The 144179-nt window shown below is 41.9% G+C and overlaps 4 protein-coding genes across 6 annotated transcripts; 2 read left to right on the top strand and 2 right to left on the bottom strand.

Annotated features, from left to right (window-relative positions):
• Positions 1-6178: 6178 nt before the first annotated feature.
• JCHAIN (joining chain of multimeric IgA and IgM) lies at positions 6179-15260 on the bottom strand. Its single transcript, XM_065405103.1, has 4 exons — positions 15137-15260; positions 9916-10048; positions 8718-8798; positions 6179-7734 (listed from the first exon to the last, which is right to left on the bottom strand). The coding sequence occupies exons 1-4, from the start codon at positions 15198-15200 to the stop codon at positions 7533-7535; spliced, it is 480 nt and encodes a 159-aa protein (XP_065261175.1). The 5' UTR covers positions 15201-15260; the 3' UTR covers positions 6179-7532.
• Positions 15261-24487: 9227 nt separating this feature from the next.
• Positions 24488-26611, top strand: UTP3 (UTP3 small subunit processome component). Its single transcript, XM_065405298.1, has 2 exons — positions 24488-24507; positions 24596-26611. The coding sequence occupies exons 1-2, from the start codon at positions 24488-24490 to the stop codon at positions 26112-26114; spliced, it is 1539 nt and encodes a 512-aa protein (XP_065261370.1). The 3' UTR covers positions 26115-26611.
• Positions 26612-47247: 20636 nt separating this feature from the next.
• On the top strand, positions 47248-115055 carry RUFY3 (RUN and FYVE domain containing 3). Of its 3 annotated transcripts, XM_065405677.1 has the most exons (19): positions 47248-47425; positions 62935-62988; positions 75797-75970; positions 79877-79994; positions 82794-82895; positions 84750-84873; positions 85842-85903; positions 87569-87634; positions 87736-87805; positions 90703-90795; positions 91254-91337; positions 91744-91911; positions 93457-93554; positions 97503-97622; positions 100586-100709; positions 102598-102677; positions 105099-105126; positions 106794-106868; positions 112212-115055. In XM_065405677.1, exons 1-19 carry the CDS (start codon positions 47248-47250, stop codon positions 112353-112355), a joined length of 1962 nt encoding a protein of 653 aa, XP_065261749.1. In that variant the 3' UTR covers positions 112356-115055. The 3 variants fall into 3 exon arrangements, with proteins under 3 accessions (XP_065261749.1, XP_065261751.1, XP_065261752.1); XM_065405679.1 differs by lacking the exons at positions 97503-97622; positions 100586-100709; positions 102598-102677; ... (1 more) ...; positions 106794-106868; positions 112212-115055 and adding an exon at positions 95155-95227; XM_065405680.1 differs by lacking the exons at positions 62935-62988; positions 97503-97622; positions 100586-100709; ... (2 more) ...; positions 106794-106868; positions 112212-115055 and adding an exon at positions 95155-95227.
• Positions 115056-116573: 1518 nt separating this feature from the next.
• GRSF1 (G-rich RNA sequence binding factor 1) lies at positions 116574-133243 on the bottom strand. The gene is made up of 10 exons (XM_065405657.1): positions 132950-133243; positions 131299-131452; positions 128527-128682; positions 126542-126685; positions 124120-124255; positions 121002-121186; positions 120744-120868; positions 119082-119217; positions 118768-118851; positions 116574-116751 (listed from the first exon to the last, which is right to left on the bottom strand). Exons 1-9 carry the CDS (start codon positions 133241-133243, stop codon positions 118793-118795), a joined length of 1389 nt encoding a protein of 462 aa, XP_065261729.1. The 3' UTR covers positions 116574-116751; positions 118768-118792.
• Between the last annotated feature and the right edge of the window lie 10936 nt (positions 133244-144179).

The following is a 144179-nucleotide window of genomic DNA, read 5'->3' as shown; positions in this document are numbered from 1 at the left end:
ATGGCCTGTGTTATACAGGAGGTCAAATTAGGTGACCGTAAATTTGATTATGATCTGCCTTTAAAAAATCACACTTCAGGGTTGTGAAGTAACCAGATCTCTATAAAAAGCAACAGAGAGTCCTGTGGCATCTTTGAGACTAACAGATGTATTGGAGCATAAGCTTTCGTGGGTGAATACCCACTTCGTCAGACGCATGTGACATGCGTCTGACGAAGTGGGTATTCACCCACGAAAGCTTATGCTCCAATACATCTGTTAGTCTTAAAGGTGCCACAGGACTCTCTGTTGCTTTTTACAGATCCAGACTAACACGGCTACCCCCTACCCCTCTGATACAGATCTCTATAAAAGCAGCAAATCAGAAATCGGTTAAGCTAATTAAGATGCCTAATGGTTAATTGGTGTTTGTTGCAGTGATGAGAATTTCACAGAAATCCCCTTTGTGGTGGACTCAATGAGGGTGTAAATAAAAATAAGTTTCACAAGCTTACTTTAAGTTTTCCCTTCATATGAAGCTGTTCAAGTCTGGTTTGGAAATTCCCCTAGGAGGCAGAGCTCCTGCAGCTCCATGGAACACATGCGTTTAAGGAATTCCTCGAAAGGAAGGGCTACCGGAAGCCTGAGGTAAGTCAGTGAGAGTGTAACAGCTGGTCGACATGATCACAACAGCATGGGCTGTGGTACCCTCGGCCTGTGCATTCAGGAATCAGAGCCGTGCTTGCTGTAGCTCTGCTCAGGCACTGTTGTTTCTAGCACAGGCTCCCTGACCCACGTGGACGGGGATTTTTAGTCTCAGACCCATACGAGAAGCTGGTTATACAGCCATGCTATGCACTAGCTAGGGGTGTAATTTATGGGCCCCATCCACACAACAAGGTTTAACATATCCGGGTACCATGCTTTAGTGTGGTTTGGTTCCGCTCAAGCAAGCCAGGAACAGTGCTCTTAGCTCGGGGGCCAGATTCAAAACCCTGATGCAAGTTTATGCCACTCCACACAGCCAGACTGCTAATATCATTAGGCCTGCATTTGTCCTCAGGGCAGTTAACACAGCTTGGATAGATCAGTTCTCATTTAGAAAACAAACTAAAAATACGCACTGCTCAGGGAAACAGCTTAAACCCGTCTGTTAATCCAGCTTGTTGGAACAGTGCTGCTGTCATTTGGACAGGATTTTTAAAAGGTGTAAGCTTGCACTTCTGTTGTTACCAGTATGGTAACCGTGCGTATACAGAAAATCTCATTATCGTGGGCTATCGGGCACCGTTCCATCAGGTCTAAACTGCTTTCCTTAAAAAAAATCTATATGTAAACACAAATCACATTGGTTTCTTGATCCCCTGCAATTCCTTTAAAATATTTTTGTATTAAACAGTCAGCCATTTAAGTGCATTGCTAGTAATTGAGAGTGAGTGTGTGTGTGTGTGTGTGTGTGTGTGTGTGTGTATATGTATATATAGTGTTGTGTTTTAGTTCCTCCTGCAGATGCTGACTGCAGGGGATGCCAATGGAGCACAAGAGCAGACTTCAAAGGGCTACAAGAAAGAGTCTCTGAAGAGACCCAAGGGGATCAGAGAAGGATCTTCCTCCACAATTGTTAATTAACACGGAGTTCTGACTTTATTCACAAGAAACAGAAGAAGCCCTAGTGAAACTGCTCCTGGAAGTCCTCAAAATAGTAATCTCAAAGATAGATTGACTGTTTCCTTCTTTAGAAATTGCTAGTCAAATATAGTTTAAAGAGAACTACTTGGATTTATGAATTCCAGACACAGGCCAGCCGTCCTGGCTGCTCAGCCACGGTACAGGCTGGCTGGGACACCCGGTTACATTCTAGAGATTTCAGCTCGACTCTACTGCACTAATTGGGTTAAGAATCATGATCTGGTTTGTTACTTGCTAAGTACCAATGTTATCCTCAGTGCTGTATTGTCCTTTCCCTCAAGGAGCTTGCAATCCAACAACTAGATTATTTCTTTAGGTGCATAAATGTTACCAATCTAGGTATCCCCAAGAGACATAGTGTCTCAAACCAAGTCTACGCTAGAAAAGGTTTGCCTTCAGAGGAAACCCTCCTAGTGCTCTTGGCAGTGTAGCTTATACCATTCCCCCAGTGAGATAAGCTATATGGCAAAAGCACTTTTATGACACTGTCTACGCTATGGCTTCTGCTGGTATAGAAATTCATTTTAAAAGAAAAATCACCTCCTTTAACCAATGTTGTTATATCAGCAAGAGTTCTAGTGTAGACCTGGCCTCAGAGGTAGTGTTTCTTCCCTGATTACTGTTTGCACCAGGCATAGGTGCAGGAAGTAGGGGTGCAGGGGGTGCTGCAGCACCCTCAGGTTTTGCGCCCACCGGCCCCGCACCCATGCCGCCCGCCGTCCTGGCCACCGGCCCCTGCCACCTGCCATCCCTGCTGCCACCCGGGGGCTCCGCTGCCAGCCCCAGGTCCTGCTCAGCCACCCACCCCAGGTCCCGCTCAGCCACTGGTCCCATGCCCAGGGGCTTTGCTGCCGGCCCGGGGTCCCGCTCAGCCACTGGCCTCGGGGGCTGCGCTGCTGGCCCCAAGGTCCCACCCGGCCGCCGGTCCCGGCTGCTGGCCCCAAGGTCCTGTCCACTGACCCCTGGATCCCGGCCACTGGTCCTTGGGTCCTGGCCACCAGCCCTGGGATCCTGGCCCCACATGAGAGGTCTCGGCTGCCGGCCCCACGCCTGGGACTCCGCACCCGCCTCAGCCTCCGCCGCCTTATCCCTGTCTGCGTCCCCCCTTCCTAGAGCCACGGCCCTGCTCCCGGCCCCAGCTCTAGGGGGCGGTGAGGGGCACAGACAGGGGTAAGAGGGGTGCAGCTCAGCACCCCCACTCCAAACACTGTTCCAGCGCCACTGACACCAGAAGGAGGGGGAGGTCGAAATTTGTTGCTGGCCTGTATGTCTGCAGCTCCCAGGGGGGTAGTGCAACTCTGCCCATTTTTACAGGCACATTCGAGGGAAGCGGAGGAGGGAGAATGAAGGGGGAAGGAATCATTTTGTGAGGGGAAGAAAGCTGGAAGAGCAGTGTAACTGGCTGAAGGGAGCTCTGGGGACAGAGCTGAATGCAGAATGCGCATTACATTATAGTCCCTTCATGTGCTTTTTCCTTGCAGATTTTTACTGCCATCTGGCCTGGCCAGCCTTGGTTGATCTCTGTTTTCCACACTTGGTTCGCTGCAGTCTGGCAGCATTTTTGAGGAGTAGGGCCCTATTCAATTAATCTTGATGTACGTTTCAGTCTTTACTGCAGATTGTCCAGCCAACCCTGCTTCCAGTTTTGGAATAAGTGTAGATTTCCCTTTACTGAAAGGGTCTCTAAAAAGCTAGCAAAAATCTCTTTCTTAGTCTCAAACTAGTGGGAGCAGCACCACACAGTTACAAATTAGAATGAGGACAACAAACTCACCCCCCTGGAGTATTTAGAGCAGGTGAGCATAGGACACCATCAGTTTGTTAAAAAGCTAAGCTCTGACTACTTTGTGCAGTGTCTAGGGACAAAAATAGCTCTGGTCAATACATCCCTGTGGGTCCTGACACAGAAATTATTGCAAATGGGAGATGCCCTGGAAAAGAACCATGTGTGATCTGATAGGCCAATGGTACCGAAGTCAGGAGAGGGCATCACCTACCACAGTGGTGGCAGCAGCAGCAGAAAGTCCTGCCTCACTTAATTGGTTAGATAAAGAACAGAGATGGAATATTTTCTTAATGACAATCATGTCTATTACATCAGACACAATTACTCACATATAGCCCAATCCCGCAAGCTACATAGTGATCTAAAGTCTTTGCCAAGGAATGTATCCATCATCAATGTTCCTCTCCCAAGATTCGCTAGGCAGCACCTAAGCGCTTTCCTCCTCTAACACTAACATAGACCTAGGAGAACCTGTGTTATAAACAGCCCCGGACTCCTCCTCTTCCCAGCATGTTGTGCTAAGAGGAGATGAACTGTTTCCTCCCTCTTTCAACAGAGTGAGCCTGCTCTGTATTACTGCCCTGGGTGTATTCTTCAGCCAGGGAAGGACCAATCTCTCGGCCTGTTTTCTGTTTGGCTGGTTTGTTTGCTTGGTTGGGGCTTTTTGACTAAACCCAGGCCACCCCTGTCTGATAACGGGGCAGGGGGAATCTGAGGTCTAGATACCCCTCCTTCAGTCTCAGGGTCCTAAATAAACAATTTGGAGGGACTCAGTCCTGCTTTCTTACAAATGTGGAGTGAAATCCTGGTGCTATTGAAGTCAGTGGGGCCAGGATTTCACCCATGGCCTTTCCTACCTCCCAGGGATGGCCTGTTACAGGGCCCTGTTACAAATGGTTATTAAAACAGAAGAGAGGGTCTGAGCATGTAAACCTGCTAGAAAAAGTCTCCTGTTCCTCTTTGCTTTGCTTTCCCCCCCAGACTAGATTCCTCTGTTCAGGGGCGGCTCCAGGCACCAGCGCAGCAAGCGCGTGCCTGGGGTGGCAAGCCGCGGGGGGCAGCCTGCCGGTCGCCGTGAGGGCAGCAGTCAGGCGGCTTTAGGCAGCATGCCTGCGGGAGGTCCACTGGTCCCGCAGTTTCGGCGGCAATTCGGCGGCGGGTATGCCGAATCCACGTTACCAGCGGACCTCCCGCAGGCATGCCGCCGAATCCACGTTACCAGCGGACCTCCCACAGGCATGCTGCCGAAAGCCGCCTGACTGCCATGCTTGGGGTGGCAAAATACATAGAGCTGCCCCTGCCTCTGTTGGTATTACTGGGCGCCCCAAACTGTGCTTCAATAGGGATTTGGGGACCTAGGCTCCAGTTCTGCTCCCTTGGGAATAAAAGGGAAAACTCCCATGGACTTCACAGAAGCACTATAGGGTTTCTAGTGAGTGATGTGGAGGTAACCTAATGAGTGTGGGCTTGTTGCATGTCTTCTGGGACTGTCCTGTTTATTGAAACCAAATTTGTGCCTTCTTCTAACCCCGTTTTATTGGGCATAGTATTCTTGGTGGGTTTTTTACACTCAATGAGAGCACGTGCTCTCCTCTGGCTGTGTAGCACCGGCTATGGGAACAGTTATTCCTACATTTTCAAAGCACTGCACCAGCTTTTGCCCATGAGACTTGCAGTAAAGTCCACTTGAATCCCCCTGAGGGTGAGGGACCACTCTCTGAGCCCAGGTGGGCGGAGCCAGGCTGTGCCCACCCCTTCCACCGGAAGTATAAAGGGCAGGTCCTAGACCTCAGTTGGGTGGCAGCTGCCGGAGGAGACAGACACTTCCTGCCCACTCCTGAGGCTAGAGACTGAAGAGGAGCCCTGTCGAGCTGAGGGCTGGCCAGAGCTGCCAGCCGACCGAGGCGTCACTGGCACTGCCACTGGCCATCTACCCTGGAGAAACGGTCAACACCCACACCTCCAGGTACACCCTGAGGGGAGGAAGTGGCCCAGTGACAGCCATTTAATGTCAGGCTGTGATTTAAATTGGCTCAAAAGGGTATTTTAATCTTCTGTGGCCTCATTTTGTTGATCAAATGTGGGCGCTATAAAGGTTGTTGTCTTGTCGGTAGGGAAGGTGTTTTGGATTTGAATTGGCAGCCCTGATGACAAGCACTGTTTTGGTTTCTATTTGAAGGCACTCATGCTGTACAGACCTAATATGCCAGCCACACAGTAAGATCCTGCAATTTACAACATGCAGGTACATGAACTGCAGGATTAGGGTCTAAACTGGCTCACAGCGGCCCATTCATGCAATGTGTCAAGCACTTTGAACATGTAGGATGGATCTTGATATGATAAAGCAATGAAGCTTCATTGCATCATTGAAATTCCTTGATAAAAGTATAAGCATCTAATCAATATGTCAGAATGGGTTTGCCTGTAACTATAATTAAGGCTACGATGGGTATTTTTAGTAAAAGTCATGGACAGGTCATGGGCAATAAACAAAAATTCACGGGCGTGACATGTCCATGACTTATACTATAAATACCCCTGACTAAATCTTGGCAGTGGGGGGGGTGCAGTAGCACCAGCTACTGGGGGCTATAGTTAGAACCCTAACTATAGTCAGTTATTTAGTGCAAATTCTTCTTCTTCACCTTGAAGATTGGAGGAAAACCAATACAGACCAGACTTCCTTTTAATGCCATTTAAATTTCACACACAGATAGTTGCAGAAAAATCTATTTAATTACTTCAAGCTTGCTAACAAAGCTGAAATCCTGGGTACATGGCTCTTGCTCTATTTTGTTGCAACATGAAATCTGCCAGGGTTTCTCCGAATAGCCTAGGGATGTGCAACCAATTTTTATAACAGGGAGGAATGTATCAGCCTTCCCAGGGGTAATGCTGCACACAGTTTATGGACTTTCATACGTGACTGCTTAGTGAGAACACAAGGTATGAGGCACTCAAATGTGATGAACAGTGCAATGCAATATCAGCCTCTTTGATGGGTGAGAATTCCTTCTACAAACAAGAGAGAGGAATCTGGTGTAGAAGACTGGAAGGAAGCCCTAACTAGGGCCCCATTCTTGCAATCAGATCGTGCAAGCCCAAAGGCCACCAATGCACCTCTGAATGGAGAATGAGGACCTAGACCATTTATTTATTTAAACTGAAAGAAATAATGTGTTCTCCCCAGTGTTGGATGAATTGGAGAAAGCATTAATAATTGTCAGTATGGAAACACAGAGCAGTGAAATATCATTGGTAAGTAGCTCAATCTCGAATATATAGGAAAAGAATAATTTACCATTCCCGTAACACATGGTATTTTGGCACCATTTAAAAATACTCAAGAACAGCAGCATCCTCAGTCTTCTCTAAATATGCAGGGATACACTGAGAATGTGATTTTCAAAGCCACATAAGGGATTAGGATGCCCATTAAAAATGAATAGAAACTGGGTTTCCAAATCCATAGGCATCTTTGAAAGCCCCATCCTGAATGACCTCCTTCTCAATGATGGCACTGATTTCTATTATGCTTGCAGGTGGGAGTGTAACAGTATGGTCTTGTGTTACTTAAAGTTTGTGCAAAAGATTATTTTAGATCATTTAAGTGGGGTTTTCCAAAAGAGCCATCTCAAATGGCACACTGATATTTTATGTGCAGGAGCATTATCTCTCTGGGCTAAAAGGTTACTAGGGCAAAACTCCCACTGACTTTAATGAGAACCTCTTCTGAGGCAGGACTGAATGAAGACTGTCCAAGCCAGATCCCCTGCTGGTGTAAGTTAATGTAGCTCCCTTGATTTCAAGGCAGTTACATTGATTTATACCAGCTGAGGATCTGCCTCACAGTATAGGATTTTGCCCACCATGCATAATTGGCTTAATTATTCAGTTATATTTATTACCACCGTGTGCTATAGAAGGAAGGCATTACTTTTCATGTAGCTAACACGTTAACTGTGAGGAGCTGATATTTCAGACACTGTCTTTCTTACCATGCTAATATAAATGTGTTTTGGTCTGTGGGGGCAGATGACAGTATAACAAGGCACTCTAACAGCAGTGGTTTAATCTAATCAGGGTAGCAGGATTCTGGAGTCAGAGCTGCTTGGACGGTGTTGATCTTCCCGCCGTAGAAAAACGGGAAGGTTGTGGTGTAGCATTTGTTCCTGTCATAGGTGTAGCAGGTATCGGAACTGCTGCAGTTGTTGCTCTGTTCAGCAGTAACTACCCGGTCACCAAGCTCCACTTCTGTGGGATCGCATTTTTTGCAGCTGGAAGACAGATAGGATGGAACGCATGTTAGGCAGTAGTCACTGAAAGAGGCCACCACATGGGAGAGGGCTCAAGTCCTCATTGCTACTGTGTCAGTCACGTGGCAGTCGGGCTTTACTGTCTCTTTAGGCTCTGGAGCAGCCAGGCCCTAGCCTGATTTAGGAGCAAATGGCCCAATTCTCTGGCACCGGGGCCAGCCCCCAAACCTTCAAAAATGATGTCAGGTCCCCAAAAAGATGAGCTTGGTTAACAGTAAATGTGGGGTTCTTTTTATTTGCTTTCCGGTTTTTGAGTGTGCACTTGGGTGATTTTTTCAAGCTTTCCTCTGCAACCATGAGGGCTAGAAACTCACTTTCATCTTTAATGAACTCTGGGATTCTCCTGTGATCACGTGTCTCCAGGAGCTGGGACCTTACTTAAAACATCAAATATTTCAAGACTCAGGATAAAATCATGAGTTAGAGCAGCAGAGAATTTGACCCAACATCTTACATTTACATAGGCTGAATCTCACTCACATTGGATTCAGCCTCAGCATGAGCAGGCTCTTTGCAGAAGTGAAATTCCTGCCAGCTTCATCACTATCTATGCTAGAAGTCAAGGTCTTGCTTTTGCCCCATGATCTCACATGGGTATTGGATTTTAATGTATTGGTGCTATGTGCATCATGGCACTATTTTAAAAAATGACATTTTATGAAGGGATTTGTTTAGTTTCTACATCTAAATTCACCATGGTTAATCCTGAATTTGCTCTCCATAGGAAGGACAGGCTTGTGGTTAAGTCACTGGAATGGAGGTTGGGGATTCTGTTCCCAAGCTCTGTAGCAGAATTCCTGAGACCTTGGACGAGGCACGTAACTTCTGCCTCAATTCCCATATCTGTCTAATGGGATGTGGTGAGGGTTAATTCACTGATGTTTGGACAGTGGGATGGAAGGGCAAAGTGTTCTGAAATCAATGCAGTAAAGAAAATTACTCACAGCTCAGACAGTCGGTAGACAAAGGTGGTTCTCACTGGTGAGGTGGGATCAGAGATGTTCTTTCTGCTCATCAGGGGGACTCTAAGAGCGGGGGGGAAAAGAACAGGACTATCAAGTGACCACAAATTGCTCTAATGAATTCTGCAAGTTCCATAATGTGTCATGATTATTCTGATTCACAGAATCCAAGTTCTTATCTTGTTCTGTGTTCAGATATTTTCATCTCTTCCTCTTCCACTCCCCGTGAAGTTTTAGATACTTGATCTGTAGAACGGATATGTGTTATACCTGCACTGAGCCTTCGCATACCCTCAAGAGCGACAGGGTCTTTCTTGCATCATTGCCAGACACCACCATGGAAAGACTGGAGGGTGTCAAAACACTGCACCGTGTTAGGCCATAAGTGAGTGATGGAACAAGTTCCACAAGTGTCACTTGCCACAGATGATGCTTTCAGTAATGACATCATGGCACTGATGTTCCTCCTGCCCTCTCTTGAGCTGGTGGAAACCGGGACACAACACATATGAGACTAGCTCACTTTCAGGTGGGTGGGTGGGTGACTGACTCGCTCACTTTCTTGAAGTGAGCTCTTCCTGAACTCCCATGGCTCCAATGCTGTCCTCCTTACTCAATCAAAACGTCCCTCACTCAGTGGGAATAAAGAATGCAGAATTAGTCCCTGTGAGCGGACAATTAATTAGCTAATTGCATCATGGGAGTTCGGCATTGGCTTCTCTCAGGGACAAAATCTCAGACTTGCTGGAGCAGGGGTCCACTCTGGAATGGCAATCCTATGTTCTGTGCCAGCCAGTGTCCCTAATTATCAGGACAGGAGAAAGGCTACTCTTGTCTCCTTCAATGTATCTTACAAAGCTACTGTCAACCCTTCAGAAACATTTCTGAGCTGCGTTTTGGACTGATGGACGAAGCACCATGCAGCTGGAATTCAGCAACATGTAGTGTGACATGGGCCATTTTCCACTAGTCTACAGCACTATACGCTACAGGCCACTAGAGCACTAGGTGGGTGTCAATGAAATCATAATTACTTACACTATAACATGAAAACCAGGACATAATGAAACCCTCTCATGTCCCATAACTAATATGGTATAGTGAGACAAAGAAAAGGAACCTGCTGTGCTGTGTCACCTCATCTTTACCTACTTCAAATCAAGCATTGTTTGCCACTTACATGACTCGTATGTTTCTCACCAGGACTTCTTCCTCGGGATTGTCTTTCGAAGGGACAAACCTTGAGGTCACCCTCGCACATTTACACTTGTTATCAACTAGGACATGCTCTTCCGCCTCCTCATCCTCATAACCTGGGAACACAGGATGGGTTTTTAAAGGAGAGAAAAACAAGAGAGAAGAAAATTCTTGCCAGTTCCTGGAATTGATGTACTGTATTTTTCAGACGTCTTATCAACTGCTCAGTAATGTACCAGGTGGTTCTCCTCTAACATCTGCTCAGTCATCACAGGCCCTCCTGAAAAACTGAATCCCCCACTGCTCAGCCCCAAAGTCAGTGTGGTCTCCTTCCATCACTTACTCAAACAGCTGGGTCTGAAAGGGTGGGGCAATAGGGAATGAAGCCACAAATTATGCATAGCTGGAGAGGGTCTGAGAGACAAAAGGTGCAGGGTTCCTGTTAAACAGGAGTGCAGAACCTGTGCCAATACCTCAACTTAAGCCAAGGAAGATGTTCTGCTCCACACCAGGCAACTCAAGGGTTGTCTTTTGCTCCTTATGCAGAATACAAAGGAACCACAATGGACCAAGTATGGTCCAAATAACTGTGTATCCTAAACATAAATAACATGGAAGGCCTAGCCTCATATATACACTGGCATCTGAAACAGAAGACCATGAGGGCCAAAAGAGGGCTCACAAGCTATTTAAAGGGAAACCACTACCCCACTTCTGTATGCTACATCGAGTTAGCACCAACACAGAGCTCTGCCATCCCAAAACTGCCTGAAGCATGAGCAGTAACAATCCCACCAGCATTCCAGCCTCTCCTCAGGGGGGTGGGGTCCGTCCAACGCTGGGCAGCTTCAGCAGCACTGTCAGAACCAGTCCTAACTTCATAGTTACTCCTCCAAAGCAGAGGGAGAACACAGAGGTCAGTGGGGAGTTCCCACTGGCAATTCTGAAACCCTTCAGCTAAAGTTTGGGCATTTTTATAGCTCCTAAGTAGTGACTTTGTCTTTACACAGCCAAATTCACTCATAGCAGAAACAGATCCATAGACTTGACCCTCCAACACTCAGGGCCAATTCTCCAAAGGTAGAAACCAACTTCAGTGCAATAAAACCCCTCGGGTTTGCATGTCCCACCAGAACTGCAAACCTCCTGTGCAGACTGGCGAAATACAGCTGCAGATAACTAGCTAGGTGCCAGATTGTATTTGGGCACCTCTGGAGCATTGGGGGAGGGATAGCTCAGTGGTTTGAGCATTGGCCTGCTAAACCCAGGGTTGTGAGTTCAATCTGGGGCAAAAAATCTGTCTGGGGATTGGTCCTGCTTTGAGCAGGGGGTTGGACTAGATGACCTGCTGAGGTCCCCTCCAACCCTGATATTCTGTGATTCATTCACTGGGTTTGAAAGAGGACTCTGGCCATCGGGGCTGGAGCCACTTGGTTACAGTCAGCCTCAGGAACCTTTCCCACTCCTAGTTTGGAATCAGGCAGGAAAATGAAAAGATTAAGACTGGCTGGGCGGGAGGGAAAGCCACTATAAAAACAAGGACCCAAGGACCCAGCATTAACTATGGACCAGCTGGGGAGGGTTTGAGCCAACGAACAGAGGAGGGTGGGATAGGGAATAAGAGTCAGACTGAGATGTGGAGAGAGAAAAGAAAGAGCTGAGCAGTAGCTGCTTGGAGGAGAGCTGCCAGCTGCTGCAGTGTGCCAAAGGCGACTCTTCCTGACACGCAGCATGGAGTTAGCAGAGCTGAGACCACAGGGCAAGACACACCCGTCTGAGCTCACAATCCATGTCCGCCCCAGAGTGTGTGGACGGGTTTGACTGACCCCAGAGGAGAGGTGGAGGGTGCAGCTGTGTAACTCCTACCAGAGAGCCTGACCTGGGTCTGCTCCTGGGTTAGATACACGTGGTGTTGTGTTGTTAACCTGGTGCTTGTGCCGGGAGTTGACTCCCAGCCTCCTAGGAGGGAGGTTTGTTGCTGTCTGTGCAGAGGCACATGGCTGGGACTTGGGACCCCCTCCCCCAGCTCTGGGAATCCCCCACCTCACAGAGTGTGCTTCCTAGCTGAAGCAGACAGACCTCAGATGTGCTAGCTCAAAAATAGCAGAGTGGTGGCCACAGCAGCACTGCTGGCCGCTTGGGCTAGCCACCCCGCTACGTATCCGCGGGGCTGGGCAGGTGGGTAGTCAGCTGGCTAGCCCCTGCTACCCCTGGCCACACTGCTATTTTTTAGCATGCTAGCTTGAGCAGAACTAGCACATCTGTCTGTTTGAGCTGGGAAGCAGCTGCAGTGTAGACATACCCCTTCGGTTCCACTTAAGCCCCTACTTTTTTCATGGGACTCAAAAGTTCCCTAGTCCCGAAGTGGCCCTGTGAATACAGGAGAATTGCATTCTTTGAGTTACCAAAGAGCTGGCTTTCTGCGGGGTCTCCATTTTTGCACTTGAGTGCACCCGCATGAACATTTTTGTGCACTGTCACTGGCTCACACAAGTGACGAATTCTATGGGTGGCATGTGCAGGGGATTGTACTCAGTCTGTGAGTGCAAACTTAGAGGCAGCATCTGATTTCAGATGCTAAGAGTTGCCTGAGATTCAGAGCTTCCCATTCCTGCACATTCCAAAGACTTTCCATTCTTAACTGCCCTCTGATGCTGTTTTTAATCCTGACTGAAGCCTCTGCAAGGCCATCCCTCACTAGAAATAAAGGCACTGTTATCTAGTAGATAGAGCACTTCACTGGGACTCAGGAGTCCTGTGTTCTGTTCCTGGCTCTGCCACTGACCTGCTGTGTAACCTTGAGAAAGTCACTTCACCTCTGTATGCCTCAGTTTCCCCTCCCCACCCCTGTGCAGTCTATTTAAGCAGTAAGCTCTTTGGGGCAGGTATTGTAGTGAGAGAGAGCACCTAGTGCAGTGGAGCCCCAACCTACTTAGGGACATGTAGGCACTAACGTAAGGCAAATAATGTAGCTAGAGTATAATTCTGTTTACACTGTACTCTTCTGATGCCATAGTACTTCCATATTCCCTTACTAAGGCCCAAAATACAGAACTCCATAATCGTATTTGACATATAACTATGATTCAGGTTTCATGGCCCTTTTCCTTCTCTGCTCTCTGCCCCCTCCACAATCTCGTTAACTGGTGAAACAAGAATCCTTTCCTCTGAAAGAATAGAGCCTTCCTTTGTCTCTGCTTCAGTGATTTTTGATCTCTCTTCAGATTTCACCTCTAGAGGCTTTTCTTCTTCCTCTCCATCTCCCTCTGCTGTTTTGTAACTGTATTCTGTATTGCGTATGTAACTGTCCTCGCCAAGTGTTTCATCCAAAGGCCATTGAAGTCAGTAGACTCCCACTGGCTTAGCCAGGCTTTGGATCAGGCCCTAATTCTGTAACTATTATTCAGACCGCATCATTAGAGCATGTCTTCCTAAATGTTCACTAAAGACTATTATGGTACACTAAAAATAATGGGCCAGATTCATCCCTGGTGTAACTCCATTGGCTTCACTTATAATAATGAATGTAATTATATTTAATAATAATTGCTCTATAATTTTTGTAAAATGTAAAACCTCTTATAAATCACAAAAGTGAAAAGACACTCTCATCCCCGGCTCTTCAGCTCTATAATAATGTCTCCATGTCCCGGTGGAGCAACAAAGACTCCTTAGGAAAAGCAAAGTTTAGCAGTGGTTATATAGGGCATTGGGAGAGCTGCTTATGAATGCCTGGTGGTTGGATAAATCTATTCTGCATGTGGCTGAGTGTAAAATGGATTTTCATGAGAAATGTCTCTCTTAACATTGGGTTGTCATGTAAAATGCCATGATATTTAGATGTGGCATTCAATAAAATCAATAAATAATCATCTGCAGCATATTAAAGAAGCAAAGAAATTGCAAAATGGCTGCTTACGCACTGCTGAATTTTAAACCGTTTCCCGTATTAAAGCAAGAATAAATACAATTAGACCCAAAATGGATTCATTTAAAAACAAATGGGCCAAATTATGCTCCCAGAGAGGCACTTAGCTCACATAGATCTCACTGTGAGTTGCACACACATTAGAGGCTGTAATAATTACAATGAGAAGAAGCAAGTTCAGCTCTCGGTTGACCTGGTGCATATTTGACAATCGACCACTGTCACTGATTCCTGTACACTTCTGCAGCCAAATTCTGCACTCAGCTACATCTCTATGAAATCAATACTTTTAAAGACGTTATAAATTAATGCAAAATGTAGCCCTTAATGTTATCAAGATTAGAGAAAATGCAGGAGGTAATGGACCCTGGGGGTGTACTGTTCCAATTAACAGCAGAATAGAATACAGAGTAGAATTTGACCCAAATATATCTCTGGTGTAACTCAAGTTACACCATTGTATAAAAAAGTCACATCAAAATAGTCAATATGTACTACCTGTCAACCATTTTTACTATTCTCTATGGACAAGATTCTTATCTCACTTAGACCAGTGTCACCCAGGAATATCTCCATTTAAATCAGCAGAGTTACGTGGTGTAAAACTATAATGAGATCAGAATCCCCTATTGTAACAGCCAGATACACTCAGAAAGAAGTGTTTAGAAGCCTTTAATTCTAGCTAGGCAAAGTCAGTCTTGTGAGTTTCCCCGGTAGGAGGAAGAGAAAACACCTGGACTTTCAGTTCATTGATGCAGAACCTCTGATTAAAAGAGGGGTTCTCAAACTGGGGGTCAGCACCCTCAGGGGGTTGTGAGGTCATTACATGGGGGGGTCGTGAGCTGTCAACCTCCACCTCAAACCCCACTTGCCTCCAGCATTTATAATAGTGTTAAATATTTTTTTAAAAAAGTTTAATTTATAAGGGGAATTGCACTCAGAGGTTTGCTGTGTGAAAAGGGTCACCAGTACAAAAGTTTGAGAACCACACAGCTAATACTAAGGCATTACTGAGTAGCTAGTGATCACTCTCTTAGCATTGCAATAGGGATTTTTCAAAACACCACTCTTTGGGTGCAGAGACAGCCAAAGGCCCCAAGTCAAGTCCAGTGAAGACTGATTTCAGTGGGTGTTGGGTCTGGACCTAGCAGAGGGAGGCTTGTCTTGCCTGCCTATTAAGATCACTGATGACAGGTGGCTGTTCAGCCGAGCTACCCAAATGCAAGTTTATATTTAAGCATCATTTATAATGGTCTTCATTTCATTTCACACCTACCTGCCACAAGAGCAGCCCCCAAGAAAACTGCCAGGACTCCCCACAGTAACAAAGAGGTCTTCATCCTGCCTTCCTTTCTTTTGAAGAACTTGAGTTTAGAGGAGTGTCATCTGCCTATAAGGGTGTGTGCAAATGATAGAGCTATTTGTTTCCTAAAATAACAGCCCACAGTGCTAGCTCTCTAACACCGCTGTAAGATGTGGTTGGGGGTTTTGAAACCAGATGCTGCAATTGGTTTAATGCTCAAGTGAAGATTTGGTTCTTTCAAAGATCTACTGATGGGTAGAATTATTGCAGCACTTTTAACTCGGTGTGCTGCCAAGCAAGCAGTAGGACAGCAAAGGATGCCAAAGGGGCACCAAATTATGCTGGCGCTAGGGCCAGGATGGATCCTGTTCATTCCTAGACCAGTGACACGTTTACAGGCAGTTACGCAGAGGGCTAGGAATGGGTGTGGGGCGGGAGTGATTCCCAGATTGACAGTGGAACACCACTCTTGCTTCTAGTCCTGAGAAATCTGACTTTAAAATCACGTGTTCGGGCTACTATTATTTGTATTGTAGTAGCAGCTGGAGGATTCAGGCTCAGAGCCCCATTGTACTGGGCACTGTACAGATACATAGGAAGAGCCAGAGAGTTTATAATCTAAATAGACAAGATGAAGGATAAACAGAGGTGAAGTGACAGAACTGGAAATAGAACTCAGGTTTCCTGAATCCAACCTGGTGCTTTATCTGCTCCAGAGCACTGCCTCTCTGCTTAGGCAAGCTAAGAGATGGGTAGGCATTAGTAGTTGTACCTTTCCTTGCCTGTTAATATCTGCATAGGCAGACTGGGGAACCCCTGTTCCCTTCTGACGCCCCCACAGGATACCAATGCACCTCAGTTACGGGGTGTATATCCCATAATCAATTCAGTGACGGGTGTAATTTCAATGGGTGACTTTATGATGACAGTGTCCATCTCCTCTCCAGCACCCCCATTCCACAGAGAACAGAGGCACAAAGAGACTTAGGGTATGTCTACACTACCCGCCGGATCAGCGGGCAGCGATTGATCCAGAGGGGGTCGATTTATCGTGTCTAGTCTAGATGCGATAAATTGACCAGCGAGCGCTCTCCCGTCGACTCCTGTACTCCAGCGCCGCGAGAGGCGCAGGCGGAGTCGACAGGGGAGCGGCAGCAGTCGACTCACCGCAGTGAAGACACCATGGTAAGTCGATCTAAGTACTCACTGAAGTTGTGTAACTTAGATCGATCCCCCCCAGTGTAGACCAGGCCTAAGTGACGTGTTCAACCTCATTTCATCCACAGGTCTCAGAGCATCTTACAAAAGAGATGGTAAAAATTATTCCCCCACCTCCACTTTACAGAGGGCAAAAATGAGGCGCAGCAAAGCAAGTGAATAATAGAGCCATGAACAGAACACCGTCAAATCTCTTCACTCCCATTTTAGGCTGTACCCACTAGCCCTTGCTGCCAGGGAGATCTAGATGTAGTGTTTGTGAGTGGAATGTGTCTTGGACATATACTGCCCTAGGTAAGATAACTACTCACATGCTCTCTTCCCTCACTGCACATCTTACTAACTGTGATCCGGATCCTGCACCTATTAGAGTCAATGGGAATTTTGTCATTGACTGTAAGAGGGGCAGGATTGAACACAGATGCATTTTGGGACACTGGCACAATGCAAAGAGCATTTGTACTGGATTCACAAGTATCTTTCTGCAAGGCTTCCCCAACGGGGGGCAGGCGGGTGTCAGTCACAACTTCCATCATCATTTCAGTTTGTCACAATTCTTTTGGCTTAATCCCGCTGTGTCTCAGATCTATGCAGCCCCCAGTACAGTCAGTGGGGCTGTCTATCTGTAAAAGCAGAAGTTGTTCTTCTGTCTCTTCTTCCGTATACCAAGATAGCTGGAAAGCATTTCTATCTAGCTGTTATATGGCACTTTCTTATGCTATCGCTGTCGGATGCCTGCTGAGCTCCACCTTTAGCACAGGTTTAAAAATAAGTTTGAATTAACCATGAGGGAGTTTCTGTTCGCCAACTGCTATTTGTTTCGGTCATTTGTTCCATAATCCAAAAATAGGTTTAAAAAATAAAAAAACCGAAAGCAGCAGAAAGCAGAATATGCAAAGGAGGCTGATTCTGGCCAGCGCTCCCTATGCAGGAGGGTTTAATAAAAAAAAAAAAAATCAAAGCTCAACATCCACGAATATTTTAGAACTATGTAGTCCCCGAGGACAAAATTAGGTGCTGATTTACATCCTGGGTGATCCTGCTGAGTTCAGTAGGCAGCAACCCTGGAAATCAGGCCACATATTTAGGAGCCTAAAGATGGATTTAGGACACTAACTTTAGGCACCCTGGCAAATTACATTCTTGAGAGCCTAATCTTGACTGCGCGCATCCCCTCTCCCCTCCTCCCCTGCGCACTCAGATTGGACCCTTATTTTGGGATTAGACTGCTTCATCTGCATGCCAGGCACTTTTCTTTTTAAGTATTTACTGGTATCCTAACAGCTTTGCTTCTGAAGTGAGGCATGTGATTATAGGAGATTCTCAGCTTTAATTTTTTTTTTGTAAATTAAAGTTTCCAGCCTTCAGGGTTGCAGCAAAAATCTTTAAAACATGAGCCCTACAGGATCATGAAGCAAAAAGGCAAATAAAATGAACCCAACCTTTATTGATTTATTTTTTAAAAATCCCTCAAGATTTTGGAAGCCTGACTCACGATTTTTGAGTTCCTGGGATTGGCAGCATTGCAGAGTGGACCATATAGGGCCTGATCTTTCTCCCACTAAAGTCAGAGAGTGAAATCCTGCCCATTGACCCATCCTGATCATTGAAGTCAATAAGAGTTTTGCCATTGACGTCAATGGAGCCAGACTTCACCCCCTGGTTTGCTTCTGACTTCAGTGACAGAAGGCTCAGGCTCACAGCTTTTTTGCTTGAAAGCCTGTAGGGCCTTGGTTCTATACAGGCTGTAAGAGGAAGTCCCCAAGCCCATGCACAGCCGCATGGGACCCACAATGATCATGGCACTGGCACGGGCATGGTGAAAGCAGGGGCTGCTCCTCCACCCCTCTGTGTGTGTAATTGGGCAGGAGGGGGTGGGTTGGAGAGAGGTCAGAGTCTTGGCTCCATGCCCCTCGATGTGCCAGCCAGTGAGCTGACCTGGTGCGAGAGAGGAAATAAGCAACACCTCAGTTCATGGTGCTGCCACCTCCTCCCCTCTCCAAGCAAGAGGACACCATCGCAACTGCACCCCCGGGACGCTTGCCAACCCTTACTCGGGAAGGTGAGCATGTGCAAAAAGGATGGGAACAGAAACTGTTTTGCAACCTTAAATACTAGCATCCACTATCATTATTAGACGTAAGAAGATGATGGGAACATTTAGCTTGTGGCAAAGTGGGGTGTAAATCTACTGTCTGTATGGACCCGGCTGCCACGCACGGCAGCTCCTTAGTGCACGTTGATCTACCTTACTTTGAAACAGGGCTAGCTCAAAATCCACGAAGGAAGTGTTAGTGCATGTCAGCAGGGTCCACACAGACAATCAGTCAGTGGCAGCTAGTGTGGGTGAGATTTACACCTGTTTACTGTCCATTAAATATTTGTGTAGACAACCGCTGAGTGAAGGCTGGAGTGTCAACCTGAATTTTCAGCCTATTACTGAATCTTCTTGCCATCTAAGTCAACTTTAATGTTAGTTTGACAGGTCTCTTGTTTTTCCCCCTGTGGTTAAATATTTATATTAATAAGAAAAGCTGCACCTGTTCCGTGGTTTGGTTTTTAAACAAACTAGCACCTGCACTTGTTTCACTGTTGCTGGGTATGGTATATGTCAGCTTAACTCACCAGATCAGTGTTTCTGAGTGCTCAGACATAACCTACTATGACTCATTCTGCCATCTGACATGCCTTTCTGCATTTGTTAATGACAGAATTACTTCAGTCAGTTTGTGTTTGATTCCCCTCCCTCCCCCTTTGAAAGGGTGGGAGAGTAGATTAGGTGCCTCTCGTGACTGAGAGTGGAAACTATAAAAGGAAACATTCATGTAGACAAGAAGGAAAATAAAGATGGCTTAAAAATTGCACAGGCCACATCCTTTGTTGGGGTTAATCAGCATAGCTGCATAGACTTCAATGGAGCTACGCCAGTTTGCATCCACTGAAGAGCCAGTCCCAAAACAGAATCTGTTCAAACAGTGTAGCTAAAGTACCTACTGAAGGAGTCTGGGCACTACCCAGGGAACGCCACGTTAGGCCCATTGCATTACCCAGTTATGCCAGATTTTAGACACTGCTGTATTTTGTAAATTACATAATACAAACAATGGGCCTAATCTGGCATAACTGCTGAAGTTAGTTATTCTAGGTATTCCTCTTAGCGTATGCGCAATGTACTTCAGGTGGCTCATGACCAGGATTCATCATCACTGAATTTGGCCCACTGGTTGGATCATTAGTTCTCCCGGCCTGGGCCGGGTACTGAGAGGGAGCACGACATGAACGTTGATCTGTGCTCCCCATTCTAGCTATTAATTTGTTCCAGTACCTCTGCAGGCATCCCCTGGCAGGCTATGATCTCACTGGCTCTCATAAGCTAAGCACTGCTGGGTCTGGACGGCATTAGGGTGAGACCTCCAGCACCAGAGAGGAAATATCAGTGTTGCAGAGATAGTGTAACAGGTGCTGGCAGAATTTGGTCCTGCATAGGGATGGGGTGCTCTCCTGACGGAGAGGTGCTTTCTTTCAGATGAGAGGTAAAATGGGGATTCTGATCTCTCATGACAATAAAGGTCCCATGGCACTTTCACAAAAGTAGGGATGTTTTTTGGCCAAAGTCCAGCCCACAGTTGCTTATAGGCATCCTCCTAACCAATCTCTGCCATCTCAACTGGATGCAGTATGCTTCCCCAGCTCCTGTCCTACACTGCTGTGTAACATTGCTGTGCTTTCTTTGCCAGGTGCTGTGCTTGTCCCCCAGAGCATTTCAGTAGGGGGTGGAGGGTAAAAGTCACCTCTGTGCACAGGTAGCACAAGGCCTATGCACCACTTACAGCTCCGTTAGGTCCCCAGAATAAGGAGGCCTCCGGAAACAGTCACTAATGAACGTTTTCAATCAGTGAAGGATTGTGTGCTAGGTGCTGTAAAAAAGAAGTGAGAGAGCTAGAGAGGGATGCCCTTCAGGACACTGCCTCCTGACCTGCACTTGGCCCGTCTCCCTACATCAGCTACTCACAGGATCCTCTCTGCGCCTCCTTTCATGCAGCTTCCTCCCTGCCTCAGCTCATCTGCAAGGACCCTATCCTGCCTACCTTTAAGGTTCTATGCTGCTTGCAGTGGACTTGAATATACATTCTCTCTTTGTTATTCCCCTTCCCCAGCCTCTGTCTCCTTATCTCTGTCCCCTTTTAGATTGTGAGCACCTTGGTGAAGGACTGCCCCTTCTTGAATGTTTGGAAACCACTTAGCATGTAGTGGATGCTACCGTACAAATAAAAGCTTGATATGACTAATATATATATATCCTTGTGCAGTGCAGGAAATCCAACATGCACGATTCTTCTCTCGCACAAGTTTTACCACGTCACTCCATTGACTTCCATGGAGGTACTCCTGACTTACACCCACGTGCAGTGAGATGCAAAGCAGGTCCATTATGCGTTAAGGCACCTTTGGCATACTTCTCCATAGCTTACAGCGTTTAGCTAAGAAAAGCAATAAAATTTTAGGTGAGTTACAATTTGAGAAAATAAAAATTCCTAAGAGGTCAACTTTATGTAATAGTTGCTTCTTATTTCCAGAAGCGTGCTAGGTGATGTACAAATATAAATGAAGGCACAATCCCTACCCCAAAGAACAAAATCTACTACCCAAGAGAGAGATCTAAGAAGGTGCATATACATCCAGAAAAAAACATAAAAAGGAAAACTTTAATTGTAGGGAGCACTCATCATGTCTCTTGTAAGAGGTATTTACGTGTAAATGGGGGGTCTTTGTAAAGGGCAAGAGGACAGGACAGTTCTTGTTTTGTCCCTCCTATATGTCCAGATAATTTTTCAAGTATTGTCTTGTCCTTCCTCTGCGGGACACTTTGGCAGTCTGGTTACAGGGAACCTGGTAGTGAGCAGTTTCAGTCAACACGCAGTCAGATGCCAGGTGCACTTCAGATCTTCCTCTTTCTGTTAGGCTAAATCCCAGGGAGCTATTGCAATGGTTGTTACCAAAAGGCATCTAAAAAATGAGCATGTACTTTTAACACCAAGGGGGTGGGGAGCTCATTTCCTCTTCAAAAATCCCCCTCCACGTGGCAGCATTCATTACGGATCCCTGCAGGGTCTGAGAAATGCTAGCCTAATAACAGCACAGAGCTGCCAGCTCTAACCACAATTAAGCCTTTTTAGATCAGTCATTCTGATTAAAAAGGATTCCTTTTATAATAATGGTGTCATTTACACTCCAGAGCAACCTGATAACGATTCTGTACCTGATCTACTTACTACTCATCCAGCAGAGATGAAGTTTAATTTCAAGACATTATAAAACCTTAACTGGAGAATCAGCATTCAATAATGCTTTCTTAGAGTTTGTGTCACGGATTCTGCCCTAAGGGAATACAGATTATTATTTGTATTGTGGTAATGCTTGGGAGCCTCTGTCAGGACCCTGTTGTGCTAGGTGCTGTACAAACAAAGAAGAAAAAGAATGCCCCTGCCCAAAGAGTTTACAATCTACGGAACCTTCTTTAATGTGCAACTGTAGGGCCATATGTTTAAAATATGATCTTGAATATTGTGTGTGCAACTTATGCACACATATATGTAGCTGTGGTCACTACACTTGCATTCAATTACTTGACACATGAATGCAAAACCTGCACACAGTCAAATTTTAAAGCTGGGCTGAAGCCATCTGAAAATTTGACCCCTTACCCTCTTGTCTGCCAAATGAAGAACATATATAATAGAAAGGATTAGCCAGTTAGTGACGTCCCTGCACGGTGTCTAGTCTTACTGCGGGCCAAATCCTGCTTGTATTACTTAAACACAAAGCATCCTATTGACATCCCTGGATCTACTCATTTGAGTAAGGTGAGCAGGATTTAGCCCTGCCCGGGCAACATGCCCATTGTCACAGGCAAGACTCAAACCAGGGCCTTCATACCATGAAAGCAGCTTTTATCAAGTGCCCTTGGGCCAAACTGGACCATTCCTCTGGCCAAGTCAGGAGATAAATCACTCAAAGTCCTGCTTTCCTTCTCTTACAGCAGTGTCTGATTTTTAAATGAGCTGTCATCTTCTAACCAATTTTCCGCCTGTATTAACTGAGCCGCAAGGCCATAGCTGACTGAGGCAAATGGGAAACTCAGCTCAGATTTGAACTCTGAATTCACCATTCACAACTAGGGAGGACAAACCCAGAGAACTCTGGCTTCTGTCTACAACTTTCATTGAAGCTGAACACTAATCAAAACCTTTCCCCTGTGCTCTAAAGAGTGGGTCCTAGACCACAGGCCTTTTCTGAACTTGCAGCATGACACAGCGATGTTGCAATACTGCAATATCACAGTGCTAAATCCAAACTTGTCCTCCCGTATGAATGATGGAATGATAACTGGAGCCAATTCATTTTCTCACTCATATGGTTCATCTAGTGCTATCTCCCTCTGTAATTAATGCATACCAGTACTTTTCAGGAGAAAGGAGGGTAGAATAGTGGCAAAGAAACCAACTATCCAAACATAATGAATAGCTTCATGCAGCTACAAATTGAACATATATTAGATGTGGCTGACTGCTGTGTATCTGGAATGCAGAAAGCATCTGAGTGGTGCTCTGCTGAGAGATTCCCTATTCACTTAAGCTGGCAAACACAAGCAGAAGTTACAGTAATGTCTTAAATATGTCTGGAAGTGGCTTTACTTTATCAGCTTGGTTTCACTAGCAATGGCGATGGTAGCTAACACTAAGTACACTTGACTGACTGTATCACTTGACATGTTGAAAGCACTTTATGCTGCTATGATGGAGATGCCTTAATGACAAAGCTGCTGCCAATTTCTTCTACAGTGCTCTGCAATGTCATATTGATTCTACATCATTTCATTGCTTCTTCTTCTTTTTTTGGCACCATCTGTTACAATTACGTCTCATTGTTTGCTTTTCCTTAGGATATTTTAGTCTCATTATTACATCTTGAAGAGGTCTGAATTTACTCTCTCACATCCACGCACCTTATTGGAGTAGCACAGTGTTAATATGGATAAAAATCCCCTCCCCCAGGCCAAATTTATCCCCAGGGTAATCTCATTGAAATCCGTGTTCTCCAGTTTTCCTCATTGATTGAGCCACCCTGACCAAATACGGAAATACACAAATTCTGTTTCCAGTACGAGATCTTTGTTATTAATTATACTTGGGACTCCTACTAGGTCTGTAGATCTCAAAGCACTACACAAAGGTGTGCAAGTGTTGTTTTTCTTTTACAGCTCTGGCTAGCTATGACATAGAGCAATGGAGTGATTTCTCCAACATCACACATTGTGGCAGGGCTGGGAACAGAGTCCAGGCCTCCTGGCTCCCAGTCCTGTACCCTATCCACTAAACCAGGCTCCTCTTCTTTTGCTGTTGCATTTTGTTAGCAAGCTCTACAGGAGCGAAGAAGTGGGGGGAAGGTGACAAAGGGCTGTGGCCTTTTCAAATCTTCCACATTCAAAAGGCGTCTTCACAGGCAACACCAGTGCGTTTGCCCCTGGAGTTCGCACAATCCCTTGGGTTTAACTCTACTGAAAACAGCCCTGAACGCCCGGGCGGGCACCACGTAACACTTCCATGTCAGCGGAGCCGGCTACAGCCTGGGCCGGGCTGAGGGGCTCCCTTGGGGGCTGACACCTTGTGCTGATGGCGAACCCCGCCAGCCAGTGCTGCTGGAGTCACCGGAACCACTGGGGCGCGGGGGGGGGGGTCTGCACGAGCCGCTCTGCCGGTCGGGGCCAGGCCCGTCTCCCAGGCGACGCTCTCCCGGGGGTAAAGGACCACACTGTCGTCCGCGGCTGGCTCCTGCGTGGCCAGAGCGCAGAGGCCCACGGGCGGGCTAATGGCAGAAGGGCGCTTGGCCCTGTGGGAGAAAGCGGGGCAGCCGGAAGTAGGGAAGGAGATCGCGGCGGCACCACCCTAGTGACCGGAAGAGAGGAAGGGCATCACTGAGGCACGCGCTGCGCTACCGTGGCCGGAAGAACGCGAGGGGTGACGACGGTCATCGCTTTGGCTCAGGGCCGGCAGCCGGAAGGGAGGAGGGGAATAGAGGTCTCCGGAACCGGAAGTGGGGAGGAGAATGGCGGTGGCACGCGCTGGGCCGGAGCCGGAAGTGGGGAGGAGAATGGCGAGGGCACGCGCTGGGCCGGAGCCGGAAGTGGGGAGGAGATGGCGGTGGCACACGCTCTCCGGTGCCGGAAGTGGGGAGGAGAAGCGCCGCCACCGCAAACACACGGGCTGCCCGCAGCATGGGTAGGCCGCGTCGGGCCGCACCGCGCCGGAGGCTGCCGAAGGCAGAGGAGGATGCCGGGGAGGAGCCCGCCGGGCCCGAGCCGGGCCCGCTGGCCTCGCAGAGCTTCACGGACGAGGTGGACGATTTCCACGAGGCGCGGTTCGAGGCGGTGATGGGGGCGCTGGGGAGCGAGGAGGAGGCTGAGGAGGAGGAGAGCGAGGAGGAGGTGCTGGGCCTGGAGCTGCCGGAGGAGAGCGAGGAGGAGGAGGAGGAGGAGGAGCCGGGGGGCGAGGAGGGGGATGGGGACCTGTCTATGCACAGTGACCTGGAGGAGCCAGACAGGGGCTCCGGCCTCCCCCACGAGCTCTCCTGGGGGCAGCGCAAGCAGCTCTATTACGACACGGATTATGGGGCCGCTGCCCGCTCGAAGAACAAGCGGAGTCTCGAGGAGGCCGAGGCCGAGGAGCTGGAGGAGGAGCAGGAGGCTCAGGCCATCCAGAAGCGTCTGGCGCAGGCCTTGGGCGAAGACGACTATGGGCTGGACCTGGTGCAGGCCTACGCGGATGAGCAGCGCAGCACCCAGCTGCTGGAGACGGGGCCGAAGATCGCCAAGGATTTGAAGACGCTTTCCAGAAAAGAGCAACTGAAGCTGCTGAAGCAAGAGTCACCTGAGCTGCTGCAGCTGATTCAGGACTTTGAAGCCAAGTTAACTGAGCTCAAGGATGAACTGGATCCACTCATGCACATGGTCAGGAATGGGATCATCCCGAAGGGAAAAGGCAGCCGTTACCTGCAGACCAAGTATCATCTCTATTTGAATTATTGCACCAATATCAGCTTCTACTTGGTTCTGAAATCAAAGAGGATTCCAGTTCAGGGCCACCCTGTTATTGAAAGACTGGTTGCTTACAGAAATTTAATCAATGACTTGGGGATTGTGGATGAAAAGTTATCATCAGAAGTCCAATGGCTCCTTAATGAGCTCCACAATACTGAGAGAAATGATGTAGGAGGAAAGAAACAATCGACAATGCTTCTTCAGAGAACTGTTAATAAAAATAAACCAAAATCTGTTCCTAAGATTTCTACTGTTGAGGCTGCTGCTAAAGAACCAAGAGATGATTCAGACTTAGATGAAGAGGCTGCCTTGAAATTTTACAGGGAGATGGAGGAGAAGATGAAACTCAAGAGGAAGAGAAGAGAAGATCAGAATGCAATGGAAGAGGAATTGGTTCTCGAAGAAGATCCAAATAAAAAGCGAGGTATAACATATCAGATTGCCAAGAATAAAGGCCTTACACCCAAAAGGAAGAAGATTGATCGTAACCCAAGAGTCAAGCATCGTGAGAAATTCAGGCGTGCTAAGATTCGTAGAAAGGGCCAGGTTCATGAGGTTCGAAAAGAAGAGCAAAGATATGGTGGTGAACTGTCTGGCATTCGTGCTGGAGTTAAGAAAAGCATAAAGCTTAAATGATTCCCTCTGCGATTTGTGGACCTGAAGATCGTGGATGTGAACACAATAAATCATTTCTAAATAGAACATTGTGGGTTTTTAAATACTTATTAATGTAGAAAGTATATAATATATATTTTAACAGAATGTTCAACCAGCCCTTTAATTGTACACCTCTCTAAAAATAACCCTTAACACTCACTCCTGTGTACAGGAGCTATTCCCTGCATCACTGTCTCTTACTGTAACTTTCCCTATATGGTGTTATTCTCTGAGAAGCAGAAAAGGTTGTGATGGAAGGGAGTGAAATACGGATGACGGGGTGGTAATTAGGTTGGGTAGGATTTTACAGAGGGTGCCAAAGGATTTGGCAATTGGGAAGAGACTTGGCAGCGTCTGCAAAAAGATTCTATGTGTAGAGGGAGTTGGGGAGTAAAATGTGTGCAGCTACCATTGCCATCTCCTTTACCTATTTTGTTGCCTGTTTCTCTGGTCCAGTAACTGTGATGAGCTGTAGAATTAGGTGCCTGCTATGGTAGTTCCTCTAATGGCTGCTTTACTTTGCTCCCACCTTTCCTCTGGTTCTTTGGAAAATTGTAGATGAGGTAAGAATTAGATAATAATCTAATTATACAAGGGAATGAATCACTAACAAGAAAAGATCTTAGGTCTAGTAAGCAATAATTAGCAATTCAATAGAAAGCTGCGACCTTCACAAGCTTATGTATACTTAGTGGGCCAATTATGTAGTGGTTAAACAGTTTAACCCATTGTCTTTGGCCTGGTCTGTACTACCATTTTAGTAATTGGTTGTCAGTAATCTGTTGTTTGCATTGGTGCTGAGCACAGTTGAGGTATAAGCAGAGACAAGGGCAAATTGACCAGCACCAGTTCATTTAAAATCATTAACCTTTGCTATAACCCCTGCTCTGATTTGTCCTTGTCTGTACTTCTAGCTAAATCATGCTTACAGCAACTTTCAAAGTCTCCTCTTTTTCCCATGCATTCTAATGGAGAACTGCATTTCCTGTGTTTTAATCTCAGACTGAAAGTCCTGCTGGGAAGTATCAATAAAATGACAGTTTCATTTGAGAGACCACGCACAGTTCTGGTTATTCTGAAATAGTGACAGGTGTTTATAAATCTCTCTTGAAAAAGCGACCGTGTAATTTGCACCACTGTGAGCCATATCCTGAGAGATGCTGAACATATATAAGTCCAGTTAAGTTCTAGTTTTGGGTGCTCATATCTCAGGATGGCAAGTCTGGCTTGATTTTTGTCCCAGGTTAGCAGTGTATGAAAGTCGTTATAATCTATCCAGTGGCTTATGTGAAATTAGTGGGTTAGTGGACATATGTCCACATTACAAAATCGCTATTGTAATTAGTAACCTTGTGACAATCTCCATGGGGAATCCAAGATTTGAAAGTGCATCATAACTAAATCAATATTCTGACTTTTAGGCTGTGACAGGTTAACAATAATCTAAATATATGAGCAGTCCATAAACGGTAGAGACAGCATCACTGAAATGTGTAGTTCCTCGAATGTAGGGAGGCAACCAGCTGCTGTACAGCAATGATGCACAATGGTAACATGTCAGTGACGCAAATCTGTTTTGCACACTCATTGGCATAGTCTTCGGTTATGTAATAATACTGCAGAGATGACACTTTCTCTTTTGTATGTTTGAGTTCAGCTCAGTCTAATCGCTTTTTCCTAGAGGAACAAGTTCAGGAGTTATGTGCCACTTACTTCTAGTGACCAGTCATGTTTCCCCCCCAGAGTAATGTACATAAGCTTTTGTGAAAGGAAAACAAAACAGGTGGGAAAACAAGCATAGCAGAAATATAGTCAGACTGGAACATATGAAAGGAGAATGATTTCAGCTTGTGTACTAGTCACGTCAATTACTGCAGAAATTGGAGCTGTGCAGTGTGATTCTAAAGACAGAATTTATCTCAATATGTGGATACACAGGGACAGATCCTCAGGGTAAATCCATATAACTTCATTGACTTCAGTGGTGCTGCACCTGCGAATGGTTTGACTGATGATTAAATGCAGCACAGGAGTACATGTTTACACCATACAAATACCATTCATGCCATATAGCAGCATTCTGAATAGAACCAGTAATTAATTTGACCTTGGTAACAAACTAGTATTTTTGTGTTTCAGTAGTGGGTGTGACAGAGAGAACTTGAGCTTGATCTGGCCACTGAGCAGTGACACCTTAGAAGCAGGAGGTGAGCCAATGCAGGCTACTCCAGAGGGCCAGGGAGCACTAGTGGCTGGCAGCAGTGGGGGCGATTTTCACACCTCCATCTTCTCTGTGAGATTGGGGTCCATGCTGTAGCAACATCTCAGAGAAAGAGGGAGGACTGCAGGTAGGTGTAGGAATGAAGCAAGGGATCCCTCAGGTCCTGGAATGATTATTTGTGACCCTGTGCGTGTTTTCTGCTGGTACAATCCACACACAAACAATTTACCAAATTTCCATTGAAAAGGTCTTGTGTAAAAATCCCAAATATTAGTGGATTGGTGGTGCTGTTGAGCCAACACGTTTCTTCAACTCTGATTTTTATTATGAAAGATGCATTTATTACATGTTTTATAGAATGGGATTTTCAAAAGTGCTTAGTGGTGGCCTAACTCTGCTGCAGTTGAAATCACTGGAAATTTTACTGTTGGCCATTGACTTCAGTGGAAGAAGAAATGTGCCAAACAGCGCTTTTGAAAATCTCCTCCTTGAAGGCTCTGAACTATGCCCTCTGTAACATGGTGGTTGTACATTGTAAAACTTGTCTGCGTATGAATGGCAAATGCTTGGGCTGTACACTCAGTCCTTGTAGCGTCACTGCCAGTGGGATTGAATAAGAATAAGTTAGTGTCAACAGTGTAGCAATTTGAAGTCCTTTGCTCTTGTAGCAGACACAAAAATATGTCTTCCTTATTTAGTGTTGCTCATCTTAAGCCTTTTATGATGGGAACCCAGGTTTAGCCTTAAATATGGAGGGAGTATAGTTAGGGTGACCAGATGTCCTGATTTTATAGGGACAGTCCTGATATTTGGGGCTATTTTTTATATGGGCTCCTATTACCCCCACCCCACCCCCTGTCCCGATTTTTCACACTTGCTATCTGGTCACCCTAAGTGTAGTGCTCCTTCATCACTGTTACCTTTATTTACTAATTGTGCTGGGAGCATGATAAAGCAAAAAAAAAATCATTGTGCATTTCACAGCTGGTATTGTTTCAGTACATTAGCTGCACTCCTGGAAAGACCTCAGTTATAGGTGACTTTTAGGATTTTTTTTAAATAGACCTTTGTCCTTTTGGGGGGGAAGAGTGGGGGTGGGGAATGGGGAAGGGAATATCAAAACCTCAGCCCAACTGGGTGATTATACCAGTGTGTAAAAAATTTGAAAACACAAATTGATCTTATTACTCGGCCACTAACTGAAATGCTCATTTCCTGTTAAAATGATTTTCATATTACCATTCAGGGTGGATTTGATTTAAATCAGTAGTCAGGAAGACTTGATTTAATCATGGTTTTCTACATAAAAGTGCATTCTTGTTGGTTGTTATAACCTTAATACATATTCTTCACAACTCAGAGATAGATGTAAGTTTAATTTTTAGAAGGTACACACTATACATTTTTAAACAGTGATTTATTTTGAAAACTTTTCAGATTAGTTTTACAGCTATATCAAAAAATGAATGATTGGTTATTTCATTTACCAGAGGTAATTGAAGCAGATATTTATGAAGTCATGGGGAGGTGAACTATCTCCAATTCAACAGGTTAATCATTAATATTTGGAGGATTTTCTTGCCAGGCTGTATTAGGAGGAGAACATCACCACACAGACATTTAAATTGTTTTATTTAACTAAAACAACAACGTGAAGTATTCTGGATTTTTTTCTTCAACAACGTATAATATTTTAACAAAACAAGCATACGTCCCTCGCTTCTCACATTTATCTCCAGACTTCTCCTTGTCCAGATCTATTCCGCCCCCAACAATCTTCTGTTCATTGAACTTTTTGAAACTTTTGCACTTTTAGAGAGAGGTAAGGGATTGACTCTGTGTACACAAATTTGCACAGGGACAATAGAGTTGAGGTCTGTTATTTCCCACCTCTATATTTTATTTATTTATTTATTTAAAAACATTTTTGCTGTTAACTAGCATGGTGCCTCTGGAGACACAAATCCACAGTTTGAGAACTGAACATAAGAACAGTTTGAGAACTGCAAAACTAAGCATCTCTGATGGTATCTTCTGGACCGAGCACTGAGTCCCATTGGGTAGATAGAAAGATTAACCTAAGTAATCTATACAGAAGCCTGTGGAACCCCATAAAATTGGGTCCCTAATCCATGAACTATTGGAACTCATTTACCAAACTTTTCTTAAACATTACATGAATATATTGTCTCATACAATAGAATTAGAATTTATAATCCCTATTCCATGATGAGATATCTTTGAGCTATAATGTATCTTAATTAAAACTATGTTTAGATAGGTTTTTTCCTCAAAAAACATTTTATCAAAAAAATCCGCTTTAAATAAAAAAATTGATTTTTATCCACCGTTACCATTCATATCCTTAAAGGTGTAGAACATACACAGCTAACAAATTAATGTGCAAAATCTGAGGGCAAACAAAGTATGCAGAATGCTTTGTGATAATGTATAAAATTGATGGGCCTTTGACAACAAGCAGATTTATGGAAACTGATAATAATGCATTTCTCCCTTTTTCAATATCAAAAATGTCCTCGCCTCTAGAAACTGTAGACTTATAACTTAAGCCAACATTAATTTAGCATACTGACTTTAGCTTGTACCTTTAGTCTTTTAGGAAACATTATACCACAGTCCAGACAGTAGATGGTGCACATAATCTTGTAGACTTGAAAGTAGTGCCAACCTGTTCAACCTGAAAAGGAAATCTCTTGGGATCTTATTTACAGTTTGCTAATTCAGAGCCTAGACAGTCTTCATTTTTGAAAGATTAAATAAATTTTTAATAGGGGCTTTTAAATATATTGAATAAGCAAGGGCTACTGAACACTACAAGGCAAGTAATGTAATTATGTCTCTAAGTGGAACTAAAAGACACTTCTAGCAGGCTACTGATAACACTGATGGTAAATGATTTTAAAGACCTCAAGAGAGGATGTGTGTGTGAAGGGTTCGGTCACAGGGACCCCCTTGGGACTGTCACCTGATGTGCTGAAATTACCTCTGACTCAGGAAGGAAGCTTGGGAAGAAATTAGGGAAATGCTTTATAGTGACAAAGAGAGGCAATGGGTTTATGGATAATGTTTTCCTTATTCTAACGAAGTTCCTTGTTCACAGAAAAAACTGACATCTAAATTACCATTGTTACATGAGGTTATACCTCTGCCACAAAGTACTTCTGCTTAGTGATTGGCACGATGCACTGATTAGGAAGGATTTGGAGAGGCAGAGAAAAGATTGATCAAATGGCCATGCTAGAGCTATGAAACATAGCATGGAACTTCTGTAAACTTTTGCAAAGCCCTTGCCTTACTGTCTATTCACCTCCTGTTCAGCAAACAAGATTTTTGGTGAGGGGATTCCTGGGGGGGCTTTAATATGTCTTCCCATCCAGCTGTAATTTCTATGAGTAAGCTGGACCAGACCATTCCAGGAGTTACACACTTGAAGCTGCATGACTCACCAAAATTTTTCTTTTTAACCTTTTTACAAAAATATATATTTGAAAAACACTAAGAAGACCTGTAGATACCACCTTCGAGCAAGAGGGACAGGACACCAAAGATTCTGGTAACTTCAGACACAAAGGAGACCAGCACCTATTGTGGTTGGCTTTATTTTTGTATATGTGATCTTGGCTACTGAGCACACATTCCCCATTGCTGAGACAAAGCGAGCAAGAGAAATATACAGACAGGTCTACCTGTCTACTATAGAATTAAATCTTCTTGTAAACATCCACACCCCTCACTCACAACAACCAGTCTATTCGCCTGGTAATTATTCTATAGTCATCCAGACAGCATCAGCTTTTGGATGTGTGAACAGACAATACAATGGAGGGTAGAAACCCAACAGACCATTCTAAATCAAAAGTGTAGGGAAGTAAAAGTAAACCTGCAGCTCCCTAAAACGACACAAGTGCATTGCATCTTCTCTACTTTCTATGGAACTTCTAGTAGAAACAAAATATCAGTTACACTGCTTTACTCTTCCTATCACTGACAAAACCCATTGAAAACTCCACCATACTGGGGTAGCAAATAATTAGTGGCAGAACTAGAAACAAAATTAGTCTTCAGGAATGAGTTGTCTTGAGGTTGCCACTTTTGCAATTTTATCCTGTGGGAGAAAATAATATTACATTGCAATATGACATGATGTTGCAACGTGATGCAAAGAAAGATTGTAGACAGGATATTTTTCAGAACCTGTGAATTAGTCTGGCAAGATTCAAGAAAAATGAATTAAGTTGGTGAAAAGTGGGAATCCTAAAATCAACACCAAAATTTATTCCACCTCTGAAAATCTTAATACAAACTCTTCATGCCCATCTTTTACAGCTACAATTTTCTGATTAATATGTGAGCTAGTTATTTGTCTTAAATAACATAACTTTGCACTTCTATCCAAGGATCTGAAAATACCAAATAAAGAAAGCTTCACTACACTCCCGTAACGGAGGAGTATATATAAATATTCCCATTTTGCAGCTAGGAAACTGAAGCACAAAGCAGCTTTGACTTTCTTATAGTTGCATAAGGATGTCTATGACACAAATAGAATGTAGATCTTCCCATATAAGGTCTGATACAACAAGGTGCTGAGTGTCTTCAGCTCCCATGGAAGTCATTAGGAGTGGATGATACGCAGCACCTTGCAGGATTGAGCACTTAATCACAAGATTATCCTTTCCTTCTTATATATGTTAACCTTTGTTGTGGGAAGACACACTAGGGTACTTTTAAATTGCTGTTCAGCCAGCAAGCAGTGTGTGATGTCCTTTTAACAGGAAAAAGGAAAGGGAAGTTGGTATTAGCTTTTTTGTCAGGTGTTGGTACTGATTAAAATTTGGGCACTGGAGAGAGAAGAAAGTAGGCACTGCAGAAAATCCTTTCTTGAGGAGAGAAGCATTTAACCTCTGCTTCAGCTTCTCCATTTGCAAAGTGGTGGTGATAAATTCTTCCCTACTTCAGAGGGGAAAACTGAAGATTTACTAATATTTGTAAAGCCCTTTGAAATCAACAGGTGCAGGAGGAAAGGTTATTTATTATTATCAACAGGTGCAGGGGCAAAGGAAAGGTTATTTATTATTATTATTCCAAATAAAAGCTAGAGTTGATTGTTTGTTGCAGGCTACATAAATAGTATTTTGTTCTTCAAGTAGATTTATGTAAGTTGTACAGAAAATCTGTTGTGCAGAATAGAGCCTAGATTGCCTCTCACCGGCAAGTCCCTTTTGTATTTGTTCTTGTGGAAAGGTATGATATGTGTCTTCTGTAAACATGCAGCATCTGAATCAGCTGTATAGACTAACCTGTGAGGTTCAATTACTTTAGTCAGATGGCACAGTATGTAAGCCATTGCAAAATTTTGCACGCCAACTTCCATAAATCTACTTTAAGAACAAAATACTATTTATGTAGCCTGCAACAAACTTATGAAATGCTGTAGAATAAAAGTTTTGTTTGGTGTGGATGTTTTGAAAAATAGAAAATACATCTTGTTAGATTATATTGGAAGCGTCTCCTTCATAAACAATCCATAATTGTGACCTACAGCTGTAGGTCATCTTTTGGAATTGCATGTTTGTATTACTCTATTTCTGTTCTCATCTTATTTATACTAGGTCCTGTTTGTCTAGTTAATTAAAAGTGTAAACAATCAACTCTAGCTTTTATTTGGAATAGAGAAATTGGAAATTCAAATAACTTAGGCAGACGTTAAACCTGCCATGTCACCGAAGTTTTGAAAGTAATTCCTAATATTTATGTAGTATGATAGATGATATTTACAAAGGTAAAAACTTGGTCAACAATACCTCTTGCTATTAGTCTTTAAGAGAAACCAGTATTGGTAAATAATGTATGAGAGAAAATAACCTGAGGCCTAAATCTGCAAGGTTTACCCATTCCTCCCAAAGGAGGAAAACTCCTCATGTGACAACTTGCACAAATACACCTCTACCCTGATATAACGCTGTCCTCGGGAGCCAAAAAATCTTACCGCATTATAGGTGAAACCGCGTTATATCGAACTTGCTTTGATCCGCCGTAGCGCGCAGCCCCTCCCCTCCCAGAGCGCTGCTTTACCGCGTTATATCCGAATTCATGTTGTATCGGGCCACGTTATATTGGGGTAGAGGTGTAATATAGTCCAGTCCCCTGGTTTGAAAATAGAAGCAGTGCTAAAGTTGTCATGTTTATAGTTCTTCTGTTGTAATTTGAATGTTTGATACTGTTTTAGGAAGGAAATTAGTATTTATAATGTGCTTGGAAAACAAAAAGTGCTAAATACGTGCATTATATATAAGTATTATTCAATATCGTGTATCTGCCAAGAAAAATGGAGAAGCAAAGACAAAATAGCTATCAGACATGGTGTCATATACTACAGTGATGAGGGCCATGTAAGCACATTAATATGTTGACAGAGAGAGAGAGAGAGGTACAGCAAACTCTTGTACAGTCATTTTACAAATGTACATATTTAGGAGGAAAACAGCACCTGATACATTCTGTTCTAGTAAACTAAATCAAAATAACTATGCTGGAAATCATATTTGAAAGATGAATGGAGAGCTTCTAACTATAAAATAAGATCTATGTATACTTGTTAATTAAGACTACTTAGTGTGTGCAGGACAACTTTGTTTAATAAAACAACTTTGTTTAATAAAACAACTTGGACAAATTGCCCTCTTCTCCCCCCCCCCCCCCAAAAAAAACCCCCAAACCCCAGACTTCCAGCATTAAATCACACAATGAAGAAGTTAAAGGACAGAAGAGGGTAAAATACAGGCCAGTGAGAAATCTGGATCTTCGTAGCCCCAAGGGGTGAGGGAGAGAAACTGGACACTAATGAGTGAGCGACTAAGTGTGCAGAGGCGTCAGTGGGGCTGGGAGCCCCCCAGGAGAGACTTTCTAACGCTCTCACACCGTGTGTGGGGTTCAGACACCTTCAGTGGCTGAATGTGCTGGGGAGATGGGAAGGTGAACCCCCCTTAGAGTTGTACGGTGTGTGTGTGTGTGTGTGGGGGGCTAATAGTTAACAGCCTCAGGCGCTGGGGTGGTTGTGGGGACGGTAGTGTGGGTGAGGGGCCGATCCTTGGGGAGTGGGGTGCATAGAGGAGACGGTGGGGGGGGGCTGTCAAGGTTGAATTAACCCCTGCAGGGGGGGTGTAAGGGAGCGTGGCAAGGGGCAGAGGGGCGGTGCTGGGGTCTAACCCCCGGGGATCGGGGGCGGAGTGTGGGTGAGCTGAGCTGGGGGTGGGTCCCTGGGGGCGGGGCGAGCCTCCAGGCGGACGGGCCGGGCCGGCCTGGAGAGCTGCGGGCGGGGCCGGCGTCCATGGCGGAGGCGGACTCGCGGCAGCCGCTGCGCCCCCAGCTCGGTGGGGAAAGTTGCCCGGACGGAGACGGAGCCGGCGCGACGCGGCCCCCCACCATGGAGCAGCGGGGTGGGCGCAGCCCCTCGGCCGGGGCGCTGGAGGCCGCGGACGGGGAAGCGGCGGCGGAGGAGGCGCCCCCCGAGTCTCCCCCCTATTTCCTGCTCTATCCGGGCCACCGAGGCGCCGGGCTGCCGCCGCAGAGCGTGTGGAGCCCCCCCGGCGGCGCCGCCGCCCTGCCCGTGCTGCTGCTGAGCTCCCCGGGGCCCGCGTCGGGACAGGACAGAGCCGGCCCCCGTGAGTAGCCGTCCCCCGCCCAGCGCCGCCTCCTCCCCTCGCACCCGCACCCCGCACCCGGGGGCCTCGAACCGCACCCCGGTATGCCCGGCGCCCTGCCCTTCCCCAGCATGGCTCCTCTCTACTGCCTCGGAGTCGCCTCCCCCAATTCAGCAGCTCCAGCTCCCTTACACAGGGATTCCCTGATCCCTTCTCCCCCCCAACCCCAATTCTCGTCCCCAGCTTCTCTCCTCCTCAGACACCCCTGGACTTGAACTTGGGTCTTGAGGGTGGTTGCAGCTGCAGTGCCTTCCTTCCCCCTTCTTCCCTTAGGCTGACTGGCTCTCTTTCAATAAGGGGGTCTCCCAAACAGCATCCCCTGGGCCTGTGATAAACCCCTGGGGCATGGGGATGTAAGTGTCAGAGACAGAGAGAGATAAGAGGCAAGGGGTTTGGGGTTCCCGCTTAAATGGAAAACTAGTTTTATTGCCAAGGAAGGAGGTAACACAACTGGCCAAGGTAACTTCTATTAAGCTGTGCTCTGGTGGAAATGTTTGTATTTTGTTTCTGAAAAATGTATTGAGTAGATCTATAATATAGCATGGTGGGCTGACTACAGTACTTTGTAATTAGAAGAGGAGATAGCTGCACTTCTGTAAATTATTTTTGATTTATCACTTTGATTCATTCCATTCAAATTTGTATGAACCCTAGGGATCAGTCATTTCTGGCAGGGAAGAGTTAGCAGTATCCAGAGAGTAATGACTCCATTGGATATGGGGAAATCACACCAAAACTCCTTTGAATTTGGTGGCAGAATCTTCAGAAGAGGGGGGTGTATAGCGCTCCCTCCATCATATCACTGTCATCACCCCAACAGGAGAGTGAAGTGTATGTATCTCAGCTGAAGGCGGGAGACAGGTGGGGCCTCGAAAGTTGTGGAAGATACATTGGAAGGAGATGCTTCGGTATGCGTGGCTGCGTGAAATGCTCATCCAGAAACTCAGCTACCACATTAAAAATAATCACAAGCCTCGCTCTCCGTTTCATTTCACTCCACTCCACTCTGCTTGTTTTGGGGAAGGAGCTCTCAGTCCTTTGAAGTTTAATTGGGTAGCTACACTGCCATGCTTGGAGTAGAGGATGGGTATGGGTTCTCAGGGATAGGCTGGCTTTGACTGCCCACCTCCTGCCACTGTGTCCTAAAGCAAATTGGTATTATATAGGGTGTTTTTCTCCACTTGACAAGGTTTTGTAACTGTGTGGGGTTATTTTGCAGTCTGTTTGTGACAGGGGATAGGTTATTTGTGGTGTTTTAGCAAAGGCTGGTTATAGGATGGAAGTGTCTAACCTGCCCTATTGCAAGCATGCAGTGTTTACTAAGAGAAGTTTAGCATACTCCAAGGTTTTCTTGTTAATATGTAGCGTTTTATATATTGCTTTTAATCTTCAAAGTGTCTTGCAAACGCTAATTTTTACAACACCCTTTTGAGTGGGTCTCTATTGTGCAAATGGGGAAACTGAGGCAGAGAGCGTAATGGGTTTGCCCAAGCCTGAGGGAGTCAAAGCCAGTATAAGAACTCAAGAGTACCCTCCTCTCTTCCTAGGTGTTGCTCTGCAACAGCTGTTGGTAATACAGAAGTCTTTGGAAGAAGCTTAGTAAAAAAACCAAACACATTTTTTATATATATGGTGCACTGTGCTTCTCTACCTGCACGGTGATAGCTGCTTATGTGATAACCTGTGTCAAGAGTTGGATTCCTGCTCACTGACTGAGACACTGATGTGACATAGTGGGAAGTAAAGCAAAGAGGAAATATAAATTGTTCCCATGGTGCTGCTTGTCTGCTTCTCCTGGGTCAAACTTGCATGCAGGTCAGCATTCTTCATCTTCGCTCTCATTCTCACTTTCTGCATCACAGGCAGTAGCAACACTTGCTCATTCACTGTCTGGGCAGTAGCAGCAAACTTTTCTGCCAAGTCTCACTTCTTTGGAATTAACAATAAACCAGTGTTTACATTTTTTTTCTGGAGGGATTCGCTTTACGTTTCAGTTTGGGGACTAGCCTTACTTACCTGCAGACTCTGTGGCCTGAGAGGCTTCGCAACTTCTTAAGGTATCCCTGAGTAGTTATAATTATTATTATTATAGTAGTAGTACAGTGCTCTGTGAGGTGGGTGTGTTTATTGATGGGGTGGTCTATAAAGATGTTGCTGAAATGCCGTGAGTGGTGGGTCTGGCTTTCATAAAACGATTCACACGTGCTTTCTTATCTCTCTAGCGTGAAATAAAAGTTTTGTTTGTCCTCTCCTGAGCTGGGAAAGGATGTGTGCCAAAACATTCCAAACATAAAAATCCCAAAGTCAACATTCAGGTTCCCCAGCCAGGTGTTTCCCCCCAGTGTGCTGTGCCAGCGTAGGAAACTTAACTGCCCCAGCCGGTTCAGGAGGCCAGTAATTTGCAGTGTTTGATTTACACCCTCCCCAAATTTAGAAGAGCTGTTTTTATCTGGTCCTGATTAGCCCAGACTCTGCTTTCCTCATCAAGCCTCACCTACGCTTTCAGGATTAAACCAGGGCAATTAGTCCCTGTCTCTTTCCACCATTTGTTGTTAAGACCACCCAGTTGATTCCCAGGTGTCAGGACCCTCTGGTGCTCATTTGTTTCCCGAAAGAAAGTGAGAAAGGAACTCAAACAGAGAGGCGCTTCAGCATAAATATATATAAAGCAGAGGGAGGAAAGAAAAGAAAAAGATGATCTTTCATAAGCTATTCATATCAAAATCATACCACATGCAACATAAGTTTTATAGACTACAGAAACCTCCCCTAACATATATACCCCACAAGGCAGCAGGCCATTCTATCCCAGAAGACCTCGGTGTTGATAATAGGGGAGTCCATATGTGGTGAGCTCCAGCCTTGTTTCACTGAGACTTTTTAAATATCTCTTATTCATATTATCATGGCTTGAGGCAGCCCCTGCAACAGACAATATTTTTATGCCTTATGATCCTACACCACCAGAATTGAAATTTTTGCTTGTGTGTGTGGTTCTCCTGGGTTCCCTAACCTTTGCTATCACCATCATTTAAAAAAAATAAGGTAAACTAAGGAGTAGTAAGATTACTTCCGTATTTTGCATTTACAGTGCTTTTCAGTCAAGAATCTAAAAGCACTCTGTAAATCTTAATCCCTCCAGCACAGCAGTAAAGGGAGAGAAGAGATTTAAGTACAACTAATGGGAAGGGTATTTCCTGGCAGTTAATGATTATGGGAGTTGAGGGATTGAGGTGTATAAAGGGCCCTTTTCCCAGCAATTAATGATCAGCTAGGTTATGCCTGACATGGAGGTAATGATTGTTATAAACAAGAAAATAAGTACGTTCTGCTGAAATGTAGTTTGTCATGGATATGGCATTCTGTGTACATTATAAGGCTGTTACTCGTAAATGACCAGTACACAAATCATCAGAAAAACTGTACATTTAATTCTTGGTGTTCATATTATATTTAACTGTGTTCTTTCATATAGGAGTCTGTTGGTGGGAGGAAATGGTTTTTACTTTATAGTGAGATGTGTACTAATGAAGGGGGAACTTTTTACTAGTCTACAGTCAAGCTGGAAATTGAGATAGCCAGTAGCTTTGTAAATTGCATGAGAGAATGCTGTAATACAGTGGTTTTCAACCTGTGGTCCATGTACCCCCGAAGGTCTGCAGACTATGTCTAAGGGGTGCACGAAAGGTTGTCATTATGATAGAACAGTGGTTTTCAAACTATGTCAAATTTCCAAAGGGGTCTGCACCTCCATTTGAAATTTTTAGGGGTCTGCAAATGAAAAAAGGTTGAATAGAAGAGGGAAGGATGTAGATAGTGTATTTTAGCAACTGAAGAAAGTGAATTATATACATTGAGACGAAGGGTACTTCTACATTTGAGCTGAGAATTGAGTCGCAGCTGAAGTCGACATGCCTATGCTACTCTACTTGAGCTAGTGCCATGGGCAGTGGGTGAGCCCCCCACTTTGGGGAGGCTAGCCCACTGGCTGCACCCCCTTCTGCCTGAGGCCCTGCCCCCCGAGCCCCGAACACACACACACACCATAACAGGAGGAGCCCTAAGGGCCCCCGCCCTGCGACTGGAGGAGCCCCAGCCTACCCACCCCAGCCACACTTGGCCATCCCCGAGCGCCAGTCCGGTCCCAGCCACATGGTTGAGCCACCACCACACGCCCCAGCCATGCTGGGCTGGGCCGAGTCGTCGACCATGCCGGGTGGCATCGCCGAGCCCCAAGTCGAGGTGAGCCACCGGACCCCCACCTCCCCACCTGGCCAGCCCCAGCACATGGCTGAGCCGCCAGACCCTCCCACCCACTGCTGGCTCGTCGCATTCCCTCCTCACTCCCCCACTCCCAAGGAGGAGGGACACAGCGAGCTGTGGCAGGCAGGCAGCAGCAGACGGTGGGGGCCTCAGGAAAGGGGCAGGGCCACCACGGCCCAGGTGTTAGCCTTCCCTGGCCTATTATACCTGCCACCCATGGCTAGAGCCTAAAAATAGCTGCGTGTCCGTGAAAGCACAGATGACCGCTTGGGCTAGCTGTTCCGAGTACAACCCTGCCTGACCCCTGGGTACGTGCTTGGGTGGCTAGCCGGAGCCACCGTGGGCACAGTGCTATTTTTAGGTGCTAGTCTGAGAACCATCTACACAAACTGGGAATCAACTCCCTGCTCAAATGTAGGTGGCCCTGAGTACGAATGGAAAACTTGAGGAGACGAGGGAAAGAGAGGCTTGTAAACTGTAAAGCAACTGAAGTTTAGAGTTGAAAATTCTGAAAATATGAAGTATGTTCATGATTCATAAATAACTATAGTCTTGGTCGCTATTTGCTATAGTTTGACACTGTAGTTATCTAACCATCTTGTACACAATATACACTATGCTGCTACTTTTACAAATAAACTAAACTGAAGCATGGGCTATCTAGGCTCATTAATTTTAGCATAATGTTAGTAATACCAGAGCTGCAGGTCTGAACTCCATGCTTGCCATGTGCTGCTAACATATTGGGCCCATGGTGACAGGTGTGCTCAAAATAGCATGAAGATATTCAGAGATGCTGAAGAACAGACACCAAGAATTTATCATACAGTATAACAGTTTTATTTTGTGTAGTGACTACTTCTTCTCATGTCCTTGACACAAACTAGATGTTTTTCCAGCACCGTGTACAAGCGATGGCTCTTTCCATTGCAGCTGCGAGGTCCTCCTTCGTACGGGTCTCCCCCAGGACTAGGCAAATGAGCAGGTGCTCCGTTGTCTGCGCTTCACTGCACTCACGTGTGTAGTGGTTTTTTTTTTTTTTAATTCAACAGTAACGTGGTCTGGGATACAATATGTACAAGTCAAGTTTAGTGATTTACACATATTGTATCCCAGACCACATTACTGTTGAATTAAAAAAAAAAAAAGTAGCAGAGGGAGAGAGAAACAGTAAGGGCAAAGAAAGGCAAGATACTTATATCTTCAGCTGAAACATGAACTGAGATGAAGAGTTAAGACAGAGAGATCATGAAAGCTGTTCATGCCAACAGGAGCTGCTCTTGGATGAATGCTAGTGAGACTCTTCCTCCAAGAGGCAAAGATGCAGCCAGTGCTAGACAAGCAGAGAGAACAGGTAGGAGAATAAAATGTATTTAGGCAAGGTAAGCTGCAGTAAATCCATAGAAGATTTTTAAAACAAAAACTAAGAGCCTGATTGAGCTGCCTTTACTCTGCAGAATTCCTGTTGGCTTCCAGTGGGAGGCCATCTGATCATGATGGCTCTGGTAGCTTCTTCCTTCCCCTTTTTCATTTGTACTTTTAGTAACATAGGTATTCTAAATTCTGAAACACCTTTGTTGCACAAAGAGAAAAGTCTATCACTGTATTCATGGAAATAATGGATTCCATCTTTTTCCTTGAGCCTAAAAAATTCTCCACTCCTGCCCTTTTATATTTTTAACCTGCTGGACTCAAATTGCAAGAGATGTACTGCACGTGTGCCTCCTATGTGGAAAGTGAAAATCCTGGCTGCCTGTCTTACTGCAGCAAAGAAATGAAGGGTTGGATCCTGTCTATGCCCACATTCAGGGTGGGGACTGATTATCCTATAGCATGTCACCTATAGAGCGGGTTGGCTGGTGAATATTTTATGCAGAAAAGATACACTCCCCAAAACTATGTGTGTGGAAGATATATTAACTCTTGAACTGGGGCGCGTGTGTGTGGGGGGTGGGCATGCTGCCATTGTCATTGAGGTACAACATTGAAAGCAGGAGCAGAGATATGAGGGAAATCATACAAAGGGTGATTATTTTGCCACCTGCCTTTCTATATCCCGCTAAGTTAAAAGGTGAAGGAAAAGATATTGGACACCAGGAACAGAATATCAAGGTTGTAGTTTCATCTGCAAGTGGCATAGCTGGGGAATGGGGAAAACTGATTTTTATCAGGATTTATTTAATTTGGAAACATAGGAGCTGCCCTTTTGGATCAGACTGATGTCCTGTCTAGTCTTATAGCCTGTGTGTGGTCATATAAATTCATCAGAGGGGGACACAAGAAACCCTATGGTGAAAAGTATGGAGTAACTTGTCTCTAGGGGAAACTTCTTCCTGATTCCTGGCAGTTAGTGGTTGGCTTTCTAACACCATGAAACTTGTAGACATATATGCTTCACAATTTTATCCTGTTGTTTGCAGTGTTGCCTGGATCTTCTTTCGGAGTGGTTACAGTTAATTTAGAACCCATTATTATGTATGTGAGTACTTTATCTTCATTGAATCTCATCTGTCAGTGTTGTACATTTACCTAGCATTGGTCGGTTGTTTTGTAATTCCTTAGTCTTCTCCCGTCTTGAATAACCAAAATAATGTTGTCATCCCAAAACTTTGCCATTTTATTCTATACCCCTTTATGGCGAGTTGGTAGGCTCTGTATGGTTAAGTCTGTAACTCAGTTTTTATTGCAAGCCTGGTTTTTGGCTTCTGAACTAAAATGTCACACTAAGTATTGCCTTTAGAAGTAATATGTGAGGTCTGTGCATAAATTAGACTTCATTCCTCTACATCTGAAGTGGACAATGGATTCCTGATTTGTCACTTTAAAAGTAGAGGTACTTACCGGAGTTGAAAAAGTTCTTCTTTTTGTCACTTTGTAATAAAAAAGAAAGGAGAGGAAAGAAAAATATTGGCCTGCCCTATTGGACTAATCTAGTTGATATTTAATGCACAGGAGCAAAGTTTAAAGTAAGTCCTATTATCTAAAGTTAACATTTTAAATAGTAATGGTAGAATGGATTGGCTTGCTTTCAGATGTTTGATTCATTTAATAAAATTGAACTTAATTTTTAAATTCTTGTCTTAAATTTTTTTACAGAAATGTAGTGTTTGTCAGTTGCTTAAATCTTTGATCTGAAATTCCTAGCTTTCAAATATTTTGATAATGCCAGAATTTTTGCAATACCTTTAACATATTATAGCTACTTCCAGCTTAACGAAGTGATACCCACTATTAGCCTCCTTCACCATTTAGTCCTATACTTTGTTTTCATAGAATCATAGACTTTAAGGTCAGAAGGGATCATTATGATCATCTAGTCTGACCTCCTGCACAAGGCAGGCCACAGAATCTCATCCACCCACTCCTGTATCAAACCTATGTCTGAGCCATTGAAGTCCTCAAATCATGGTTTAAAGACTTCAAGGTGCAGAGAATCTTCCAGCAAGTGACCCATGCCCCATGCTGCAGAGGAAGGCGAAAACCCCCCAGGGCCTCTGCCAATCTGCCCTGGAGGAAAATTCCTTCTCGACCCCAAATATGTCGATCAGCTAAACCCTGAACATGTGGGCAAGACTCACCAGCTAGACACCCAGGAAAGAATTCTCTGTAGTAACTCAGATCCCATCCCATCACAGGCCATTGGGCATATTTACTGCTAATAGTCAAAGACCAATTAATTGCCAAAATTAGGCTATCCCATCATACCATCCCCTCCATAAACTTATCAAGCTTAATCTTGAAGCCAGATATGTCTTTTGCCCTCACTGCTCCCCTTGGAAGGCTGTTCCAGAACTTCCCTCCTCTGATGGTTAGAAACCTTTGTCTAATTTCAAGTCTAAACTTCCTGATGGCCAGTTTATATCCATTTGTTCTTGTGTCCACATTGGTACTGAACTTAAATAATTCCTCTCCCTTGACCAGTTTCTGAGCCATAATAAAGTTTTACCTCTTGCTCTGTGCTTGCTTTGTTTTTCATATCAAAGTGTTTATGGAAAAACAAAAAATATTTATCATTTTTTCCCTATTCTAATAGCTTTTGAGGCACGATGTTCATATACAGAAGCCATGTTTGCCCCTTTTGTATTGTGTGAACATGTTTGTTTTATAGCTCTGTTTTTAGTTGTTTCAACCAATTTTCCTGGTACTAAATTAAGGTTCTCTGGGCAGTGAATCCCAGGATGTCCACCCCTTAGTGCTCTTTTAAAGATAACTACAGTTTTTGCTCTCCAGGGTAGTAGCTGATTTTTGTCATATACTTTTGTTAGCAGCCATGCTGTTCATTCATGTTGAATGTTGTCGATATCAACTTACACTTAGAATATATTTGCAAAGAAAAGGTCTAAACGTTTTTTTTAAATAAAAGGTCAGGATGCAACCAGAACTTTCATGTATACGATTCCAGAGAACACTAAAAGAATTCAGAGTGGTAGCCGAGTTAGTCTGTATCAGACTAAAAGAATTCTCAGGGATTCAAAAACATGCATCAAATACCTTTAAAAATAACTCTGCCAACCTTTCAAATAAAATACTCAAAGGGTCCATTCTTTATTGAAGATGACTGGATAAAATAATTAGAGTTTCTAGGCCAGGTGTGGTTGAGATTATTTTTTAAAAAGGTAGGACAGCTTTACAAAGAAAAAAAAAAATAATCAATTTTACAAGTGACATATGTTACAAGTGCCATTTAAGAACCACTATTGGTCAAAATTCAAGTTTTGTATTAAAAGAACCAACGAAGCAAAATTAGGTTTAACCAAAAAAAAGTATATTGCTTATTTTGTGTGGTTTTGTTGTTCAAACATTCCGCTCTGGTATTTAAAGTATAAACATTGAAGTATTATGATATTGTATTTGAACTTGAAAACAAGACTGACTAAATAAAGAGACTGACCCGTCTAGTTTAATTGTCCAGGGTGGTGGTGGTGATAAAATCCAAACATTTAAAACTGGAGATATTTGCTGAGTTTTTATACTCTTTCATCAACATGGTAAACTACTGTTAGTGTTTTTAAAAAAGAGTTGCTTTCTCTCAGAAAGCTACCTATCATTTTTGCCATGTGCGCTGTGTGTATTATATCACAGTAACAATACACTACAGAACTATTTATTTTACCTTAAAGGGGACTGCATACATATTCTAACTAATCAGTTGTCACACTCCTGGTAAATATTGGTAAGCAACTTCTTTTCTTTGCCTGTTGTTAGAAGTAACTGCTGTAAACTATTGCTGACTCTTCCCCCCCAGTTCTATAAATACAGTGAAAACTAACTTGGTGACTGTTTTCTGTTCTCTATTTTGAGACATACTTATTGGGGAACTGAATTTTGTAGTGAAATGTCATGTGTTTCTGCCGTTCAAACTACTAACATTTCTGTGCATCCAAATACATCATTCAGGTGTTTCTGTTTAAATTTGATTTGGGGGGGGAGGGCAGTTTTCGATGTAATACTTTTTTATTCATGTAGTTTTAAATGTAAAATGCCTCCTAGGTTGCCCTATTGTGTTGATGTGGGGGCAGTTCATTCATATGTAACACTGTAGTCACTAAGGACTGGAATTAATATAAATCTTATTTAAAATTATTAAATACCACATGAGGTTATTGTTTGGTGTTATATATATATATACACATACATACACCTTAAGTGGTGGTTATGTCCTGTCACATAGATTACCATGGTTAGGCAGTGACCTCGAGATCACTGATTTCTTGAGGTACCAGCTTGGGTAGAAGGTATCGGGTACAGAGCAGACTGCAATTCCCACCTCACAGGAGGCATGTTAAGGTTAAGGGCTCGAGGAGTTAAATTACCTGAAAGGTACCAGGCTGGGTTACCAGTTTGTTCTTTAAAAAGTATCTTTCAATTTTTACCTCATGTTCAGTGGCAACAGCTTTTATTTGGATTTACCCAAAGTTGCACCAGTTTTTAATGGAGAATTTTAATTTTTAGTTAGCAGTCTGGCCTTTATAATGTATAATACCACAAAAAAAGTGGAGGCTAAAATCTGGGTCAATGATGCACTGCAAACACTTAAAATTAGAAGGTTTGTTACTATCTGAGAGGGTAAATCCATGTAATATTTGTTTAGTTGGGAAAGTTCAGTTTAAAAGGTAGTTTTTGAGAAACTTAAACTCACTGGAAGCTAGTTCTCAATCATAATTTGCACACCCAATTTGATTTATATAGAAGCACCCAGGCACGTGAAAGGAATACAAATCTCTCTTTGTAGTCATCAAATAGACACTCCATTCCTTTGTACTATGAGAGGGACTGATGAGAAATATGTGCATTATGTTATGCCTGATCGCAGATTGACTAGCATAGTCTGAAAAGAGGCTGTGGATGGTGAGAGCAAGATCAGCCTAATTGCTCTCCCTGCATCAGCAGCATCTATAGAGCATCCTGGGAATTGCTTGCCCTACGATCTGAGCAGCTGGTCACATGAGTCTGAATTTTCAGTTCAGTTCATTAGTCAGCCATTTTGGTCAACACCCTGCTTGCTGCGCACAACCAATCCTATTAGCACTCTGTGTCCTGGCTTCTCTGGGGGAGAAAGAGACTAGTAGTGATTCTAGCAATTCTATCTATTCCTATAGACTTATATTATTTTGGGTTTTCTTTTCTTAGTTTTGGTAACTAGCAAAGGAAGCTTTTTCTTTTATGCAGTGACCAGGTTTTCTGTGGTGGTTTAGGATTAATAGCATCTAGCACAGCTGAAGAAAAAGATAGTTGGGGAAGAGAAAGGAGGAGGAAACTGAAGAGGAGCATCATTTATACCTTGCTGTATATATGAAAAAGATTTTGCAGTTTGTGTGATTTGAGCACAGCGAGGTATTTCTTATTATCTTCCTCAGAAGGTTTTTCCTTTTAGTTCTTTTTTTGTTGTACCAGCTGAGTCATCATGTCTGCCTTGACACCTCAAAGCGATATGCCAACCCCCACTACAGACAAGATCACGCAGGCTGCCATGGAGACCATCTATCTTTGCAAATTCCGAGTGTCAATGGATGGAGAATGGCTCTGCCTGCGCGAGCTGGATGACATCTCACTTACCCCCGACCCAGAACCTACCCATGAAGGTATGGTCCAATTCTCTATCTTGGGAGCCCTGCAGCCATCTCATTGTTACAACTACAGAGTGTGTGGGGGGAGGGGCTTCACCATTCAAGGGCTTACATAATCTGGAAAACATGACCAAAATTGTATATGCCTTAGCCAAATTTTTTTTATATATAATATAAAATAAATTCTGACAAGATTCTGAAGTATCTTTTAAAATCAGACTTCTTTCTAGAGGGTCATTGTTGTGTTGGGTTTTGTTGTTGTTGTTTTATTTAGAAGCCCAAAGTTGCATTATAAGAGATGAGGTTCTGTATTGTCATATCTGCACATGAAAGAAAATAACCTGAGTATTTTTGTTAAAGATGCATTTTATCTTGATGTCCGTATTTAAACATTGGTTATTAAGAAATTTGCAGCTGTCTTGTAAACAGGCAGCATTCAAAAATGGAGCACATGAACAACATTCTGATTAATATGTGATATGAGGAAAATTTTGACAAGCCCCAAGGAATTGTGCAATTATATCTCATATCATGTGATGATACTGTCAGGAATCTTGTGCCATTATTTAAGATGGCTTTGAAGCCTGAAATATGGATACATAAAACACATTTCTGTCTTTAATTTTCTAAGGGCACTAATGATTATTTGTGATCTGGCTGTGATGAAAGCAATTTAATGTACAGGACAAGTACAGTGAAGTTGAGAAATAGAAAGAACCAACGTAAAGCTTTGCAAGAATACAAAACAAAACAAAACCCCCATACATTCTCTTCCAAAAAATAATGGTCAATAATGCGTGGAAGCATTTTACTCTGTTTACTTGTGATCCAGTAGTCACTTAGTACTGAATCCTGCAAAGTGCTGAATTCCTATTGAAATGACTGACACCAATTGGCGTATACCTTTCAGTATTAGGCCCCTTATTCAGTAACTATCATGATGTAAATCCATGCCAAACCACTTGACATTGCCATTGTCAAATAGTAACATCATCTTATTTTGATATTTTGCTAGATGGGATTTCTTTTGTATGGAATTGCTCTTGAAATTAAATAAGATTCTCCCTGGTTAAAAAATAATAGTTTAAACTTCACCTGTCAAACGATTTCAGGGATAGAAATCCATTAGCTCAGATTTATTCACAAAGACACAGTAATTGAGACTGGCAGTAGCAAAAGGCTTCAAAATAAGAGGCTGAAACTCCATCTTAAGTGTGTCCCATTGTGCTTAGGTGCTGCAGCACACACGTTTGAGATTCCTACAGTATCTGAAGTAATACAAACAATGGGAGATGTAAGGATGAACAGATGTACTTGACTTGGAATTTCCTTACTGTTGTTTCTCTGTATGTCAGCCTTAACCTTACTCTAATGTTCTTTGAATTTGTTTCATTTTTCTCTTACGGTATTTGCTTTTCATAGACCGTTCTTTGGAGTAGTGTGGGTTGGTGTGATAAAATATAGCTACCCTTTTGAGCTGTTACAGTACATTATCTTAATGCTGTTTTGGGAAACTTGGGGTATTTCTAATAGTGGAGATGGGAAAACAGGAGATTATTGTGGCTTTGGAAAACCTATTCAATCAGATCTTGATTCTGTAAACTATGGATTGTTTAGATCCAGGTCCCACTGCATATAAACCCCAAAGTTAATGATGGAGTAGAATTTTACTTATTTCAGTTTTGGCCCTCTTCTGCTTAACACATTTCATATTGACTCAATAGTACTATTCACAGAAGATGTTGAAAATATATCCTACTTACCTAATATGATTGTGTACTAATTCAAACCATGTAAATACCTCTAAAGACAACTTTAATGCATTAATACTAAAAGAAAAATCATCTACCAAAGTAATTACTTTGCATGCACAGTAAGTAATCTAGTTTCTAGATCTAGTTATTATGATAGCTATCTTTTAAATATCAGAAGCTATTAGAAAATATTGTGTGGAACATTCCACAGACACATTCGATTTTTAAAAATCCTTTTTGAGATATGAATTAATATATAATAAAACTGGCATTATATAGATGTTTATTTCTCTATAATTTAAAAAATCTAGTTTATTTGTTAGGGGATGGACACAAAGTGTCCGAGCTATCATGCCTTACTACAAATAAAGGTCGGTAGTAAATCCCACCCTGGTCCAGATACTTTAGGCTTGGCACCCTAAAACCAGGGATGGGCTCCTGGCCTGGCACCAGGCTGCTTCCCTTCATTGGCTCCCTCTTATCTATTGCATCAAACATAAGCTACTTGTCTTCACTTACAAGGCCCTTCGCACCCTATCCCGACCCTGCCCATCATCTCTCCTTTACTACTGAAAGGTTGATCTCCGCCTCCCAAGGATGCCAGCCTCCCTCGCTCACTTGTTAAATATTCAAACAAGCACCTTTGTGGTTTTTCCATGCTGCCCCTCACACTTGGGAGAAGCTCCCCATAAACATCCACAAACTACCTCATTATCCTCTGTCAAGGCTAATCCCCACTCTGTCACTTTGAATACAGAAGGTGGGGGCCCGCAAGGATTCTAAAAATTAATACTTGCCACTCCAGGCTTGTATTAAACTCCTAAGGTTACAGCTTTTCTCTGACCTTGGCTTGGTAAACGCTGCCACCACCCAAATGCAAAAATAACCTCTTGGACCCAGGAAGGAACATTTGGGAATTCCTCCCTGTGGGGTACCCTCGAGCCCTTTCAACCCTCCCCACTCCACCCCCCTGGACGGGGAAGAGCTGAGAAAGAAAACAAAGGAAATTAGCTGTGCTACCAGCTAATCAAACAACATGCACAAACCTCTTAGGACTCCAAAAATCCAATCCTGTTCTTAACAAAGGTAAATTTTATTAAAAACAAAAAAGAAAAAAATACAAGAACTTAGGCTTTTGCTAGATTTTAAAAGAGCAATTCCAAAAATTAAGCACCCAAACTAGCTTTCTTGGGGGCTCAGCTTAAAGGTTACAAGCAAACAAAAGCATCAGGGGTTAGCACAGAGGAGATCCACAAGCCAAAATAAGAGAGAAACCTGATTGTGTCTAACTAAACATTCCCTATCCAAATAATTTCTTCTAGGTATGGAAGATACTTTTTCATACCTGGTTCAAACCCTACACAGCATTTCTGGTTATAGCATTGATGCTCCATGTCCTGCAGCCCAGAGAACAACAGACAAAGGGAAAGTTTCTTCCCATTTTTTTAAAAGTTCTAGCCTTCCCATTGGCTCTTGGTCAGGTGCCCACTTTTTTTTTTTTTTTAACCTGGGGGACTTTTTAACCCTTTACAAGTAAAGCAAGTAGAGAACAGCTACCAAGAGGGATTTTACAGCTAGCTGGCTGGTTGGGTCCCCACTAAAAGGAGATACCCCCCACTTCATTTATCACATCCTCCTTCAAATCCCTCCTTTAAATTTTCCTTTGCTGTGATGGCAACAAATAACTTGACAATGGCTAGGTGGCTGGTGTGCTGAAACCACAGTGACCAATAGTGTCTCTGTTTCCTGTACCTGGACCCATTGGAATCATCTGTTATGTCTTGTCTTCTACTTAGTCCCTGCCCCAAAGAGTTTAAAGTCTTTTTGTTCTGTTTCTACGGTGCCTAGCAGAATGCGGTCCTAGTCCATGACTGGGGCTCATAGGTACTCAGATAACATAAGTAGTAAGTTCCTCCCCCACATTGATGGTGTCCACATGTCACAGATGACAACAAACTAGTGGGAGTGGAAATAAGAAACAGGAAGGAGTGTTGTGCTTGCTTATAAAGAAAGAGAAGCTAGGGAACGAAAAGTATTAATTTTCAATTAAAGAGTTAAAAAAAGGACAATAAATTAAAGGAGGATGGAGAAGTAGAGAGAATGACGGACACAGTAAAAGGAAGACTCAATGAAGAGAGCTTTTTGTTTAGTCAGTTTTGATTTATTATTTATGTAGACTATACCATATATGTTATTGCCCTCATCTAACTTCCTGTGAGGCTCTGCTGCTGGACCACATTGGAGGCTTTAGTGGTTTCCAGATTCTCCTCTCTTGGGCTCCCAATTTTCTCAGTAGGTGGGTCCTAGAGCATTTTAATTTTCAAACTTACCTCTGTGTGACTGGCTATAATATGATTTAAATTCTTTTTAGAAAATTCCTGCTTTCTTTTAGTTATTATGAAGCTGAGAGATCAGGATTTCTGGTAAACCAGCAAGTTACAAAAATATTACGTCAATTTTTTTTTTCAGTGGTCCAGAGAAGGAATGTAAGTTCATTTTGTTGTTGTCATTTTCTGTTGACTCCTTACTGCAAGTTTAATTAGAAAATGTGCATTAAACATAAAGCAGGCAACTGAAGAAAGTTATCAGTTATTCTGATTTTGTATGTCCCACCAAAACATTGCATATTGATAATTTCAGTCAGACATGATATTTAGGGTTGCTTTTAAACTCTTCTTCTGATATTTGTCTGACTGAAATTATCAATATGCAATGTTTTGGTGGGACATACAAAATCAGAATAACTGATAACTTTCTTCAGTTGCCTGCTTTATGTTTAATGCACATTTTCTAATTATCCTTTCAGTAATATAAGGATATCGTGGTAATTCAGTAGCTTCAGCCAAACCATTGCTCAGGCATTGATATTTAAAAAACAACAAAAACCCCTAAACAAAACCACCCTTTCATGCAGTCATATTAGTTTCTATAATAACCAAGGGCCTATTTCTGCTCCCACTTAAGACAAAGGCAAAACCGTTTTGGGCAGATTCTGATCTCAGTTACCCGAGTATAAATCTGGAGTAACTCCATTTGCTTCAATAGAATTACTCTGGATTTTGCTGGTGTAACTGAGAGCAGAATCTGTCCCATTGACTTAAATGAGAGTAGGATCATGCTCCAGGTTAGAATTAGCACAACTCTTCAGCCTCTAGAAGTAATTTCTGTCTTAAACATTGTATGCAACTAAAACAAAACAAAATCCACCCACGGACCCTCAAAAGAACAAAATTATAAATAAAAACATTTAATTTCCTGTTTTTTCCAATTCCTGGAGTTATTGGTGGTGATGAACTTGGTGATCTCGAAAGGCCCTAATTTTATCTAGGTGCAATGAATAAAATTAGATTTAGCCGTTGTCGTTTTTTATTTTGGCAGAACAGTGGTGGGTCACTGAAAAATTGGAACATTGTTTTTGTTAAGCAAATAACAAAATAATGAGAGATGCTGCTAGAGGTATTTTGCTCTTTTGTTTTTAATACAGTCAACCTTTTTATGGGTTAAAAAGTAGAAATCACTTGATTTTTAATGACTAAATTAAACATGTGCATGTGAACAGATAGTATTCAAATGGAATTGAGAGTTGATCTTTTGTGGACAACTGCAAAGTGCAAAATAGTCATGAATTTTCATAAGGATAGCTGAAGATGAGTGCATCTGAGGTGGAGTGAAAGTTCTGTTGAGTTTCTCCCCTCTCCCTTGAAAGACATGGCTTCACTTTAGCCGGAGTTTCACATTAGGTTAATAATTTTAGTACTGATGGGATCAGTTTGTAATTGAGAGCATGAGCAGTATGCATCACAGCTGCCTTATATGAGACTTATTTGATATGAGGAAGAATTTATTGTATCAAAGACACTACTTCACTTATCTTTAAAACGCTATATTTAGAAAGCTGAAGAATTATAGTGACTCAATTACATGGTAAAAGGGTACATCTTTCATGTTAATCTAATTTTTGGCAGTTTAACATCAAATTGGGTTGAATCTTTTTCTTGCTTTTGGCCAGGAGTTTTTAAAAGTTTTTATTAATGCATTTTTGTATGAAGAAGAATTTATATAGATACTTCAAAAATAAATGCTTTATTTAAACATTGCCCATATATTATTACTCCATCAACATAGTGCACCACGTATTGAGCTATCTTTTTAAACTGAAAATTGTTTTTCTGTAGTTTCTTTACTGGTGTTCTTCCATCTTTTTAAATTCAAAATAAAACAGTAGCTGTTACTTATTTTATCATTACAGACTCTTCAAATCCTTCCCAAGTAGCAGCATAAACATTTTGGGGGGGGGGGGGGGGAGTGACATACATTAAGACCTGAGTTACATGTTTGGGGCCTACCTATGTTAACATGCTTGTAGAGAGAAACAATTGTAAAACTCACTTTGACTTCAGCTTTCCTCCTGTAATGAGGAATGGGGCAATACGGGGGGAGGGGACAACCTATTTGGAGAGGAAGAGTGAGGATTAAATTGCATAATGGATTATGACTTTGTAAGGCACTCTGATATTATGGTGATGAGTGCAGTCTAAACTCCTGGTTGAAACAACAGGAGGCAGCTTTTGTATTCTTGAAAGAAAACGGGTTGCCTTTTTGCAAGATAAAAATGCCTTCTGAAGACTCTCTTAAAGAATATTTGCACTTACATGGCAGTTCCCATCCAAGGACTGTGAAGCTGTTTACAGACACTAATGTATCAAGCCTCCAACACCCTTGTAAAGTAGGGAGGTACCTTTATATCTATTGGAGACATGGGTGAATTGTGGGATAGAGGTTAAATGACTTGCCTAAGATCATGCAGGGAGTCATTGGTAAAGATAGGAATAGAACAGAAGCCCAGTTGTACAATTACTTGCCCATAGTGGACTTCTATGAAGTGGGTTCTAGCCCACGAAAGCTTATGCCTAGATAAATGCCTTTGTCTCTAAGGTGCCACAAGTACTCCTCGTCCTTTTTGTTAGGACAAAAAGGGGGGTTAGTGGATTATAGATTGGATTTATGGCTTATTACAACAATGTCTTTATTAAGACCAAGATTTTTAGTGTTTAGCAAAGTTATGAATTTAAGCTCCCAGGCTCGTCTTTTGAAAATGTTGTGCATTTTGAGGATGAAGACTGATAGGTCAGATATAGCACCTCACCCTCCCTGATTGAACTAACCTCGTTATCTCCATACTGATTTATACCTGCCTCTGGAAATTTCCATTACTTGCATCTGAAGAAGTGAGGTTCTTACCCACGAAAGCTTATGCTCCCAATACTTCTGTTAGTCTTAAAGGTGCCACAGGACCCTCTGTTGCTTTTTACAGATTCAGACTAACACGGCTACCCCTCTGATACAGGTCAGATATAGAGTGATCACTTTGTGAAAAGTGTTCACCCACAGGTGATACTGTGTTTTTGTCTATCATAATTTTCCTGTGTGAGTTCATTCGAGAGTGTAATGATTGTCTGGTTTCATCCATATAGTTGTTGTTGGGGCATTTAGTGCACTGGCTGAAGTACACCACATGTTGTGATAGGCATGTTAGGACCCATGAATCTTGAAAGGTATATTTTGGTGGACGTTGATTGTTCTAGCAGTGGAGATACGTCTGCAGGTTTTGCATCTGTTGTTGTGGCAGAGTCGGATGCCACTTTCCACATGTAGTGTCTCCTGGTCTGTGGGGAGCTTGTTTTGGATGATGAGATTGGAGAGTTGTTGGAAGGCCAGAAGAGGGGGTTCAGGAAAGAATTATTTCAGGATGGGTTCCCCATCAAATGTGGGTTGTAGTTGTTTGATACCCCAAAAGGGTTCCAGTGTGGGGTGGTAGGTTATAACTAGGGATGTGTGGTCAGAGGAGGTTTTATTTCTGTATTGAAGCAGATTCTCTCAGGATATTTGGGTTGCCTGTTCCATGATGCGGTCTACTACTCTGGAGCATCCTTGTTTGTTGAAGGCAGCGTTAAGGTGTGTATCCCAGACTTTGTCCTCGGACCTTATTGTGTGGTATCTGAGCGCCTGGCTGTAGATAACCGATTTCTTGGTGCGTTTGGGATGGTTCCTGGATCTATGAAGATAGGTGTAGTGATCCGTGGGTTTCTTGTATATAGTTGTTTGAAGGGTTCCATTGCTGAAGCTGATCGTATTGTCCAGGAAGTCGATGCTAGTGTGGGAGTGTTCCAGAGAGAGTTTAATGGACAGTGGTGGTGGTTGAAGTTGTAGTGGAAATCTATGAAGGAGTTTGTCATCTGTCTAGAGGATGAAAATAATATCAATGTATCTCAGGTATATCACTGGTTTCATGGTGCATTTGTCCAGAAATTCTTCTGCTAAGTGGCCTGTGAAGAGGCTGGCATATTGAGGAGCCATCCTCATATCCGTGGCTGTTCCCATGGTTTGGACAAAATGTTTGTTGACTGTAAAATTGTTGTGGGTGAGGATGAAATGGATGAGTTTGATATTTGGGGTGAATATCTGAGGGTTGTTCATTGTCTTGTAAATATTGGAGTCAGGCAGCTATGCTATCATTGTGAATGATGTTAGAGTATAGGCAAGTGACATCCTTGATAGCAAGGATGGTGTTCTGAGGGAGGCTGTTAATGTTGCAGAGTTTATGGAGGAAGTCGGTTGTGTCCTGGAGTAAGCTGGCCCTTTGTGTGGTCTGTGGTTTGAGGATGGTTTCCATAAGTCCTGATAGTCCTTCAGGAAGAATGCTGTGGCCAGATATGAAGTGTCTGCCTGGGTTCCCTTGTTTTGTGTATCTTGGGAAGCACGTGGAAGGTCCCTTCTATGGGTTCATGGGGGATGAGTTTGTAGAGTTTCTCTTGGAAGCTCTACAAACTAGAATGTGAAGCAAGGAAGATGGTTTCAGAAGTCTCTGGAGAAAATGGTGCAACGGCAAGGAAAGCAAAAATGGTTCTTTCAGAATGGCATGAGGAATAAGAAAAAGATGCCTGTGTTGCTGTGGTAGGAGGAAACCTCTGATATGAGTTAATCTTATCTGTGGAGGCCAGATTACACCAAGGTCAAATAATGTCAGCAAAAATGTAGCCACAGTGCTACAATGGGAACGGTAAGTTCCCAGATCCAGGGGTTTGGCTGTGACAGATGTCTTGTTTCCTTTTGTACGTTCCTACTTTTAAAGTTTAGTTTAGTATTTCAGATATTAGCTTGGTTGATGCAGTGATGTTTGCTTGGAAGGAGTTTTTGTAATTGACACTTTGTGGCCAACTTTATGATCTTTAAGGCATTTTTCCTTTTTGCCCTTAATATACGTGCAGGAAAGCTTTGACTTTTGTTTGTGAAATTCTCAGTTTTGTTTATACAGTCTACCCTTTTTAGCCTGTTATGACATTTTTACTAGTGTTGTTGATTATGTAATTTTCCCCACTCTGTTTCCAATCTTTTCCTTTTTTTTTATAATTCCTTGCTGTGAAAATGTAACAAACAATTCACAGTTTATGATACGCACAGATGTTGAGTGGACAAATGTGAAATATTCATAGACAAATGCAAAGCAATTCAGACTTTCTTCATTTGTTATTGCAAACAGGAAAATTAGGCCCATTTCTGAGAAAATTGCTCAGGGTTATAGTATCTGAGATTATTTTTTTAAGTGGAGAAGGGACCGATTTGAGACATAAGATACGTTTACCTAGATAACAGAAATTAATAGTGGTTTCATATTTTAATAGAAAAATTGGTATTTTTTCAGTATTGTGCATAAATTGAAATGAGAGGACAAGTTTCACTTGATGTTGTGAAAGAAAACTTTTTAATTTTGCATAACTTTAATGCTGAGTAGTCTGTTAACTTCCATATTTCCACCGTGCATATGGTTGCCAAAGGGAAAGAAAAGGAACCGAATAACACCAAATCTCTTGGATTTTTTTCAAACCCTTTATTTTTCCAACCACTCTTAGTGTGAATTCTGGTTGAAATGCACCTAGACTTCTTGTCTTCTCCAGCTTAGTCTGTAGATTCCCAGATAATTTTTGTCTGCAGTATTTCTTTAATCTTGTATACATTGATTATTGGCATTTTAAATTAATGTTTCCAGGTCAAGCATTTCATAGCAGGTAATAACAAGCTGGTTTAAAGGCCCTCAGATTAACTTTTGCTTAAATCCCGCATCATGTTAATTTCATTTTCCAACATGATGGTGGGGTTTTGTTTTTGTTTGTCCTTTTTAAATATAGCTTACCTTTCTGGTTCTCCTTAAGTGTTTATTAGGGTCATAATAGATATGTACAAAATATTTATTTCCATTTAAAGCATGTTCAGAGGAATGTGAATCTGACATAAAATTTTAAGACTGTGTAACACTTTTTTGGTAAATTTCCATGAGGACTCCGATTCCACAAATGCCAGAGAATTGTACTAAATTGTGGCAAGCCATTCTCTTACATCCGCATAACACAACGTTAGAAAATACGGTGGGCCTGGGCAGGTGAGCCACGGAAAATAGAAAGCAATAGCAAATCATTGTGGAAGCCACAGAGCCCAATGCTCTAACGTGGACTTAGTACAACAGTGGGAGCCTGGCTAAAGGTCCTGTCACACTGTGTGCTGAGCCCCCTTGATATCTTTGAGTAGGAACTCAAGCAGAGACTGGTTATCCTGTGCCCTGCGTTAGTTTTTAAAAACTACAATTTTGAAGTCTGCTTGATTTGAAATATATACCGTATATACTCGTTCATTAGCCCATTCGTTTATAAGCCGACCCCTCAAGATGGTTAGGTAAAAATAACAAAAACTGTATGCCCTTTCATAAGCCGACCCTATATTTCAGGGGTTGGCAAACTTTGGCTCCTGGCCGCCAAGGTAACCGCTGGCTGGTTGGGACGTTTTGTTTACTTGGCGCGTCTGCAGGCATGGAGCACCTCAGCTCCCGTTGGCTGGGAACAGCGAACCGCGGCCACAGGGAGCTGAGGGACTTCATGCCTGCAGATGCTCCAGGTAAACAAAACGACAATGTATTAGATATTCAATTCAATGACTCCATAGAGTTTAAAATAATCAAATTTTGGTGTAGACCCTTTTATAAGCTGACCCCCGCTCTTTGAGGCGTCATTTTTTTACCAAAATTATTCAGCTTATGAACGAGTATATACGGTAGGTATTTGTGTGCGAGACAGTGCTATAGGATTTTACTCCGCTTTTTATGAGGGGTATATATGGGATATTTAAATGAAGAAACTTAAAGGAATACCTGTCCTGGGCTTTAGGCCCTGTTGCTGTCCATTTCCTCCCATCAGTCAGAAAAACATGTAATTCAAAGCAGATATTTCATTTAACTCTGGTTCTTCCCACTATGTCACAGGCCACAATCCCTCTCTCTCCCCCCTCCCCCCTTAATTTGTAGTTAAGTCCTTTGTGTGTGTGGGGTGGGGGGTTTAGGCTGTGCAGTGCTATGGAATCTCACTACTTTTCCCCCGTGTGGTCTTTTTGACCAGTTTGTCACAACTTACGTTGTCTCTTCTTCACAGCACACAGGCCAAGGTAATGAGTGATGGGTTTGGGAAAGCTTTATGCTAAAGTGGATAGCCACAGTGGGCTTGGGCCTGGGCACTGGCATTATAGTTTCCTGGACTTAAAATATTTTAAGGGGTTTCTATCTCAACCCAAGTCTGTCGTCTTCATAATTTCGATTTTTAGAAAACTGTACACAGCTGTTATGTAATATTTCTCCTCACTAATTGCTTGTAAAAAATTGGTATGTTAGCAGTCAACAGAGCTGTTAGAAGCTTATTGGACACTCAGTCTCTTTTGGAGTTTTTTTAATCTTATTTGCTTATGAAAATGCAGCTTTTTTAATGCCCTGGTATTTTCTGCTTTTTAAGAATTTTTGCTTAAGGCCTCGTCTCATACAGGAGAACATATGTATGATCAAGTTCCATTATTAGCTGCACTACTTATTATGAGTTTTGGTATATGTGACCTTTTAAGTATTGTCTGCTTTAGAATCTTAAAGGAAAAAATTGCAAATTTGAATGATCACCCCCATAAAGGCAAGGGTAGGACAAAGGATTTTTTTAATGGAAATATATGCGGGCCCTTCAGGAGTAGCCACCATTTCATAAGGTTTTTCGTAGCAGAAACGAAATGGTGGCACAGAGGACAGCTGCCCTGTCATACACACTCATTCTCTCATTGCCTGTACATTTCCTTACTCGTTCAATCAATGTTTATGAATACTTTTTAATCAAGATTGGGTAGAATTTATCTAAAATCATCCTTATACACTGGACAAAACTGTCTTTACAAATTGTGTTAAGTAACTAAAGGAAAATTTTAAAAATGCAGACGATTCTTTGACACTAGTGTGACGATATTGGGGGGAAAATATTTCTGATGAATGCAGTACTGTGTACTGCAAAGGAACCACTTATTACTGACTAGTAGACTAGTAGATATATTAAATGTACACACATTGTCAGAGATAATCGTTTGTGACTGGGGGTTGCTTCAGCTCATACAGCCTTTTAGTTTTCTAATTTTTTTTTAAGCAGCATGCATGTGTGTTCTGTTGCACAGTAACTTTAACCCCATACTTCTACTGTGTATTAAAGTAGCAACACCTCTCTGATTAGGAAAATAGATGAAGATAGACTTACAGATAATTTATTGTATTTATAACATATGTAAAATGTCACTGTATTTTTCTCCTTAAAACACAGGCAGCATTGATGCTTAGTATATTAGATGATTTTAATATGAATTTGTCCTTAAAGCTTTTTTCTTCCTGCACTTTTCCGAAGAAAAGCTTCACAGTATGCTTATTTTTATCTAATATTAAAAATACATAACATTAGACTTTTCAAGAATTTAATTTGAACTGTGAAAACTTTTCAGTTCAAGACTGGAAAAAATAAAAAGTCTTGATCTTTTTATACTCTGAATTGGGTTGATATACAGTAATTAAGACTTGGAACACTGATGATGATGATGTTGGCAAAAGTAGAAATGCTGTTAGAGATTCCATGAAGATGAAATGAATTTTAAGTATTTTCACTTACTACAGCTGTCCCCAGCATTCACAATTTTGTGTGTTTCCTGTCTCTTAAAAAAAAAAAAAAAAAAAAAAAAAAAGTTTCTGTTCCTTTTTGCTGTGTGAGAGACCCACACAAGTAGGGGAAAACTGATAACACGGAGTTAACATAGAAACTGACCATACACAAAGTGCTGTCAAGTGAACTAAGAAATAAACAGGAAACAAATAAAAACACTTTGCTCTAAATTTGTTAAACTAATTTTGTGTGTTACTTGTAGTAATAAATAAGATTTTGGACAAAAGTGTAACTTTGAAGTTGATTCAGTCGCTTGCTTGCTCGCTCACTCACTCACACGCTCTTTCTCATGAATTTGGTTTTATGCAGCTAATAATGGTCCCTTTAGCCTCAGCTATCAGCTCAAATCTATGCAGCTCCTGTGCTGCTCCCTGCTCTGAAAGTGAATAGGATCGATGCCTATGGTGGTGTGTGAAAAAGTTCCCTGGAAATCTCTGTTTTTATTTAAAACCCTAGCTCAGGGATGTCAAATATATGGCCTGTGGGCAGATTTGGCCCATGTGATGCCCACCAAAAGGTTTCTTGCACCTTCCTTTGAAGTATCTGGTACTGACTAACGTCATCACACAGAATACTAGACTAATTGGACTTCACTGATGTGACCTGATATCGTGATTCATATGTTAGAACCTATTGGCCTTCAGGGATATTTTTGTGCATTAACAGCTAAAGAAAACGGTGGAAATGTCAGAAGGTCACTGCAGGAAGGCACACTATAATATCTAACTTTTTAAAAAGTGATAAGAAATCAAATCTGTTGTTTGTGCAGTCATCAGCAGGCATGTAGACCAGATGATCATAATAGCAAAGCCTCGGGTTTGGTGGAAAATACCTTATGATGTCGTAAGTTTTAGATGTGGAGGTCCATGGGAAGAGAGAGGATTGGGGGAAAGAAAGCAAATATAGAATTGGAGATTCACAAGTGTCTTGTACTATGCATTTGTTAGATGTGGGGGATGACAAAAATCAAAGCATAGGAAAAGGAAAAAGTGTATTATCAATCTGCTGATGCCTAGTGGACATTTTTCTTAACCATTGTATTTGGAAATTTTTAACATTGTGGGTTTTTTCCTCATTTATTCTTTATTACCATGAACATTTGCACAAAGAAGGAATGAATCTTTGCTTAATCATCTACTTCTGCTGGTGATGTGTTTGTGACTCAAAACCAGTGGAATTCCTTTACATGTATGTAAATAAGGATTACGGAATTATTAGGGGCTGGGGCTGTTCTTTACCCATGCATGTAAATCCTATTAATTAACAAGAATTACTAGACCCTTTTATGATTTAAACTACAAAACTGTATCCAATAGATATTAGGCACGCTTATCTTAAATAATTTCATTATAGAAAGTGTTTCCCACAAATATTAAATTACTGAATGACACTAGCTTCAATACTTATAACGATTCTGTCCTATGAAAATGAAATGCAGTTTCACTCCATTACACTCAATAGATGCAACAGATTTGCTTTAGAATAAGAAAAACTGGACATATGGAAAATACAAGAATTCAGGTGTAAAACTAATTTCCAAAAAATGATTAGAATGAGCTGTTTAGTTTTAGAATATGAAGGTTGGTCAGTAAGAGTATGTTATGGAAGACTTATCTTCTGCTCAATAATTTTAGGATCTCTATCACATTTTCACTATATTTTATATGCAGGGTATGGCTGTCTTTGCTATTCACAAATCAACACAGTTTCTTTGGAGGAGAAGGTTAACTGTAGCTTTCTGGGGGGGCGGGGCAGGAATGAGATCTTAGTGGAATGTGTACTTTGCTCAGTACCTTGCGGAGTTCGGCATATAAGAGGGAATTCAACCTTACCCGTCAAATACCCAATATAACTGCAAATTTGCTCTAGGAAAAACTTAATGTAAGTATGAAGCCCAGAATCATGTTGAGTATATACACTCTTGTTTGGTAACTTTGTTTTCTGGTGTTGATAACAGAGAATTACTGAGCATGTTAAGACAGGTTTCCCCCCCTCCTCCCCCCGCATCCTCATTTCTCTGCCAGGATCTCTACCTCCGCCCCCTTGCCTATCAGCTGTCTGCAGAATTGCATCGCAGAGTAAGAGACATTTTATTATGGAGATGTCAGTGCACCCTCATTTGTGTGACACAATTTAAACTGTGACATGATTGAAGTCATCTTGGACATATCTGCAGCAATTGGAAATCTGAGTTATGGTCCTTTCTATCCTAATTGGTTTTACATGCATTTTATTCTAAAAAAATAAACCCCAAAATGCTTACAGGGCTTGTTTTTCGTTTGTAGGAATATTCAGGTGGTCATATGGAAAGAGGACTGAGGCAGATGCTGAAGTTGCATAAAGTTAAATATGAGAACTTCAGTACTTAGATTTGTATAGTTCTAAAATAAAGATACAGCTTTCTAGTTGGATTTTTTTATTAATAAATGCTTTACAGAAGTATCAGCCTTAAGGCTTAAACAAACATATATCTCCAAACCTAACTATGCAATAATTGCTTTCTCTTCTCTAATAAAGCTTTGCTATATTACTTTGTGCAGACTAATAAATCCTTTTGAATTGCAAATCTCTTACTACTGCAAACTGAGTGTTGTATTACAGAAATCTCTTTTCTGTTTTCCCTTTCTTATATCTTGATTTTGATTCTTTCCTTTAGATCATGGCTTGCATGACATTTTATCTTTCTTTTCCTTTCTTTTTGCTGTTTGCAAAGACTCTTGGGAGGATTTGACAGATTTGGTGGAGCAATTGCGTGATGATACTGAAGGTGCGTGCCACACCAACATCTTTCAGCTATTATTTCCTCTTTTAATTGGCTTTTAATGTGTTACTTTGATCCTAAGCACCAGCTACAGTATTCTTTTGCAATGGCAATATCTGTGGCTCTGCAAATATGCTTGTCTGATTGAACTGGGTTCACAGTCTAAATATACTGGACTAGTTGCCTTCTGATATTGAGGTGTAGTTGCTACTGTTGGGGTTTGAAAGAAAATATCTTCAGTCACTATAAGCATATGTGCATGTATTTTTGAGTTTGACTTATTTACATTTTGAAAGGATATTGTGAAGACTTTTGGTTACAAATTTGCTCTAACTTGACGTTGGTCCCATCTGGATAGTCTTGCCTTCTAAATTCTTTAATTTATTTTTTAAAAAATAATGAAAAACAAAAAGCAATTGAAATTGCTTAGTAATAAATTAGTATCTGTCATACCTCTCAAACAGCTATGGTTCCTGTGTGTAAAGACTTAAAATGAAGATGAGATAATAATGGAAACTGTAAAAGATGTGGGATTAACCTATTTATCTTGATGAATGCTGTTTTCGGCTGTCATCTTCATGAGCCAACAGTTATGTTACCTCACCCACTTTCTCTCTCTCTCTAATATCCTGGGACCAACATGGCTACAGCAACACTGCATACAACAATTGTAATGTAAATTTACAGGGTAGAGCAATATAAATCAAAGCAGTTTAAATAATTGATTAAAATCACTTGAATTTTAATCAATTGTGGATTTGTCACGTTGAGGTTTTGTAAAACTAACTTGAAAACTTGTGCTATTATATAACAAAATTAATTACAAATGCTTTTTAAAAATATAGTGATAGGGTACCTTATTTAGATGTTATAAAACAGCTTTAGGCAAAAACCAAAAGATTAATATTTTCTTAGTGAGTAAAATCTTTGTAACTTAAAACAAAATTGCTTCAGCGTTAATGAAATTTTTTTTAGACTTTAAATACCTTAGCACAATAATTGTGAACTCTTTTATACACACAGGCCAAGTTTTTGAAACTAGGAGCCTAAAGTTAGGCTCTTAAGCCCAAATTTAGGCACCTGAGGATGGGATTTTTAAATGTACCTAAAAGATTTAGGTGCTCAGGTCCCATTATCTTCAAACTGCAGACTGTTATAGATCAGTATAGCCTTGTTGAAGCATTTCAGCTTTCTTGACTTGTGGAGGCTCAGTATATTGGAAGGTAACGTTGGTTGCAAATATAGCACAGGCTGATTGCTTATCAATGTTGTGTTTTGATTGAGTTTGTGGTGTTCTCATAGTAAGGATGTTAATGAGATCCTGGATTTGTCTTTTACAGCCTAGATGAGCATTTTAAGTGTGAAATCTACAATCTGAAATTCTACTAACAATTAGGAAGCTAATTAAAGAAACGTATAAAATATCTAGTTTAGCAATTTAAGATTATAAAACGGGAAGAAAGTAAAGAACTCTTCACATGTAAATAAAATATCTTATTAAATAAGAAAAATTGATTTTTATAGACTGCCAATTTTTTTATCTTCCCTGATTAATTTATAGTAGTGAAGGCAAGATACCAAGGCAAGCTTGATGGTGTGTGTGTGTGTGTGTGTATGTATGTATATATAGATATATAGATATATCCTCTTAAGTGTGTAACGGTGGGTTTTTTAACTTCTTTTTTTGTTTTTGTTTTAGGAAAATATTTTATTACTGTAAATGACCCAAAATATCAATAGATGTTACAATTACATTGACTTGACATACACCTCTACCCCGATCCTTACTCTTTGCTGCTGCTTATGTATGGCGAAAATCAAACAGAGCTGCTTACAGTGATAGTGGCCGTATGAGAAAAGTTGCAGAGTACATGGGTTAGATCTAAGATCTTGAACTTAACTATATATATATATATATATATATATATATATATATATATATATATATATATATAGTGATTTTAGCTGAACTGTGCTTCTTGTAGCTTAAGCAGTCATTTGTGTTCCAGCATGAACTGTAGGCAGTTCTATAAATCCCTATGGGTGTTCTAGTTATATGAAAACTCTGTTCACTTGAACTGCATGCTAAGGCTGTAGGTTAGAGTTTTGAACACTGGAACAAGGTACAGTATGTTATGTTAATTGAATCTATTCAGGGGTTTAAATAATATAGCAATAGTAGCAACATGTTACCTATGAAGTTGTTCTGTACAGTTTCTTTGATTTTCCATTAGCAATTTATTTGTGTTGTACAGTAGAACCTCAGAGTTACGATAACCAGAGTTATGAACTGACCAGTCAACCACACACCTCACTTGGAACTGGAAGTACGCAATAAGGCAGCAGCAGAGACCAAAAAAACGCACAAATGCAGTACAGTACTGTGTTAAATGTAAGCTACTATTACTAAAAAAAAAAAAAAAAAAAAGCTTTGACAGGGTAAGGAAACTGTGCTTGTTTCATTTAAATTAAGATAGTTAAAAGCAGCATTTTTTTCTGTAAAGTTTCAAAGCTGTATTAAGTCAATGTTCAGCATAACGTTTTATTCAACCTCCATTCCCAAGGTGTTCGTAACTCTGAGGTTCTACTGTAAATGGAATCTCTTGGGGGTAATTGCCTTGTTATTCCATACTAATTTGATCAATGGATTCAAAAAAGTACTATGACATGACAGTTCAATATTGCAGTAGTGTTTTGGTATTACATTGGGATATCACTGAAAGAGCTTCTCTTGTAGAGCGACTGTCTGATTGCAAAGATATAAGCTTCTGTTTACCTACAATAGCTTGGTAATCAGTCATTCCCAGTGATGGGAAAGTAATTTTAAAAATTGTGATAATTTAATGAGATTTAAGTAAAATGTAATATATTCATTCCGTATAGGGGGTGGCTCTTTAAAGGAACCTCGCATCTTGTTCAGTGGTGAATCATAGAACTGGAAGGGACCTCGAGAGGTCATCTAGTTCAATCCCCTGTATTCATGGCAGGACTAAGTATTATCTAGACCATCCCTGACAGGTGTTTTTTGCAACTTGCTCTTAAAAATTCCCAATGATGGAGATTCCACCACCTCAATAGGCAACTTATTCCAGTGCTTAACAACTCTGACAGGAAGTTTTTCCTAATGTCCAACCTAAACTGCCCTTGCTGCAATTTAAGCCCATGGCTTCTTGTCCTATCTTCAGAGGTTAAGAACAACAATTTTTCTCCCTCCTCCTTGTAACAACCTTTTATGTACTTGAAAACTGTTATCATGTCTCCTCTTAGTCTTCTCTTCTCCAGACTAAACACCCAATTTTTTCAATCTTCCCTCATAGGTCATTTTTCTAGACCTTTAATCATGTTTGTTGCTCTTCTCTGGACTTTCTCCAATTTGTCCACATCTTTCCTGAAATATGGTGCCCAGAACTGGACACAATACTCCAGTTGAGGCCTAATCAGCGCGCAGTAGAGCGGAAGAATTACTTCTCTTGTCTTGCTTACAACACTCCTGCTAATACATCCCAGAATGAAGTTCGCTTTTTTTGCAACAGTGTTACACTCTTGACTCATATTTAGCTTGTGATCCACTAGGACCCCCAGATCCCTTTCTGCAGTACTCCTCCTTAGGCAGTCATTTCCCATTTTGTATGTGTGCAACTGATTGTTCCTTCCTAAGTGGAGTACTTTGCATTTGTCCTTATTGAATTTCATCCTATTTACTTCAGACCATTTCTCCAGTTTGTCCAGATCACTTTGAATTTTAATCCTATCTTCCAGAGCACTTGCAACCCCTCCCAGCTTGGTATCGTCCGCAGACTTTATAAGTGTACTCTCTATGCCATTATCTAAATAATTGATGAAGATATTGAACAGAATTGGACCCAGAACCGATCCCTGCGGGACTCCACTCATTATGCCCTTCCAGAGTGACTGTGAACCACTGATAACTACTCTTTGGGAACGATTTTCCAACCAGTTATGCACCCACTTTATAGTAGCTCCATCTAGTTTGCATTTCCCTAGTTTGTTTATGAGAAGGTCATGTGAGACCGTATCAAAAGCCTTACTAAAGTCAAGATATACCACATCTACTGCTTCCCCCCTATCCACAAGGCTTGTTACCCTGTCAAAGAAAGCTATCAGGTTGGTTTGACACGATTTGTTCTTGATAAATCCATGCTGACTGTTATTTATCACCTTTTTATCTTCTAGGTGTTTGCAAATTGATTGCTTAATTATTTGCTCCATTATCCTTCCGTGTACAGAAGTTAAGCTGACTGGTCTGTAATTCCCCAGGTTGTCCTTATTTCCCTTTTTATAGATTGGCACTATATTTGCCCTTTTCCAGTCTTCTGGAATGTCTCCCGGCTTCCATGACTTTTCAAAGATAATTGCTAATGGCTCAGATATCTCCTCAGTCAGCTCCTGCAGTATTCTAGGATGCATTTCATCAGGCCCTGGTGATTTGAAGACATCTAACTTGTCTAAGTAATTTTTGACTTGTTCTTTCCCTATTTTAGACTCTGATCCGACCTCATTTTCACTGGCATTCACTATTTTAGACGTTCCATCGCCACCAACCTTCTTGGTGGAAACAAAAACAAAGAAGTCATTAAGCACCTCTGCCATTTCCACATTTTCTGTTATTGTCTTTCCCCCCCTCATTGAGTAACTGGCCTACTCTGTCCTTGGTCTTCCTCTTGCTTCTAATGTATTTGTATGTATAAAGCAGTGCATCATCTGTTCAATTCCCAGGGGAGGCAAACTATAAGAATCCTGTCCATCCTTGATTTCAGAATGGATTTAAATAGTACACCGCTACCTCGATATAACGCCACCCGATATAACGCGGTAAAGCAGTGCTCTGGGGGGGCGGGGCTGCGCACTCCGGTGGATCAAATCAAGTTCAATATAACGCAGTTTCACCTATAACGCGATAAGATTTTTTGGCTCCTGAGGACAGCATTATATCGAGGTAGAGGTGTACAAGTCTGTTTCCTGTAATTAAAACATTGTACTTATTTTATGGTTCACACAGAAAATTAATGTAAGGTGGTATTAGCATTTCCCAGAAGCTAACAAAAGGAAATATTCAGAGATATTAACTTTGTTTTAATTGCAATCACATGCAGTATCTCTTTATAATGAACAACACTATTATATTTCTGCCTTTTTTTCTACACTGCATTTTTAGTATAGGTGATTATCCTTTACCTGCAGTGTCAATTTTATGATTTAGCAATCTGTGCAACATACAAATCAGGTGAATTATTATATTAAAATAATAATAGTTTTGTAAAGGCAATCTGTAAACCTTATTCACTAAAGTAACTCCTTTATTCAAGTCTGGCCTTCTGTGAGAGTTGAATTCTTAAATTATTACTTTGAAGTTAACTAAAATATATTAAAATAAATTACAAATGGATTTTGTTTGTTGCAAATTCCTTGTTTTAAGTTCTTCCATGTTCCGGGATCAAAGCCACAGTATACTTGGAGATTTTACACTTAGTGGAATAACAGAACACTACAAGGAAGTTATTTTATCAGTCCATCAACTGCTTGGGCAGAGACCCAGAAGAAAAACTGACTGATGTAGGTGAATTTGACTTTTACTCTGGAGACTAGAAATAAAAGAACCTATTACAACAATCAATTACTTCCTTAAATGTGTTTTCCAGAGTATAAAATAAACCTTGAAATTATCATAAGACTGTTCGCATGCATACCAAGGCTTCCTTTTATTCCTTTCCTACCATTCAGAAAGGAAAACACAAATTTCCTAGGAACTTTCAGCAATGGAATCCTAAACTTTAGGCTTTCTTAATAGTGAAAGTTAACCATTATTTCCTCCTTTAAAATAAATCCAAACTGGTTTGTCTTAACTTAAATATTCTTCTCTTATTTCTTCCATGTATAGTAGTAGATTTTCTGAGCTTTGAGTTTTAGAAGAGAGAGGATTTTTTTTATTATGCACACACAATTTAACTAGGAAAAGCAAAGCTTCTTTCCCTTTCCTCATCAGTTAAATTCTGTATTACCTTATCAAATTCCTGATCGAAACAAAAATTTGTTCAGTTCTTTGAAAACACCTGTTCCTTCTGGTGTCTAGCTGCCAGCCTTATTACATTCATAGTCTCCTGAGCTGCTTATCTGGTCAAACCGCCTCATGGGAGTTATGTAACACTGTGCAGTACAGAGGAGTCTGCTTTATATTCAGTTCCAGATCTTTAGCAGTAGTTGTTGTCCATTCAGATCTAGGGGTTCTTTTTTTGTTGCAATGACAGTAACACTTCAGTTATGAGACCAGATCTGTTTCTCTCTAGTTCTGCTCGCCTCTAATAATGATCTTAGATATTGCCTTCATTGGTTAGATTAATTGTGGTGTCAGTTTTTGTGCTACCTTTGTCATCCAGCTTCTCATCCAGTTAGTCTAACATTAGTCATGTCTTAGCCTCCAGAGAGGTTATAGAAAGTTGTAATTTATGTATCTGTTTGAGAACTTGCATAAATGTTAGTATGTCAGTGTGAAGCCAACTTCAGTGCATGTGCGTGTGAGACCAGAGTTTAATAGTAGTGTCCATCAGGGCCACGCATGCACCCCATGCTTCTTTGTGCTCCCCTATCAGGGCATAAAGGTCAAGATAATTGTGCGCACATGCACACACCCCTTCCCTATTACTGCCCATGGCAGAGAGATGGAACCTGGCGAGTGTCTGACGTGCTAGTTCCTAGCTTTGGCTAAACTGTCTCAAATTTTCTGAAAACATCCAGGACTATTCTGGTTATCTTGACTTACAAGATGCATATTAACCTGTCTGGACTGTGTGTTGACTATTAGACACTCCCTTCCTCCCAAAGTACAGACTGTCCCTGTGCAGGACTTCTTGACATGGCAGACTATGAGCTTCAAGCCCCGTCAATCCTCTAAAAGATGGATGTAGCAGGTGTATCTTCTGTTTGGGGGGGGGGGGTCGCATATACCAAATGGATGTTTGGTGTGCTTGTTGTTTCTCTGCAAGGATGCATGTATCAAGAGATGTGAGACTGAAGCTCCATTTTCTGGAACAATCAATTAAGGTCTTGTTGAACCCTGAGGAGATGAACTTTAGAATCCTGCTAACAGGCAATCTAGCGTTGTCCAGTACCCCAGCTAGCAGACCAGCAACACTGAAAACTAGCCTAGAAAGACGGTACTGAGAAAGGACCACTGGCACTATATTTCCCAGGGGTCAGCAGTGACCTAGCAGGCTTCCTGAGCAGGCATGCAGTGGCCAACCATGATTGGTCACTGCAGAAGTCCATCATAAAAGCTAATATTTTGTCAATGGGGGATTCTTGTAATAGATTTGTTTGCCACAGAAGGCAACACCAGATGCTCAAACTATTGATTCAAAGAGGCGTGAGGTCGGGCTCATTACTAGATGCCTTTCACCTTTGGTGGTCTTGAGGATTCATACGCCTTCCTATGATTTCCCTAGGATAATATCAAAGATCCGACTGGATTAGGCTACAGTCATTCTGATAGCGTCTTACTGGCTGAAACGTTCTTGGCTGTCAGACCTCTTGCAGATTCATAGATTTATAAAGCCAAAAAGGACCACTGTGATCATCTAGCCTCTCATATCTCCCAACCTGCCCAGACATAGCTTCTCAGAGCCAAGGTCAGATCCTGCAACCAGACCTGATGGCTTGGATGTTGACTAGTTGAGCACTATTGACAGAGACTGCTTTCTGGACATTCTCATACAAAGCAGGAACCTTCCATGACGAAGATGTACTCCTCAAAATGGAAAAGATTTTTCCAAATGGGCATTGCAAAACAATATGGATGCAGTAGAGGCCTGCAGTATTAAAGACCCTAGACTATATACTGCTGCTGAAACTGGTGGGACTGGAATTTAACTCTCTCAAGGTCCACAATATCAGCATGACATGCTCTGGTGTAGATCATGTGGCCTGCCCTCCAGCCCCACTGTTAGGAGGCCTTAGCAACACAGGCTCTGAATTGCAAGGGAACCGAGGATAATGGCCATCCTGTCCTTTATGCCCTCTATGGGATAACAAGGAGACACAAGGGCACATCCTTGATCCTGATGGACAGTGCTATTCAAAACAAATTCTGGACGTGTATGCACGAGGCTCATGCACACATACAGTGGGATGTGTACTGACCGCAACATCTTGAAGAATCACAGATACTGTTGGGTAAGTAACCGTTCTTTATTTCTGACATCACTAACACTTCCCTTCGATTTGGGAAGCTCAAGACTGCATCGATCCATCCAAAGTAAGGAAGGCCACAGACTGAAAAATATTTTCAGATATGTGGCTTTGTTTTTAGGCATGTTAATGTTCTGCAGAGAGTCTGTGAAACATTTGTAGACAGTCAGTGTTGGGGTTGTGCTGATAGTCTCTCAATGTTCTTAGTTGGCATTTGGATTTGTGGTCCTGGTGCCTGGATTGGAGGCTGCCATGTGTTTCTACTAAGTTTTGCTCCCTTTAGAAAATAATTTTGATGGAAGTAACGATATTGAGGAAAAATAGTGCATGTCTGGTGGTGTGTGAGGTACATTATAATAGCTGCTTTTTCCTTTTGTGTGTGTAAATTTAATACTTGTGAAAAGTGTCAGCTATGAAGCCTTCTACCCACAAAACAGGTCCAGTACAGGTAATGGCAGTGCATATGTATCCTCCCCAGTTCATAGATGTAATTCAGCCCTGACATGAAGAGAACATCTCTTAGGGTAAAGAGGTAATTTGGTTCCTATGCCCATTCAATTACTGTTTTGCAGTAAGGGTCAGTTAGTACTTATAGCAGTGTCCACTGGGAATTGGAGTGAGATCTGCTAATCCTTAATGTTAAGAAAAAAACAAAAAAAATTCTTAACCTTCTGAATGAATGGAGTTATTAGGTCCGATGAGGGGTACAATCCCACACAGGAGAGGAAGGGGCCAAGGAGGCTGCTCTGGGCCCACGTCACCCCTGCAAGGCATGCACCGGCTGGTGGAGGAGCTTAAAAGGGGAGCAGAGTAGCTCACTTGCAGGAAGCCAGTGGAGGTGACCTTTGCTCTGAACTCTGCAAAAGGAGCACTGTGGGCGGCCCAGCTGCCGGAGCTCCTCTCTACTGATGGTCTGCCCAACTTGCTGAAGGAAAAGGACTAGATATTTGCTAAGTTGAAGACTTCTTTGATTTATTTTGTTTTACGTGTCTTTGCTGTTCCCTGTTGCGTGGAACTCCAGAGTGCAGGACTCAGTGACCTACCTTTGGACATTGGAACCCGGAGGAGAGGGTAGGCTCAGGTTCCCCTACCCACCCCTATGGGGCTGGAGGAAAAAAGTCTTCCTGATACTAGAGACTGAGGACCAGAAGACCCCACATTCTAGAGAGTCCCGCCTCTGGGAATTCGGCCAGGTGAAGCCTGACGCCCCTCGTTGGTCATCAGAACTAGCGTTCGTTGGATTCTTTACATACTCCGGAAGACATGGACGCAACTTGTGGCCCAGCCAGAAGTCTGAGCCTCAGAAGGGGGCAGACTACTGCAGTGCTGGAGCAACTATCAAGAGCGGGGCACCAAGACAGAAGAGCGCCTGTAATGCCTGATCATTAGGCAGCACCTATGGGGGAGCAGAGCCTTTCACACTAGATAACATGAAAGATACATTTGCTCTTTCATTAACAGGCCTGTGCCATACCAACACTCCTGGAAGTGCATAGATTACTTTGGTGTGTTGTGGTGAATTCATGTTGAAGTTTTGTTCCCGTCGTTATCCACTGGTTAAGGGGAAAATATGAAATATGGTTTTCCCCTCAGATTTCCTCTTCCTTTTGAAGTAAATGTAGCATGAAATTTGTAATTTGGAATATTAATGATATGCATTATAAGAGAGGAAATAGTGTTTTGGATTATGTTACTACTGCTTAGGGTTTTTCTATCCAGGTACTTAAATGGCTTCCATCACCATACGTAGCTGAGCAGCTGTCAGGTATTTAAGTATAGAAATATATAATCTTGCTTCAGTTTCAAATATTTGTTTTCTTCACTTGCTTGCTGAACATGCGCATGCTTCTGTAGGGCAGAATACCATTCAGTATAGACACTTAGTGATCCTCAGTCATTTCTGCCACTAGGTCTACTAAAACTACTAACAAAAGTGGTGAATGGGCAGATTGCATACTAAGTGGTAAAGGGTATGTCTACACTGCAGTGAAGAATGACTCAGGCTCACGGGGCTGTTTCATTGCAGCGAAGGCTTCCAGGCTTGGGCTGGAGCCCCCGGGCTCTAGGACCCTCCCACCTGGTAGGGTCCTCAAGCCTGAGCTCCAGCCTGAGCCCAGAAGTCTACACAGCAAAGAAACAGCCCTGTAGTCCAAGCCCCGTGAGCCCAAATCAACTGGCAGGGCCAGCCGCGGATGTCTAGTTGCTGTGTAGACCCACCCCTTGTGCACGTAGAGCTTTATAACAGGTAGAATGTGCCTTACAAAGAATACTTTTTTATTTTAGACTAAAAGCTCCCTTGCCCTGGGGAGCTTTTAGTCTAAAATAATGAGAGTACAATTCAAATCTGAACACACACAGTGGTGGTTGATCATTACAGCTGGAAAGCTTTGCAGAAAAGATGTATTTCCAGGAACGTTTTGAAGCAGGAAAGAAGAGTGCTTAGGGACATACGTTAGTTGGCACGCAGTTCCAAGTGAAAGGAACAGTATGTAAGAAGGCAGAGACACAAAGGAGTAGTCAATGGGTGGAAAGTAGGCAGCTGGAAGGGGGAGTGTAAGAGCTCATCAAGGAAGTGATGTTGGCAGGAAAGGAGTTGTGAAACACGTGATTGCTTTTCCCCCTATTAAGGCACTATCTGTGCTAAAATATAACAATTGAGGGACCCAGTTACAATAGTGAAAGTAATACTGTAGATGGGACTGAAACCCATATATGGGCTAACACTTTAGCAATCCAGATTTCCTGCGTAGTGGTACGTGGCAACTTTTCATCCTTGTCGGGGACAGTCATGTCATACGTAGGCTCCCTGGCTTTTTTTTTTTTTTTTTTTTTTTTTTTTTTAAAGATTATAGTGTGGATGGTGCTCTAAAGAGATGGGCAGAGTGACAAAAAATGATACTGTTTGAATTGGCATTTTGGATGGGCTGGAAGGAGGAGAGGCCTGAAAATAGGAAGTTTTAGTAGTTGAGGTGGGAAATAATTTGTCCATACTCTCGTTCTAGCAGTGAGAGGAGAGTCCGTCTCATAGACGTTATGGTCAGAAGGGACCACGTGATCATCTAGTCTGGCCTCCTGCATATCGCTGGCCACAGAACCTCACCCGCCCACTCCTGTGATAGACCCCTAGCCTCTGGCTGAGTTACTGAAGTCCTCAAATCATGGTTTAAAGACTTCAAGTTACAGAAAATCCACCATTTACACTAGTTTAAACTCACAAATGACCCATGCCCCATGCTGCAGAGGAAGGCAAAAAACCTCAGGATCTCTGCCAGTCTGACCCAGGGGATAATTCTTTTCCGACCTCAAATATGGCTATCCGTTAGACCCTGAGCATGTGGGCAAGACCCACCAGGCAGATACCTGGGAAAGAATCCTCTGTAGTAACTCAGAGCCCTCCCCTTCTAGGTCCCATTGCCACCAGTTGGGGATTTTTGCTAGTGGCAGTCATCAATGGGCCACATGCCATTGTAGGCAGTCACATCATACCATTTCCTCCATAAACTTACCAAACTCAGTTTTGAAGCCAGTTTGGTTTTTTGCCCCCACTGCTCCCCTGGGAAGGCTGTTCTGGAACTGTCTTTGGTTATAAGATAAAATAAAAAGCCTGAATGAAGTGGGGATGGAAAGGAGGCAAAAGAAATTAATTGCAGTTTGACTAGTTGGTGGTCACAAGAAGGATGGATGTTAGTAACATTGGTGTGATGGAAAGAGTTCTGAGTGGGAAGCAACTCAGTTTGGGGTGTGTTGCAGTTGAATTAACAAGAAGACATCAGAGTTGGAGATGTGAGACAAGACAGAGGATGATAAATTGGTGGATAAATCCTTAAGAGGAAGAGGAGCATGTTTGCAAATATCAGTAGTGCTCAGAGCAAACAGGCTTTTTAAATTTTAAACAATTCTCTTAAGTCTCAACTGTGTGGTGCTTTTGATTATTCTACATGGGCTCAAACTAGAACTTGAAGGATCAGCACAGTACCACCCAGAGGCCTTGCTGTTCATATTTAGTTTTTGTATGTCCAATATTTTGCTTTTTTAAAAAGATTCATTCTCCTATATGTGTGTCACTTATAGTTTCTGAATTGAATTTAGAGTTCCTTGTCTTTGAGAGAGGAGCAAATTACAAGCAAAGTACTCTTGGCATTTAATTGCCTGCCCTCCTTCTATTCATTCTTTTCTGGATGCAACAAAGGTACAACCTCCTGCCAGATTACATGAGTCCTTAGGGCAAGTGAGGCTGCCATGACATTCAGTAATGCATTATAAGACATTAAGTAAACTATTAATGAATGTCTTCCAACACTGTTCCTTTTAAGGTTCATTTAACTAATTAAATATCAGGGCAGCTTCAGCATATGCCTGGTTATCTTCCTGTCTGTATATAGTTTTCCAACTTTGCCAATAAAGTTTTTTTAAAAAGCCTTTGGTCAATTCTGATAGAGATTTTTTCCTAACAAAAGGCCTGAGTGGTGTGGCTCAGATTAAACTGGGCCACTGCCACTTGAAAAATGTAGCCCTTAAATTCCTTAGTTTTGAAGACCAAGGAAATAGAAAGATGATACACTGTACTTAAAATAACTCTTGTTACCAAATGCTGTCTTTTGATTTCTTATAGATCCTAATTATCTCATGGCTAATGAACGCATGAACCTGATGAATATGGCTAAACTGAGTATAAAGGGGTTGATTGAATCAGCACTTAATCTGGGCAGAACACTAGATTCTGACTATGCACCTCTTCAGCAGTTCTTCGTAGTGATGGAACACTGCCTTAAACATGGCTTGAAAGGTAAGAATGTGCCTGTAAATGCCTACCTGACTTCTCTGCGTTGTGTGTGGGGGGTATGAACGCCAAGGATCGTCGTTTTCAAAATCTAACTTTTTAATTTTACCTTCCAAATCAGACTAAATAAAAGACAGATACTATATTGCTACATTTTTCTTAAGCAATGCTCTTAAAATGATGTACCAGTTTTATAGGTAAATAATAGTACAATCCCTTTGGAATTATACATTGCATCCTATGTGATAAATTAATCAGTCATGATTGATGTTCTTATGGTGAATGCCAGAGGCATTCGTTTCCATCAGCTATTTATTCTAGTAATAATAATGAAAAAATTGACCTTTAAGAAGCAGAAGGACAGATGTCCTACAAAGACATGGTGTCAATTAAAGTGACTTCAGAATGTCCTGTGTTATGGAGTTTTGGTATGTATATAGAGTCCTTGTAGTACATAAAATAAAATGGACTGCCGCTCTAGCATACCTGGGGTATACGCAGCCACAAGGGGGACAAGGATTCTTAGGTGGCTTTACACTAACTTTTTGCCCCTCTGAACCTAGGTACTGCCAGGACTGAGCCAATCCCCATTGCAAGTTTGATTAGCTTCAAGACTGCTCTAACTGATGCCAGTGAATGCCCATTCCCAAGGGACTGTTCTGCCAATCATGATTGCTCACATGCATTGTGCTCCAGACTACCCACCATGCCAGCAGGGCCAGAAACGGCTGATATTGGACTGGCTACATCAGCCCACAGTTAGGAGAATCCTCAGCTGCTGTTGCAAGGCAGCTTTTAAGTCCTCTTGTCCCCGTTGAAGCGCTGAGGATCTGACACCGTAGATTCCAGCACCTGATAAAAGAATAAATTTTTTTCATGCACCAAGCCAAAGAACTTGTACTCCTCAAAGGAACCAACACAGATGTGTTGTGTTATGTGGTGTATGTAGGTCTTTTTTCTCTTAACGTTGGGGAAACATTTGGACTGGTGATGTATTTTTCAAGCCACTGTTTAAATTTCCTTTTTCCAAAACCTAAATCCCAAATCTTCGAAGGTGTGTACACAATTTTGTGTGTGCCAGGCTTGCATAGTGGAACATCATTGTGCGTGCATATAGGTGTATATATGCACAAATCCAAAATTACATGCCCAGTTGGCAGTTTGGCCTTAAAAGCCAACATTATGAACTACAAGCACCCTGTATTCTTTTAAGTGAGCACTTTAAGTACATTACATGAGTTGAATGATCATTGGATTAAAAACAATCTTAGCTAAAATGACCCCAACAGAAAAGACTTAAGAATTCTGAAAATAAATAGGAGAGGGATTTTGACTTCCCTTTCATGGAGGGAGTTGCACAGAAAAGACTGTAACGCTGGGAGGCTCAGCCTCTGGTCTGATGTAAATATGATCTTGGAACGATGAACAAAGTCAGTCCATTTGATTTCATTTGACCTGTGACGACATAAATTGAAAAAATCTGCTCATGGGCGTAATCATCTGTAAGGAGTGTGTAGGGTTGTCTTTTACAGTTTCTTGTAATTTTTACATCAATTTTGTTCAATGTGGATTGAATACAATTGACTAGGAACTGTTGCTGAATGATTGGTGAGAAAATTACTTCCTCAGCAAACTTATGATGCCCTAACTTTCTGTTCCTCCTCATGCATTAGAAATGTTGTATTGTTCCTCTTGCTTACTGTAGACTATGAGCTTTTCTCATTAGTTTTGTTACGTTTGTAAACTTCAGGGTTCTGTGGCTTAAACCTGAAGTCCACTTTTCAAAATGGGCAAGCAGTGTGTATTTGACTTTATAATCTGTATACCTAATCAAATGTTAAACAGTCTTCACTGATTTTTTTTTTTACTGCCTTTATGAAATATCGTTACTTTGTTGAAACGAAAATTGCAGTTGCTTTGAAAAATGGACAGGAGGTTGTGTAAATTCCCTGCAGCTTCTATAAGTACCTCCTGCAAAGCCATTCTAGTGGTTTACAGTAGTACTTATTGAATTAGTAATTTTTATGCTGGCTATAGTAGCAGTCTGCTTGGGGGATTAATTTCCCTTTTTTATAACAGTAGAAGAACATCAGCATTGCAAAGTGGGGCTACAATGCAGGTTTAGAAAAACTAACTTGTCCCATCAGTAGTGAGTGAAAAAATTTCCATCATGAGTGTGGATGTCCAAGCTATTAACTTCTGCTTTCAAGTTAGAAACAGAAACAAACTAGTTAGGGTTTTGAAAATAACCATCCAAACAATAAGTGTTGTCTACCCAACTTTGCAAAAAGACGGCTTCCTTGAATCGAGTGCTGTCCATAGCTTTGGCATTAACAAATTTTGGATCAGTTTCACTGCTGCTGTTCAGAATCCTATGAATAGTTGTGAAATTGTCAACCAAATTAATTTCATGCTGTTGCTGCTTGAGAAAGCTATGCGCAAGGGTGGAGGCAGGTGTTGGGGAGAGGCTATGGGAGGGATAGAGTAGTGAAGACCCTACCCTCGTGAAGGAGTGTTGGAGGCTGAACAGGAGAGTAAAGAGACAAAGCTTCCAGTAGCTAGAAGGGATGGAGTTGTTACTTACTAGCATGATGCTGATCTGACAGATGATGCCACCCCACACCCAGAAGAAAGGAAGGCCCATGACAGCATCCTGGTAGAAATTCTAGCCCAGCAGTTGCTATTGGTGAAGAGGCTAGGGTGCTCACCTGTATGTTGTTCTGGCTCTCGCAGGTGGGCCCCTAGGTAGCATATTTGGTATCTGCCTTTGCTTAGGAAGTGTCTGTTTCAAGCCCTGAGCAAGTGCAGTGTCCTTATACATACTGATAGCAATATCTCCTATGCGTGAAGACATAAAAAGCAATCAGTCACACACTGGGCAAGTAGTAAGTATAATTTTCTGGTTCTGAATCTATCCCTGAACCCAGCTGTTTACAGGAAGTTAAATATAAATTGCAGGAGAGCATTGTCAGTAATAATTCTGAAACCAGAACTTTCTAGAGGTCTGGACTGGAGCACCCTCCTGTAGCAGATTGTGGCATGACTGGCACACCTGCCTCAGTTTCTTCCCCCCACCCCCCAGAGTCCCCAGAAATAGTCTACGGAGTCCTCCGAAGTATAAAGATAGTCCTTGTGGGGTTCATTTATTACAAAAGTTCCATGAACATAAATCATAACCAAGGTCCCACAACCATCGCCCAGATTTCCCCAGCATTCAATATACAGCTCCAGCGTCCTTCCCCAAGCCTCGGCTCTCCAGCACAGCCCTTCCAGCTGGTGTGCAGCCCTGCTCTTCCTGGGGGGAACCCTCACAGCCTCTGTGCTGGGAACATCTCTTACTCCCCCGGCCCTGTCATGGCTCCTCTGAGTCCAGGTCTCTGGCCCTGGAGGTGTCAGTGGATAAGCTGCACAGCCCTTCCAGCTGATGTGCAACCCTGCCATCAGCCTTCTCCAGCTTAGAGCCATGAGGAAACTCCCTCTGCTGCTTGCTCCTGCCTTCAGCCTCTTCCAGTGCTGGCTCTCTGGCTTGAGGACACCAGCCAGCAAACTCCTCTTGCTGCTCTCCCACCTTCAGCCTTCTCCCGGATCCCAGACATACAGTCTCTTCCCAGGGAGGGCCTTCAGAAAGCTTTCTGCTCTCTGCACCTTTCCTGAGAGACCCTCTCCTGAATGATTCTCACCAGGGCTTTCCCTGACCTTACAGCCCCCAGGTGTCACCTTGCCCTCCTTAATTTGCCAAATGCAGCCCCTGCGCTAGCATAGGAGAGCTGGCCCTGCTTCATTTACTGGGCCAGACACCCTGGGTCAGTCTCACTTCTGCTTTTAGTTCCACTTTGAACAAATTTGAGAATGTATTTAAGACAGTACAGATGCAAGAGAAACTAATGGTCTATTTATATCTTCTTGTTCTAGCCAAGAAGACTTTTCTGGGACAAAATAAGTCGTTTTGGGGACCTCTGGAGCTGGTAGAGAAGCTTGTTCCTGAAGCTGGAGAGATCACAGCAAGTGTTAAAGATCTGCCGGGGCTTAAGTAAGTGGAATCCTGGATATGTCTACACTTCTTCAGTAAAACACTCGCAGCTGGCCCATGTCAGCTGGCTCTGGCTCACAGGGCTCAGGCTGCGGGGCAATAAAATTGCAGTGTAGACATTCAGGCTGAGGCCTGGATTCCAGGACCCTGAAAGCTGGGAGGGTCTCAGGGCCTGGGCTCCAGCCAGACCCCGAACATCAACACTGCAACTTTACAGCCCCACAGCCTGAGCCCTGGGAGCCTGAGTCAGCTGACACTGGCCAGCCGCAGGTGTTTTATTGCAGTGTAGACCTGTCCCCTGATCTGTTGCTTTCCAGGCAGAATCATAGAACCATCGGGTTAGAAGGGACTGCAAGGATTATCTAGTCTAACCCCCTGCCAAGATGCAGGATTTGTTGTGTCTAAACCATCCAAGACAGATGGCTCCAGCCTCCTTTTGAAAACCTCCAAACGAAACATACCCAGTTCTTTCAGCCTTTGCTCATATGGCTTCCATTCCATCCCTTTGATCATCTTCATCTTTGTCACTCGCCTCTGGATCTTTTCTATACGTTGGTGACCAGAATTGGACATAGTACTCCAGCTGAGGCCTAACCAGCGCTGAGTAAAGCAGTACTGTCACCTCCGTGACTTGCATGCTATGTCTCTGATAATACAATCCAAAATTGACTCAATGCTGTAGGGTTTAATTGTAAGTAAGAGATAAAAGTGAAAGCAATTAATAGGTCTTTATCTGCAGCTTCTAACCAAAACAAGCAACGGAATTAGTGTTGGAGAGGATGTTTTCTCTTTATAAAAGAGCAAGGGGGCTTCCTGAACAACTGCATGCTTAGTACTGGCAATAAATGAATGATGATATGTGGAGGGACCAAAAACAGGCCTTATTGAATCTCTTTCACTCTAGCTCAAGAAAAGTGGCATTAAAGAGGGAGGGATTGAAAAAAGAGGGAGAACATTAGATAGGAATTTTCTGTGATACCTTGGAACACTGGAGATAGAGGTTGATTGACTTTTTGTTAAAATCCTTTTCTTTTAATTTAAATAAAAGGAAGACTTGGTAGTGACCCAAAAGGCAAACAAGATGTTAGATTGCATGAGGGAGACGGAATCGTTCTGGAAATAAAGTACCTTTATATTACATAGCAACCTGAGATACTGTGTTCAGTTTTGCTTCCCCTTTTGAAAAAGAATATAGCAGAAATAGAAAATAACTACAGAAGTGCAACAAAAATGAATAGAGGCGTAGGAAAACTGCCCCATGAGGAGGAACTAAGTATTAAGACCACTTAGTTCAGAGAGGAGATGAATAGGCAACGTGACACAGGTACATAAAATAACAAATCATATAAAGTATCTCCTGTATTCATAACTGAGGCTCTAATCCTGAAAGTTGTTCCGTGTGGATAGAGCCTCATGCCCCCTGATTTCACTGGAGTTCTATACGGAGTCTGTCTGCATGGTACAGCTTGTAGGGTCAGGGTGCATTATTTACCCTTTCCTTTTATAAAAGAACAAGGGGATAAACAATAAAATTAAAAGGCGACAAAATTAAAACCGATTAACCCAAAAACTCCAACCTTTGTACACATGTAAACTGATGGCACAAAATGTTACAAAGGCCCAGAGCACTGTAGCATTAAAAAAGAAAACATTCAAGGATAACAAAAATATCTTAGGTTACACTAGCTGGAATAAGAAAATTAAGGCTTCCACATGCTTCATGATACAAGCCAGTTGACTACGGCCTTGGCTACACTCCGGACTTCACAGCGCTGCCACGACAGCGCTGTGAAGCGCAAGTGTAGTCGCGCCGCCAGCGCTGCGAGAGAGCTCTCTCGCAGCGCTGTATGTACTCCACCTCTCCGAGGGGAATAGCTTGCAGCGCTGCAGGCTCTGATTACACTGGCGCTTTACAGCGCTGTACTCGCTGCGCTCGGGGGGGGGGGAGGGGGACGTTTTCACACCCCTGAGCGCAGCAAGGTGCAGCGCTGTACAGCGCCAGTGTAGCCAAGACCTCAGTGCTGGGAGGTGAAAAATAATTTCCCTCTAATCATGCTACTGTTTATATGAGGGATTTACACCTTCCTTTGAAGCATTGGCCACTGGCTGCACTACAGCATATCAGACTAGGTGAGCCATTGCTCTGATCCAGCATGTCAGTTTCTACGTTTCTAAAACCGTGTACGTTCCACTTGCTGGCCGAAATGGGGGAAGGAGGCAAGCGTGAAAGATTAATTCTCCGAACCATAAAACATTCTTGTGTGATACGTTCAGAACTTCACCTAGCATTGAGAGAACCATATTTAATCAGTACTCCAACTCCCCTGTTTAGCTCTTCAACAGGCTGAGGATTGGTTACCTGAGAGATATTTGGGCACCCACACTGTATTAAAGTCCAGAATGAGTGTGGCTGAATTGTTCTATTAACTTGCCTAGTATAACAATTGCGTTTGACCCATTTCTATATCCATGCCCCATTACTTGATTTCTCTGAACGTGTCCGATAATCTGTGTCTAGATAAGTATTGCTAGCTCTCTGCAGAAACCGCATCCAAGAGGAGTAAAAAGGGAAGATGGGAAATAGAAGAAAAAGACAAATGATTGCATGGATAAACACTGAATGTGGGCACTTGCAGTTTCATACCCAAATTTTCACCTACAGTAATTGCTGAAAGCTGCAACTTTGAGATAATGTGTAGATTGCAGAGATTTCAAGCAAAGTAAGACATTCAAGCTTTGTGTGAATATATATGTTTATAATGTGAGTAATTTCTTTGTTTTGTTTCTGGGCTTTGGTAGGACCCCTGCGGGTAGAGGAAGAGCCTGGCTTCGCCTGGCCTTAATGCAGAAGAAGCTTTCAGAATACATGAAAGCTTTGATTAACAGAAAGGATCTTCTCAGGTGAGCAATTCTTTCTCTCTTGAATCTGAGAGTTTCGTTTCATTCTCTGTCCTCAAGTGTTGTAGGTCCACTCAAAAGGACATTTTATAATGCATTTTTATTACTCTAAAACACTGGAGTAACAGCTATACTTGTACTTCTGGTTTGGGACAGCTTGTTTTGAGGGATGGGGAACTGTTCAGCTTTCTGCTTGCGATGCAAAAGCCATTTTCTTTCAGTGTTGTAATAACAGCATGCAGAAGATCCAAACATTTCATTTATTATAAAGAGGTGCTGTAACACAGGTAACCGGAGTAAGGGGTCTGTATAGTGGGGAGGCAGTGTTGTTCAGTGGATAGGGCACAGGGCTTTTGGCAAGTCACATCACTTCTCTGTACCTCCGTTTCCCCATCCATAAAGTGGAAATTGTCACAGAGTGCGCCTCTCACTGCTCGTCTGGCGCTACCTCCTGGTCCCTCTGGGGATTAGCTCTCGAGGTCAATGCCCCTTCTGTGGTTGGCACGCCATCGCTCCGTCCATCTCTGGTCTGCAGCTCCTCTCTCTCTCCAGGAACCTCAGTGTTGTCCTCTTCTTGACTCAGCCCTCCATCTAGGTCACTCAGTGTTCCTCTTCTCTTCCCCCCCCCCCCCCCCCCGCTTTCTGGGGTACAGTCCTGCACTTCTCTGTCACTCCCACAGTGACCCAGGCAGTCTTCCCATTCACTGCCTCTCTAGTGCCACTTCCCCAGCAGCGGGTAGGACAGCCCAGGCCCACCCTCTACTCCGGCTTCCAGCCAGGGAACCCTACAACATGCAGCCAAAATCTACTCAGTCCCCAACCTTGCTGCGTATTCCCTGGGCTGCTTCCTACTCTTGTGGCTCACCCTTCCTTCTCCCAGGGTCTGCCAGTTTCACACTCCCTCCTCTCAGGGAGCAATGCTGGCTATAGACCTCTGCAGCCTCCAAACACTCCCAAGGAGTGACTGCCCTTTCCCAGCTGCCCAGCCCCATCTGTTGCCAGCTTCCTGGCTTTGTAGGCCCTGCCTCTTCCTTCCCAGCTGAGCCTGTTTACAATCGATCCCTGCTCCCTGGCTCTTCCTCCAGGTACAGGCTGTGGCGCTATTAGGCCTATGTGGTCACCCCATCACAGCAATAATGATACTCTGTAAAGTGCTTTGAGATCTATGGATGAAAAGTGCTAAGTAGTATTGCATAATTGAATGCCTATTTTTCTTTGAGGTTTTAGTATTTTTGGCTTTATGAATATTCATTTTTTAATTCCTTCAGTTATCTTGAGTGGGGGTGGAGAAGCTTGAAATTACCACTAGGAAAATGTAGGGTGGTCTATTGTCAGAGGGGAGGTTCATAACAGAGAAAAATTAAGATATGCAACTTTTTAAAAGTTTAATATTAGCTTAGCATTCATGACTCTTTTGCTTTTAATTTGAAAAATAAATGAGTGATATATTACATCAGTCAAAGCTGGAAACCCGAGACCTGTCTGCAGTAACTTACCATGTGCAGGATATACCTACAGAGCTATCAAGCCTCCCTTATGTTGGGCCTTTGTCTCACATTCATGGCTTAGCAAGTTGAGAGGTCCTCCTTTCCAGATCTCTTTCAGGTCAGAGCAGCAGTATGTTGATAGAGCCATGTACAGCTGATGTATAGACTGTCCACTAGCTGCCGGCCATCTAATCAGGTACGAGGGGAGGGTGTTAACACTTTATTGTTGTCTTAGAAGATCACAGGGCAGGAGTGTAGTGGGTAATAGAGCTCATGCTAATTTATCTGTAAGTGTCTCTTCAAACTCCAACTTGTTTTTTAAAGGTTTTAGTCATGTAACACTTACTGTCTCTTTTGGTGCATCTTGCAGTGAATTTTACGAGCCTAATGCTCTCATAATGGAAGAGGAAGGTCACATAATTGCTGGCCTCCTAGTAGGGTTGAATGTCATTGATGCAAACTTCTGCATGAAAGGAGAAGACTTGGATTCACAGGTATTGGATATTAATAATCATCATAATACCTAGCTGTTATAAGTATTTCTGGGATGAATTGCACTCACTAAAATTATGCTGGTTTTTGATTGTATAGTTTTAGATTATACCAATTAGTTAAACAAAGGGAATACTGTAAGTATTTGCTTCTGGGATTGTATTAGTTCCAAACAGTGACACTGGGTTTTGCAGGATAAAAAGTGTGTGTGTCTTATTTGCTGCTGTTTTTTCCTACCTTCCTCCTACTTAATATTTGCCACTGGAGGTGAACCTTTTGTACTTTTAGATGTAACATCTTTTTTACATAGAAGTGCTGACAGAACACTTTCCACGGCTACCTACTGTGCAGAGTGCCACTGCCTCTGTTCCCTTTGTTCATTTATTTTTTTTAAATGACCAGCCTGAGAGACCATCCCTTCTGTTTCTCTTTGCTGCTGCTGCTCCTCATTGTGATCTGCATACAGGCCACAAACAGCAGAGTGAAACTTACTGCATGGCAAAGGAGGAGGAAGTGAAAACTGAGAAATGAAGCTGGAGAAGAGAACTGAAAAGAAGGGGGGAATGCTGCTCTGACCTGGGTCAGGAGTATTAGTTTTTCGAAAAGCATGTGTCAGGAAATCGTTTATAGCTGATAACAAAAGGGAAGTAAGTTAACATGCATGTCTGATTCGGCTTATGTAGCTGGTGTGTATAGGAGTGTGTTGATCAAGATCTGCTGTCATTCCCTCCTTCCAGTACTCCACTTACATTGCAAAGGGTAGCAACTTGACCTTCTACTTGAGCTCATCCTTGTTTTTATCAGTTCTGGGTAGATTGTTGGTATAATGGATTTATCCTAGATTGTAAATCATAAGAAATGCATTGATCTTATAAACACACCAGTGACACTGAAATTGTGTAGGTAAAAAGAGTAATATTTAGGAAGAGTTATACAGCCATATGTAAAATACTAAAATCTTCCTTTGTAGGTTGGAGTTATTGATTTTTCAATGTACTTGAAGGACACGAACAGCAGTAAGGGCAATGAAGGGTAAGTACAAAGGGAAACTTGTCCTTTTTTGGGGAGGGGGAGGGGAAGTGGGTTATTTGGCTTTTGAGTAGTATTACAAGTTGCCCCATAATCCTATAGTTTTAATTAAAACACTGCAGTCATGCTGAATTCCATTTTTGTTCTAATTATAGTTCTGGGATGGAATTCAGAAAGCTAACAAAGGAAAGAACAGGAAAGTATCCAGAATCTCAGGGAAGAGGGGTTGCTTTTATTGACTTAACCAACAATTAAATCAGAGAGCATTTTACAAAGCAAAAAGGCACAGCAATCAAACTTGTGGTAGGCCATTTTCTAGAGCTCTTTCAGTTTGAGCGCTGCGTGGTTTGGGATTTTCTTTTTCCAAACAATTATATGACCAGTAGAAGAGTCTTCAATCTCTAGCATCATAGGGGGATGTATAAGAAATAAATCCCCCATTGCGTAAATGAACCAGAATGTACTTATTGGATTAGTTTGAGTTCTTGTACCTGCATATATGCAAGTAGATGTATAACACTGTATAGGAACAGGAGATGGAAAAATACAGGAATATATAAAACATACAAATATGACTTGCTGTACTTCTGAAATCCATTAAATCCTCTTCTTCATTGATCAGAAGTTCTATCATTTTCCATTCATTTGGTGTTACCTTGAGTCTTCAGAGTGAGGTAGTTTACACTTTCCTCTTGTATTTGTCATTTTTGAAAATTAATTTGTTTTTATTTAACTTTTCATGCTGGAAATGCATGAAACAAAGTCTGGATTCAGCTTTTGTTGAGTGTATCATAGGGGTATGGCTTTGTTTTGTTAAGCTTGAAGGCAGTACGCAGAACAATACTGGTACTTGTTTATTTGAATTTTCTTTTGCTAATCAAAATGTCTTCCTTGATTGATTGGGCATTCTGTGCAAATTATACAAACTTTGTCCTGCTAAAGGTTGTACTGACAACTTGTCCAAAGTCCAAGGGCTGTAACTAATTTATATAAAGGCACAGATTACAACTGCTCTCATCTTTCAATATGCCTATGTGTCACATGGAGGAATTCACACTCAGTCCTGTAGACTCCATCACAATTCAAATAGCCTTCTTCTCAGGTACAGATAGTTCTTAGATAACAATGTTGTCTGCACTGACCTGTCTACTCTGAGAACTTTAAAGATGAATATCCTTGACCTTAGAATCTGAAGTTGAGAGAAGGGAGCAAAGAGAAAGTTTTTCTCTCTCTCCTCTCCTCTCCCCTTCATCTGCTGAATGATCCCACTCTATAGTCTTCTTTTAGCCCCTAGACAGCCCACTTCATCAGGGAACCACTTTAGGCTCCATGCTAGGAATCCCCCCCCACTTCAGCGACAACCGAAACAGGTCAAGATGGAAGGGACATTCTTGGTAGGGAAGGTTGGATGAGGTAGAACTAGCTCTGCCTGGTAGTCCTGGCCTTTCTTCCCAATGGTAACAGGCCTTCCTTTCTGTAAAGAACAATTGCCCCCTAGAGACCTCAGGAAACACCACAGAACTGACCAGTATCTGGAGGATTAAAGATGAGCTAGTCATTGCCTGTGCTTTAGCCATTCCTATAGTCCCATTAGACAATCATTGCTTGTAGGTTGGGAGAGAACTGTATATCAGGAAGCACTGACTATTCACTGTGTCTGTTTTTCAGAGATGGTCAGATAACTGCTATTCTGGACCAGAAAAATTATGTAGAAGAACTCAATAGACACTTAAGGTAACAAGTTCTTTTCTCTTATGGTATGATCTAAGAGACATAGAGTGGTTGTTATATTTATTTTTCAAGTAACCAGTAGCTTTTTCTCTTTAATTTGACAGTGCCACTGTAAACAATCTGCAGGCAAAGGTGGATGCTTTAGAAAAATCCAACACTAAACTTACTGAGGAGGTAGGTGTAACAGAAAAGGGGTGCATCTTCATTGCTCTGTGAAATCCTGAATTAAGGCAGAAGTGATACCTGATTCCTGAATTAAGTTCTAATGATTGATGTCTGTTAAAGGTGAACTGGAAAGCTGAAATGAAAACTGAATTAAGCACAGGGTTGTGTTGTTTGTTGCCACTAATTAGGCATGAAGGACCCTCCGCAAAAGAATGCTTTTTAAAATTAACTATTTAAAAAAATCATTTTCTCGTCTCTGAAATCTTATTGATACTTTCTGCTTATTGGAAGGCATCAGAATGTGTCCCAGAATGCATTGTATGAGACGTCTTGGCTTGCCACCACACAACATTTTGATTAAAAAACAAAACAGAATGATACAAAATGATCATGGTACACATTAAATGGATTAAAAGCTGACTAACTGATAGGTCTCAAAATGTAATTGTAAATGGAGAATCATCAAGCAGGTGTGTTTCTAGTGGAGTCTCACGTGGATCAGTTGTAGGCTTTTCGCTATTTACCCTTTTTTTTTTAATGACCTGGAAAATAAATCATAAAATCATCGCTGATAATGTTTGCAGATGACCCAGAAATTGGGGGAGTAGTAGATAATGAAGAGGACAGGTCACTGATAGAGTGATCTGAATCACTTGGTAAGCTGGGCACAAGCAAACAATGCGTTTTAATGTGGTCAAATACAAAAGTATATATCTAGGAACAAAGAACGTAGACCATGCTTATGGGACAGAGGACTCTGAACAAGACGTGAAGGTCATAGTGGATAATCGGATGAACATGAGCTGCCAGTGTGACACTGTGGCCAAAAGGGCTAATATGATCCTTGCATGTGTAAACAGGGGAATCTCAAGTAGGAGTAGAGAGGCTGTTTTACTCCTCTGTATTTGCACTGGTGCAACTGCTGCTGGAATAAAACGTCCAGTACTGGTATTCACAGTTGAAGAAGAACGTTGCTCAATGAGTGAGAGTTCAAAGAAGGAGCCACAAGAATGATTAAAGGATTAGAAAACATGACTTAGACTTGAGTTCCTCAATCTATCACCATATTTAGCTTAATGAAGAGAAGGTTAAGGAGTGACTGGATCAGTCTGTCAGTACCTAGGTAAAGTACAAATTGTGGATGATGGGCTCTTCAGTCTAACAAACATAAAGGTTTGATAAGATTCAGCGGTTGGAAGTCAAAACTAGACCCATTCAGACTGGAAATAAGGTATACATTTTTAAAGGTGAGGGTAATTTAATCACTGGATCAATTTATCAAGATTGGATCTTGTTCAAACAGGAATTATTTGGGGGAAGTTCTATGGCCTGTGTTATACAGGAGGTTAGAGTAGGTGCTCTCAATGGTCCATTCTGGCCTTGGAACCTGTGAATCTATGAATATCTTCAGTGAACTAGGAATTTTTGAAGAAATTGTCAGAGGATATTTGTTTTAAAATGTATTTCTTTGGTAAATATCTGCTTCTGTATCAGCTCTTACTTGGTGTTGTCATAGTGTACGTTGAAATGTAAAGATGACTTTTTCCTGTATCTGCTCAAAATTTGCTGAATATAAATAAAAATGTCACTCTGCAGAAAACCCCCACAGACTGGTCACTTAGGTCAGTCAATACGTAAATCTAGGTATAACTTTTTTTTCCCTTTTCCATTTTTGCTTTGTAGTTCACCTTAAAGCCAGAAATGCATTCTAATCTTCCCCATTCTACTACAGGCCTCCTGTATGACTTTGGACAAGTCAGTTAATCTCTTCGCCTCAGTTTCCCATGTAAAATGGGGAATAATGAGTTTGGACTCTTGTCTCTTTTGTCTGTTTAGATTAGGTGCTCTTTGGATGTAGACTCTCTTAGCACAAAGGGGGTCTGATATTAATTAGGATCTCTAGGTGCTATGATAATACAAATGAAAATAATCTCTGGAAAAGGACAGAAATGGCCTTATATTTTCATGTTTTGCTCACTCCAGATAGCTTTATATAGCTGGTTTGTGAACAGTTCCAAAGATACATATTCAGATGGTCCTGTTACAAATGTAAAAAGTTTTGCAGTCTCTCCTCTGGCATCCAATTTCACTAGTGGATCTGACTGTATCTACTCATGTGGGGAAGGAAGAAAAGTTTTGTTATATTGTGCAATTAAAAATTGAGTACTTTAAATGGCAGTCTGATTATGCTGCTGTTTTTAGTTATACTGTAATAAATGGCCTTTTGTTTAAAGCCTGCAAAATTCATATGCTGTGCTAATCAAACTTATTCATGTCTCCTACCAAATTAATTGCAGTACTTATCAAAGTATTTGTTGATAAACCATTTATTTTCTGGTCACTCAGTGGAGTCTCCATACTGGTTAAAGTAATAACTGACATTGTAACAACTCTGCCCACCAAAACTATTTGCGGCACATAGCTAATTAATTGTGTTGCATGTCATATCAATTAATGCATTTTGCATGAACTGTACAAAAGAATCATGGTCTTGTCAGGATCCTTTTTACCCAGTTTTGTCATATAATGAAACCACTCAACCAACATCTTGCAATGTCATTGAGCTTTTGTTGAGTGGAGGAGGTTGCATAAGTTATGATTTACAAAGTAATTCGCTCTGTGGGAAAGCTTTTCCAAGTTACTTTGGTTTGCTTCTGTATTAAAATAAGTAATCTATTGGTCATGGATGTCTTTCTCCCAGGAATTCCAACATGGAATAGGACAAAGAGCCACTGCCCCAAGTAGGCCAGTGAAGATCTTTCTTCTGTTAAGATTCTCCTATCGCACCCATCGCTGCCTTAGCTAAAATGCCTGAGCACATTGGTATCCAAGTAGTGTAAATAGCTGTCCATTCAGCCAAGTGAAACATTAGTGTCTAAGTTACAATTCTCTGGTTTTGTTTACAGCTTGCAGTTGCAAACAACAGGATTATAACACTGCAAGAAGAGATGGAACGAGTTAAAGAAGAAAGTTCTTACCTCTTGGAAAGTAATCGTAAGGTCAGTGTGTGTATGGTATGAATCTTCTTTTTTTTTTTTTTTAAGTGGGAATCACACTTACTTGTGCCATTGGCACTCTCATTACTCAAGTCCATCTTTTGTTCTACAGTCAAGGGGAACTCCGTAAAACTGTTTCAAAGATTTTACTTAACCAGATAAAAGATGTTGGTTTCCACTGCAGAATCTTTCTACTTTTTGAAATTAAAGATATTTCATTAGATTTTATAAATTGTTCATACTTAAAATCCTATTATATACATCCTGCAGATGGCTAGACTGATTATACATGATTGCATTAAATAACGCGTGTTGGTGAAGGGAAATAGTAATGTCACAAGTATGTTACTTCTGTATTAACTCAATGAAGACTATCGATGTTTGAAAACAGCAGAAGCAAATCAACAAATATGAGGATTCTGATAGTTTGCCATCTGATCTGTTCTCTTTGTTAACTCTAGGTAACTAAGCAAGACAGAACTGCAGATGGACTTGCACTGAGTGAAGCACGGAAACAGTTAAAGGAGGAGACTCAGCTCCGGCTGGTAAGCTTGGTCTAAACTCAGAATTCGGTAAAGTGTTCTGTTTTATATAGTCATTCATTGTCTAACAATTAATCTTTTGCAAAGGGTATGTGTTATGGTCCAAGATGCAAATAAGTAAGAGGTCTACAAACATTTCACAAATGAAAAATATAAATTTGGCCCAAATAGAGTTTTCTAATTGGTTGCCAGTGAAGCCATATATATAGCTATAATACTTGGCTGTTATGGTATCTGTTTTCCTTTATTTAGTTTCTAAATTCTATTTATAGTGGCAATAAGATGTTTGTAGTGCAACATGATTAATAGTATGTGTTGATGGGGTGGAGGGCAGGGTGGATTATCACACATTAGTTCAGTCGTATTCTAGTCAGACGACTTGTTATAAAACATAATGTGTGTGTTTCAGGATGTAGAAAAAGAACTAGAGGTGCAGATTGGAATGAGACAGGAGATGGAGCTGGCCATGAAGATGCTGGAAAAAGATGTTTGTGAGAAGCAGGATGCACTAGTGGCACTCAGGCAGCAACTAGATGATCTCAGGGCACTAAAGCATGAACTCTCCTTCAAGCTGCAGGTAGGGAAGGAAGCCAATGAAATGAAATGGTCCCTTTGTAGATATGGCATGTAGGAACCAACTAGACTACTTTTTTTTCTTATCAGAAAGTCATTCATGAGGGAAGAGGAGGGTCACTTGTATACCTTTTCTTTTCCTCCCTGCCCTATCCTTCTCCATCTCCTAATCTCACTATGGATTCCATTTGATTCCTTCTACCCTCAGCCTGCATTGAGGCTAACCTTTCTAACTGAGGAAAGCTGAACGTGACTTGGTCCAGAAGCAGTAGAGTCTGTAGAAAGTCAGAGTCTGTTCTTGGATCCTTCATATAGTCATGTGGTTTGCCAGCACTACAAGGCTGGCTCATACCTTTTTAAAATAAAAAATGCTCACCAGATGCAGGGACTTGTGAGGAAAAAGCATCCCATGATATCTAAACACTTATCTCTTGAAAGTAAGACAGTAATTTTCCCCTAATACATGGCTGTTTTGAGAGTTGTTGGGTAAGGATGTCTCAGCAGCATGCTCCCAATCACCTGATATTGTTTTTGGAGCAGCTTGCATAGCTGGTCAGTGTTCAGTAGTTCCACTTCTGTTCCCGTCTTAACATGCTAGAAACTAAGGAGATGGATCTTTTCCCAATACTTATGGGAGATGGTGTGTGGGCAAGCTCCCTTTCTGCTGCATTTCACTTTTATTAGTGCAAATAACTGTGTACAACAGTGTATAATCTCCTTTCTCTAGACTGGAGCACAAGTTGTAAGTAACTGTAGAAACTAGGATGACACAACAACATTTTCAGAATCCGTAGCCTGTGGTTTTACTTCCTAATTTCATTTGCCAATTTAGACTTGGGCTGTCCTCAGTCACAGCTTATATGAGGTTTCCTTTTGTGTTCTCTACTGTAACACACAAGGTATCCCTTGCTGTGGTATATAATAAAATGAAATCATTTGTACGGGTTACCATGGACAGAGACAGGGTTTCAAAATCATAGTCCTTATAACTTCTGCTTCTAGAGGACCGCCTGCAGCATAAGCAAAGTCCGTTCTAAAGAAAAGCTCTAACGACCAAACCTAAAAGTAAACCGATATCACTGTAAACACCACGTATTTATAAAAACAAACCCATGATAGCATCTGTCTAGTAAAATCTATTATTTTAATGTATATAGTTCCACTGGTCACTGAAATCCACTAGAACAGACTACTCAGACAAAACCAGACCGCTAATGCCCAGACAGTTGACAGTTCAGGCAACTGGCACTCTTGTGCCACACAATTGATGGTGTAGTATTGATACTACATCAGTTGATACTACATCAATCTATGCCATGGGTTCAGATATGATACTTTATATATAAAATAAAATTCTTTATTTACTTACTCACTTACCAGGACATGGGGAAATGCTTGTCCCCACTATTAATCTTCGCTTCCGATCTTTGCCCTTTGGATCACTCCTTCTTACCTGTTTTAGTATCACCAATTCCATTTCATTTTCCAGTGTAGTTTATTTCATATTTATCACTGCTTACTGAAGACATTAGGTAACTTTCCTTTCCAGAGTTCAGACCTGGGAGTGAAACAGAGGAGTGAATTAAACAGCCGTTTGGAGGAGAAGACAAATCAGATGGCTGCTACTATTAAACAGCTTGAACAAAGGTAAAAATGAAACTTGTTTATTGCAAAATATAAATGTCTCCCTGTGGTATGTGGTATACTTTTGCAGGTGCTAAAAATGCATATTTTTTAGATAAACTTGTTACACAGAGCTAAACAAATATCCCAGACACGCTAAGTGCTATTTCTAAGAGTCCTCTATAGATATTTTTTTGAAACGTTAATATTATCTGAGTTGCATTCAGTGGCCTAGGCCTGCTTTCGTTGAAGTCTGTGGCAAAATTCCCATTGAATAGCATGGGAGCGGAACGGGGCATTACAACAGTGGGTCAAATCCTACTGCTCTTACTCACCTGAACAATCCCATGGAAGTAAGTGGAACTATTCAGATGAGTAGAGAGAGCAGGACTTGGCCCTATAGCAGTAATTCCATGATAGACTGGTAGCTAGGACGTTCTTTTGTGTGCTCAGGAAAATCCTCCATAAATGAGAACATCCTGCTAAAATATCAATTATTGTAGATGCTTGTTTTATACACACAAACAGAGCATACATATATAAAAGCTAATTATTGGAATCCTTGTCAGCATTGTTGTATGTGAAGATGTAACACTGGGTAATTAATTGCCTATTGTTAATTTAAATAGGTCTGTACAGCACCACTAACACTCTACAAATGGATGACTCACAGAAGCATACAGTCCATATTAGACACAAGATGATAGGGATGGCAATACAGTAGTGCGGGCATGAAGGACAAGGATTACAACAGTCAGAGCTGAAATATGCTTATTGTTACATAAGACTCTAGTTCTGTTTTTAAAACTATCCTATATTAAAACTGGAACTTCCATCTCCGTGAAAACTGAGACCCATGTTTGTTTCTGGGAGGTCTGAAGTGCAAGAAAGCACAGTGAAACTAACTTGGGGGCTGGGACTGTAGAGGACTATTTCTGGCACTAGGAGCTAGCAGAGGTGGCGGATGGGAACAATATCCATTAGTGCCATGAGGACATATTCTCAAATACCTATCCTAGTGAAACAGTGCTGACAACCGACTACCAACTCTCACATAATTGGGATGGACTCTGAGGTCAGACGTAAAACCACTCACTCCCAGAGGAGGATCTCAGGGGGTTGCATTCCTTTTTCTTTAACATCTTTGGAGCTGAGCCTCTTACAGTTGCTTTCACAGAGGGTTCAGCTGGTGTGAATTGACTTCAAATGGAACTGTATTTATTTACTCCAAAGTGTCTCCACCTATGCATCCATCCCCATGTTATGATCCTAAATGATACTGGCGAGCATGAGAGGTGCATTTCCTAAAGATAAATGCTGTTACACTTAGAAATAATAAAGACAGAAGTAAGGGGAATAGTTATGGTTTTTTTTACAATTATTACCTTATTCAGTAAAAGGATGATTATTGTAGTGTGTGTAACTTTCATCAAATTCTTCTGAGTTGGTGTTTCTGTAGTCTTTTGAGTGGCTCTTTGAGAAATGTTTACCCTTTCATAATTTATACAGACATTATATTGAATGTACTACAATATCTGTTCAGTTAACTGATTTGAACTTTTCTCTTACTGATTTTTTTTTTCCATTTCCCCCCCACATCATCATTCTGACATTTTTCATATAGTGAAAAGGATTTGGTGAAACAGGCAAAAGCCTTAAATAGTGCAGCAAACAAACTGATCCATAAGCACCATTAGGCATTTTTGCAACTGGTCACCTCACAACTCTGACATCGAAACTTAGTTATGAGGGGAAAAACCTTAAGAATAGTTAAAAGCAACTGTTAAAATGTTAATTGTCATTTAAAGTTGATTTGGAATTTGCTGAATTTTTAAAATCTTTGGGCTTTTTTTCAGAGATAGAAAATTTGGTAGAAGCTCCCTAATTTGCCATATAAACTTTGTTAAGCTACAGAGGAGTTGGCCAATAAATACACAAGGAAAGCTTAAGGAATGAGAGATTTGTGGCTCTGTACATACCTTTGATACGTACTGTATACAGCACAAGTCTTCAACATGAATGGGTATTAGATGTGTGGTTCTATGCCAATATCAGATTGGCCACTTCTGGGGAAGCCAAATTAGTTTTCTCTGTTACCCAGTTATGAAGTAGACAAAGAAAATGTGTCCCTGGAAGTAGTTGAAAGTAGTTATGTGCGTATTCCCAACCGTTATCCTTTCACTTTTGTTCTTTGGGTTTAACCCCAAAACAAGGACAAATGGGCATTACATCTTAATATCTTGTCACCATGAAGATCCAGTCCTCATTAACCAAGACTACTTGCAACAATTTTGCCTTAGTGACTTGGGGTGGGGAGGTAAATCAACCATAGATTCCTTTAAACTTCATGAAGACAAAATTAGTAAGTAGATGTCTTAGAGTAATGTTACAGTAGAACCTCCTGATCTTTTCATTGCCTTCTACCTCTGCCATAATTCCCTCTAGAAATATACTGCAGTTCTTCCTAACTGAAGGAAGCTGAGGAGAGACAGTTGTTTTGTTGGTCTCTCCTCTTCCTAGAAAAGGAATAGTTACACATTTTACAAAAATATTCTGCTCTTTATACGTTGGGGATAAAAAAAAATGAGAGAGAGAGAGGAAGGATTGGAACAAGTAGTAGTTTTTTGCTGGCCAGTCCTTGTCTCAGAGTAGCTAGCCTATAACAAATAAATCAAAATAGCTGCCTTTCACTGTTACACTTGTTACATTTGCTTCTAAGTTTCTGTTGCTTGATAAGAATAGGGAATTTGCTGAGAGTTCTGGCAAAATAATGAAAGACCAACTAAAGCTTAGAAATGGTTCTGACTAGGAAAAATAATCATAAGCTTAACATCTCACTTCAAATTTTTTAAAATTGTAGATTGGAATATTGTAAGTTAGTGTCCTCTTCCCTATGGTCGCAAGAGGTCACCAGGCTGGTCCCATACAGGCTTTAGGGTGTAAATAATTCTATAAATACTTTGCTTCAAGAAATCAAGTTTGGGTTTTTTTCTGTGTTTAATAGTTTTTTGTCCTTGTGAATTGCTTGCAAAAATTCTCTCTCGTGTAAATTTCCCACTTGGTCCTGTAGAATAGGACTCCTTGACACATAGTGGGAGACTTATATGACTCTCATGCAGCTGGAAAAACTATTAATTCGCACTGGACACACTTAAAAATCTGTGAGGCTCAATCTTGCCCTCCAGTACACAGGTGGGTATCACCCCTTACCTTGTAAAATTGATGACTGCACAATGGCAGACTTTATAAGACTCCCTGGAAAACAACTACTAAGTATTTGAGGCTGGCTATTGAGTCACATGTTTGAAAACACAAAATTAACCTTGTGACCTTTTATTCTGAACTCATTTGAATGATCTACAGAATAAAAGCTTTCATTAGGGTATCCAAATGGCTAGTTAGGATTGTTACAACCCCCTGCCAAATTCTTCTTGTGGACAATAAACTTTCTCCTATCACAGCAATGCTATAGTAGGATTGGAGACTTAAGTATCTGGCAACATGTCTAATATTTGATCCAGAGTATAGGTTGCTGTGGTGTAAATGCCTGTGTGCTTAATCTGATGTGATAGTTGTGGAAGAGACCAGGAAAATGCACTAATTCTAAATATAGTAGATAACCTATGTTGCAAGTTCCAGTTACATGTGTAAAGCTGAAATGTAACGTACATTAAAATAAAATTTGACTTAAAATTCTGTGTACTTGAGGTTTGCTTTGAATATGGATAAAATGTTTTATGTTTATCATCTAATAGCTGTAAACTGTAGTAATAGAATAAAAAAACATTGAAAATCAGAGTTTCTTCTGCCTGGTTCACCTACATTTTGTCTTTCTTTAGAATATTTTCATCCTTCCCATTGTTTTACCGTACAATTTGTTTTCCTTTTTTGGGTTTATTTTTGTTTAAATTCAGTCTTCCTCCCCACCATGGCTTTTGTTTTTTATCACAAGTTCATGTGGCTCAAATCCAGATTGCGACAGGCAGAGAGAGAACGTCAGTCTGCTGAGGGGGACAACCGGCTCTTCAAGCAGGAATTTGGTGACAAGATCAACAGTCTTCAGATGGAAGTGGAACAGCTCACCAAGCAGCGGTGAAGAGACCGTTTTCTAATGTATTTATTGGGTGTGCTTTCTCTGCCAGGTCAGAAATGTCTGGGAAAACCCATAGTAAATGGGGGAGTGTGTTTATCCTAGACACAAGCAGAGTAACCTTAGAATGGGGAAGTGCTTTGATATGTTGTGGACCAAATTTTCAAATGTGGACATCTGAGTTGCAACTGCATTTTTAAAAAAACTTACCACTTTTAAAGAAAATTACAAAATACGTAATCAGGAAAAATGACAAGAATAGTACAAGTCCAGTGCACCATCGAACACTAAAAAGAAAAATCTTGTTACAAAAACAGTCTGTGGAACACCATGGGTGGAAATTAAATATAAAAATGTTCTCCAGGCAGTTAAAAGTTCATGAAGAGAGGCTGGCAGTATGCAGTTCTGCTCTAATCATGTCATTTGTATTATAGATTATAAACCTTAGAGAGAGACTAGACAGCAAACAATGTGATTATTCATAATCAGGAATGCTACCGCTATTATATCATCTACAGTTTCCTCTTTTTCACTAGTAAGTAAATCTACTATTTTAGGAGACTGAGACAATAAATATCCTTGGGCACCAACCTAATAAATAAACCTGTATTTTTTTAATCCACAAACAGCCTTAGTTTTGGTGGGAACCAAAAAAAGATTTGAAAGTCCAGGACAGAAAACTCAGCATGAAAAACTATCATATTCCTCTTCCAGAGTTGTCAATTTACTAACATCAGGAAAATACAGACCCTTTTATCATGAAATAGAAGATGGCCTCTCATTTTGCATACATGATACATTCTCTGTCCCATGACAAGGTCACTATGAATCATCATTGAATAAAAGATATTGTCTCGTACTGTTGCCTTTGACCTCTTTCCCTTTACTGAGTACCCTCACACTTCTTTTTGCCTTAAGGTGTCTGCTAAAGTGAAGTGATACAAAACAAAATGTTTACAATGGGGAGGAGGGTGTGATGACTGAGGGGGCTTTTATTAACAAATATATGTAAGCTCCCATTTGTGACACAACTATTCCCACAAACACATCATTTTATGTGCCCACATTTGAAAATTTTGCCAATAGTATAATTAGACTGCATCAAACAGGATGAAAATGCTAGTCTTTGTGTCTTTGCTGCTAGCAATATTATCAGATGCAAAAAGGGCTTTAGGTCTGGTCTACACACACACACACGTTGCACTGATTTAACTAAATTGGTTTAGAAATTAATTCGGCTAAATCAGTGCAAGCATCTTGTGTGGACACTCTTTTATCACTGTATTTATATTGATTTCTAAGTCAATTTAGTTAAGTTCAAATTCTGTTGGTAGACAAGGCCCTTGAGGTAGCTATATTGGTGGTAAACTGCTTCCTTGAACTGGATTGCCATATTAAGAAACTGTGTTTTGCTCTGATGAGTTTTCATACAATCTTACAGGTAAGACCGCTCTGACTTGTATGGTATTGAGTGCATCGGTGGGCACTGATCCATGTCTCAAGTGATTTTCACCCAGTTCTGTTCCCTGAGGTCCTGGGGGTGCTCTGGAAACTTTGGGCTGTTATGTGCTAGCTAGACCTGTGTTCCTCATGGTTTGTAAAAACGATTGGAGAGGTATGGGCACTGTGGGTGGAAATAGGGCCTGCTTTTTTTAAGGAGGGCAGGATGCTGGTGTCTCTTCTGAGTGGTCATTCGCCTCTTTCTCTAAAAATAATCCCTTGACATTGATTAATTTCGCTACCTATTGCCCTTCACTTACCTTGATTTTTGGAGCCAGGGTGGTTCCCTACAGTATATTCTCATGTTCTGCCCAGTGTATTTCTAAAAGTCCTGAGAGCGGGGATTTCCGTCACTTTCATGGAGTTATTACCTATCTGCTCTGAGGGCTCCCTGCAGTGTTCTGTAGTCTTCATTTATCATTCACAGAAGCACAGAATATCCGGGTTGGAAGGGACCTCAGGAGGTCATCTAGTCCAACCCCCTGCTCAAAGCAGGACCAATCCCCAACTAAATCATCCCAGCCAGGACTTTGTCAAGCCTGACCTTAAAAACCTCTAAGGAAGGAGGTGACCTCCCTAGGTAACCCATTCCAGTGCTTCACCACCCTCCTAGTGAAAAAGTTTTTCCTAATATCCAACCTAAACCTCCCCCACTGCAACTTGAGACCATTACTCCTTGTTCTGTCATCTGGTACCACTGAGAACAGTCTAGATCCATCCTCTTTGGAACCCCCTTTCAGGTAGTTGAAAGCGGCTATCAAATCCCCCCTCATTCTTCAATTCTGCAGACTAAACAATCCCAGTTCCCTCAGCCTCTCCTCATAGTCATGTGCTCCAGCCCCCCAATCATTTTTGTTGCCCATTTTTGAGCTGATGTGCTCTTGCTTAACAGTCCCTAGACTCGAACACTTGGGATCTGCTGGCAGGGTACTCTCAGCGGAGAACCCTGTGCTTGAGAACAAAATTGCTCCAACACAGCCTAATTTTAATCTTCAGCCATGGTGGAAAGCACCCCAGTGACAAAGGTTTTGTGTGAGAGGCAGGAAGGGAAGCATCTTTAAGGATGTTCCTGGAAATTGGTTGAAGATGTTGCTTCTGATTTCATGCTATTTGGACTCTTGCAGTTTGTGTACTGTTGTTGGCAGTAGATGTTAAAAATATGACTGTATATTTTAATTAAGGACCTGCAGACTTAGTGAATGGGTGCACATTTCATACATCTAAACAAAATTAAGCTTGACTGGATTAGATCCAGAATTTAGATTCAGACTTTACGCATTGTGGGTTTGTTAAACATACGTTGGGATAATTCGTTCAGAGGTGTACAGTTCTGAAAATTCTGGTAATGGAGATTTCTTTTGTGCCCTCTTATGCTAAAAACATAAATCACCTTTTTAATAGCTGTGCATATTGGGTGATGTAAAATCAGATCACTTATCCACAATTCCCTTTTGTTATACTGCAGGGGTCAACTTGAACAAGAATTGAAACGGGAAAGAGACAGATGGTCACCAATCCACCAGGGTATCCAAGAAAACAAAATCACAGTAGCCCAAGGCAAGGGCTGCCAGAAGATGCAATTAAAAATGGTATTGTCACTGTTCACATTTAAATATGGTTTAATTTTAGCTACTGTTTTATCTTGAGCTTCGTATCACTGCACATACGCGTTGCTGTTATGCTGCAGTAGTAAAGGTATGAGGGTAGAAGTCAGGATAGGAAAAATTCATGTAAATTTTTATTTAATTCACACACCATGAAATTGAAATTGTTCTCCTTTTTCAGCCTGAGAGGTCTTTTTAAAAGCAACAAGTTTAGTTGTAATATAAGAGTGTATCCCTCCCTCCCAGCTGTTTGACAGAATCTTGAAATTGATTGTGTTCATCAGCACTATTTACTAAAGAAAAATGCAATATAAAAGATACTCTAATCAATACATCTCATTAAGAGTAAATCTCTTTAAAATAATTTCACATCATCATGAGCAGGAAGTTACCATGCTGACAGTCTGAAATAGAGTAGAACTCAAGAAATGAAGCTGGCTTTTTAATGCAAAAGAGAGCAGCATTTCAAAGTTGTAAGTTCTATTCTTGAAGAAAAAATTGGTTTTCATGTTAACTAAACTTGTCTTAAAACAACTTTGAAAATCTGATCTCTCCCTGCCTTGTTGTACATTATTAGATTTGGCTGTTTCCTGGGAAGTGTCAGTAAAAGGGCAGCTCTTCCTGAGACACTAGCATAACTCTCAAGTATGAAGACAATGAAATAGTACGGGGTATTTCTGTACTCTGCATGTACGCTGCAGCACCGGTTCTTTCAGGTGGCTAATCTTCACTGGGTTTCCCCAGGAGACTTCAGCAGTACTGCTCTCTCCATTGAGGGCTTCTTTAGTTCTTCAGTAATTTTTTTTAACCAGTAGCATTGATAACTTTTTTTAAAAAAAAGTTAGCAATGCCTCTTGGTAACTTAATTGTCAAAAGCATTGGGTCTATAAACAGCTGTTACCCTACAATAACAAAAGGCGTCAGAATGAAAAAATTATTGCAGCTGGCTCTCAAAACCAGCTGCTGTTTGATCTTTCCAAACCAAAGCAAGCTATTCAGCTGCAAGGCAAAATAATTATTTTCTCTCCTTGTACATGTTTCATTGCTTCAGGGTTTGATTTTGTTTTTCTGATGTGCCCTTTTCTTCATGGGATTATCCTCCTCCATTTGTGTGTCATTGTGGAACACTCACTAGAATGGGACATGCATGTCTTTGTCTTGGGAACAAATGGGTTTAATTTACAGAAGTATCTATTTATGTAACAGATCTGCTCCTTTTATTGTGTGTCGTGGTCTATGGATGGTTTACTTTTATACAGGTATATCATTTTAATAGCAGTTTAATGCCCTGTCCAAGCTGTAGTTCAAATTTCTAGCAACTATCATAGGTATGGATCGTGCTGAGAAAGTTCTAACACGCTCCCACCCTCACTAATACAGATAGCAATTTATTTTCTTAGTCGTGTTGAAAAGTAATGCTACGTTTGGTTGGGGATTTGCCTTTCTCATTGATATTTGTAGAGTAAATCTATAAAGTAATATTTACCCTTCCTGCTTCTGCTATACCAGTCCAGGTAGCTGGGTTATGCTTCCTCCTTCCCAGTTAAAAAATAAAATAAAAAATAAAAAAATTGTTAGATTATGTCTCCAAAAATCTGAAGCCAGCTTGGACATTTCAGTTTTTTTTTCTGCCCAGCAAGAGGAAGGCAAACAGCTAGTGTGCTTAGATTGGTGCTCGTATACCACACTGGTGTGAGAGGTCAAAGGGTAGATTTTCAGAAGCACCCATGTGGTTTAGATACAGATCCCATTGAAAGTCAGTGGGACTTGTGTTCACTAAGTCATTTAAGCGGCCTTGGAAATCTCAGTCTAAATGTGTAGAGTGCAGTTAGTGAAATACTCAGAGACTTGTAAATATGTTTTCTTTTGACAGGATGGAAAGCAGAAAATCCAGGAAGAAAATGCCAGACTGAGAGAGCCTGGAAGAGGGGAAAATGCTGTTCTTCCAAACAAGTATGGACTGAAAGATATCCCCTTTTTCTCACTTTCACAGTTCCCCCTCCTGTCTCTGTTCTTCTCTGCAATGTGAAAAGCAGTCTGTTATGCTCTCAGCTAAAGGTATCAATTACTGTGTTGGTGAGAATTTAGTTTTGTTGTGGGCTTACCCTTTCTTTCACTTAAAAACAAGACAAAAAACCCCAACCCTAAATAAAACAATATGCTAAAATCTAAGTGAAGTTTAAACTTTTCTGTTTGAAGTGAAGACACTTGAAATTTGAGATTTTAAAGTTCCAGGGTGGTATGATCTCCTCTTCTCAATTACACAGTAACCTGGGAGAGAAACAGGGATTCACTTTTAAGTGTAGTAGAAGTTGGCATTTCAGGATTTTAGGAGAGGTTCTGGGGTTGGTGCACGCAGGAGGGACTTGAAGTTTCCTGTTTTAGAGCTGTTTTGGGCTTCTTCAATTGTAGTCTGCCTCATACAAGGAGTTCACAATATGGTTTATTTCTCAAACTTTTGGAAAAGACTCCAGCATTGTCTTTCCCATTGTGCTTTTTGTGTGGGGGCAGGGGTTTGTAGGGGTGTGTAACACACACTCAGGGACTTGTCGAGTTCTGCAGTTCTCCTATCAAACAAAGGTTTGCAATGGTCTTTGTGCCCACTGTTTGAGGTTCTCCACTGTGCCTACTTCACAGCGCTGAGTCGGGAAACAGATTCTATTGCCAGGCTTCAGGTTTTCTTGCTCTGGAATGGGGGAGGTGATGAAGAGATTCCTGTTCCTCTCCCAGCTACCTCTGAGCCACCTCATATATAGCTGTAATTCTTTTTTCTTCATTTGGAGAACATTATCGCTTAGGCTGACTTTTAGGCCTTGACAGGGTAGGAGCTCTGCAGACACAAATCTGAAATTGGAAGGACATGCCCCTTTGGTATTAGTGCTTCAGGAAAAAAGCCCTGTTCTTGTATTGGATTTTGGTATAGTATAATGTTGAGGACAAAGAACAAGATGTATTGGACCCTAAAGATTGTGGGGTTTGTTTTGTTTTGGTTTTTTTTTTTGGAGGGGGGGGAGTGTTCTAGAGAGAAATGGCTTCTATAATAAAACAAAATACTTACAAACATACTAATGTAGAAATCCCATTCAGGTAAGAGTTTAGTTTTTTAAATGTGCTAAAGTGAATTGAACATCACAGCAGAAAATAAGACTATGTTGTTTTGGCTGGGTTTTTGTTTATCTAGAAGATTATTTAAAAAAACAACAACGGGAGATGAGGTAAAGACTTGTGTTCAAACGGGTAGACGTTTTAAATTTGTATTTCTGTAGTCGGGACCCAGGTCTATAATCAGGATTTTGTTCAAAGCCTAGTAAAGGACACTTATGTAATCCCTTCAAATATCACTTTTAAAAAGAAATGCTGTGTGAGAGACAGGTTATTATAAACTACTGGTGACCTGAAAAGGATCTTTTGTTATTAATTGGGCTTTTGTGCCCTTTTTAGCTGCTTTATGGTATATAAAATGGCCTGGAAGGTTTTAAGATTTTTTTTTTCCCCCCCCTGCTTATTTTTACTTGGACTATATCAGAAATATGAACTCCTGTCTTCCGTGGTTTTGCAGGAGGACTTATGGGGAGAATCTAAGAGGAAGAATATTGTAAGCTTTCACATGTTAGTTGAAGTTGTGGGGATGTTGAACCTTTAACAAAGGCTTTTCTCCAAAATGTTAATTAGTTCTTGAAGCTAAAGCGATATTACCAAAAGCCATTTTACACAGTCTAACTAAAAATCCCTTCCCCTCTCATTTCTCTGTTTTTGCTCTAGGCTCTTGTGATGTTATTTCACTAGTTCTCATCATAGTCTTCCCAGATAGACATGATCTACATTTCTAACGTAAAAATAATGCTGAGAAGAAAACATTTGGGGGGAGGGGAAAAAACTTTTTGGGTCTTCTTCATATGTCATAAAGGAGGGAAACGGCATGAGCCTAATTGTGTATTTTTCTTATGCAGATCATCATTAATGTGTATTAAATGCATGCTGGTGTGGTTAAAGGTTATATTAGCATGAGTTTGGGATGGGCACCTGACACTCAGGTTGCAAAGTATAATTAATTAGCGACTTTGCCACTAATGTGTAAGGGGACCATCCCACATTCATGCTGATAGGTTTTGACACCACAGTACATAATCTTGTATTCCCTAATACATATGTGTTTATGAATGGTTTTACATTTTGCAAGCATATGGAGTTCATAATAGGTGCTTTTTATAAACCTCAAGAAATAACAACAAAAATAGTGTGGTAGTGTGTTTGTTTTTTTAAACAAACAAGAAACAACTTCAGTGAGAATGGATCCGAGACTCAAGCTATTTTCTTCTGGGAGATGTGGATAAAATGATACTGCTAACTTACTGTTTTCTTTTTTTATTGTAGGATACAGTCTGTCATACAAGAAGAGCAGGTTAGTATTTCTTCTGCTTATGTTGAAACACTAAAGTACAAATATGATGAAAAGTCTTATGGATTCACAATTTCTTCTTCAATCCATGCACCCTTAAGATCATAGAAGATTAGGGTTGGAAGAGACCTCAGGAGGTCATCTAGTCCAACCACCTGCTCAAAGCAGGACCAACACCAACTAAATCATCCCAGCCAGGGCTTTGTCAAGATATTCCGTATCAAAGTCGAGTCTCTTTCTACCCTCATGTAAATAATGTGCCTGGTAAAGCACAGTTAGGATCAGAAAATTGATTATGAAAATGACATTAAAGTTTCATGTTCTGTCTCCATCAGTGACTTCAGGGTCAGTCAGGTCCTGTTTACAATTAGAAAGATGGTTTGGTTTGAAACGCACGCACAGCGACAACTCCCAGGCTTGCAGACTCATTCTGGCCTTTGAATGTTAAGCTGTGTTCTTCCTGGCTCATGCATCATTGCCAGTGCTAAAGATTCTGCAATTGGAACTCCATTGGAAATGGTGTTTGTGCATTGATGCCTGAGGCCAGCTCACTCATCCATGCAGTTTTCATTCTGCAGGGTTAATGCTTGTAAAAGTATTTTCTGCTGGGAAAGTAAAATATGATTTGTTAACACACTAGGAGCAGAAATATTGACTAAGATAATGCCATTTTATAGTCACTTTTCTGATCCTAAACATGCCTTAAAGCTAATAGAACAGTAGAATGTGTCACTCCAAATACTTCAGCCCTGTAATGGTAGCCTTAGATGTTAGGAATGGGGGGTTTCTAAAAACGTTTGAATTGATAGGAAAGAAGTTAATTAAAAATGTGAAATAAATGCCACAAGGTAGCTCAGTTGTAGGATAAGCATCAGTATAGAGACTGAGTACAAGTGTGTTTGCCATATGCATATGGGTAAGTGGAAAGCAAGAGAAAGTGAAGCAAAACAAATACTACTAGGATGTGAACTGTCGACAGAATGGAGCTGGTAAGGATTTCAGCGTTGTGAGCCAGATCCTCCCGGACCCCACAGCCCTGGCATTCTCAGAGTGCAGAGAAACAGTTAGTGCAAAGGTGGGCAGGGAGGCTGCAGCCTGAACACCCGCAAACTAGACTAGACAGAAGAATGGCTTCTTTACACTTTGCATTAATTTGTGTAAAGCGCTCAGACATCTTGGCAATGAGTGTGGTGCAACTGCAGAGTGACTGAGTGTGTGTGTCCCCGACCCATCTGCACAGGTGCCCTCCAGGTTAGGAGGGCAGGATCGGTCTCCCCTAGCAGCCTTGTTGGTTTGCTGCATTTAGCCCTTTTACTCTGGCTTTGGGCACTCCAGGACTCAGTGCTTGGAGTATGAAGCCACTGTTCAGGGAGTCAGTTACACTCCGTGAAGTGGATTCTGGACGTTGATTGGCCAGAGTTAAGTACTTCTTCCCAGAAGAGCAGTTTGTCTTGTGGTTTTCTGAATGGTTTGAGGTCCTGTTTGTATATGTGCACAAATAAATGCTTCCTGCAGGTTGCCCACTTCCTGAGCAATCCGACTGTGCCTCACATTCCGTAGGAAAAGGGAAAGCTGCATTGTGAGGGCGGAGGGTAGCAGAAACAAGCAGTAATACTGAAATGGAGGGTGCAGGAAAAGTAATGCTGAGCAATTGTTTGTTAATGATTTAGGAACTGCCATCTGGACCTGGAAAATCACAGATATGCCAGCTGTGCCAAGAGGAAGGCAGTCTCACCAAAACAAAGGTAACTTCAGTTAAGGGGAGGCTTGTGTGTCTTGGCCAGCCTAGTAGCACATGTGTGCCCTCTAAGTTTATTTTCTAAAAGCTGATAAATACAAGTAGATTTCCCTTTTAATTACCTGGGTACCAGGCTATACGTGTTTGTCCACCTTCCCATTCGGACAAAGCTGTTAAACAGAGAGGGCTTCAGGATCCTCCATGCCACCCGCTGTTGACGCTGGAAAATGATAAATGCTGGTATGCGTCCCTCCCCCCAAGAACTGCCTTTAATTCACCCCCCCCATCCACACCTGGGAGCACAATCAGCCCTCCCCCCAATTTCTGCCAGAGAAAGTCAGTAGTGAGCATGTGAACACGTGGTTTTCATTATTTCATTTTTCCACTTTCTTTCCTGCCACCTCTCCCTTTATTCTCCTTTATCTTCACTTTTTTCTCTCCTCTCTTTTCAACAGGTCACTCTTCTTCCCTGGCCCTTTCTCCTTTCCAGAATCACAGAAATGGTGCCATACAGTGGGCCTCATCTCACTTAGAGAAAATGAAGCCCTAATTAAATTAACTTTCCTTTCTCAGTCCCCCAACATCCCTGCTGCTAAGGCTGCCGGGTCCTTTCTGTCATGTGGAGCTACTGAACTCTTCCCAATAGCATTGAGAGAGCTAGATAGGAAAACCCCTGTCTGTGTGGTGAGAAGGGAAAGCAGGACCCACAGAGGACCCTGCTGTCCTACTTCCTCTGGCAAGCTGGTAACATCGCTGGGAGACCCACCTAATCCCTCCTGCATAATTGGCATTTTTTCTGAGATTTGTTTGTGTTCCATAAAGACTTGTCCCCTGTTATATAGAGCACTAGCTTTATGGCTCTAAAAATTACCACTATTAGAAGGCCACTTGGGTCACATTTTCATTATGGATACGTTCAGGGAGAACTTGAATGGCTTTTTAGTGTATCTGCCAAGGCCTGAACTGAGAGGTTCTGTGTTTCCTCTGGAACTATTGAGTGTCACTGACTCGAGGAATTGAGCAAGGAGCTGCTTTCTTGACAATGTTGGGTGTCAAGGACACCAGCCCTTATGGCACGAGACACACAGATCCCTGAACTCCCGTGTTGGCAGGTAGGTAAAGCCGCCACTTAAACATTGGATGTAAACCACGTCCTTTTTATTTTTGAATACATGCTGCTAATATTGTGGAGTCTCCAATGTGATTTCTATAGAAGCTTTTCAGCTTGCCTTGAAGAAGCACACCAGTCAAAAGTACTGCAAATTCCAGCATGTCTTGTACCAGCTTTTTATAAATCCCCAAATATGAGAGTAGTGTTTGGTTGTAGATATATGTCAATATAACTTATGCACATACATTTATACATCCCCATATATGTGTATATTAGGGCTGTCAAACTATTAAAAAAAATTAATCACGATTAATCACAGTTTTAATGGCACTGTTAATACTAGAATACCAATTTACATTTATTATAAATATTTTTTGATGTTTTGCTACATTTTCAAATCTGTTGATTTCAATTACAACACAGAATACAAAGTATAGAGTGCTCACTTTGCAAATATTTATATTCAAAAATAATATAATGTAAAAAAGATGAAACAAAAGAGAGCAGTCTACAAGTCGAAGCATGAAGGGGCATACGAATGTTTAGCGCCTCTGGCATGTAAACTTTGCAACACGGGCTACAACAGTGCCATGCGAACGCCTGTTCTCACTTTCAGGTGACGTAAACAAAGCGGGCAGCATTATCTCCTGCAGATTGTAACCAAACTTGTTTGTCTGAGCGATTGGCTGAAGTAGAACTGAGTTGACTTGTTCTAAAGTTTTACATTGTTTTATTTTTTAATGTATTTTTTTGTACACAATTCTACATTTGTAAGTTCAACTTTCACAATAAAGAGACTGCACTACAGTACTTGTATTAGGTGAATTGAAATATACTACACCTCTACCCTGATATAACGCTGTCCTTGGGAGCCAAAAAATCTTACCGTGTTATAGGTGAAACCGCGTTATATCGAACTTGCTTTGATCCGCCGGAGTGCGCAGCCCCGCCGGAGCACTGCTTTACCGCGTTATATCCGAATTCGTGTTATATTGGGTCGCGTTCTATCGGGGTAGAGGTGTATTTCTCTCTGTATTTGGGGGGGAGGGATAGCTCAGTGGTTTGAGCGTTGGCCTGCTAAACCCAGGGTTGTGAGTTCAATCCTTGAGGGGGCCATTTGGGGATTTAGTTGGGGATTGATCCTGCTTTGAGCAGGGGGTTGGACTAGATGATCTCCTGAGGTCCCTTCCAACCCTAATAATCTATGATTCTTTTGTTTTTTTACAGTGCAAATATTTGTAATCAAAAATAAATATAAAGTGAGCACTGTACACTTTGCATTCTGTGTTGTAATTGAAATCAGTATATTTGAAATAGGGCTGTCAAGCAATTTAAAAAGTTCATTGTGATTAATTGCACGATTAATCAATAATAATACCATTTATTTAAATATTTTTTGATGCTTTCTACATTTTCAAATATATTGATTTCAATTACAACACAGAATACAAAGTGTACAGTGCTCACTTTATTTTTGATAACAAATATTTGCGCTGTAAAAAAACCCAAAAGAAATAGTATATTTCAATTCACCTAATACAAGTACTGTAGTGCAGTCTCTTTTATTGTGAAAGTTGAACTTACAAATGTGGAATTATATACAAAAAAATGCATTAAAAAATAAAACAATGTAAAACTTTAGAACCTACAAGTCAACTCAGTTTTACTTCAGCCAGTTGCTTAGACAAACAAGTTTGGTTACAATTTGCAGGAGACAATGCTGCCCGCGTCGTTTACAATGTCACCTGAAAGTGAGAACAGGCGTTCGCGTGGCACTGTTGTAGCCAGCATTGCAAGATATTTACGTGCCAGATGCGCTAAAGTTTCATATGTCCCTTCATGCTTCAACCACCATTCCAGAGGACATGCGTCCATGCTGATGACGGGTTCTGCTCGATAACCATCCAAAGCAGAGCGGACTGACACATGTTCATTTTCATCCTCTCAGCAGGTTGATTTTCTTTTCTCGTGGTTCAGGTTCTGTAGTTTCCGTATCCGAGTGTTGCTCTTTTAAGTTTTCTGAAAACATGCTCCACACCTCATCCCTCTCAGATTTTGGATGGCACTTCAGATTCTTAAACCTTGGGTTGAGTGCTGTAGCTATTTTTAGAAATCTCACATTGGTACCTTCTTTGCATTTTGTCAAATCTGCTGTGAAAGTGTTCTTAAAACGAACATGTGCTGGGTCATCATCTGAGACTGCTATGACATGAAATAAAAGGCAGAATGCGGGTAAAACAGAACAGGAGACATACAATTCTCCCCCAAGGAGTTCAGTCACAAATTTTATTAACGCATTCTTTTTTAATGAGCATCATCAGCATGGAAGCATGTCCTCTGGAATGGTGGCCGAAGAATGAAGGGGCATACGAATATTTAGCATATCTGGCACGTAAATAGCTTGCAGCGCTGGCTACAATAGGGCCATGCGAATGCCTGTTCTCACTTTCAGCTGACCTTGTAAACAAGAAGTGGGATCATTAACTCCTGCGATTTGCTGAAGTAGAACTGAGTGGACTTATAAGCTCTAAAGTTTTACATTGTTTTATTTTTGAATGCAGTTATTTTTTTGTACATAATTCTACATTTGCAAGTTCAACTTTCATGATTGTGGATTGCCACGGGCACGCAGGGGCGAAAGAAAATGCAGGCCTGTTATTTACCAGGCTGCACGTGGCAATAGACTATATTGGTAAGGGATGCAAGGAGAGTATGGGTCACGCTGCAAACTGCAGACACACACACACACAACTAAAATTAATCAATTTAAAGTTTTATTGGGGATAATTACAAGGGGTAAGGGAGCAGCGTTTGATTAGCTAATAGAGTTAATGAAACTTAAAACACACAATGACTAAAATATCTACTAACAATATTTATAAACAAAGATGCAGCAATTAGTAATAACTGATACTTACAAATACAAACCAACGCATAACGACCGGCAAATGTAGAAACTCTGTTTGAAACACGTGAGCTGAGAGAGAGGCTTCGAGGTGATCAGGCTCGGTTACGGGTGTACACAGGATACACAGGATTAGTTTTTCTTTCTCCTCTCCCTGCCTGCACATGGCAGGCAGCCCATAAAGTACCAACTATGACATCATAGAAGTGTCATAGGGGACGGGGCCCAAAACCTGTTTGTGTTCGTTTCTGATTGGCACAAGCAAAGTTTACACCAAGTAGGGGAGCAGGTGCCTCAAAGTCTGGCTTCGCCCCCAAAAAGTGAGGAAATGCATATTGCTTTAGAATACGTGCAACACTGAATGACAAAAGAAGAGGCCAGGGCAATACCGGTATGGGCAAGTTTTACAGGATGCAGACAGGAACTCATCTCAACAATGATAAAGAGATTGCACTACAGTACTTGTTAGGTGAATTGAAAAATACTATTTTGTCTTTTACGTGCAAATATTTGTAATAAAAATAAATATAAAGTGAGCACTGTACACTTTGTATTCTGTGTTGTAATTGAAATCAATATATTTGAAAATGTAGAAAACAACATCCAAAAATATGTAATAAATTTCAATTGGTATTGTATTGTTTAAAATGCGATTAATGTTTTTAATTGCGATTAATTTTTTTGAGTTAATCGCATTAGTTAACAGCGATTAATTGACAGCCCTAATTTGAAAATGTAGAAGACATCTAAAAATCTAATAAATTTAAATTGGGATGCTATTATTGTTTAACAGTGTGATTAAAACTGATTAATTTTTTTAATTAGTTAATCGCGTGAGTTAACTGTGATTGACAGCCCTAATGTGCATGAAATTAAAAATACTCATGTGTAGCTCTGGTGGATAAGACTTTTACTACTAGGGTTTCATATGTAGCTGTGTGTTCTGATTAACTAGCATTTGAATTTTTAAGTATTGATTGCTTAAATTGACTCTTGCCAAATCACATCTGGGTACAGTTTGTGAAATTTGCTCCAGCCTGTTCTTGGGGTTTTGATTTTTACTCTCTGGGTTTAGGAACTCTGCGGAAGTAACATTCTCATCCTTTGGGAAAGAACCTTTTATCCCTCAAAGGTTGGCAGAGGGGCCAACAGGTAGTCTCTAGTGATAGATGAGGGACAAAGTACAGTCTTTTGGCCAACTGAATGTTAGTGAGAGAACTAACATTCAGTTAGCGTTATTGGGGGGTGTTATTGGGCCCCTTGTGATTGGCTGGCGCGGTCTTTCTCATCTCATTAACAGTAGTTTCCACTTTTCGTTCCTTTCCCTTTTTTAGAACATTTGCAAGAACTGTGGCGGAATCTTCTGTGAGGCCTGTTCAGCTAATGAACTGCCCCTTCCATCCAGCATTAACCCAGAGTGTGTTTGCAACACATGTCACAAACAGCTGATACAGCAATATTCGACAAGCCCATTGTAGGACTCCGCATGTGGGACAGTGATGACCAATCAAGGTTTGGTCCAGCTATAAAATCTTGTAGCTTAGGTCTCGGGTCTGAAGCTGTTCAGGCGAGTTTCTAGAGAAGCTCTTTTCCCTCTGCTCTTGCAAGGTCAAAGAGCGGAAGTACATTATTATGTTCACATTCTCTCACAACTGTCAATTTAAAATGCTGGTCCACGCCTTCCTTAAGGAAAACACCCCCACTTTCAGGCATGAGCTGCTGTGCGAAGAACTGTTCAGAGTTTCGTGTCAAAGTAGCCTTAATACATGTACCATGGCAACTACAAGAAGAGGTAAAAACGCATGTACGAAGGTTTACTTAAGTGCTTTGTTTGAAGGCAAAATGGAATGAAACCGATGGTAACTGAAACAAAGAACGAGAAGGTATTTTTCACCAGCATGTGTGGCTCTGCTTAAAACACCACTTTCCCTTTTCCCTTCTCTCCTTGGCAGTTCTACTGAACTGTGATGCTCCAGTTCAAAGAGAAAAATCCCACAAAAGAACTGGGAATTAAATGTGTGGGGCACATTGTTACTCAATTCAGTCCTCTCTTGGGCTCCAGTTGGGTTGTGTGGAGTAACATCAACAGTTGAGGGGAAAGATTTAAAAGATTTGGGGGTTATTTTTTTGAGGAGTGTGTGAGATATGAGAACTGAATAGCAGCCATTTCGCTCAGCACAGTACACTCGAAAGTTCTCATAGCAAAATACTCAAACATTATTTAAATACAACTTTGTGGAGGTTTTTTTGTTTTTTTTGTTTTTTTTTGGTAAAAACAGACACCTCTGAACTTTATAGTGGAGGTTCTCGTTGTGACTTATGGTAGCTGTGACATTCTAAAGACTATAAGTCTGTTTTGTCTTGACCTGATAATTAGAGGATGGATCTTGACTCCAAAATATTTAAATAGGGAGGGGGGAAAAAAACAAAAAACCCTGGTCTTTATTTAAACAGAATATTTAGGGGCACGTTTGTACATTCTGTCCAACAGACCGTTCCTACTAATGTCATGCACATTAATCAGCTGTTCAAGCAGCAAATGTGTTGTTCTTTTATTAAAATATAGTCATAAGACTGATCATTTTTTAGCCACAAGGAGGAGGGGCTGCTAGCAGGAGACTCAAATGTGCTAATCTGAAATTCACTTTCAAATAGGTTTTATGGTTCATACAAAGATAATCTGACATAGTAAGGCTTCTCTGCTACACCAAAAGACAAGACCTTCGTTCTGAAGTACACAGCCACTTGTACCTCTCTATCTGAGGGCTCCAGCCTCCCCCCATGCCAAAACTGCAAAATTACAAATGCTGGTATGCATCCCTCCCCAAAGAGAGGGGCTTAGTTTATTTGGCCTACTTTGTATTGGAAACCTAACTGAACCATTAAGACCACAGAATGTACTGTAATGTTAGAAAACTGACTTATGTATATTTATATGTATTTGGGGGTGTTGCATTAATTTTTGTACAAATCTATAGGGAAACCTGGTTTATTTCTCTAAAGGTGATTATATGCAAATTAAATGTTAGAACTACATTGAAAGTTTGTAGATGAGTTCAGGCCACTTGATTGGGCGAGTGATGGTGATCAGTATATAATCTAGTCGGACTCTCCCTCACCTGACTGCAGGGAACTAGTGGGGCCTCTTTCATAGGAGCCAACAGGAGGGAGTGAATGGGACTCAGGAAAGTAGGGGGAACAGAGAGGAAAACATTACAAGATCAATTTGAAATGGTTTAATTACTATTTTAAGGGGGAAATATTAGAATATCTTCCTGCAATTGACTATAGCAACTTCTCAGGAGGAATTAAAAAATAAAGTAGCTTTGTGTTTGGAATCTAAGTGGGAAATATAGTGCTTTCATACGTTCAACTTTCTATTTTCCAGGAAGAGTTTTTTAATTAGGGTCACCAGCGCAGAGTCAGGGACAGCACTTTGACTGGAAAAGATACTTGACTAATGGATCTTTTATCCGAAGGTGAAGTTGATGGCTTTTGCAGGGAGGATATTCAATATGCATATACTGTACAAATCTACAGGATTTTAAATCTGCTAGTCAGAGTAGAAAATGTAATGTAAGCCATTCTGAGAGCATTTGGCTATTATAGTGCTTAATTTTCATGTGTCAATGCTGACATGTCCATATTCCCTTGTGAGTGTGATTAGAAGCTCCAAGATGGTAGCTGATTCCTTGGTTGCCTTTATACCTTCTTTTGATCTTCACAAAAAGGAATTTTGCTACTACCCTTCTTAAATACTAATGCTGCAATTCTAACGTCTCCATTTTTAAAAGCCGGATATAGTCACATATATAAACAGGTTTTCCCAGTTACATAAAATTCACTGTGCTTAACAACTTAAGTTTACTTCAGCCATGAGGAGTTAGTAACATATTTGTGTACATCTGAGATTCAGGAAGAGAGCTAAAATTAAATGTCAGAATTACAATGTGAGCTCCAAGATGGCTCCTACAGAGGTCCTCTGATGTCATCCTCAGTATTAAAGACTTGTAAATGCAGTGCTGGCTACATTACTGTACACAATGTTGAATACTACCTCTAAGGGAAATTCTTCAAGCACGTTTGCTCCGATATTGTTTGTAGGTGTAGCCCTGAAAGCTAAGTGGGAGGGGGAAGGTATTTTCTGGCCCACTTGTTCCACACAAAATAAAACTGTTTAAAGAATACTTTCTCCATTACAGTTGCTTCTCATTTCTGCTTGTGGATTGTTCTTCTGCACTAGGCTGAGTTGTAACCTTATAAATGCATCACTATCTGGAAGGTGGCACTTGCATTAAAAAGCACTGTTTGCTAGTTCTGAACATTACCATTTACACAAGTGGCACCTTATTCATCAGTTTTGCTGGTTGTGTGCATTCATCTACTTAATTACCTGTTTTTACTGGCACTGCAGCAGAATCCAGCTCACTCTTAGCTGCATGCTGTTTCTCCTGGTGGGTTGGCAGCTGTTTATTAAACTCCATGTTACTGAAGACAATGTGGCTTACTCATCTGTAAGTGTAAGGTTATTTTGGCCTCTACCACTTATTACAGAAGGTAATCTGTGAAGGAACTCAGCTTAGCTCTTAAACCCAGGAGGCAGTGGTAGAGCTTTGTCAAGAAGGGAGCAGTTGAACCAGAAAACACTGGAATATAAATAGAGCCCCCCTCCATCTCAAACACTTTCTTTAGGACTGAGTAGTTATGTTGGTAATGTAATCATTTCTTTCCCAGCTGGAGCACTAGGCTGTGCTTGGTTTTGTCTCATGTGGGGACTGGAAAAATAAGGATGAGGTACACACTAGATACCTGTTAACTGTAGCGTTTCACATTGATATCACAGCCTATGCCTCCCTATGAATTTCAGCATGTGGTGCTGGAGCGATAAAGAAGGGAAGTGAAATTAGTTTCACCATCACAATAAAAGCTTAAGCTACCTTAAGCCTTTTCCAACTGTGTACTGAGTCTAGCTTCATGTAGCTATTGCATGATGCTATGCCTTTCAGTCTCCCAGCAAAGTACATTGGGGGGGAGGGGAGGGGAGAGAAGCAGTGCTATTATACAATATGCAGTTTAGAAACTATCCAGTAAAAGCAAATATGAAACATCCTTGATTAAATGTTTGGGTAGGTACCTTTAAGCACTGTAGAGAACAGTTACCTTTCACCCCACAGACTGTATGTACAGTTGTAGAAGTTTAATAAGCTCAGACAATTTAAAGTGTTAACTCCATCCTTAAGCACAAGGATAAGAGGTGCCAGTTTTAGATGACAAAGGAAAGCACCTGTTAAGCAATAGGTAAGAGTTGTGGAACCATTACAAAATCTATATTAGAAACACATTCATTCTGTGTTTTATACTCTCTCTCTCTCTCAATGCCATGCTTTTGCATTTTCTAGAATATTTGTATAATTTAAAGCTATGAGATAGTTGGGCCCTTGTTAAGTTGACATAATTGTTCAGATGCTCAACTATTGCTGGAATCTCTAAACATAGGGTTCTTACCTACTAAGAACTGTTAAGCAGCTTATGTCAAAAATAAGCTGTTGATTAGTAATGCAACACAAGTAGGTGATATTTCAGTGTCACAGCAACAACCTAGATCAGAACTTACACTGCCTGTACTGTAGCACTTACTGTAATACAAGGACAGTTAATGGAATCAACCATAATTCTGTTTTTACAGACACATTCCACAGTGTGAACACAATTTATTGTGCGCTTTACTACACAAACCCATATGGAATAATTTTAGATACAGACTGAATTGCCTTTGAAAAAACAAGATGTCTTATGGTTTCTTTGCTACTGAACAGGAGCACCTGTAGTTTAGCTCCAAGAATGATGAGCAAACAAAACAGTTCTTGCGTCATCCTGAAAAGAAAAAGGAAAAAATGTTAGGGATTTGGGCATCAGAAGCTCTCATTTGCCAAATGCTATGTTTTTCTTCCACCCCAACACCCTTCCCCTTGTGTTGTTTGAGAGTTCTCTACTGTGCATAGCTCTCAACAAGAATGAATACAACTCTTAAGTTATGAGGAGCATGCAAAGCTTACCTAAATTAAGCCACCACTAAAATGATCAGCTCTTTAAAAATGGTATAAGCAGGTTCTCTTGACAAGTCTGCTGAAGTGGAGGAGATCCAAGCACAGAGCTAATCCAAATCATGTTCTGCAAATTAACCTATTTTCAAGCAGACTGCTCACCACCATGCACATTAAAGAGGTCATAGATGTTACAAGAGTATTTAGTAAGACTTCACAGGAGATGTGTAGTGCAAGTGTAGAACATTTACTGCTTCCTCAAGTAACAAAAGCAGTAGTGGAGGTGGTCTTCAAGCTATGCATGGGATAAGTGTCTGCTACACCTGGCAAGGAAGATTAAAGCCTTGAAACTCAGCTAGTCCCTTACCTCCAACCTAATCAATGTAGCACTTGAGAGGGTTCCATCTACCACTGCATTTGGTAGAGAGCTCAGACAAGGAAAGCAAAGGGAGGGAAAGATGGGAACCCTCTTCTATGCAGGGAATATAATCTAAAGGTCTACTCAATCAAAAACAACAGAGGGTCCTGTGGCACCTTTAAGACTAAAGGTGCCACAGGACCCTCTGTTGCTTTTTACAGATTCAGACTAACACGGCTACCCCTCTGATAATCAAAAACAAGTTATTTAAAAAAATAAAGCCAAAATTTATATTCTGCAGAAGATATTTAAGGGAAGGATCTACAATTGTCTCAGAGCCCTATAGCCTGAGGACAATCTCCCTGCAGCAGGATAGCAGCCCCAGGTGTTCACTACACGCAACTACATTTCATCAGGTTCAATAGACTTCAATCAGCAAAATCTTCAACTGCATGTGTTTAATCTCCACCCCTTTTTCTTGGCTCAGATGATCCAAGTATCATGCTCATGCTCCTGTGGAGCATCTTGCTTTCTTCCACCTCAATGCTAGAACAAAGCTCATGATAGTTCTCTGTCATGTGGACTTTACGTAGCAGGCTCACAGTCTTAAGCACAGCTACAACATGGGCTTTTTAAGGATGACTGACAGAAAGCCAGCTGTTATCATGAAAAGCTTTAAAAGACATTTGCTTAAGTAAACACATTTTGATCCTGGCCAGTAGCAACAACGCTTTTGATCCAGCTTCCTCAGAATCAAGTCAGTCAAGATTGCTCCTTCACATACATTCTCTTGTTTGCCCAGTTCCATCACCCATGATGTAGGCAACATGTCGCCCATGTCACTAACTAAGTATGTTGAACAAGTCAGCTATTTCAAATGCAATCAAGGGTTACAAGGTTTGCTTCTCATGGCCCTCCACTGCTGTAGAAATGGTCAATACATTTTTCAGTTACACCCAACTCTCAAAAATTGGTTCCACAACTGAGAAACTCATGAGCCTAGACTTTCATTTCACCTTCCACAGTAGTCAGAGAATCAGTGGATTTGGGGGATGGGGGAAACCCTTTAAAACCTGAATTCCAGCACAAGGTCACTGCTTAACTGGAGAGTCTGATGTACCACAGCATCCCACTCAGTTCTGTCATGCTTTACTGAGTGTTGTCTAAATGAGGGCCTGATCCAACTCCATTAATGTGAAAAGAATATTTTCAACAGGAATTGGATGGGTCCTTAGGTCAAAATATTCAAATTTGGGTGCCTGAAATAAGACATCTATGAGAAATTCATTATAAATTTAGATGCTTAACTTTAAGTATGGGTTGTTTGAACATTCTAGACTTAGATTTTGACTTTAAGCTACTTGTCTTCAATAGCTAAAGTACTGCATACTGGCACTGTGCTATACAAGTAAGCCTATGAAATAAGGGTCAAATTGTCCATCTTTGGAAACAGCATATCAAGGAGGGAAGGGGGGTTAATATACTTACCTAGTTTGGGTTTGTACCACTGTCACTAGCAATCTTGTTTTCTTTTTGGAGATGAATTCAGGAATAATTCAATATATCTATGCTCTGGGGAATAATTACAAAATGTTTTGTTTATAAAGTTTCTGAATAATAAAAAAAGTCTATATAGTGCATGTAACAGTCACACTGAGTAGAGTTAATCATTTCAGGCCTGAACAATTCAAGGCCTAGAAATTGAAAGGTGCTCTGTACTACATGATCAGTAGACAGCCCACTGGCACTACCGGGCTCAACAGCAATAATGCACAGCAGAAAAAGATGCAAGCATTACTTACGCACGTGTGACCTGTTCTTGGCCATAGCAGCAACTGCATCTTCATGAGTCTCAAAATGTACATCTGCTTCTCCTGTAGGTTTCCCACTGGAATTATATTCCATGGTGATTTTTGCAGGTTTCAGTGGAGCAAAAAACTGAAGAAAAACAAAACCTAAGTGAAAGATCAAATATATATGGCTAGCAGGTAAGAGTCAAACTGAAAGGCAAGATGGAGCAACGGGGAGGAGGTAAGCTATGTAGTTTAATTCTACAAGTTTATTGCAGTGGTAATATTTCAACAAACCTTGGGAACTCCTATTTGATAGAATTAAAATGTTTTACAGTTGGTTACCATTTTTTCTTCCACTTATATACAAGATTCCTTCCAGCATAAAAGTTAGCTGACCATTTTGTTACAACTTGGTTTCTCGCTATAAAGGGAATACCCAAGTTGAAATAAAATGGTCAGTTAAATTTGATGCTGCTTAGATAAGCACAATCATTTATCTGAACCCATTTTCTTCTAAAAACCCTTTAGACCAAATTTGCTTGTGCCCCAACATGCATCACGTTGCATTGAAAAGTGTCCTGCTTGTCAGAATAAACTCCATGTCTCCTACCTATTTAGATGAACTGTATTCTACTTTGTTTTGAGGAAGTGCTTACTTTTGTTTTTCACCAGAAAAAAAAACAAATTATCAGCTGTATCCATTGCATAGCCATGCTTACAGCTAAACATGGAGACAAATGCTGGTTATATCGGACAAATCTTATCAAACCCATTCAGTTTTAAAACAAGATTTTTTGATTGATCTGCAGAGAAGTTTATTTAAAAGATCTGGCATGAACATGTACACAAGAGCACAGTCATCCACAGTGGTTTGCCTTAAGCTATTGTAAAAATCTGTTCTTATAGTTATTTTAACAAAACACCTGCAAGATAGACTATCGTGCTTTCTTCTCCCCATTCTATTTTGTTTGTAACATCTTTACCCAAAAATATTCTCCTAGTGAAGCTTCACACTCTAATGTTCTTGTTGCTTTTGGAATTCAAATTAGTTTTACCTTTTCCCCCACGCTCTGGCCTTTTGCTAATAGCAGTACTAGCTCAAATAATTTAGCACAAAACCAGGGCCTGGCAGCAATTTAGAACAGACAATTTGAACAGTGCCTACCAGAATGGCACACCAACCTAGTTGAGGCCTCTAAGCTCTAGTGAACCATAAATGTTAAATAAAATATGCAAGACCGAAGACTCAGCTATGGAATAACTACCTGGATTACAGCCTCAGATACCACAAGCCAAGTTACTTGTAACAGAGCTAGAGGATTTTTTAGGATTGGGAAGGTCACACTCCAAGGCAGAAATTATATGTGCATTTACCAAAAGTTACATTTACAGCAGTAAGTGGGGCACTTTAAGTATACAGATTTAATTAGCTATTGAACCTGTTCTACCCACCCATCCCTTGACTTCTGCACCCACCTACCATCCCCCACAATGTGTCTGAATTTTGTCCTTCCAACTCTCTAAAACATCCCCCGTTTACACATGCAATCCATCTGGAAATTAGGCAACATTAAAGTATTTATAGCACAAAAGGTTGATACTCTTCAAAGTGTAATCAGGGTTTAAATTGTCACTAATGCTGTACAGTCATGTGATCATACTGTAACGTACATTTACAATGTCTTGGGCACTAGCTTGGAAAGGCAGACCTCTCAGATGGACAAAATGCAGCAGTGATGAGGTACTCCCGAATTCTGACGCGTCCCGAGGCTTGTCAATCACTTCTCTGTAAGAGTCTTCACAAGTGAACAAAAGCAGCATTAGTACTTGCAACATTACACTCTTGTATGCTTGTGTACATGGTGCAGACAAAAGCAAGAGTATATGCAAAGGTGCTTCAAAGAACAAATGCAACAAGCAAGAACTCACCCTTTTCTTTTTCACTTTCACAAGCTGCAGTCGGTTCTAGGGGCTGACTCAATTCATTTTCTTCAAAGACTGAGTCGGATTCTTTTATCAGTTTAGTAGTTGGATAAGTATTCATCATCTTCCCCCAGTATGAACCGCTATGGGTTCGAACTTCACTCCTCCTACTTGGAAATATTTCTATATATCTAGATTTAAAAGGAAAAGATTACATGGTATGCCCACACACCCATAGAAAGAATATAGAATTTTCAAAAATGTTCAATTACTTTCAAGTGCAGTGCAATCACAGTTCCTACTGGATGCTGCTCTGTGGGAGCTCGAAATCACGCATCACAACTTGCAGCTACCCTGAGATTCATTAAGAAGCAGAGAATTCTGGACCATCATCTTAAAGCTAAGTTTTCAATTGCACCACATAAGCCTGCCTCTGCAACTTAAAATGAATCTTTTAAAGCTTTAAACACTACTTGCTGCTTCTCCGGAGTAAATCCAAAATGGTCACAGTGATTTCAAGTGTTGATGGGATTCTAAAACCCTGCAGTTTGCTCTTCAACACTTCTGTGACTCTATGCAGCCACTTGAATGGTCTTAACATTTGCAGCACTCCTACAGACCAGTTCAGTACTAAAAATAGCAGAATAAGTCAGGAAAGCATGTAGAAGAAAATAATGTCATGATCACTACATAACAAGCACAGTTCCAAAGAGCATGAGATGAACCACTTTCTTCATCTGATACAATTGCAAGTGTGGTGCTCCAATGGCATGCACTGATTTCATACATGTAAATTTCATTAAAGCTTTCAGTACAGTCTTGCCTAGAAATACTGAGGTTTTGATACAAAACTGGTTGGGCCATCAACAGTGTAATTGCAAAAGATCCAGAATCAAATTAATCAGGGTAAAAGACGCAAGCATAAGATGGACAAGTGTCTTATTCTAATTGAAATCTACTGTAAAATTACAGCTCTCATCCTTCAATGAACAAATGCACCAACACCTCTCAGTGTCCCTCTTTCCATACTTCCCTACCTGAATAAAACCATCAAAAGGCCCCAAGCAAGCCTTTTAGCCATTCTGGGTCTTTAAATCTTACAAGCTATTAGGTACCATGCAATCCAAGGTACTAAGTCCTAGAGCAGTTAAATGGGAGTGCTGAGATCAGGAAAATGGCAATCAAATGTGCTGAGCCCCTTCAGAAGTGCTTCTAAGAGACAAGAAAGAATATTCAGGAATATGGGGAATCCAGAGATGGTGCCCAGGGACATTAGGAGCCAGAGAAGAGACAAACCACATTTCTGTGCAACAGTCGTGATAATAAAAGCCACATAGAACATCAATTTGGTGTGGATAAGATCTTTAGTCTACAGTCTCTTAAATGGAGTCTACTTCAGTGTTTAAAAGGATGGCATCAACTTAATTCAGAACCAAAATTTGTGTTTTGTTGCATAAATAAGGAATAATTTGCATTTAAAAAAAATGTTTTTTAAACTTGAACTTCTGCAGCAGCATGAATTCCAGTGGATCAGCACTGTACTGGTGCAGGAAAACAAACCATCTAGTCTATTTTCAGTGGCTAAACCGAGAGATGCAAGCTGCATGGACAGGGGAAAGTCACTTAGAATGTCCTTTCTCTTTAAGGTGCTGTTAGATGTAACACAAGGAAATATTAAAAAGGAAGAACAGTTAATTATTGAAACGTAGATTATACAAAATTAGTTGGGGATCAAGAACAGAGTGGAAGATGATTACCAGAGGGCCCAATCTTTCAAGAACTGAGTGAAAATGAATGGGATAACACAATTTAGATAAATAGAAGGTGTTAGAAAAACGGACCAAGATGAACTGCAACATCAAGGCATACTAATAGGGCCCCATTTATATGAAAGGGGGGGAAGTTATCACAAAATAGCCTAGGCCTCTATCTAGGTTACCCTTTTATTAAGAACCTAATTAAATCCTGATTTGGTCCTGTTCACACAGGCTGGACGAAACAGTATTTAAGTTGGCCTCAATAGTGTTTAACCACAATTGCTAAATTAGTCTGTTCCTAGTTATAGCTGGGGATATAGAAAGGAATAATGTGAAGGAAAATGTAGGGAAGAGAAGGGATGAGGGATGTCAAATTAGAGGCTCACAGTATGCCGAAACTACAAAAAGAAACAAAAGCAAAAGCAGTTATCCTGGGATGTGTTAATAAGGATTTTGTATGTAATGACAGAGGCAACAATCCCACGTTGGTGAAGCCATGCTCAGTATTGTATACAACTAAGATGTCTTCATTACAGATAACTGATACAGTGCAGGAAATGCAAAGGAGAGCAAAGACTCTCGAGGTTTTAGCACGTATGATTTACAGGTGAAAATAAGGTAACAAAACCCAGAGAAAAAGGTAGCTATGACAACCATCTACAAATACTAAACAGAAGGAAAAAGAAAAATGTTAAATATTAGGAAAGAATTTTAATAGATAGAATATACTTGTCAAGCCATGTTCTAATTAAAGGGGAAGCAGACACCTCCCAGTTTGTTACTCCTCCCTCTTGATACTGTCTGGATACCTCTGACAGGGATGACTCAGTCCTTTTTAAAATACATTTCAGAAGAACGTATTTTTTATTTGGCATGCACCAGATTCCACCTAATTGCAGGCATCAAAAAAAATTGCCTTGGAAAGACTATCCCGGCCCAGCAGATGCTTTACCCATCCTCCTGCAAATTATTCCATAATGTTCCCATTTAAATTAGATGGGCATTGTTAAAGCCAGAATCCCGGATTAGTGAAGAGTAATGGACTACATGTCCCAGAAGCTTCTTTCCACCTTCACTGTCTATGAAACATCCAATTCCCTTAAGAATTCTAAATACTACATCCAAACATCTCACCAAGTCTCCACTCTGCACAAAATGTTTCCAACGACACTCATGCTAGCATGTATGGCTGGGGAAAAGCAAGAAGGGGGAGTGAAAGAGCATACTGTCAATGAACAATTTGGAACAAAAAGGTGAACACAGTTATGTTTGTTCACTGTTTATAGCCACAAGCTTTAAGTTATTCTGTGTCCTTAGATTAAAGTCATAATGTACACAATCACTTAGTTAACCACACAAACACATACCGATGCCCAATTTCCTCCTTATGCTTTAACAAGGCTTGATTTGCCATTTCTGGTGCTGCAAACTGCACAAAAGCTTCTCCTGTTTTCCTTCTTCCTCTATGATCCATGACAAAAGTCATCTCAACTATATCCAAACCTTTAGGGGAGGGGGGGGGAAAAAAAGCATTTTCTATGTGAGCTGTAGCATATGCAGTTTTCCTTCTCTTGTTTTAAATAGATGAAAACGTACCTACTTCTGAACTGACAGTTCAAGTTGCCCTGAATAGAACTGATCAAGTACTGAACATTTTGGATTTTTTTTAAACTTATTCCTTTTCTACCTTTTCCTTGATTTGTACATAAAGTTTACTTTTATATGAGCTTTACTCTCTGAAATGTTGGTCTGCCTGAGTTTTCAAAGGGAAAATAAGTGCTTACTACAAGATTTCAATTCTCTACATTCTTCTGTTTAGGGTTGGTTGGTTAAGGACAGAGGACCTAAAGCACATGAACAAGTTATCCCTACGCTACAGCTGGCAGGTGCTCAGCTGAGAAGAATAGTCTTATTCTCAATTTCTACCAGCCCACACTGAAGTCCGGGGAAGTATTCAACCATACTTAAATTATGATTAATCATTTTTCCAATGTGCAATCCTTTCTGCCACACTCTAGAGAAGCCAGAGATATAATAATCATGTTTGACATAGCGTAGAGCTTTTAAAACTCTACACTATCTCTAAACCAAGGCTTGAAATGGACCAGGTTGGGCTGAGTTGCTCACCTGATTTTTTTTTTCCTGGAGGGCTGTCATCTTGTTCTCCTTCATTATATTCGTTAACAACTACGATATCTAGCTGTTATGACTTTAAACACATTCTGTTCATGTTTTGAAGGTGACACAGAAACATCTGCCTGAGTTTGCAGACAGCCTGAAACAGTGGCTCTGAGAATGTCACATTTATCTCAACCATGTGTTAACTAAGATGCCTAGTGAGGATCATTTAAATATCAACATGGTTAACTATTTCAATGCTCAAACTACATAAGAAAGGAGTGATGATATTATGAAGAGGTGCACAATATACCGTCAGTGACATTTCATTTTGGCACCATTTTAGCTATTATGTGCCTTAACTTTTGCATCTTATTTTCATCATAATCTTGGCTCTACGAAGTGGAAGCCAATCTTGCAGAGCCCAGAAGGGAAGCCAACTCTCTCCCCAGTCTGCATGGGCCGCCCCTCAGCAGCGGGGTTCTGTTCTGCTTTGGTGCTGGGCATGCATCCCAAATCTTAATGGGTGCTGCTTCTCCCTCTTCTAGAAGCTGTCGGCAGAATTTGTAACTGCTGCACTATTGCCTTCCTCAGCCCAGATTTTGAAGCTTTTCTTCACAACTGAGGATGCCAGAGCAGCAGATGTGGAGTTGCACTGTATGTGTGTGTTAACCATACTGTAGGTGACCTAGTGACTGAAATAGACTGTGTAACTATAGTAGGGCTAGTGAAAGGTTTATTATACACCTATATTGGTTTAATTCAGCGAGGGCACATCCCAGCACACACTGGAAAGACAGTAGGAAAGATACTGGCTTCAAGGATACAACATTTTGTTTGCTACAGAGCTGCAAGGCGTGTTTTACCAGGGCTGGGAGCTAAAAGATCAAAGGGTTATAAACTGTTAAAAAATGACTTAGCAGCTGTGTAGGAGGGTGATCAAAAGACTGAGCAGGAAGACACACTGCCTGAAGTAAAGAGGTGAACTGGTTTGTGAGTTAAGGGCAGAGACTGCCATGTAGGGGTGTCAGCAGGAAGCTTAGACCTGCCAGTATCCACATGCAGAAGGTTGTCAGACAAGTGTACAGTCGGTTTATTGTTTTAAGATTTTTTTTCTGAAATGCTTCTGGTTTCCTATTCTCTGCCTGTGGCACACAGTGATTTAGTCTCCTGTGGGATGTCTAATTTTGGTTGTTAGGTTTAGCATGCGGGTGCTGGTGGCCTGTGATATACAGGGAGGTCAGATTAGATGATCTGGTGGTCTCCTCTGGCCTTAAACTCTGTGAAACCGTTTGCTTTAAGAAGGCTGTCTAGTCACTGGATACCACTGGTCACAGCCCTCGGAGGGAAGAAGGCAGCAGGTTCTGAATTTAAATCGGACCTGCCAAGTTAATCGGACCTGCCAGGGGACTGCAGCCAAAGGCTCAGTGTGAGAGTGGGAAAATTGCGTGATGCCACCATGCCTGAGATGGAGTGCACTCAGACCAGGAAGGGTCAGAAATGAAGTTAGCCCAGTAATTGTGACAGCCATAAGCATCAACATGTCCTGTAGACAGCATAAGACGACGACATCACCATATTGCACTTGAATTTCTACAACTCAAATTTACATCAGCTAAGCAGAAGATATTATTTAGAAGATATTAGCTGAAAAGAAAAGTCTTAAGTCACCTGCAAAGAACTCTGAAATGTCTGCTTCAGTACAACTGTAAGGAAGGCCTCTGAGGCGTACAACTCCATCGTTAACTGCGGGGGATGAACTGGACTGCAGACTCTTCAATATGGCATCTACATCTTCATTGTGTATTTCAAAAACTGCAAAGAATACAAGACAAGACTGTAAATTTTCCTTTGCACCCCAACCCCTACAAAGTCACCCTGAAGAAACATTCTTTTCTTGGTTTTGGGCTGAAGCAATACGATTCTTTCAACTTTAAGTGTAGTTTTTGCTTGGGTTTCCTGAGAAGTTTAAAAAAACGTTTGACTTGCTATGTGATGGGGAAAGGCATCACCTTCGAACCTGCAAGCCACACAGCAACTGATAGATCTTGTAGTGTGGGACTGGGGATGGCTGAGTGGGGTCACAGGGACAGATGAAGACAGGAGCAGCTATCCTTGGCTGAAAGAAAGTGTAGGGCTACAGGAGAACATGTGCAGATATGCCTGGTTGAATGGGGAGTGGCGGTGCAGGAAACACAGGGGGACAGGGGCAGATGTGCCCTGACTGAATAGGGAGTGGGAGTGCAGGGACACATGGAGAGGGGCCTGACTGAATGGGAGAGGCTAAGCGTCAGCCAGAGTCTGCATGGGGGAGGCTCACCAACCCCTTAACAATTCCTCCCCCCTCCAAACCCCTCCCCCCCCCCAAATCCTGTTCCATACTTCTCCCACCCACACCTAACAACTCTCCAGGTTCACTCCCAGGCTTCTTTCCAGCAATTACTTCCCTCTCCCTTGACTCACCCGTCACCCCTGACTCCCTCAAGCCTTTGCATTGTTTCTGAGGGATGCGGGAAATACATTTCTGTATGCTAGTTTAAATGAATTACTCAACGTTCTGTATTAATATACACCTAGTAACGAACCTATTGGTCAGAAAACATCTCCTGAGTCTTTGTTGTTGTTGTGTGTATTGTTAGACACTTGCTGACAGGTATTTTGAAATAAATTACCAAAATAATTGAAAATGGCATGATTATATTGTGTTATTTTGACAGATAAAATATGTAGAATTCTAAAGTATTATGCGCAGAATTGTTGGGTGCAGAATTCCCTGGGGATACCATAATTCACTGCAGCCATATGAATGCCACGATGCACAGCCTCCCTCATCAAGAGGGAAGACTGTGATGCATCATGAAAGATGGAGTCCAACCAGGAATCCCAGCCTATAGAGGAAGATGGGAGCATGATACCCATGTTGTGGAGGCATTTCAAAAATGAAATGTTTTTAATTTTGGACAAAATGTCTCAAATTTTGATTTTTTGTGGACAATTTTGATAAAATATTCTTTGTTGATATTTTCCATGGGAAAAGAATCCATTTTCCAACCAGTTCTATTGGAAGTATGACAGGAGGAGAAAGGGCTGAAGTGTGTAAATCCATTTCAGAGAAATGGCAAGCAAAAAAAATGTAAGGCAATTCTTGGAGAGTAAACAATGACTTTTCAATCCCCTTCTCTCCAAAGCTCTTTGTATTAGTTGCCCAACCTTCTTCATAAAATGGAATTGTGGGATAAGATGTGGTAGTTGAGCTTTCAAGGGGATTCATTTGGTTTTGGTGAAGTTTGGGAGCAGAGAGGGAAAACAGATTTGAAAATAAACTTCAAAACAGGAAACTAGCTTTAACTCTAGTTACCCTCCAGGCCCTCTTTAGAATTAAGAGTTGTAACAAAAACAACAACATTGAACAATGCCTAAAGGTTTTTGCTTATAGGTACTAAATAGTAAAACTGTGTGTGTTGACGCTGGTTGATATACAACAGTCTTCACAGCCACAACCATATTTCTTGTAGTTATTGTTCCAGTCCTTTTAACTTCTAAAAGGCTTTCCCCTAGGTTCCCCAACACAGTAATATCTTTAGTTTTGCTCCGAAATATTCTTTGCCTGTTTTAATATATGTAGATTACTTTAAAAACAGATGGATGAAACGTACCTTCCACATACCGCTGACCCATATATTTCCGGTGCTTTTCTAAGGCATTCTGCACATCCTGTTCTGACTCTAGTTCAATCAAAGCATCTCCTCTGCGTTTGCCATCCCTGTTTAAAAGGAAGTGTACCCCACTCTCGCCATTTCGAATCCTGCAGTCTAGAAAGTTACACACAAAAGATAGTTAAGGAAACAGCACAATATTGATTTATTGTGTTTCTTCCTTACCATAATCTGCTGGTCCAATTGAAACTGAACATTCTGATCTTATATAAAAATTTCACCTAAGCAGCACACTACAGTATATCAAACACAGGACAGTAAATGCCATACAGATGCCATTATCTAGAGATATAGAGAGATAGATATCTCCACATACACACAACTAGGATCATACATTGCCTTAATTTCAACTGGTTATCAATTTAAGGCCTTGATCCTACAATCTGTTCTAAACAGGGGGGCATTTATACCCACTAGGAGTGCCACAGAAGCCAGCAGAGTTCTGCACAGATGCAAGGATCTACCTACTTGGATCAGATTGTAGCATCAAGGCCTTACCTGGCTGGCAAATTTTTATTTGTTGAGTTTGTAATTCAACTAATTTGAGTGTATTTTAAAATGTAACTTTAAAAATAAAGTTAAATGATTTATTTGTACTAGAGCTGTCAATTAAGCACAGTTAACTCACGCGATTAACTGAATGAATTGCAATTTAAAAAATTAATTGCAGTTTTAATTGCACTGTTAAATAATAGAATACCAATTTAAATTTATTAAATATTTGTGGATGTTTTTCTACATTTTCAAATATTGATTTCTATTAAAACACAGAATACAAAGTGTACAGTGCTCACTTTATATTTTTATTACTGCAAATATTTGCACTGTAAAAATGATAAGAAATAGTATTTTTCAATTTATCTCATACAAGTACTGTAGTGCAATCTCTATCATGGAAGTGTAACTTACAAATGTAGATTATTTTTTTTGTTACGTAACTGCACTGAAAAACAAAACAATGTAAAACTTTAGGGCCTAAAGTCCACTCAGTCCTACTTCTTGTTCAGCCAATCACTAAGACAAACAAGTTTGTTTACATTTACGGGAGATACTGCTGCCTGCTTCTTAGGCTTGGTCTACACTAAACCCCCAAATCGAACTAAGGTACGCAACTTCAGCTACGTGAATAACGTAGCTGAAGTTCGAAGTACCTTAGTTTGAACTTACCTCGGTCCACACGCGGCAGGCAGGCTCCCCCGTCGACTCCGCGGTACTCCTCTCGTCTAGCTGGAGTACCGCAGTCGACGGCGAGCACTTCCTGGTTCGACTTATCGCGTCCAGACAAGACGCGATAAGTCGAACCCAGAACTTCGATTGCCAGCCGCCGAACTAGCGGCTGGGTGTAGACATACCCTTATTTACAATGTCACCTGAAAGTGAGAACAGGCGTTTGCATGGCACTTCTGTAGCCGGAACTGAAAGGTATTTACATGCCAGATGTGCTAAACATTCATATGCTCCTTCATGCTTCAGCCACCATTCCAGAGGACATGATTCTATGCTGATGATGCTCATTAAAAAAATAATACACTAATTAAATTTGTGACTGAACTCCTTGCGAGAGAACTGTATGTCTCCTGTTCTGTTTTACCCGCATTCTGCCATATATTTCATGTTATAGCAGTCTCGGATGATGACACAGCACATGTTCGTTTAAGAACACTTTCACAGCAGATCTGATAAAACAAAAAGAAGGTACCAATCTGAGATTTCTAAAAATAGTTACAGCACTTGACCCAAAGTTTAAGAATCTCAAGTGCCTTCCAAAATTTGAGTGGGATGAGGTGTGGATCATGCTTTCAGAAGTCTTAAAAGAGCAACGCTCCAATGCAGAAACTACAGAACCCGAACCACCAAAAAAAAATCAAAAAAAAAATCAACCTTCTACTGGTGGCATCTGACTGAGGATGAAAATGAACAAGCGTCAGTCCGCTCTGTTTTGGATCGTTATTGAGCAGAACCTGTCATCAGCATGGACACACGTCTTCTGGAATGGTGGTTGAAGCATGAAGGGACATATTTACGTGCCAGATGCACTAAAGATTCATATCTTACGACAGTGCCATGGGAACGCCTGTTCTCACTTTCAGGTGACACTGTAAATAAGAAGCAGGCAGCATTATCTCCTGCAAATTAGAACCAAACTTGTTTGCCTAAGTGATTGGCTGAAGTAGGACTGAGTGGACTTGTAGGCTCTAAAGATTTACATTGTTTTATTTTTGAGTGCAGTTATTTTTTTGTACATAGTTCTACATTTGTAAGTTCAACTTTCATGATAAAGAGGTTGCACTACAGTACTTGTACTAGGTGAATTGAAAAATACTATTTCTTTTCTTTTTTACAGTGCAAATATTTGTAATAAAAATATAAAGTGCACTGTACACTTTGTATTGTTATAATTGAAATCAATATTTGAAAATCTATAAAACATCCAAAAATGTTTAAATAAATGGTATTCTATTATTAACAGTGCGATTAATCGTGATTAATTTTTTTTAATCACAATTAATTCTTTTAATCGCTTGACAGCCCTAATTTGTACCCTTATGAGACAGAGAGAGACTGAACACAGAATAAATAGCTCCACCATATCAAATACTTATAAAAATGTAACTGAATAGTAAAGACAGAATTTAAATTTTAGGGTCAATCATTAATATTTAAAAACACATTAAACCACATCACATCTCTGTACAAGACCAGATATTATACCAGCGAAAAAGTTAAGCACATCTTCAACAGTGCAAGAGTATGGCAATCCTTGGGCTCTGATAAGAAACACATCATCTTCCTCTCCTGTCTTGGATGGAATTGGTTCATGCTCTGAGAGTGGAGGAGACTCATCTTGAAATGAAGAACTTGAATCCTTTGAAAAAAGAGGAGAGTATTATTTTTAAAAAATAACAGCTGCTCAACTACTTGTTTCAGTAATAATTCCCTTCTGTGTTAAAACTATTAAATGAATATTGTGCTGGCTATCACCAGCAGTTCAGAGAAGTAAACAGAGATAAAAACAGTCTATTAGATTACCCAGTCAAACTGTAGGATTGCTCCTAATAAAGATTTTTTCAGTCCCAGTAGTAGTAAATGACTTAAACAAAAATAACTATATCTTAAAGTCTGCTTTTCAGGGTCTCCACCACAGATAATGCCTAATGACTGAGAGGTGCCTGAAATCTTTGGAAGAAAAGGGGAAACTACTCAGATTATTCAGATTTTGTTACAAACTCAAACACAGACCCAGTTTCTGTGAAAAATTCACTATGTTTTACTTTTTATTAAGCTTAAACATAGGATTGAAAAGTCCACACCCTCCTCACTGAAAGGATGGAAGGAATAGTGAAATCAATGAGCTAAACAGGTAATGAGAAACTTAATTTTAGGGACCCTGAACCAGTTGCCTAATGGCAACAGGATACCCAAGACCTTCCTCTGAAAACCATTTATGCTATGCTACAAATCTAGCATAATTGGGCAATTAATCATTAAAAAAAAGTTTTACACAAATCTCAGTATTCAAGAAATTAGACACAATACAGAAAAAAACCTGTATACAACAGTTCACAGTCATTTTACAGAAGGATAGCATTCTAGAGAAGTTACTTATACAAAAAAGTCTGTGGCTTCTAATTTGCTATCTTGACAAGAGGCTGGGTATTTAACACCTCAGATAACGAATGTCCTCCCCGCCTAGGCATGATGGAGAAGGCAACAGAGGTGACCTTCAACACTGGGCAGAGGAGTTCTCCCAAGGGTGACAAGAGTTTTTTCTTAACCCTATAAGGGCTCTAATAAATGGATTTTTCACTGACCTGCTGGGGATAAACAGAAGCAGTGGCCAATAAAGATTAGGGAGTACATACAGGAACAAGAACATGAGGGAGGGAAAAAACAGCCTCTCTCCCCTGGATAATCTTATATCACCCACAGATTGGGAGCCAGGGAGTGACCCCAGTTAGTGGGAGATTGCCCCTAGTGTCCCTAGAGAAGGGCAAGTTGATGGAAAAGGGAGTGACACCCCTAGAGGCTAGGGATGGGAGCCCCCCTGCAGATTGAAGGGATGGGAGCAGATTTAGAGGGACTTGGGCAGAGATCTGGGGGCAGTGGAGGATGAAGCAACACCCACAAGATCCCCCAGAGATTGGGGGTTAGGGTCAGTAGGGGGGACCGTTACCCTCCCTTTAGAGTCCCCCGAGATTTGAAGGCAAGACGTCGGGGGAGGGGACAGCGGCCCCTTTGGGGACCCCCTCCAAGAAACGGGGGGCAGCGACCCCTAGGGTGGGGGGAGGTTCCCCGGGGAAGGAGGTGCGGGCTGAGGGCCTGCGCCCCCTATGCTGCCGGGGGTGGGGGGAGCCCATCGTACCTGGCCGTAGCTCCGCCCCGGGTGGGCCTGGTGCAGCAGCGGGCCCCGCAAGGCCCCGAACCCGGGCCCGGCCGGGCTGGGCAGGCTGCCGGCGGCCACCGCCACTTGCAGGCCCCGGCTCTGCGCGGCCGCCCTCCCCAGCAGCAGCAGGAGCCGGCGGCGGCCCGACAGGCCGGAGGCGGAGGCCGCGGCGGGGCGCAGGGGCAGGCAGGCCGCCCCCGTGCGCTGGCAGCTGCTGCAGCTACAGCCGCAGCCCCGGAGCAGCGCGCCCAGCACCCAGCGCGTCCCGGCCATGGGCGGCGGCGAGGCGAGGCGGCGGCGAAGGCGGAGCAGGCCCGGCACATGCGCTGCTGCGGGGATACCAGGGGGCCCGGGGCGGGCGGCTCCGCCTCCCCTTCCCAGGAGGCCCTGGCGCGGCGGCGGCGGGGCGGGTCCCGGGCTGGCCTCCATGGCCTGCGGGGCCCGGCCCGGCCCGGCCTGGCCTGGCCTGGGGGCTTAGCGCCTCCCGCCGCCCCCTCCCGTGTGGGGCTGTCCCGGGCGGGCTGGGTTTAGCCCCTGCAGTGATACCGGGCTTAGGGGACTGTGAGCGCTCGGTTACACGGGGGGTCGTGCCGGGTAACTCCTAGTGTGGACGCTCCGAGCCCGGAAGAAGAGAGACACCTTCCCACACACACACCCCCGGTTGCTGAAACCCCTGGAGAAAAGACCTCGACTAGACCGACCAAAGGCAGGGGTCAGGGCTTGTCTGCACCTGGGGTTGGTCGGGAGCAGCGGCTCCCCATGACTGGGTGGAGGCTCCACCCCGAATAAGGGAGCCTGGTCGCCCTTTAGCTTAGTGCGCTTTGAAAGAGGGAGGCGGTGTTCCCTAGTGGGTAGAGCACTGGGCGAGACTCAGCACACCCGGGTGCTGTCCCTGGCTAATCCACTGGCCTGCTGGGTGACCGTGAGCAAGGGGCTTCACCTCCCTGTGGCTCACTTTAACAATGCCCATCTCCTTTGTAAAGCACATTGAAGTCTACTTAAGAGCGAGGTGGTGTTATAATAGCTAATATATCCATCTTGCAGCTGAGTAAACTGAGGTGCGCTTGGGTAGCTTTTCTAGGCTCAAACAGCGAGTCTAGCGGAGGTGGGAAAAGAACCCATGAATCTGGACTCCCATGTCCCTGCCTTAATCATTTAACCATGTTGTCCTCTCCCATTTAAATTATAGTTAGTTCCTATTTTCCCTTCTAAAACACTGTTTCCTATTTTGAAAAGCTTGGTCACTAAGGTGAAAGAAATTATGCAACTAACAGGGTGAAGGCAGCAGGAAAAAGAGGAATTGTCTCAAATGAATAAGGCCTGATCTACACTAGGAAATTAGCTCAGTATAACTACATTAATTTGGAAAAATCCACACTCCTGGCGATGCAGTTAAACAGACCTAACCTCCGGTGTAAACAGCAATAGGTCAACCAGGAGAATTCTCCTCCTCTCCGGGAGGTAGAATTCCTATGCTGACAGGAAGAGCCCTTTCATCAATGCAGGTAGTGTCTTCACTGAAGTGTTGTAGCAGCATAGCTGCACCACTGTAGCATTTTAAGTGTTACTCCTGGGGGCATTCTGCGCAAAAAAATTATAAATTCTGCACACAGTATTTTAAAATTCTGCAAATTTTATATGTCATATAAATGCGGAGGCTCCAGCATGGCATTGGGAAGCACAGGCCACTGGCTGCACATTGTGCAGCTTCCTCCCCCGCGGGACATGGACTCAGTGGTGAGGCTGCACCAAACCTAACACAGCGCAAGGACTGGGCCTGCCCCAGAAACATCCCAGGGCCCTGCCCCTCTGTGCCAGGTGCATCAGGTGTGGGCAGGGAGGGGATTAGCGTGGGGGGAATCCAGTTGTGGGTTAAGAGGATTCTGTGTAGGGCAATCTGGGTGCGGGTGGCTCAGTGGGGGAATCTGGGTGTGGGGGGGGTCTAGGTGCAATGGTAATGGGACTCTGCAGAGGGGTCCAGATGAAGGTGGTTGGGGCTCAGTGCGGGAGGTCTGGGTGGGGGGGGATAGAGCTCAGCAGGGGGGTCTGGGTGTGGGGAGCTCAGTGGGGAGGTCCAGATGCAGGGGGAGTGGGGCTCAGTGGGGTGGGGATCCAGGTGCAGCGGGTTGGGGCTTGGTAGGTGGGGATCCGGGTATGGGTGGCTTGTCGGGATGGTCCAGGTGCAGGGGGAGTGGGGCTTGTCAGGGGGGTATGGGTGCGGGGGGAGTGAGGCTCGGCGGGAGGGTCTGGGTACGAGGGGGTCTGGATGCATGGGGGTTGGGCGGATGGGGGAGCAGCTCCCTGTACAGTGATCCCTCCCCCTACAGCTGAGGAGCGATGGGTGCAGGAAGTGTGTGTGTGTGGCAGTTTACAGAACTTCCTACAGCTGGGAGAAATCTGGGGGTGGGTCTGACATAGCCCCGGATGCCATGCAGGGGAAGAGGAAGTCCCGTCCTCCCCAGCCCAGCCGGGTCTTCCCCAGTCTTGCCCCCTGCCCCACAGTGATTTACTTCTCTGCCAGCTGCCTTGTGCACCCAAAATATACTGCTGGAGAGGGTCGTTTGACTGCTCTTGTGGCTTCCCTTTGCTTCCCCATCAAAAAGTCATTTTTCTGCAAGGAAGCAAAGAAATCTGCGGGGGACATAAATTCTGCACATGTGCAGTGGCGCAGAATTTCCCCAGGAGTAAAGTGTGAACAAGCCCTAAGATACATGTGTCCTGTTGGGTTGATAAATGGGTATCTCAGGCCCAATTAGGTTTAAGATGTAAATGAAGGCTTGTTCAGTTACAACATTAAACAGTGAAGTGTGGTTCAGGGTTTCATGTTGAGTTATTGTAGGCTTACTCCCATTGTAATAACCGCCATTACAATCTTTTAAACTTTTTATTAAAAAAGACACCGAAGAAGAAGGATAAACAGTTAAAGTATATGGAATGTAAAGCATTAAGTTTTTTTTTAGTTTTATTTTATTTATTCCTTATGCCCTTTCCCCTAAAGGAGTACATAGGGAAACCCACCACCATCACTACGCTTGAGAGTCTTTTACATGGTATTAATTGGTATTAAAGACAGTCCTAACTGTCCTTTTTTTTTGGTGCGGAGAGAAAAGGTTACTTTAGATGGCATAGAACTGCTGTTGTTGTTCCTTTAAGATGAGACAAGCATACAATAGGGGAAAGAAAAGAATAATAGATATGCAGCTTCTGTTTCTGGTACTGACTTTCACTTACATCCTCAGTGTTGGGAGTAATACAGGCCCAGCTCGTTATCTGATCAGCCACCCTGTGACCTGTGCACTGGGCTATTCAAGCTATTGCTGTTAGCTGGCCTTTCTGGTCACAGGCTCACAGCAGTGTTGAAAAAGGTGGAGTTATCGTGGCCAAATAAGCCAAATTCTTAGCAGTCCGAGGCAAAAAGAAATAATGCAGAAAAGAAAAAAGGTAGGAAAGGAAAATGACACATGAGGGAGGACGTGACAGCAGGACCCTAAGGCTTGCATGCAAGGTTGTCAGGATTTAGCCAAAGCTGGTGATGTTCTCTGGTTTTCCCTCTCTCTCATCTGCTCCGGTAAGGATTCTTTCAGAATTGGAACAGTGAAAACCCACCCTGTCATGGTGGATCCCAGGCTTCCAGAAGATGGTGGGGGTATTGGCAGCCAAGACGGTGAAGCTCACACCTTTCAGTCTCACATTCCACTGCTTCTATCTAGTGCAACCCCAGATAAACAATGTCAAAGAAGGGGAGGCAACCTCTCCCATTAAAATTAACCAATCAAAACATTTTGGTGATTTAAACTGTAAACACTTTTTCCCGTTTCTAGAATGAGCTTGTTATGCCAACGCATGACTTTACCAGGAGCCTTGAAGGCCCCTTATTACCATTCTTTGAAAATAAACCGCCCATTTTGTACCAATCTATTTCTCTCCTAATTTTTGCTCATATTTATAAACAATTTTATGTAATAGGTTGAGTTGGACTTTTGTTACCTTGGACAACAGTCCTCTCAAATTTATTGGATTTTGGACACAAGAAGTCACATACATGGCTTTGCAAAGGGGCTTCAGCCCAGCTTTTAAAGCTGAGCCTGTTGTTTTTTAATGTTCAAGTTTTTTACATGTGCCAAACCCGAGGTTTGCATTCATAATATGTGTTTGAATATGCAGACCCAAGTTTTGCATATACAAAAACTTGCGTGCAGAAACTTTGCAGGTACAGTTTTAGAAGCTGCTTTTGACAGTTTGACCTATAACATAAATCAGCTTTCAGGTCAGACAGCTTTTCTCTGCATAACCAGATCATTGAGCCTCGCTGACTGTGGCAGTGCTACATAGATCTTATTTTCATATAGAGAAATTGTTCTTGAAGATTTCTCAACTGAGTAGGGCACAAGCAGGATTCCCTTCAACAATAGGTGTATGCACATCTGTTTTCACCCATCTTGCCTTCAACATATCTGTTCCTCCACTGATGTGAAGAATATCTATGTGGATAGTATCCCATTCTAGAACCCATCTTGCAGTTTTCAAAGTGTCTGCAAGGTTACCTTTAGCAGGCAACAGTTTGTTGGCAAAACAGCCTATAAGCAATATATGACAATGATTCCACATGTATTATGGCTTAATATGACACTGATATCTTCCAGGCATCACTGTGACTCCTGTAACAAAACATTTATATGTAAACATGAATGTATTAATGAAGCAAAGACCCTACACCCAGGATAAGAAAAAGGTTCATTACATATGTCAAATGCACCCTGTATTTATTTATTCGTCAGAAACCCTGGTTAAGAAAGCCTATCTGAAAAAGGAAATCTGTTAAAAGTACCTCTGAGCTTCCCCATCAATATCATATTTGATTAAGGATTTAGAGGATTTATATTCCTAGGAAGACAGTGTATTGTTCATTGTTAACGATGTTATTGGTAGCAAAGTTGTGTGTTAAAAATTACTTAAACAAATTCTTGTTTTCTGTAGCCTGAGATGCAGAAAGAAGAAAAGTCTTGAACAAGTCATGCATCAGAACAGGTGCTACTCTTCCAGTAGGATACTCTGCGTATCACCTTGCCAAAGCACAATTGTTGCCTTCAGTATAGTCATAAGTGATTTGTTTTACTTTAAATGATTCAAGTAATGGGGTTTCCATGATTTTTCATAGGAGACTATTCTATATTCTAATAGCCTAACCTGCAAACCCTGTGCATATGTAGTATCATATTATGTGCCTACTCTGGGCTACATTGAATGATACTGCAAAACATCCATCACTGAGCCTCAGCTGCATGAGGGAATAAAATCTGCATGAACCTATGCAAAGGAACTCCATATCACAAACACCGTGGAGATCTCTGGAGAAAGCTTCTACACTTTATCTCAGAGATGCATATTGTTAGCATGTCAGGAAGTAGGGGCCACACGCAGCATGGTAGAAGAAATCCATGGGATGTGTAGGAGGTAACAAATGACCATATTTATTATTCTTCCTAATACCCAGCCGTAACTGGACATGGTCAGGTTGAAGACGTGTCCTACTTCTGGTTTGGGGGTGAGAATTATGTTCCGTCACATAATCTTTTGTAATTCCTGGGGTAAAAATCACTTATTCATGCTTTGCTTGTTTGTTCAGGATTTGATTTAGTACACAAAAATAACTCTAGAGGTACTGACTATGGAGTCTGTCAGATATCCACCTGTAAATATTCAGTTATCATATTAATCAGTCATCTAGGTATCCATTCCCCTGGAGACAAATACCGTACATTAATCAGGAAAACAATACACCTGCTAAAAAACCACCTTGTTATATACTGTAGAATTCATCCAAGATGTAGGGTACAATATTCCTAGAGCCCTGGCATTAATGTACTGCATTATATTAGTTGCAGAAGTGAATGTTGTGATTAAACATTGTTTTCCTCTCACTATACACCTTAGAAAGTACATATTTCTTATCATTTTAAGTACATTTTTGTACTACGAGCACCAAATGAATTAATGTTGATTAGTGAATTGAACCTGGAAACTTTCATTTGGAACCAAAGCATTTTGTCAAGTATTAGCTTTAGGGCCCTTTCGAAGTAGTTTTTAATGCTTTGTGGTAAAGTAGATGTGAGGCCGTTGCTATCATGGGCAGTCTGAGCTAATAGTCAGAGCAGGAGACAGGAAATGGAGCCAAGGGTCAGAACCAGTCAGAGACGAGGGTCAGACCCAGGATCAAAGTCAGAGAGTCAAACCAAGGGTTGGACTCAGCAAAAAGGATCAGGGAACAGGGCAGGGCATGACTGAAGTCGGGGACAAGGCTGGGAGTCAAGTAGTTGACAGCACAGTATGTTGTAGCAGGGAACAAAGATCCATCTTGTTGCACAGATTACTTTCTGTCTCTTTCTGGCTTAAATAGTGTACCCGCTCCAATCAGGGGCTCCAAAGCTCTTCCAATCAGGTTCCTGTGAGCAGTACTTTTAGTGGAGCATAAGGCCCTCTGGCTCTTAATTCTCCAAGCACTAAGGTTGGTGTTGTGGATGTTGTGGCAGCCCAAGAACCTATTAGCGCTGGTGCTGGCCCTCTGTCTCCTCCTATCTGTTAGATTCAACATGTCTTTACTTGCTCAGCTGAGCAGTTCTATGCTTATGTAACACTGCAGTCTGCTGCTGATTCCTCATATCCCCACTGTCTGGAATAAACAACTCTGCTGCCCTTAGGAATAGAAAAATGCTACAAGGCATAAAGTATACAGGTTATGTAATCTCCCATGACAGTTACCAAGGTAAAGCATCTCCTATAGTATACTGCAGTAAGACTTTGAAATTTAGCTTGCTACTAAAATACAACATTCTGCAGGCAGAAGAGTGCATTTGGGTGGGAGGAGGGGGAGGAGGAAATGCGGATTATTCAGGTCAAAACCAGAATAGATCTGCATTTGCGTTTCCCCCCCCCAATATTTTTTGGCATAGGGCCTGATCTACCTGGCCAACAAATGCAGAAATACCCTCTAGATACAGATTGTTAACAAATGTATTGATAAAAGTGCAATGTCATCTTAAATGCATTCTAATTACACCCCAATTCTCCCCAATAAATCATTTTTTTTAAAAGTGTCTTGAATACAGAGTATTAAAATATATTATGAATAGAGCAGGGAGACCCCAACGTGACATTCTGACTTAGTTTGGAACGCAGAAAAAGCCGTTCAACTTTTAAATGCATGAGTAAGCAGGAGACTTTCAAAGTTGTAAGGCAAATTATTGAAAAAAAACCCTAGAACTTATCCTATAAACATTTTAAAACTCTGTGTTAAGTTCTAACATCTTTTGGCAAAGTCTAACTTGCCTTACAGCAACCCTGAAGGTCTCCTGCCTTTCTCATGTATTTGAATGCTAAACTGCATTTTTTTTGTTTGTCTCAAACTATGGCCCTGATCCTACAAGTTGTTCCACATGGACAGACTCTACAGCCACTGACGTGGAACTCAGGGATCCCGCAGCGGGCATTTGCTTGCACCCAGCAACTAAATAAAGGAGTGAAATCCTGGGCCTTCTAAAGCCATAGGAGTTTTGCCATTGACTTCAATAGGGCTAAGGTTTCACCAACAGCCTATATCTTTAGATTGCACTTTTTATTTTGTTTAGACTAGAATACAAGCAGCAACTGGGTGAGAGACCAAGAAAAGTAAGAGTCTCTTGCTTGATCTAGGAGTTGTCTTGTAAGGTAGGGACACCCAAAGCACAGTCCAAACATGTGGCCTGCAGCTATTCTCCAATACTTTGATTTTAGCAGTTGCTGAGCACCTTTTGAGAGGTGCTGTGCACCCTGAATTCCACCCAGATGTTGGGTCCCTTATCATAGAATATCAGGGTTGGAAGGGATCTCAGGAGATTATCTAATCTAATCCAACCCCCAGACAGATTTTTACTCCAGTTCCCTAAATGGCCCCCCTCAAGGATTGAATTCACAACCCTGGGTTTAGCAGGCCAATGCTCAAACCACTGAGCTATCCCTCCCCCCATATAAAAGAAAAGGGGGGAAAAAACCTAGAGAAGAAGTCAGCAACCCAGACAGGGAGGGCAGCAGGGGTTATTGGGGCTCCAGTGAGAGGGCGGTATGAGGGTCCCACCAACGCCGACGGCCACCCCCCCTCCCACCACCTGCGTCGCGGGGTGTGCGTGGTGTGGGCCCGTCAGGTGTGGTGGGGGACCGCAGCACGCCCCTGATCGCTCTCGTGACCGTGTTTAGCCCTGCTGAGCCTCGCAGCTCCCTAGGTTTTTGGACCCCTGGGTGGTCTGCCGGAGCTGCTCGACCTCGCACGGCGGTAATCTCGGTCAGACGGCCTCACGCATGAAGGGCCGGGCACACGCCTGGGCAGCCCCGAGGAGGGAAGTCCCAATTGGTCCCTGGATCCGGGTGCGCGAAAAGGAAGAGGGTCCCAATCTGCCTGAACACTGGACGCCCCCCGCGGTTGGGGTTCCCGGAGCGTGAACACCTGCCTCCCCACTATTCAATCAAAGTATAACTTGCAAGCAAAATATTATGATTATTTGCATTGATTTTTATTTCAAAATGTATCTCTAGCACTTTGCACACTGAACTCCTGTTAATGAGAGAAGAGATTATACCTCCACCTTCCTGTGGAAAAGGAAAGTTGCTAGGGTGGGGGCTCAGGTAAGGGCAATGCTGGCAATTTCCAAGAAGTTTGAGTGCAGCAGTTTGCACAAACTGGATTGGATTGTAACTGCCCTGATCTTTAATTCAGAGGTGTGGCCCTAACTGACTGCTGGGTTTAGCCTGGTTGGACAAAGATTACATGCTAAACTAGGGTTCCTACTTGTCTTGATATTTTTAAAGCACTTGATTTCTTTCCTCAGAATTGTTAAGTGACTAGAGTAGAAATGTGAGAGCCAGCACTTGTGGGTTCTATTTCTGACAGTCACAGATTTCCTGTTTGTTGGTGGGCAAATAAACCTCTGTGTGCCACAGTTTCCACACCTGTAAAATCGGGATAATGTTTTTTGAGTTCCTTGAATGGAAGGTTAATAGTTTCATGATTATAAGGCCAAAAGGGACCACTGCGATCATCTAGTATGTCCTCCAGTATAGGACATAGGAGTTCCCTGAATTAATTCCTGTGGAACTAAAGCAAATCTTTCAGGATGGGGAAAAATGGTTTTATAGAAGTGCAAAGTATTATATTCCTTGCAAACCTAACTCGTCGGACATTAATGGGTTATTAAATTCCTTTTGGTGAAGAGAGGGAGGGCTCAGGGCCGATAGGCTGCAGAATGCATAATGTTATGTTGCATGTTTGTCCTGTGACAATTTGTAAGTTAAAGCCATATATTTTCCTCATACATTAATGTTTCCTGCAGCTGTAGTCTTAGCAGGGAGTGCTGCATCCTTATATGAAACATACCTTAAAGAGGGGCCTGAACTTGGGGTACAAACAACAGAAGTAGGATAATTTCAGTGGTTTATCTGAACCACCTAAGGTAATGAATAGTACACACACAGGTTGGCAGTCCTGGGTATGCAGTGTGGACTGGACTGAGTGGTGGAGGTTTGGGTGAAGGGGCTTTTGCGAGACCTTGCTGTTGGGGTGGCCTGAGATGGGGTAAATTGGGAAGGTTTTGCTTTTAGGAGGCATGCTGGTGTGTAAAGGGGCATTTGGCTTTAGTGAAGGCAAGGGGATGATGACAAAATGGTATGAGTGGGGGGCTTGGGTGTTTTGTGGGGCTGTTGGGAGAAGTGGGGAGAGGGAGACTTAGGGAATGTTGGGGACTTTGGATAGATTTGCTATCTACTTAAATGTCTTTTTTCACCAAAATATCTGAGTTGCATCATACTAATTAGTGGATTTTATCCTCACAGCACCCTCATGGAATAGGGAACTATTGTCTTTGCAGCAGATGGGAAACTGAGGCACAGAATGATTATGCGATTTACCCAAGGACAGACATGAAATCTGTGAGTCAGTTGGGAAATGGACCCAGGTTTTCAGAGTCCCAGTCCAGTGCCTTGTCCACTAGACTAATCTTGTTACTGGGAGATGTTAGTGCAGAATGGTGGGTGTTGGGAATGGGGTGTAGTGGGGGACTCTTCAGTTTAGAGAAATGCTAATGGGGAGGTGTTGAGGGTATGTTATGAGGAAAATTCTGGTAGGGGCTTTGGATGGGGCAAGCACTAATGAAGGTTTGGGGGAAGGTCTGGAATGCTGATAGGCTTGTTATGAGGGAAACGCTATTGGGGATTTGGTGGAGACAGTTGTCCTGTTGCAGATGGATTCTTGGAGGTTAGGGAGGAGGCAATAGGGGGAGAGGTGGGAGGTATTTGGAGGAAGTGCTGGTAGGGGGGTGCCTTGATTGGGGAGAGGGTGTTGCAGGAAGTAGTGTTAGGTGAGTGGGGTACTAAAAGGGAGGCAGTAGGAGGTTTGGGGGAGTGAGGTGCTGTAGAAATGGGGTGTAGTGTTTGGATGGGAGGAAGTAGGGTGCTATGGGTGGTGTTTGGAGAGGGGGTGCAGTGTATAGGGGAGGCAGTGGGGCGGTGTGGGCAGTGTTTGGGGAGGGGGTGTTTGGGCAGGGTGAGTGCCGGGGGACACTGGTATGTGGTGTTGGGGGAAGCAGTGGTAGGTGATTTTGGTGGGCAGTGGGGGAAGTGTTGGGATGGGGGAGTGTGGGGGAGGCAGTGGTAGGTGGTTTTTGGGGGTGGCAGGGATGCTGGGGGCGGTGTTTGAGGGGGGGTGTTTGGGGCAGTGGTGGAGGATGCTGGGGGCGGTGGGGAACGGCTGGGACGACGGTGGGGGGTGTCTGGGGGCAATGTCAGGGTGTGTTGGGATGGGGGGAGTGTGGGGGAGGCAGTGGGGTGCTATGGGTGGTGTTTGGAGAGGGGGTGCAGTGTATAGGGGAGGCAGTGGGGCACAGTGGGCAGTGTTTGGGGAGGGGGTGTTGGGGCAGGGTTAGTGCCAGGGGGCACTGGTATGTGGTGTTTGGGGGAAGCAGTGGTAGGTGGTTTTGGTGGGCAGTGGGGGAAGTGTTGGTGTGGGGGAGGCAGTGGTAGGTGGTTTTTGGGGGTGGCAGGGATGCTGGGGGTGGTGTTTGAGGGGGGGGTGTTTGGGGCAGTGGTGGAGGATGCTGGGGGCGGAAGGGAACGGCTGGGACGACGGTGGGGGCAATGTCAGGGTGTGTGGGGGGCAGTGGTAGGTGGTTTTTGGGGGTGGCAGGGA

The sequence above is a fragment of the Emys orbicularis genome, chromosome 5 (assembly GCF_028017835.1).
Source record: "Emys orbicularis isolate rEmyOrb1 chromosome 5, rEmyOrb1.hap1, whole genome shotgun sequence".
In the NCBI taxonomy this organism is placed as follows: domain Eukaryota; kingdom Metazoa; phylum Chordata; order Testudines; family Emydidae; genus Emys; species Emys orbicularis.
Note: the sequence above shows the minus strand (reverse complement) of the source record. Positions and strands in the feature narration are given on the sequence as shown.

Bases quoted from the DNA above. Each gene is read 5' to 3' on its own strand.
- RUFY3 (XM_065405677.1), top strand. From the start codon at position 47,248: ATGTCTGCCTTGACACCTCAAAGCGATATGCCAACCCCCACTACAGAC. The intron at 75,971-79,876 runs GTAAGAATGTGC...TTCTTGTTCTAG, and splicing joins CCTTAAACATGGCTTGAAAG to CCAAGAAGACTTTTCTGGGA. The intron at 82,896-84,749 runs GTGAGCAATTCT...TGCATCTTGCAG, and splicing joins AACAGAAAGGATCTTCTCAG to TGAATTTTACGAGCCTAATG.
- UTP3 (XM_065405298.1), top strand. From the start codon at position 24,488: ATGGCGGTGGCACGCGCTGG. The intron at 24,508-24,595 runs GCCGGAGCCGGA...TGGCACACGCTC, and splicing joins ATGGCGGTGGCACGCGCTGG to TCCGGTGCCGGAAGTGGGGA.
- JCHAIN (XM_065405103.1), bottom strand. From the start codon at position 15,200: ATGAAGACCTCTTTGTTACTGTGGGGAGTCCTGGCAGTTTTCTTGGGG. The intron at 8,799-9,915 runs GTAAGTGGCAAA...CCCCGCTCTTAG, and splicing joins GTGAGAAACATACGAGTCAT to AGTCCCCCTGATGAGCAGAA. The intron at 7,735-8,717 runs GTGAGTAATTTT...TCTGTCTTCCAG, and splicing joins GTCTACCGACTGTCTGAGCT to CTGCAAAAAATGCGATCCCA.
- GRSF1 (XM_065405657.1), bottom strand. From the start codon at position 133,243: ATGGCCGGGACGCGCTGGGTGCTGGGCGCGCTGCTCCGGGGCTGCGGC. The intron at 120,869-121,001 runs GTGAGTTCTTGC...TCACTTGTGAAG, and splicing joins TGAAAGTGAAAAAGAAAAGG to ACTCTTACAGAGAAGTGATT. The intron at 118,852-119,081 runs GTAAGTAATGCT...ATTATTCCCCAG, and splicing joins CAAGAACAGGTCACACGTGC to AGCATAGATATATTGAATTA.